The following is a 144,179-nucleotide window of genomic DNA, read 5'->3' on the forward strand; positions in this document are numbered from 1 at the left end:
TACAACTTCAGCATTAATGCACAATGTTAGTCTTCTCATTAGTTCGACAATACAGGCTCGACTTAGTGTGATTTAAGTAAAATAATAATAATAAAATAATATCACACACATTGCATATTGAACTCGACATAATATGTTTCAAATAAGTAAATATTGGAAAAAACTTTATTTTACAAAAATTACTCAAAGTTTAACGATCTTTCAGATGGACTGCATTTTCAAGATCCAGCAATCAAGAAAATTTTAAGTACCACCATGCCATCCATGCAGAAAGATTTGAACTAATAATTCTAACTGCAATTTGGACCCACTCCAGGGGCCTAATAACAATAACACGTTTCCGGAACTAAAATAAACTTCTCCATTTCGGAGATGACAGCGGGAGTGTTAAACACGATGTATATATAGCACGCAAAAATAGTAAAATGTACAAAGAAATTACTAAAGATTAATTAATACAAAAAAAATTTGTAATACACAATACACATATTACTTTCACTTACTATTTTTGACGGTAAAAACTGCATTAAATATATATTAACTTTATAAACATTACTTGAAACTATGCTTTCATAACTTTAGGAGGCATCAATGTTAATTTATTTAAATTTTATAGAAGAATAACTTTTGATGTTTTTATGAATCCGTTTTCAAGGGAGATCAATAAAATTTAATCAAAGTAAAATAATTTATTAAGTATTTATTATATGTACAGGGTGATTCAGTATATTTTGCCCCCCGTTAAACTTTTTTGTTTTAAGTTATAAAAAAATGTTAAATATATAAGTTGCACGAGTTTTTATGAACTTTTCGAAAATTATATTTTTACATATTTGGATAGAACGTTACCTGTCGAACATAGTCATGTAGGGTTTGTTGGGTCCATCGCTAACAATAAGCGAGATACTATTAAAAAACAAAAAGAAGATTTTTTATTAAGAAAATGATAAATCTTGTAATTGTTAGACCTCTTTCAGGCATTTCTGCCTTTTTTCCAATTGAGTAAGGATTTATAGATTTTTAGTTATAATATATTTTGATAGATCGGACATTGATACGGTCCAAAATGCGTATAGGTAATGTAACGAAATCTCAATAATTAGGCCGTGAGAGGTCTAATTACTCATGGACATTATATGGTAGGTCGTGGCAGTGACAGGTAGTAATGTCTTGACAACATTGTTATTGATTTACAGTATGTATTATTATTTAATTAAAATACGTTATATAGAAGTAGAAAATTATTTAGAATTAAAATAGAGTATGGAGAAGGACTTTGCTCTATTTTAATTCCTATAATATTTCAATTTTCTACTTCTGTGTAACCCATTTTAATTAATAATACAAACTGTCAAACAATAACAATGTTGTCATAACATTACCTGTCACTGTCACGGCCTACCATTGTCCGTGAGTAATTAGGCCTCTCACGGCCTAATTAGTGAGATTTAGTTAAAACTACCTACAGCAGTTTGGACCAAATCAATGTCCGATCTGTCAAAATATATTATAACTAAATCTGTAAATCCTTACGTAATTGGAAAAAGGCAAAAATGCCTGAAAAAGGTTTAACAATTACAAGATGTCTTATTTCCTTAATAAAAAAACCTTCTTTTTGTTATTTAATAGTATCTCGCTTATTGTTAGCGATGGACCCAACAAACCCTATATGACTATGCTCGACAGGGAACGTTCTATCCAAATAATTTCACATTTTTTTATAACTCTTAAAACAAAAAAGTTAAAGGGGTGTCAAAATATAGTGAATCACCCTGTACCTACTATAACACAGAAATCACAAAATGAATCAAATTAATTCGAGTATAAATAAAATCAATATTTCCAGAAAAAAGCTTATTCCAATCATTATTATTTTTTACCCGTACACTTATGGATTTCCAGTACTTTTTCCCGATAAAAAGATTTTTTACATGTTTCACAAGTTACTTTTTTTCTAATTGGACGTTTATGTTCTTTATAATGATTTTTATTATCCATCATTTTTTCGCAAACTACACAAAAGTTGCGGAATTTTCGACAAAAAGCTTCACGATTACTGTCGTCAAAAGGTGCATTGATGTATTCTAATCTCCACATTGTATCATTGTCTATTTTTAAAGTTTGTTTTATTTCAGACTTTTCCGACTCAACATTTTTGTCTTTACTCTTGTTCTGGGTCACCATAACATCTTTTTTCACTTTCTTTGTTCTTTCAGATATTATTATTTCGCTATCCTTTGATGTGAACTCAACCTCACTAATCTGATTGCTAGCTTCTGCTGTCCTACCGCATTTTTGCCCTCTGTTTTGCTTATCCGAACTACTATCATTAAGTTTTGCAACGGCAGTAACCACAATATTCGATATGTTATCAATTTCCATACTGTCATATGGATAAATTGTAACATTTTTGTCCCTACTCCTGATTTTTGATGCTGAGTTTTGGGCCACCGTAACTGATAACGGCACATAACTCGTATCCTCAGAAAAATCAACCATTTCTTTGTCGCTGTCATCTAGGAAGATTGTTAACGATGGGTGTTCGTTAAAATTATTCTTTGATGGTCCCGGTTCACACGGGTCAAAGTTGCATCTGGTCGAGTCGCCGTCACTGATATTTTGGGACCTCATGGCAAAGGGGTTTATAATTTTCTTCCCACGTTCTACAAGGAAATAAATTAATCAATTCTTTATCGTCCAAGCAATTTAACCCAATTGCGAGACAAATACGATTTAACTATAACAACCTTTGAAATTTTGTCTCTGGATTTATATATTTTCAACTGACCTCTTTTCCTTGGAGTTGACGATGGTAACCACTTTGGCGACTCTTCATTATGCAAACCTTGGCCCTCCTTAAATAGATACAAATAAAAATTATTAACAAAACTTTATTCCACAGCTCTGACAGCAAAAGTACTTACAATATTCTGAACTTCTGTTTGCACAGTGATGTTTTGTCTTAAAGTTTCTATTAACACAGGAGATGATTCTTGTGGTGTATTAGTCACATACACTTTTCCTTCTGAATTTATCTAAAAGGTTTAAATACATAAGTTTTTTGTTAAGTTCAGAAGCAAAATTTAGGTACCCGTAGATTATCAAACCTGTCATAGTTCAGGCCCCGTATTTGCAACTTTTTTGCAATTCTTAGAAGCGAGGGAAGAAGGCTGTTAAAAACACTTATTTGACCCTTATACATGAATTCCGATAAGAGCTCCATATGGATTTTTGGAATGTCAACAAAAACAATAACAGGATGAGGCTCTGCCCGAGCAATTAAAATATTTTCGAAAAATTCACTACATGCAGACAATACCACTTGATGGGCCGTAATAGCCTCCCCATCACAGACTAACGTCACGTTTACAAAACACTTTTTGCTCAAATACTTTATTAAATTTCCACAAAGAGTATCTTTATAATTTTCAAACTGAAAAGAATATTTTGGTTCTTCAACCTCCATATCCATATATGATTAAAACTATTGCAGTATTATTTCTTTTAAAATTCAAATCACTTCAATGAAAACCCGAAAACGAACACAAAAAAACATAGATAAGAACAAGTACACAAAAACTTGGCTTTGATAAAGCGACTTACACACGAGATAATTTGCGGAGTCCAATCGGCAGAGACCCTGCAGAATTAGACTAGGCGGTATCTGTTTTGGTTTGGGTGAATCGTATATCCACGGAGATTTTTGGCTTTCAAATATCACTAGAAATGAAAAATTTTCTATGCGCATAAAAAAAAACGTGGGCTTAATTTTTGGCGGCACAATATGTCAAAAAAAATTCGAAAAATGTCATATTTTTCTTCCTATTTAATTATGTATCTTTTTAAGTTGATTTTAGGCGAAAATTGCAGAGGAAAAAAAAATGTTTGTAATTAAATCTTTTTACAAAATATGACTAGTTACAAATCGAATGAATCATGATTCGAAAAAATTGCCAAAAATGGGGTTAAAAAACATTACCTTTTAGGGATTTTTTTTTGGGGTCTTTAAGATGGGTATAGGAATAGGACCTTATTCATACTTGGCTCAAGAAAAGTTCCTGTTACGTAGAATCACATCAATTTTCATCACATCATATTTATATAATATGTGTCAAAACGGTACCGCCGTTGTATCACTACAATTATGAGTGGAAAGGTGACATTTTTGAAATTTATTTGCTCCTTCGATTCATTGGTAGAACCGATTCATGCGTCAAAAAACATGACAAAGTCTGTAACAGTGTAAAATTACAGTTTACCAATAAATTCGTGAATCAATTCACGAGGAACTTCGTCAATTTATTCATGAGTAAATCGTCAATGTAAGACAGCTATTAGCTAAGATCCTGGTCTAAGAAAAATATAATTAAATATCAAAAGCTGGTGACCAGTAATACGACCAATTAATGAAATTGCCTAATGATTTCAATCCGTTTCTTATGCAATTTAAAATATTTTTATTTCATTGTGTGCGAGTTTTATGAATTTAAAAATAAAAAATTAACTGAATTTTGAAAATTTCGATCAACATTATTTCACTTTACATATACTGATCTTGTGAAAGTTGATGCAACCAATAAAACCCAAATTTAAGAAAAATTAACCTTTTATTTCAATTAGCATTTGAACCAGAAAAACAACTTACTAACAGACCACACATAAAAATAAATATACAATATTTAGCATTGAACCAACAGGAGACTTGATTATGTTATCAACAAACAAAAACAAATATTGTTTTTATATATGATACAAAACTAGGTATTTATATTGTCAGAAATGCTGATTCTTGCATATCCCGATCTCGCCGCCGCGCTGGCCGGGCCAACTAATATAAACAAATAGGAGACCATGACCTAGACCACCACCGAGAGGAGAAACAAGGAACACTCGGACTGCAGATTTAACTACGAACAGTCGCATAATTGTCGGGCTATTAAAGCTGTAATATTAAGTGAATATAAAATTATTGGAATTCCGGATTTTATTTTAATATTTCTTACAATATATATAATATATAAAATATATTCTTATGGCAACATTTAAATGCAACTTCTTTGGTTATATTTCGATACGATGTTTAATCGACTTCCTCGATGGTTGGTCCTCCGCTTCCGCCGTTACCACCGCTAGGCATACCACCGGGCATTCCTCCAGGCATTCCGCCAGGCATACCACCAGGCATTCCTCCACTAGCGGCACCACCTCCATAAAGTTTGGACATAATAGGGCTGCAGGTGCGGGTAAACTCCTTCTGTTTATCTTCGTACTCCTCTTTCTCCGCCAGCGTGTTACTGTCGAGCCATCTCAGAGCTGCCTCGCACTCCCTCTCCACCGTACTCTTATCTTCAGAGCTCAACTTGTCCCCGCAATCCTGAGCAGCCTGTTTCACTTGGAAGATGTATGCCTCCAGTTGGTTTCTAGCTGAAACCCTTTGTCGTTGTTTCTCGTCTTCCTCTTTGTACTGTTCGGCTTCTTCTACCATTCGATCGATGTCTTTCTGCGATAACCGACCTTTGTCGTTCTTGATGGTTATGTTCCTCTGGTTGCCGGAGCTGGTGTCCTTCGCCGAGACGTTCAAGATGCCGTTAGCATCCATGTCAAAAGTAACTTCAATCTTTGGAACACCTCGAGGTGCGGGAGGGATGCCCGTCAAGTCGAAAGTGCCCAGGAGGTTGTTATCCTTCGTCATCGCTCTCTCTCCCTCGAATACTTGGATGGTGACTGCTGGCTGGTTGTCAGCGTAAGTGGTGAAGGTTTGCGTCTGCTTACATGGAATTCTAGAGTTGCGTTCGATGATTTTCGTCATAACGCCACCAGCCGTTTCGATACCCAGTGAAAGTGGGGCGACGTCAACCAGTAAAACATCTTGGATCTTCGAGTCCGTCGAGCCAGTTAATACTGCAGCTTGGACAGCTGCACCGTAGGCTACAGCTTCGTCTGGGTTGATGGAAAGATTCAGAGACTTGCCGTTGAAGAAGTTCTGCAAGAGTTGTTGGATTTTGGGGATACGAGTGGAACCTCCCACTAGGACCACATCGTGGATCTGCCCCTTGTCCATTTTGGCATCATTTAAAGCTTTCTCGACTGGTTGGAGGGTACCTCTGAAAAGATCGGAGCAAAGTTCTTCGAATCGGGCTCTACTGATCTTCGTGTAGAAATCAATTCCTTCAAAGAGAGCGTCGATTTCCACTGTAGCCTCCGTGCTTGAAGAAAGTGTACGTTTCGCTCTCTCGGCTGCCGTCCTCAGTCTTCTCAATGCTCTAGGATTGCTCCTCATGTCTTTCTTGAATTTACGTTTGAATTCGTCAGCAAAATGATTCACCATTCTGTTGTCGAAATCCTCTCCACCCAGATGAGTGTCGCCAGCCGTGGCTTTCACTTCGAATAGGGATCCTTCATCGATAGTTAGGATGGACACATCAAAGGTGCCACCACCCAAGTCGAATATGAGTACATTCTTCTCTCCCTTCAGGTTTTTGTCTAGACCGTACGCCAAGGCTGCCGCAGTGGGTTCGTTGATAATTCTCAATACGTTAAGGCCCGCAATGGCACCTGCATCTTTCGTAGCTTGCCTCTGCGAATCGTTGAAGTAGGCCGGCACGGTGATGACGGCGTCTTTAACATCCGTACCCAAGTAGGCCTCGGCGATTTCTTTCATCTTGGTCAACACCATGGAACTGATCTCTTCGGGAGCGAATTTCTTAATTTCGCCCTTATATTCCACCTGGATCTTAGGTTTGCCGCCATCGCCGACAACTTTGAAGGGCCAGTGTTTAAAATCTTGCTGGATTTTCGGGTCGTCGTACTTGCGGCCGATGAGCCTCTTGGCGTCGAAGACGGTGTTGCTGGGATTCATCGCCACCTGGTTCTTAGCGGCGTCCCCGAGCAGACGCTCCGTGTCCGTGAATGCAACATAGCTGGGCGTCGTTCTGTTACCTTGGTCGTTGGCGATGATTTCCACCTTTCCGTGCTGCCACACTCCGACACAGGAGTAGGTAGTTCCCAAGTCAATTCCAACTGCTGGAGCTTTCACCATTTTGATTTTTTAAATAAGTACACACAAACTCTATTACTTTTTGGATTGCTTCCACGCAAAATTCACTCGCTTTGAGTAAACCCTCTTTGCTCGTTTATCTATTCACTGTTTTGAATAAACTGAACTCCCGCTCGCTGTCGCTGCTTTTATATGAACGGACTAAATTGACACGAATGCTCCCGGCTTTTCTCGAACATCTAATCGATTTGTCTGGAAGTTGTCCCTCAACTGCGTTTTAAAAATGTTTATTACTTGCCTTGCTTTATGTTTTATGTATATTTTCCTTTATTTAGGACTCATACATTACAATGAGCAATGTATTAAATGCATAGGATTAATAAAAAAAAGATTTTTATGTATTGATGATCAACATGATGGTACAATTTCAATTTACTGTAGAAACAAGTTACCACTATTATAAAAATAAGCCAAATGGCCATCACTTTTTGGTATTTACCCATTTATTAGGTCGTCGCTATTGAATTAACAAAATGTTTTACTATTTTTGAAGATATATAGCGTGACTATTCCCAAATGTAATAGGCAGTGATTGTAAATTGACTAATTGACATCAATAAGTAAATACCCAGGTATCTATGCCTATTTTTAGATAGAATAAAAGTAATAAAGTATGGATCCATTTATGCCCACACAAAATACAAAATTTAGTATTACAATATTTTCAATTTGCGATGTTTGTAAACAAACACACCCACACTAGTTGTTTGTTGAAAATGTTCGCGTTTGAAACTTTAATCTTCCATCCTCGATTGGAAATAAAAATCACACGCATTTGCATACACGATTTTTACACAAATGTACGAAAATCGTTTTTAAAAAGTTTTTTGTATGTTTAAGAGAAAAAATACCTACGTGTAGAACTCTGATCTAGACTTCAGAGAAATTAAAATACAAAATTTAATATGATTTTCTTATTTTCCACAGCAATTTCCAGAAAACTCCTCATAATCGTTTTGTCATAAATCCAGGTGTTAATTGAAACTCAAAAGGATCAACGGTCTCTATGTAATCTCCAGGTAAAGCATCCTACAATCCTACATAAGTTTCTTCTCGAAGGGCGGTTCAAGGTTGTTTTGGAATGAGAAAATCGATAATGCGTGGCTGTTTCAGAACACGTACGCATGGTTTACGGAAGGACAAGAAGCGAGGGGAGGAAGTACCCCTAAAAGCCTACAAACACACAACGATGTTTTCGGTTCTTTATCCCTTGGCCCTCCGTATATCCCTCGAGAAAGATCTGGAAGTCTCTACGGATGGTATGAGGAATATGGACCTTTCGTTAGTTATTTTCATGGTATACAGTAAATATTGAACATAAACCCAACAATATTTAAATGAAAACTAGAGCAAATAATATAAACAAGTGAGATGGACAACTGGAATACCCTTATTTGCTTAAAAACGATTAAGTATAAAAGTATATAACCTATTCATATGTATCTATTCGTTTAAACTTTAAGAACACACACATCCTGTGTATTCGTTTATACCCAATTCAAACTTTTATTCATAACTTAATAAAAGTAACGGCATCATTTTTAATATCTCTTCCATTAGTTACTTACAAAGTTTTTATATTAACAATACCTACCTATTTTTTTAATCAGTTCAAACATAACAAGTTTATTTTTTTATTTAAGAACTTAAGTAAAAGTACAACATATTTTTCATTCGAAAATATTTGGTCAACGAATATCTCAAATAATGATAAAGAGACGTGATGTGATATAATGTAATTTATATGAGTTTGCGATAATAAAAATGGAACAAATAACACAGGGGTATTTAAACAAACTATTATAAGATGGAGGTAAACAATTTACATCACCCAATACCATTATCATACAATACATCCGTTACGTGTTACATGTCGTTGCTTCTGTCTGTATTTGATTTTATTCTAGGTCTGGACGTGTCCAAACTGCACACATGAATTTAACACGGGGTATTTGTAAATAAGTGCGAAATATTTTAGGGGGTGGTATGTTATTCCGAGATACAGTGTTTAAATTATAATTATTTATTTATTTTTATTAATTATTTCAGTTTTAAAGATATTGACTCGAAATTTGAAAGACGCTTTGGAGGGACAAATGGGCATTATTTGGGGTGATCCGAATATTTCTACTTGCACCAGTGGCTTTCGTTCCACAACCATTTTTAATACAAAAAATGGTACGCCACTGACTTTCCCGTTTTGATTTTATTTTGGAAATCCACCATCAATTCTGAATGAAATTGGTCACTTCATTTTTTATCGTAGGATGCTCCATTTTTGAGGAAAAAATAAAACATTTTATTGTAGGTTTTGTTAATCTTTTATTATGGTCAAAGAAAAATGCAATTCAACATTGAAAATAAAAAGTTGATACGAATGTGGGTAAAAAATTCTTCGATTTCGAGATACAGGATGTTCAAAACTGAAATAATTTATATGAACTTTTTTTCACAAAATAACTTCATCTGCCCAGTAAAATAAAAAACGAATATTTTAAAATATATACCCTGTATATTGCAATAATTGAATGTGTGGTTTGTAATATTCAAATATTTCCAGAAAAAAAAATTAATTAAAATAAATAGGTATTATTACTGTAACTAACAATGCCTCCAATTTAATAAATCTAAAATTTACACCAGAAATATTGTGTAACCTTGACGGTAATAATAAATATTTCGATGGCTTTATGATGTTACTAAACAAACAGCGGTAAACACTTGTGATTATACATCTTTGATTATACTTCATTACTGTAACAATTTTTATTTTCATATCCGTGACGTGACGCGTATGACATCGATTGTTCTACAATTTTCAAGGTGTCGGAACAATAAAAACTGCACAGAGAATAAATCTTTAAATACTTTATAATACGAGCTCGCACCATACATGATGTTTTTTTAAGGAGGTTTATCTGATTTGGAATTGACAAACAAATATTCATAAAAAAAAAATAATATAAGCTTATTAATATGAAGAAAATCCTCAAAAAAAAATATGACTAGTTTGGATACCTAATAGACGAGCTATTAATAAAATAATTTTTCACGATTTAGTACGAAGTCTTATGAGAATGCAGATTTTTTTGGTCTTTCCACTTAGAATGCTCAACAATTGACGAACAGTTTCCACAGCAACTTGTATAAATAGGAAACCGATATCTAAGGACCGTATGATAGCTCGTAGAAATCGATTAGGTACTTGTAAGATAAATAATTTATAACAATTCTCCTTCAAACTGCTGTCGTTGACTAACTTATCCTCCATATGCATGATAGTGACAACGCCTCGGTCTCGACGTAGCGTATCATTTTTTGATATTTGCAGGTATTCAAACAAACAGAATGATCGAACGCGAGCGAGCGAGCGCCGAGGTGAGCGAGCCAGCCAAGTGCAACGTTGACAAATCTAAAAGCTTACTAGGTACTTTAGTCACTAGCGAATCTACAGAAACTCTCGTTAGACTTTAGATGTACCTCCGTACCCGATAAACCTTAAGTTTTTTTTTTATTGAACATGAATTCAATAAATTAGAAACACCTGGAGAATCTTGAAAGATAAAAAGAGTAATATGTAAATTATTAAAATAGATTAATTAGTTATCCTTCTCACTAAACATTTATTCTCAGAATTCTCGATTTTAAGATACATAATATATTTCAAAAAATTGTCATATTTTTCTGATTGTTTTGTCATTTTTGATCTCACATTGTAAGCGACATATTTACAAAGTGCTATTGTATACCATAAAGGCGGAAATACACATACCAGTAAAATAGGTAAGTAACTTGCATACTAAGAAATGGCATATGCCGGCGGATGGCACACTGCTGATACATTTGCAAGTAAAATGGAATGCCTCGTTAGTATTATGGCTTATTGGCATATCAGTAGGTAGCAAGTAGACACGTTCCGACATGCCACTTGAACTCCCCCGAAACCCCCCGCCTCACATTGCATGCCAAAAAATCAAATGATGTGCAATTTACTTGCGCGCCTTCTACAGGCATGCCTTTTAATAAATACACATACCAGGAGCTATCTCCTGCAAGCTACTTGCATGCTATTGTGCAAGCAAGAGACATGTGTATTTCCGCCTTAATGGTGAAAGATATGCAAAAAAGTCGAAGATAATTTTCGTTCAAAACACGCAAATTTAATTTTTGAACGTTAATGTCATTTTATTAGCTTGTTCAGAAACTAAACATTTTTTTTAAACAGGAGCATAGGTTTCCATGAAACAATGAAATTACTTCTTTTGTTACACCCTGTATATGCTATATTAATTAATTATTTATATAAGGTTACATTATTACGGCAATAAAATATAAAACCTTGTCCTGTATCTTAATATATGAAGAAATATACATTACAAGTTTTCATAATATATTTCCTTTTTATTTATCCACTTCTTAATTTTTCCGTTGGTAAATTATAATTCCAGCAAGATAAACTAACAATTTTAATCACAAACTCATGGTCAATTCCTGTTTTAGACTATAAAGTACAGGCTTCTGTGCAATTAAGTACTTCCCATATGCTAGATGTTTCCCGTACCGACTAGTCGGTTCGCAATGATTCGAAACTTTTCGGGTCGATTTTCTCCAATGATATATAAGCCGAAGCCGCTCGGCGGGAGATCAGAGTATTTGAATACTGCGAGAGAATCAACAAGCGAATAAAGCGAAAGCGAACCAAAGCGATTTAATTATTAATCGAAGGATTATAAAGTTTTAAGTGAAGACAGTTCAGTGAAAAACGACAAAATGGTGAAAGCTCCAGCAGTTGGAATTGACTTGGGAACTACCTACTCCTGTGTCGGAGTGTGGCAGCACGGAAAGGTGGAAATCATCGCCAACGACCAAGGCAACAGAACGACACCCAGCTATGTTGCATTCACGGACACGGAGCGTCTGCTCGGGGACGCCGCTAAGAACCAGGTGGCGATGAATCCCAGCAACACCGTCTTCGACGCCAAGAGGCTCATCGGCCGCAAGTACGACGACCCGAAAATCCAGCAAGATTTTAAACACTGGCCCTTCAAAGTTGTCAACGATGGCGGCAAACCTAAGATCCAGGTGGAATATAAGGGCGAAATTAAGAAATTCGCTCCCGAAGAGATCAGTTCCATGGTGTTGACCAAGATGAAAGAAATCGCCGAGGCCTACTTGGGTACGGATGTTAAAGACGCCGTCATCACCGTGCCGGCCTACTTCAACGATTCGCAGAGGCAAGCTACGAAAGATGCAGGTGCCATTGCGGGCCTTAACGTATTGAGAATTATCAACGAACCCACTGCGGCAGCCTTGGCATACGGTCTAGACAAAAACCTGAAGGGAGAGAAGAACGTACTCATATTCGACTTGGGTGGTGGTACCTTTGATGTGTCTATCCTAACTATCGATGAAGGATCCCTATTCGAAGTGAAAGCCACGGCTGGCGACACTCATTTGGGTGGAGAGGATTTCGACAACAGAATGGTGAATCATTTTGCTGATGAATTCAAACGTAAATTCAAGAAAGACATGAGGAGCAATCCTAGAGCATTGAGAAGACTGAGGACGGCAGCCGAGAGAGCGAAACGTACACTTTCTTCAAGCACGGAGGCTACAGTGGAAATCGACGCTCTCTTCGAAGGAATTGATTTCTACACGAAGATCAGTAGAGCCAGATTCGAAGAACTTTGCTCCGATCTATTCAGGGGTACCCTCCAACCAGTCGAGAAAGCTTTAAATGATGCCAAAATGGACAAGGGGCAGATCCACGATGTGGTCCTAGTGGGAGGTTCCACTCGTATCCCCAAAATCCAACAACTCCTGCAGAACTTCTTCAACGGCAAGTCTCTGAATCTTTCCATCAACCCAGACGAAGCTGTAGCCTACGGTGCAGCTGTCCAAGCGGCAGTATTAACTGGCTCGACGGACTCGAAGATCCAAGATGTTTTACTGGTTGACGTCGCCCCACTTTCACTGGGTATCGAAACGGCTGGTGGCGTTATGACGAAAATCATCGAACGCAACTCTAGAATTCCATGTAAGCAGACGCAAACCTTCACCACTTACGCTGACAACCAGCCAGCAGTCACCATCCAAGTATTCGAGGGAGAGAGAGCGATGACGAAGGATAACAACCTCCTGGGCACTTTCGACTTGACGGGCATCCCTCCCGCACCTCGAGGCGTTCCAAAAATCGAAGTTACCTTTGACATGGATGCTAACGGCATCTTGAACGTCTCGGCGAAGGACACCAGCTCCGGCAACCAGAGGAACATAACCATCAAGAACGACAAAGGTCGGTTATCGCAGAAAGACATCGACCGGATGGTGGAAGAAGCTGAATGATACAAAGACGAAGATGAAAAGCAAAGACGGAAAGTTACAGCTCGAAATCAACTCGAGGCGTACATTTTCCAACTTAAACAAGCTGTCCAGGACTGCGGAGACAAACTGAGCTCGGAAGATAAGGGCACGGTGGAAAGGGAATGTGAAACGGCCCTTGAGTGGTTGGACAACAACAGTTTGGCCGAGAAGGAGGAATTTGAGGACAGACGGAAAGAACTGACGCGTATCTGCAGTCCTATTATGTCCAAGTTGTATATGGATGGCAATCGGTGTGGCGGAGGTGCTGCTGGTGGAATGCCGGGAGGATGTGGTCGGCAAGCGGGGGGATTTGGCAGTTCTCGAGGTCCTACGATTGAAGAAGTCGATTAGATTGTAGATTTCATGTTCCGTTACTTTTGTTTTGAGACTGTATTAATTCTGTGATAGATAGCGTTGAACCAATAAAGACTTAATTTATTTCTATACCGAATCGTTTTAATTTGCATGTTCCCAATTTTTTAAACAATTAATTCATAGAAGACGTAATTTTAAAACATTCCTGGAGAAACGATAACCTAAATGCAGAAATGGCTGCAATCTATCTATCCTGGCTATACAGGGTGTTTCAGGATTAAGTCGACAAACTTTAAGGAGATATTCCTCGTAAAAAAAATAAGAAAAAAATCGAGGATAAATTTTTTCCAGACGCTTCATTTTCGAAATATAGGCCTTCCGAAAAATCAATTTTGCCATGAAACTATGAGTTGGGAAAAGAGTGAATGCACTTTTTGTCAATAACAAACTGTTCTATCTAAAAACGGCATCATTTCTTATTTTCAGTAGGGCCGTATTAATTTTTTTTTATAATTTAATCAGTCCCGAGTCCCCAAAACTCCGCCACAGGTTGCTAACGGTACTTCTACTTCTATGGAAAAATGGTATCTTATAAGAAGATGTGTCACGCCGAATTTGGCTTAAATAGCCTTCTTTATTTAGAAGGTATTTAAAAAATTCAAATTTTTTAAAAAATATTTAACGTCCTATATTTCTAAAATGAAGCGTCTGTAAAAAAATTTATACTTGATTTTTTTCTTATTTTTTATGAGGAATATCTCCTTAAAGTTTGTCGACTTAATCCTGAAACACCCTGTATTTGTTTTTGTTTAATCTTTAAAGCGAAGTAAAAAAGTTGTAGTTTGCACAAGGCAAGTGGTGCGGAAAAATACGTTTCGAATAGTGGTCGCAGGAATGAGAAATTCCGTGTCTTGCAAATTTCTTTAATTAACGATGAAAAAAAAAAACAAAAACGGTCTGAAAGAGATTCTTTTACTGTTTGTAAAAATATAACTTACAATTCAAGATATTTTTCCAAGGTATGTCAGCGCGGTGTAAGCTTAGCAGTATACCTTTCGGGAGACAGAGTAATACCCGGCAAAGGAATACCCGTCGGTTTATCGGTATTCGGTAAAAACGTTAACTCGTACCTCCTCATCAGCTCCACAAAAAAGAGAAATATGCATTGCTTAGCCAGGACTTCGCCTAAACACCTTCGTTTACCTACAAATAAAAAAACTATTTGAAACAACGCTTTAAAAAAAGTCAAAATTCGTTTTAGTTTGTGGATCTTTAAAGAGATAGAAAGAGGACGAGACGCTTGAAAATGTTTTTTACCTAAGCCGAAGGGAATCAGCCTGTCGTGGGGTAACAATTTCTCGTTTACGTCCAAAAACCTGTCTGGCCTGAACACCTCGGGATCCCCCCAATAATCCTTGTCATTGTGGACGGAGTACGAACTAATCAAGACCGTAGCCCCCTGAAATAGAAAATCACAGTGAAATGAACAAATACAGAGAAAAATTAGTAAGTATATATATATACACAGACAAACATATCAATAAGTTTGTTTTCTCAAATTCTCTCGTGAAAACTGACTTTTTTTTTCGGTAACCTGGAAAAATACAAAAATTCCACAAATAAGAAGTGGATCTTATTTGTGGAAGGGCGAAATGGACGGTGACTATTAGACGCCTTCATTATAGCCATCTCTCTCTATAGCAAGGATTTCTATGGCTCTTTATCGCTTTCGCGTAACGGCCGATGAACCATGGAGACTTTCCGACCCTGTATATTATATTATACAAATAAAATAAGTAAAAATAATAATTGGAAAAATACATATAAGTAGAATAGTAAAGGGCAATAAGTAAATAAAGAGAAAGAAAACTCGAGTATGACACAGAAATGGATAGTCGATGCGATTTTGNAATTTAAAAAATTGCACCGCTAAAGCATTCCAAGCTTTTAAAGAGTAATTTCTTATCATTTTTGTCGATACAGGGGTGGTTTTCAGGGGTTGAAAGGGGAAAAATTATTTTATTAGCTATAAGGTAACTTTTATTTTAAATAATTGCACGATTTAATCATTCCAAATCTTTAAAAAGTAATTTTTTATCATTATTTTTTGGATAGGGGTAGTTTTTACGGGTTGAATAAAGAGTCGAAAAGATCAAATATACCATAAAACGTGTTCGAGAACATGGAACATTATTTAACCTTTGTGCTTGAACAAGATTTCTATAAAATAAAAAATGCTTAAAACTTAATTTTTTCAATGTTTTTCACTTAGGGGTAGTTTTTACCCCTAAAAAACAAAAAGCGTAAATTTTCATGCAAATCCATGGAGTTTCAAAGAATTTGTAGGTTACAGCTGATTTTCAGCTTCAATGACTGTACTAAAATAATTTTTTGTAAGCCTGACAATTTTGGATTTTTTTTCGATTTATATCAAAAACATTAACAACACCTAAAAATTCTTACCCGGGGAATGCTGTACCCTTCCAAAGTCGTATCCCGCAACACTCTCCTAGGCCCGGTAATTGGAGCCACATGATAAAACCTCTCTACTTCTAATAATACTGCTTCAACGTAAGGAATTCTATAGACAAAATAAAGTGATCGTTTTGATACAGAGGCATAAAAAATATGTATATTTTTTAAATTTTATTGAAAATGAACCTCATACCTCACTCTGTCAGTGTAACTGATTTCTTGCGATTTCTCAAAGGCTTGATCAAGACGAGCGTGCACCCTTGTCTGTACATCTGGGTGTAATATCATCGCCAAGAAGGCGAAATCCAAAGTGTTACTCGTCGTTTGGGAACCCGCAATGAAGATATCCAGACAGACCATAATCAACTGAACTTCTAAGACGAGAAACAAAAATTTGCTAAATCTTAAGAGCATTAAGGTTGCTAAAATTGTCAAAAATAAATTTCGAACAAATGAAGGGTTTTTTTTTTAATTCTAGAATGTGAATATTCAACAATGGAAAAATTTCAACACCCTGTATATGAGCTTCAAAGATAAACGTTTTTATGAGAAAATATTCTTAAATTCTTAGACGAGGAATATTTACCTGTAAACGTGCTTTTGTGCCCGTTGGTCTTCTTCATCTCTGTTATGAAAGAATAAATAAGGTCCTCGTTCGCCCCCGGGGTCCAAGTCTTCTGATGTTGCGTTACAGTTTCCATGAGAAGGTCTCTCAATTCGCAGTTCAATTTCTTTATCAAATTATATCCGGTCTTTTCGGGCGCTACCAATCGCAACCAAGGATGTTGCGTCAAAATTCCTCCCGACATATCGAAAGCCTTAGACCTCATATCCAAAAGCTCCAACAGTCGATTTAATCGGGGGTCTTTCCGGTCTATCCTGCTGCCGGTCGTTAAGGCCCATAAAATATTTATTACAGCCGGGGCTATAACTTTACCGATCCGAACGATGCTGCCATTTTCTTGTAATATACCCAACACTTCTGATATCTCCTCTTTTATAAGAATCTCCATGGGTTTTTTACCGAAACCTAAACTGCGAAGGTGAGTTACCACGAAATTTCTTTGGATCTTCCATAGCTCCCCGTCTGTACATGTTACACCTTAAAAGAATGAACAAACATAAAAAATCTTTGTTTTAAAGATAATTTTACTATGTATACCTCGTCTAGTTCCCATGGTTCGTAATCTGATGAAAAAATTGTTGGGTCTTCCGTCATATTCGTCCCCATGGAGGACGGTCCTTATGACGGGATAAGAAGATACTACTACGAAATAGTCTTTACCTAATTTCAAACCCAGTACGTTTGTTTTGTATCTTTTAGCTAGTTCCACTAGAGCCAAGTGTTGACCACCTAGAGCTCGGGATAAGTTGCGGAGCTCTGGTAAATTTCCTACGAACGGTATCCAACAGGGACCTACAAGCAAGTTTAAAAATTATTTTTAAATAAAACTTGTTCAAACTCTATCACAGCCACTTATCTCTTAGTTTTATGGACAATTTGCAGTTTGCAATTGATATTTATCCTTATTTCTTAGTTTGTTGATTCATTGACATAAATAATATGCAACCTAACCAAACTAATTTAATTTTTTTTCCAGTATAGAACCCAGCGCCATCTGTCCCAAAATAAATACACTATGATTTTAATAATCTTATGGAAACTGCAAAATTACTGTGGTTTAGAGGAAAAATTATAGACTGCGCCACCAAACCGATTTTGCGATTCTCAAAATTTGAAATTAATTTTTAATAAACTATTTTCCATTTTGTTTTCATTATGTTTAAAATTTTGCATGCAAAGCGAACTTAAAACGTTGATAAAATAATTCAAGTAAATACTTATCATCATACGAAAATGTAAAACAATAAATAACATACTAGATATTATTTCCGAATGTAAACAAAAAATATCAGTTGCATATTAAATTATTCATTGAATTGATACACAGTGGCGTATGCATATACCAAAAAGGGAGTAGCCTTACATATTTAGTAAAGTTATAAATACATTTACTTTTTGAAATTACCAGACTATTTTCTGGGAGTTTCCAAAAAAAAATTCTATAATAATTTACAGTTCCTTTGTAAATTTTGCAAGGCAGATTCAAGCTTACAGCAAACTTGCTGTCAGTGTCAGTGAAGAGATCTTTTCATAAAACTTACAATTGTATTTTTCAGTCAAATTTACAAAGGCAAAGAAAGAAGTTTTTTATTGAAAAAATAAGATAGGATTATTCTATGTCCCCTAAATAGTCGTGTACCAAATTTTAAAAAAACATCAATTCGTTATTTTTCTACTCGCCGATACACTTTAAAAAAGTGTAAATAGAAGGAAATTATTAATTGTCTAGTGTCTGTAAAATATTTGTGGTATTTTTTCATTGTGGCAAAGAGAATTAGAACTAAATATTTTAACATGGCAACCGAGTTTATAGAAAAATTGAAACCAACCTAATATGTACGTGTGGTCATAAAAGTTTCAAAATTGTGATACCCTAGAGACGATACTAAAAAAACTTCAAATGTGCTAGGTACTTATTTCATTGAAGGCTTTCCTAGAACACAACTTTACGGTATATTTCGTTATCACAATCGCACGTACAACTACCTTTAAATACAGAAGAAAAATGACCCTTCACTTACCTGGTGGGAAATTCGGTGGCTTCCTAACCTGATTTATTACATAAGTCACGAACAACACCACCGCGGCTACCAACAGTACGTAAGTCATTGTGTAACAAAAAGCACGTGGTGAATGCGCTTCTATTCGCCAGACTGTACAGGACGGGAAGTTATTTATTTAGAGCTGTCGCTCTCAGCTCGTCACCTTCTGCGAAATGCTACCCATCGCGACGTACATGCGTTTTATAAAGGGCTTTTATCGATAGAACCCAGATAATTGGTCGCCTCGCTCGTCAGCGGTAGCTTAATTGTCGCGTAATTATAGTCGAAAATTGAACTGGACGGCAAGTACAGTATTTTTTCCAAAAGCGACTAGTAAAGGTAAGTTTGTCGGTTTTGATGTCGCTGATCAGGGCCGTAATAAGAATTTTTTACTTGTACGGGAAAGCGGATTAAATAATAATCGTGAAAAACATGTAATTTAAAAATATGGGTATATTAAAACACTTTTACGTACATATCTTTTATTTTACATCATTTTTTCACCAATTCATTAATATTCAATTCTTGCGCATTGGCAAGATATTAGTTTATAAGCAGTTATTGTGAAGACATCACACGCGAAGTTTTTTTTTTAATTTACTTAATATNCTATTCGCCAGACTGTACAGGACGGGAAGCTATTTATTTAGAGCTGTCGCTCTCAGCTCGTCACCTCCTGCGAAGTGCTACCCAATACCCATCGCGACGTACATGCGTTTTATAAGGGCTTTTATCGATAGAACCCAGATAATTGGTCGCCTCGCTCGTCAGCGGGAGCTTAATTGTCGCGTAATTATTGTCGAAAATTGAACTGGACGGCAAGTACTGTATTTTTTCCAAAAGCGACTAGTAAAGGTAAGTTTGTCGGTTTTTATGTCGTTGATCAGGGCCGTAATAAAATTTTTTACTTGTACGGGAAAACGGATTAAATAATAATCGTGAAAAACATGTAATTTAAAAATATGGGTATATTAAAACACTTTTACGTACATATCTTTTATTTCACATCATTTTTTCACCAATTCATTAATATTCAATTCTTGCGCATTGGCAAGATATTAGTTTATAAGCAGTTATTGTGAAGACATCACACGCGAAGTTTTTTTTTTAATTTACTTAATATTGATAATAGAAATACTGATTACGAATAGCAGCTTTTACAATATCCTTTAATTTAAGCTGTTTATAGTTCTAAATATCTTTTACATTTATAGAACTTCCCTTTTTTCCTCATTTTGGGTGTGCAAAACTTCGATAAGGGATACTTTTTTCTATGATTATTCTTCTCTAGGAGCCAAAACAACTTTGAAAGGTTTCGGTGCTATAGTCACTCCATCGAATCCTTCCAACTGAGGATAAAAATCTTCAGCAGTTTTTACAGTAAAGTTGTGGAGAAGTGCCGTGAAGAAGAGGAATATGTTGGCTTTCCCTAGGGATTCGCCAAGACATCGTCGTTTTCCTAATAAAAAAAAACAAATAAATCGTATATATTCAATACAACCAGTAATTGCCCAGAAAAAGTTTTTTTTTTCTATTTCTTAGAACATTGTTTTAATTTTGAATCACTAAAACAATTAGTTATTAAAACGAGCTGTGTCTAGTGTCTAATTGGTTCAGAATAGGTGTACTCGTGTATTTTATCTAAAAATGTATCTTGTAAGCAGTTGAAACATATTTTTTTTATTTTATTATTGTCTGGATCTTATGTTTAGTGAAGTGAACAAACTGCCAGTCATTCATTCCTACATTCATATTGCGAATATTACAGAAATATTAACATCTGTGTGGATGCCGATAGCAGTGAAGCTGAATTAAATCAATAAACTTTCGTTATAGAATTAAGGTAATCTCAACTTTTAACCTGTACCTTGTCCGAAAGGGAAGAAATACTTTTCATTCACGACAACATCGCCGTTTCCGTCCAAAAACCTTTCGGGTCTAAACGCCATCGGGTCCTGCCAAAAACGTCTGTCCATGTGCACGCTGTATATGCTGGTCAAAACCATGGTGCCCTCTGGTACGCGATACCCGAACAATTCCGTGTTCTTGGTAGCCCGATGGGCTATGCCGAGCGGCGCGATGTTGCTACGGCGTTGGATCTCGTTCAAAACGGCCTCGGTGTATTTGAGCCTAGAAATACGCGTAGGCATGTTCAACCACAAACCAGAAGAAATAAGTAAGGAATAATTCACCTAACACGGTCGTTCAAGTTTGGGCAACGATTCCTGCCGATTTCTTGGTCCAGTTCGTTCTGCACCCGCTTCTGGACCTCTGGATACAACACCATGTACATGACGGTGAAGGCCAGGGTGTTGCTGGTCGTTTCAGCTCCGGCCATGAAGAGGTCCAGACACAGGGACATCAACTGGTCGTCTTGGTGTAGATGTAATAAAAAAAATTTCGAATGGGGAATACGGGGACGTCGCGACAAACTTTCAAGATTGAGAGGTTTCCTGAGGACTATTCAAAGATTGGCCGTGCGATAAGTTCTTCGAAAAACACTAATTTGAGGAGCATAAATTCAATCATAAACTGGTACTGTAATATTTTGTGCTCGTTCGCTGTTGTAGATCACAAAAATTAATAGGCGAGCGGTTCACCCCTAAAAAAATGCTCTGAATGAAGGTAACTGACTAAATTTTTAAACAAAAACCTATAGCATGAAACTTTTTTTATTTTATAAAGTGTATTTTTCTGATAATTTACATATTTTTTAAATATTTTTCACATTCAATTATAAATATCTCGGAAACAAAGCATTTTTCGAATTTTTGTCAAAGAACAAAAAAAAGTGTTTATTTTGGTCCATTTTCATGCCTTTTTTTAGGCGTGAACCGCTCGCCTATAAGGTGACTTACATAATAGCATTTGGACGGGTGATTGACTAATGAAAGGTTCACATCTTTTTTTTTGTAAAATGTGCCGTTCGAGGTCGAAAGTCCAAAAATCGGTTAGGGGATTTGTTAGTATGGTTGAAAATATGCCTAATTAAAAGTTTTACGCAAGTTCGCGCTTATTTGAATGAAAAATAGCCAACAAATTAGATCCGACATTTTCTTATTTATGTACTTGTTGACAAATTAGAGTAAAATAATGACTTTTATCTACGTTGTGCTGCTAACGAGCTATTAACATTGACGCTATATTCTACGAAAAAAGCTCTAAAGGCGACAAATGTTACTTTTTGTTGAAATTTCATATTAGTAGCAACTATGGGGGAATCAATTTTTATGCCCGACATTACAGGAGGTTTGAAGGTCAATCTGATTCAGAAAAAAAAAAACGTTAATCTTCTTTTTGTTGTATCGATATAATCTTTCCTGAAAGTTTGTCGCAAAGTCTTTGTAGCAACACGTACATTTTTCAAAATTTTAATGTAGGTACCTGTGAACGTGGAGTCATTGTTGATGTTCATTTTTTGTAAAAAAGCATCTATTAGGTCTCTAGGTTGCGAGAAACATACCGTTTTTCTGTGTTCGGAAATGGCTTCCTACAGGAAAAAATTGATAGTTGTCATAATTGCAATTAAAATTAAATCGAATAAAAGATTACTCTTAAACACTTTGGGCTCAGTGATGACTAAAAAATTATAGATTTATACAGATTTTCGATGATGTCAAAGCCTCTAGAATTTCACCGAAACAAGCTGTAGAAGCACTAGATTCAAATCAAGTCAATTTGTTTAAACAATGGTTCCATTTATTTTCGAACTATGAAGACTTATCTCATAAAATTATTGTTATTTAATATTTTAAGTTGCGAACCTCCAGAAACTGCCACATCCTCTCCAGGATACTCATGATCTGGTTGTAGCCGCACGCGTCGGGGGCTACATGCCTCAGGAAAGGCATCTGGTTGATGAGCCCTCCCGACATGTCGACCAGCCTAAATGCGTCGTGAATGATCTGCAACAGCCTCCTCAGCCTCTCGTCCTCTATGTCGAACCTCTGGCCCGCCATCATGGCCCACAGCACGTTCAGCACCGAGATGTCGAAGGCGGTGTGCATGAACATCGGCTCCGAACAACGTCCTCTGAAGATCTCCATGAGGCAGCGCGTCTCTTCCTGTATTTTCTCCTCCATCTCCTTCCTGCCGAAGCCGAAGTTGCGCAGGTGTTGCAGGGAGAACTTCCTCTGCTTCCGCCAGAACTGGCCGTCGGAAAAGACGATGCCTGATGGAAAATAGAAGAGAAAAGTCAAATTTTAAATAAATGTACCTACATGATTTTTTTTTAAACTGTAAGACCTTAAAAACAGCGAAATATTCATGAGATGTATAGGTCTCTAAAAAAGAAATCGATAAGTAAGAGTGAATCGTCTTTTCGCCAAGTTTTAATTTTATTGCATGAATAACGACTGTTATTCTCTTAAAAGTCAATGACTCATCGCCATCTTTAATGTCGCCAAGCAGACAACGATAACTGGGTAGATGTAGGTCAGTTTCGTCCGAGAGACAAGGGCAAACCGGAGGAATTCTTTCACACTCGAACAAAACAACCCCGGCCGTTGAAAGTGCTGGTCCAAAAACCGGTCCATGCGGCTGCGTTTTTGGGAGGTTAACAAACGCCCAAGAATAAACGGGGGGCGTCCAAAATAATACACTCGATTCAATTTCGGTAAAAGCGAAAACCGATTTGTCAGGATTTAATAAGAAATCAGATAGATGTTCTTTTTAATATTAGATTTAGACCACACAAGATCGAAATATAGTCTCGTTTTATCTGAGGACATTTCCTATTTTGCATATTTATAAATACAATTACAAAAAATGAATCACTGTAGCATTTTGGCTACCAATTTTCTCGTGTCGAATGGATTGACGTGAAATTTGAATTGTAGCTAGGAAATAGCCCAAGAAACAAAAGTTATATAGTGCCGATGTGTGCTTTTACCCTAGGGGTGGATGCCACCCCTTATGGAGGGTGGTAATTCACGATTCGATAGAGGGACGAATTCTAAGCAAAAAATGTTCTATAAGAATTTTTTGTGCAGTCAATACTTTTTGAGTTATTTGCGTCTTAACATGTTGGTTTTGAGCCATTTTTCGCGAATATCTCAAAAGTTTTATGAAAAAAATGATCATAAGCAAAAATGAAGGTAATTAAATAGCAAAGAGATTGCTTTTTTTTATTTTTGTAGATGGTATAGAACCCGAGTTATGACTCCCAGAAGTTGAAGTCAATTTCGAAGATAGCTATAATCGAAACGTTCAACGTCCTGTAGCGGAAAAATTAAAGGTTTTTCCAGGAAAACTTATATAACACCTATTAAAGTTCTTGAAAAGACCTTTAAATTGAGTGAAGGTAGAAGTCGTTATCATAAAAACTAATGAAGTTACAATCAAAATAAAATGATTGTCTTGATTTTTGAGAAAAAAAATCGGTATTAAAATTAATGACTTGACGGAATAAATTAACTTTATTTGTGTATTTACAATAGATTCTGAGAATTTGAATCATTTTAGAAGCCTAAATTAAAAAAAAAAAATCATTTATTTTTTAATAAAATTTTTCAATTCAATCAATCAATCGCCTTTTTTTCAAAATATTTCAAAAATGTCTGTAATGTTGCAATATATCATAGATCATTTGAAAACCAGTTTATAATTGCAACATATGCACACCATTAAAACATCTCAAGCATTCAATATTTTATTTTATTATAAGGGTAGGTTTTTAAGGGATGCAACTTTCTAATGAATCGTAAGCTTTCTAATGAATAACAAAAGAAATGCAATACATTGTGAATGCACCAAAAGAATATTTTAAACTGTTAAAAACTTTTTTTCTATTTTTTTGGCCATGGAAGGTTATTAGTTTTTAAGGAATTTTAAGCGTTGAAAAGTAATTAAATTCCATAAATTATATTAAAATACATAAAAGAAACTGTATCCAACACATTTGAACATGAATTGAATCTTTAAAATACGTAAATCTGCGATTTCCGCATTTTTTTCGTACAAGGGTCATTTTCACCCCTAAATAGAAAAAATCACACATCTAGAAAATATAACTTTTGAAGTGGGGGGTCAGAAGAGCTTGTGGGAAAATATTCGGGAAAATCCATGCTATCCGAAAAAATTCGGAGCTTTTACCTTATATTTTCAGCTTCAGTGACTGGACTAATACTAACATCTTTGGAGCAGTATATAAAAGAATACACCCAAGGTGTCGAAAATAGACTTTTCAACAAACATAATAACTTTGTTCAAAAAGGTAACAGATTGTTATATCTGCAACTTCATTTGAACTTACCCAACCTTTTGCCGAATGTTCTCAATCTGAAGAAGAACCCGTCCGGTCTTCCGTCGAACTCCTCCCTGCTGAGCACTTCCTTAATAACTTCAGCGCCAAAAACCGCAACCACCAAGTGCCTGCCAAGCTTCAACCCTACTATATCTCCGTACTGCTTCGACAGTTCGGACCAGACTAGATGATGGTAACCGAGAGATTTTAGTCTGTTTCTATAGTGACCGTAGCTTCCGATAATAGGCAAAAATTTTGGACCTGCGGAATTTAAAATGTCGAATCACGTATGGCTGACACTAATTTCAAAGTATAATATTTAATTCAATCGATAATTCAGTTCTTGAACGAAAGTAGTGCGCGATTTTTAACTTGTGCCAGCTTTGTTCCAATTAAAATTTGTGTCATATTTTGCCCGATTGAAAACATATTTGTTAAAAAACTTCTTTTTATTAATCTGGCGTTAGAACTACCTAAATATATATTCACCTGAAATTTGGGACTACAGTAAAAAAAACAATGAAATATTTTTAGTTTCAAAGGTGAAACAAAAAAAAAAAATGTAAAACACTTATTTGCATTTCAAACGACTTCTCACCGGGCGGATATTTTCTGGGCTTCTTCATATCGTACACCAACAGCAGGCACACGGCCGAAATCACGATGCAGAGCAAGAAGAACATCATGATGTTATCGGAAGACTAACACAGTCGAATCTGGAGAAACCGAAACTGCCCTTTCAACCCATCCGGGCGCCTTTTTAACATCCCGCAACGCGGTAACCTTTTAACCCCACTCTATAAATAGAAAAAATACCATTTATAAGCTAAAGATCTCGAGATTCGGAATAGATAGCGACTTGTTGATAAACAATGGTGTACAAGGTGAACTAATATGTATGTCGTGCTTGGAGCGGAGTGGCGGGATTTTGTTGTTTTTCGTTATTTTCGACAAGTTCTTGAGTTGAAATAAGCGTTTCATCATCAATTTCGGTTGGAACATTCTGACATTCAACTGAGCAAGCACAGACTGCACAGCATTCCAGGTTCGATGACAAACAATTACAATTTTTCGTAGAACATTTTCAACTACATGAACAAAAATATTTTTGAAACATATCTAACGCAGTTTCTCCTTCGAAAAAAATAAAATCCAAACAACCATTTTCGATTTTCCATCCATGTGTCAATGGACTTTCAATAAAATAATTGACTTATACCAAAAAAATATATCTTAAAGTAGAAGATATGCCGATTATTATGCTTTTTTTGTTGATATTTCGATATGTTTAACAGATTTGGACCAATTTTTCCATCGTGGTATTTACAAGTTACAAACAAAATAGAACAATGTTTACGATTAATGGAATACATGCTTCGCAAATTCCTCCTGCTTGCGGAGAGCGCTTGAAAATACGCTAGACTAAAATATTTCGCGAGTGCCCTTCTCCCTAAACAGCATTTAAATAATAAAGTGGTTAATTAACGTATTAAAACTAAATTTGTGCAAACTGCAGTTTGCTCTTAATCTAATAAGTTACTAACATTTCGTGTAGTAGCGGTGATCAGGGAAACTGAACGGCACGGAAATTACAGATTTTAAATAAATGTTTCTATTCTTCTTTGACGTCGTTGTTACAGAAAAACTTGTTAATTAAGCACCTCCTCTCAGTATTTTTATTAATAAATAGAAGAAGGGCAGTGGTAAGAGATTCCAGTTGAACATCCTAGTATAAAGGGGGCTGTGAAGGCACAGTTTAGCATGTCATATTCGTTTTAGCTTCTTAATTTCTATTTAAATAATGATTTCATGCAGAAATGAAACGTCAATGGTCAATTTTTTTGTCACATTATTCATTTTCTTTTAAAATCCTGACATGGAATAAAACTAGTTTATAGCTACAACTTTCTCATTTGGCATTTTTTTTAACATCAAAAATAAGCTGCACATAACCATTTCACTTACCACATGTCCCGGATTACAGTCTGAATGATTTTTAGTCCGGCCCTGGACTAAACAACGTGTGCCGCGGTAAACTCGAACTATTGGACATCTTTCGGACGTTAAAAATTTGTATGGGAGTAAAGATACGAGAACATTTCGTGCACATTACTGAAATACTCCGCACAAACAGGAAAACACCTCTAAAAATAGGGGCATGTAGGTATTTATATTCATCTTGTTCCTATACAGGTTGTACGTCGCCAAGAAGAAGTACAGGGTGTTAAAGTTTTAATAAAATAATGCACATTTATAAATATTGTGGAAACCACTTTATTTTAATGAAATTTTACAGGTTTTGACAGTTAACAACAGTACACGTTTTACGATTAAAATATTGTTTTCAGTTTCACCAGTGGCGTGCGCACAGGTAGGTATGTCTCTAGATATTGCTAAAGATAAAAATGATACTCCACTGGTTTTTCTTAAAATAAAAATTATTTTTGAATTCCTTGTTCAATATGGAAGAGGAAAGGCGTCTCGACTGTTTTTCTTATGACGCACCGTTTTCGAATAAAAAAAATAAAATCAATTTATTGCATGGCGTAATTCGGTTTCAATAATTTGAAAAATAGAAATTATGCACTTAACTGCTTCAAACTCAAACACTCAAAGTGACAGCTATTATTAATTTTGTCAAACAATAACAAAAACGAGTGCACAGCCAACTTGCTAATTTCTGTTTAGATAGTGAATAGTGAATCTAAAAACTGATAAAATTTGTTTAGACTGATGTTGTTAACTGCGAGGAATAATAAATTTTTTGTAATCAAATTGGTACAAAAAAATAGATGAGTGCATAATTTCTGATATTTTTCACACTATTGGAACCGGATTATGCCATGCAATAAATCGATTTTATTTTTTTTACTCGAAAACGGTGTGTCATAAGAAAAACAGTCGAGATACCTTTTCTCTTTCAAATTGAACAAGGAATTGAATAGTAATTTTTATTTTAAGAAAAATCAGTAGCGTATCATTTTTTTCTTTAAAAATATCCAGACGTGCCTGTGCGCACGCCACTGGTGAAACTGAAAACAATATTTTTATCGTAAAACATGCATTGTTGTTAATTATCAAAGCATGTAAAATTTTGTTAAAATATTCTAAGCGGTTTCCGCAATATTTATAAATTTGCATTTTTTTATTAAAACTTTATCACCCTGTAGATCAGAAACTAAGGGTTTTCGGAGTATGGTATATTAAGGAAATATATCACAAATCACTTGCACCATAACCTCCTGCAAGGAATGCATCGACTTTCCAAACACCCTGTATATTTTCTTTCAGTAATAACTGATAAATAATGTACATTCATGAAATAAAGATTCTGGTATTTATTTATACTGCGTTCTAGAGGGCTCTGATGTAAAAAGTAAATGGACTGTATTAACAAAATGAAAATCGAGTTGAATCGGCACTTAGCAATTCGGTGTAGTTGTTTTTTTGATGATTTCAGGGTTTTCACAGGTATAGTCTTTCCGAAGTCTGTTGAACATGCAAAAAAACGCCTGGCAATAAAATTTTATGAGTTTCGTAGGAGTCCCTAAAAAAGTTTTCTGCTAAAGGTAAATAATAATAATAATTTGTATATAATGTGTAGAAAATTATATGTTCATTTGGCCAACAACATACTTTTAATTATTTATGTCCTCAAACAGTTTTATTATGTTGATGGTAAATTTCGTTTTGTTTTGTTTCGAAAGGTCTCCAAAATGCCATGTTGTGATATACTTTTAGGTCGAGAAATAAAAAAGTTACGGGCTGTTCACTAATTTCAAAAATCAAGTGACCTAACAAAGCCCCCTCCATATCTTTTCTTAAAAATATCACTTTCTCTTTATTTACAAACGCAAAATACTTAAAAGACTTGAATGTGGGCGAGATATTACCTCCAAAGAGTGTCAAGATCGATGGTTGCCTCTTAATTGTCATAGCTATTCAATGCCTACTACACTACATTTGCTACAAATGCAAAGTATATTATGTACTTTACGAAAGTAAAAGTCTTTAAAAATGGCTTTTTGGGTAAAAAAATATGTTTATAGAGATCTAAACAAGCAAGTGTAAGTGACAGGTACAGTTAAATTTTTTATTTACCTTTGACGTCATATCTATCAGCTTGAAACTTTTTTAGAACAAACGTATTTCTGTGAGTACCTACGACAAAAAAGAAAATGTACGAAAAAACGAAACGATTACGAGAATTCCCGAGAATTTTTTAGTCGTTGTATGCGTAAAGAAATTTTTGTTTATGCAGCTCGTAAACATAAACAGGGAGGCTCTATGCTTTTAAAGTTTTAAAAGTCAAAACTTTAAGTTTTATTTAAACAATGTCGTTACAGCGCCATCTGGTAAAAAAATCAAAAACTGACAGCTATTTAATTTTAATATCCAAGTGGGACGGTATTCGTTGACTGAAATATTTTAATATCAACCATTTTAGTTTAATTATTGTCGTCTTAAATTATATATCTGAATTATTGGATTTGGAGACTTTCTCATAATTTTCATTGAAAATAGCATTTTTCACAACAGAATCGCGATATCGCTTGTTTGCTACAAACGCCTACTATAAGACTAACCAATAGGCAACCAGATATGCAAGTATCACCACAACAGTGATTTTAAACGCTGAATTTATTTTTCTCTTGCAATGAGATTGTACGTGCGGCAAAAATAGGCAACACGTATGGTGCATAACTCAGGACTACCCTCGTAGAGAAATTGGAACTTTATCCACACTAGTTTGTTCGTCTGGTAGAAAATAAACAACGAAATAATTTGACGGTGATTTATTTCTACAAACAAGTCACTTTGATCCACATAAATTATATTTACAACCTTTCAATCGCACTGCTTAAATAAGTGTACATTTCATTCCAAAATATATTCTCAACACAAAGTTTGATATGTGAACTTGAAATTTTTAGTGTAAAATCCAAATTTCAAATGATGTTAAAATTTTCAGTCAAAACTCAAAACTTCAAGCTCAAACCTAAAATTTTGGGTTTGAATTTCCTGTTAAAATTTCGAGATTAAACTGAAAGCTTTGCGTTTCATTTGAGATGCTTTTTTTCATTCAATTCAAATTTCCAGTTGAAACTAGAATTTCAATTTTGTGTTGAAGTTTTGAGTTGGAACTCAAAATTTCATATTTCAGCTTCAAACTTCAAGTTTCAACTTGAATTTTGAGTTGGAAATCAGAATTTCCTGCTTAAACCTAAAATTTCGGGTTCGATTTCGAAATTTCTCATAAGAACTTGGGATTTTGGAGTTTAACGTTATATTTTCCATGTTTTTCTTTAAAAAATAAATTTCGAGGTTACATTTCACAATTTCAGTTTCAAATTTCAAGTTTGACCTTGAATTTTGTGTTGGAAATCAGAATTTTCTGCTTGAACCTGAAATTTCGAGCTCGTTTTCAAAATTTCTCACAAGAACTTGGAATTTTGAGCTTAACGTTACATTTTCCAGATATTCATTTAAAAAATAAATTTCGAGGTTACATTTCAAAATTGAAACTGAAACTCAACGTTGAAACTGAAAATTTCATATTTGAATTTGAAATATTGATTTGATTCTTTATTTGCCAAATTTTGGGCTCGAATTCGAGTTTTCAAACAAAATAAGAAATGTCAAATTGAAATTTTGAATTTAAATGAGAAAATTAAAATTTGAAGTTTGTGTTAAAATTTCAAGTTAAACCTGAAAATTTCACATTTGAATTTGCCAAGTTTACGAATTCGAGATATTTTTCTTTATAGACAAAATTTTGAGGACAAATTCTAAATTTCAAGCTCAAACCAGAATTTTGAACTGAAATTTGAATTTTCTCCGGAAATTTTAAATTTGAACATGAAATTTTGGATTCTCCTCTTGGAACTCCTACATTTTATTTTCATTTACCAAATATCGAGCTCGAATTCAATATTTCAAGCTTAAAAAAGAAATTTCTAGTTTAAATTTTTGTATGAAATTTCGGACTATAATTAAAAATTTAATATTTTAACTTGAAATTTTGAGTTCTTACTGTTTTGAGATGTTTTTATTATTATACGAAATTTTAAGCACAAATCGACATTTCAAGGTCAAATAAAAAATTTCAACTTGAAGTCTCAGGTATGAATGCGAATTTAAAGCTGAAATTTCGAGTTTAAGATGCAGTTTAGACAAACAAACAGAACAGAATCGGTACCTTTCAATTTACGTACGACACTCACAATTTCATTCCCACAGGAAAATCACATTTCAAAAGGTATCCCCACATAAATTTCCGAACGAAACCTGCTTATATCACATACAAAGTAAAATCTTCATGGAATCACAGTGAGTGAAGTGGGTGGAGCCCCGCAACCGCGTACCCAGCATACCCAACAACATGATGTAAAAAAAATAATTTTCCCCATTACAAAATTTATATTTATCCGCTGCGGACCAACAACCGTTACTCTACATATGTACACATTCCCGATATCACCGGGGGAGGGGGGGTGGTGCCGTTATTTCCGCTTGGCGTGCAGCATCTCCATGAGGTGGGTCTGGTTGGGGGCGCTGGGAGGAGCTGTTGCATCTTATTGAACTTTTCCTGCAACTGACAAGGTTCCTTGGTTATATTAAGTAGTACATACCGTCAACGTCGGTTATAACTAAGGCCGCCAACCGTCATTTCGGTTTTAGCGACGACTTTGTCGAAATTCAAATAAAAGATATTCAAAATAAAATTTAAAGAATAATAAATGAAAACTATAAATTCATAAATGACAAACAAAAATTAACTGTCGAATTTAAAATGTTATAATATAAAAAGAATAAAATAAAAAATAATATGAAAAGACTACAAATCCACAAAATGAACTAACTTTGTCGAAATTTAAATAAAAGATATTTTAAATAAGACAATAAAGTAAATACAATAAAAAATAATAAAAAAAACTATAAATTCAAATGACAAGACAATTTTTTTCTCTATTTATTTGATTGGAACTTTTACTATACCGCCAGGTTAAACGGGACTTGAAGAAAGTCGCCAAAATTTAGAACGTCCCACGAAAATCCAGGCAGTTGGCAACCCTAGTTATAACGACCCTCAAAACACGTTTGTTATAAAAGAGGTAAGTAATAATAAATAGAGATCAAATTAAATGATTGCAAAATACAGGGTGGCCCAGTATAACGTCTACAACGGAAGACCACAGACTCAAAATAGGCAGATTTAGGCTAATTCACAGATATCCAAAATCGCTTCCTTTGGCCGTTAGATGACCTGAAAGGACGCCTGCTCCCGGGTTACGATAATAGTAGTTTCTTGCCAAGTAGTTTTTCAGTAATTGAAAATTGGAGAAATAAGATTTGTTTCAAAACTAATTTTACAGTGAAGACATGGTATTTTTTATTGCAAACACATTGCAGAATTGTATGCGTAGGTTCTCAGTAGGAGAAATAGAGAAAATTTGAATTTCGTCGATTAGAGCGCCATTCTATCATGCATGAATCGACAAATCCTACGTACTCTTAGCAGTTGAATCAGAATCTGCAATAAAAAATAGGGTCTCCTATTTAAGATTTCAAAGTTACCTTCGTGGAATAGATTTCGATTGTTGACCTTTTTTTTTTTTGGTATTATGCTTATTTCTCCAGATATTTGAGAGTTGCAGGTTAAAAAAAATCACCCGGTATGACAAGTATATATCATTGTATTCAGAAAAAAGAGAGGAATCGAAAAATTGACAAATACAGGGTGTTATTTAGAATCTTTGATTCTCATATTTTTTTTTGCCCCACCGGGAGCAATAAAATATTTTCTGTGAATGTAAAATACCATACCAAACAATTTTTTTCGGGTAGAGCTTAGGTTTAACGACTCTATAATCTTACCTGTAAGTACATGGGGGGCTGTTGCTGGCAATCGTCACGGACATCCCTTAATACGGCCTCGTCCTAGTGATACAAAAACTGTTTAATATCATTGTTATTACAGCGGACGTCCTGTTCACACACCCCTCCCCAACGGGTTTTCAGACTTAGTGAATTGGTGAAAAAAATTGTCTCGATAGATCGATTTAAGAATTAAATGTGCAATACACTTATGCATACCAGAACTCTGTAAAATGTCCAAAAAGCATGGGTGTTTCAGAAAATCGAGCTTGCACACCATTTCACCAAGTCTGAAAACCCGTTGGGGAGGGGCGTGTTCAAGAACTCCCGACCAGAGTTGAACAGGATCTTCTGGACGCAGGGCGAGATATAGTTAAGTTGCTCACCTGGTTGGTCCTCCGGGGCATGTTCCTAATTTCGGCATGGCTCCTACCGGAAGGTCCTGGAGCTAAAAAATTGTTACTTGAATCGATTACATGTAGTTATATTGACATGATAAGGTCGAGGATAAAGTGAAAAGCTCGCCTTGTCTGAATACAGAACTTTATAGTGCGTGTTCACTTTTACATGCAATGTTCAACTATTATTAGCTTATTTTCTGTGCAATGAAAGTGCACATGCGTCAAAAATTTTACACCTGGATTGGCACGAGGGTAAAATAAATAATCCAAATGAATGCAAACTGATAAATACCGTAAAAACCAAAGGGTAGCCAACTAGCACAATTGGCATGCATCTGTTACAAATTCAAAGAAATAATGAATAAGTTCTACCAATTTGGATGCGAGTTATAAAATAATTAAATTAACATTAGTTCAAGGAAAACAGCGGCATTTATTGTTTCTCTTATCAAAACAATTTTTCTACATGCTTATAAAATGAGATACAGTAGGTCTTGATGGGTTTCCATTCTGTATGATATGAACAGTTATACAGGGTATCCTACAATTTGTGACAAACTTTGGCAGATGGTAGCTGGGTTAACTTCAAACAAGCAGCACGATGGTGCGCCACCACATAGAGGGAGACAGGTAACTGTTTGGTTAAATGATCATTTCCTAAATAAATGGATAGGAGGCTTGCATTCGAGCCGAGGGTGGACATTTTCAACAATTTTTATAAGTAGTCTTAAGATTTGTTAATTCGGTTAATAACTAATGCTTAAACATTAAACACAAATAATTATTGTTATAGCAACATTCATTTTTATTTATCAGGCTACTTTTATTGAAATACAAAATTATATTTTTTAAAATGCTCGTCACTTCTCAACAAAAATGAATCAGACCTATGTTGATGTAAGATAAAATGTTTGAAATTAACCTCTGTCAAAGTTTGTCACAGAGCTTGTAGAACACCCTGTATATATCCGCCCATCCTAAAATATATCCGCGATTGTATCCATATTATAATAAATTAACGTTGCCTTAAAACCACGGTCTTAAAAACAACGTCGAACTTGAAAGATAAAAGGTTTTTATAATTGAAAATAATTTATATTTGTCATGATCGGGAAAGTGAAAATAGTTGTTTGTTTAAAAAATTTTTATTTTCATAGAGGCAAATTTTGAGCAATTTCAATACTTCCTAGGGATGTTAAGATTTTAATACCGAAAAATTTTCGACAACACGCAGATTTTTTATAAAATTGTAATAAAAAGACATTCGTCGATATCTAGCTACTAACATATCATTAAAAAGTAATAAATATCAGTAGTAGGTAATAAAATTTCATAAGGCATAGAAAATTTCTTTGACACTAAATTGTACTGGGCAGAATTTTTTCAATTATCTTGAATGAAGGTGTAAAAAAAAAACATTGCGCTAACAAGAAATACTTACATATCGATGTAAAAATAGCATATACTCACATTTTTATATTTGGAATCATAATTAATTATTCTTTAATAACTTTATACATCGGAAAACAAAACACGACTGATAGTTAAGCCCGAGCTCCCCGCTATCTTCAGTAATCTTCTTGAAAAGCCAATTATTTCGCTATTTGTCAGTGCTATTAAAACGAATATTTCTGTACAATGAACAAAGTTATTAACTTTTAAACAATACAATAACGTGGGCAATGATAAGACACCGTTTCAGATGTAGAAATTAGCATTTCCCAGTAATGATGGTGAAAAAAAATTGCTTACAACTCGTGCTATTTAACCAGAAAATCGGAATTGTTTTTTCTCCGAAACAAAAAATTGGAAACATTAATAAAACTCGATGCCCAAACGTTTCGAACGAAAAAATCCTTATTAAAATATTTTTATATATTTTTAACAAATATTCCAATTTTTTTCCAGTTTTTCTGCGACAAAAACTGCTTTTTTCCGACAGACAATTTCTCCCCAAATTTTGCAACTCTAGTGGGAACCTTCAAGTTAGCGGAATAATTATACATTGCCCTTTTCTCCGCACGAATCGACGTTTGTAATTACTAGTAATTCTTACCTAGGGGCGGAGTTATACAGCCTAAGTGGAGGACATCCACACCATGGGTCCACCATGCAGCCTGCAACAGGAAATACGGACTCAATAGATTTACCTTGAGTTGTAAGTTAATACCTAAAATTTGCCGAGATGTTAGATAAATGAAATACGTGGTTGTGAAAAAGTGGTTGTACTGGATTGTGCCAACTTTGTGTTCTTGAAGATATTTTTATATCCATCACCGTTTGAGAAAGTTAAAACAAAGTACAAAGTTCTAATTTTGTTTCTACTATGTCCGGGAAAAAAGGAAAACTAAGAGTGAAATTAACCCCCCACTGTTAAACAAACAATTGTGCTGAATTGTGGTGTGAAAAAGCCATTATAACAATGTTTCAAAAGAACATTTTGTCTCAGTGTGATTTAAATAAAATAATAGATTTTCCTGTTACATCATACACTGCATATTAAAGTCGACATATCTCGAAAACAAGTAAATATTGGAAAAAAGTTTATACTAAAAAAATTACTCAAAATTTAACAATCTTTCAGATGGACCGCATTTCCACGTTCCAGGAATCAAAAAATTTTTTAGTATCGCCAGGCAATCTATACAGAATAATTTTAACTAACAATTCTAACTGCAATTTGAAGCTATTCGAGGGACCCAACAACCACAGTTTCCGAACTAAATTAATTTTCTGATCTGCAAAGCAATACCCTCGAATATTTTGAATTATTTTTTAATTTTACGCGGCACATAGTTTTACAGACACTGCTGTAGAGATCTAGTACATGAGTTTCACTCAATGAGAAATTTGAAGGAAATGAGGGAACCATATTGTTCCTGAAAAACATATACAAAATTGCAAAAGTTTTATTTTTACCAACAGTTTTCGTAAATTTCTTTATTTCCGTTGTAAATAATGTTTTAAAGTTAAGTGAAATTTAAAAATGTATATTTTTTTGCAATCACCACAAATTTAGAATTCTGTGCAAACCTTAAAAAATGCTAATGGTCAAGATTACCTAATACTTAATTCAGTAATTGTAATGAATATGTTATTGAAAGTAGATATGCAGGGTGTAAATAAATAAGTGCGAAAAAATTCGGGTGGTGATTCCCTGTGGAAAAATAAGGTGGGACCTTCATATAACAAAATCTCATTTGAACATTCCCTTATAGAGCGTGCCAAAAAAGTAGTTTTTAATTTTTTTCTGAAATACCAAAAAAGTGACAAACGAAATTAAGTATACATTTTCTGCTGACGAGAAGGTGCTCAGTAAAAAATTTGTTGATTTTCCCCTACGTTTGTAGGGGGCAGAAAAGGCTACCCCTAAGACTTATTTCGTACGTAACTTTTTTTTGTTATTACTATCTTACCATTTCAGTTAGCCTGATTCATTCTAAACAAAAAAGTTCTCTTGTAATCTCTTCATAAAATTAAATCGAACTGTAATTTTTCTAGTTGGGGGCTGTTACGTCGATATTTTGTAATAGCAACTTAATTGTTGTTAGTAAGGTTAGTTATTTTCACATATTTAATAAAATTAAGTTGCATTAATTATAACAATTAAGTTGCCACTACAAAATGTCAACATGAGCTGCCTACTAGATAAATTACAGTTCAATAAAATTCATACCATATGTCAATCATGCCATGTAATTGATTTTAAATACATTTTTTGCACAGAAATAGTTAATTTTGCAAAAAAATTACAAGTGACCATTTTTGTTTAAAATGAATCAGGCTAACTGAAATATAAATAAAAATATCAGGCAAGAGTTTCCATACAAAATAAATAAATTCCTTAATTCACACGTAGATGTTTATGCAGGAATTAAATGTATAAAATTTTACAGTGAATGTATAAACGCAATACGCTGTAGATGTAATTATACAAAAAACAAATGCCACCTTTTTTACTCAACTTTATGTTCTATATAATTTTTAATAAATTCTGTAAAATTACGCCTAGCACGATTTGTTTCGTACTAAAACTTAATATTTTTTCATATAATTCAACCTCCGATAGAAAATTAAATTTATTAATATTATACATTATAATACGCATATTTTTTATAAAATTTGAACAATACCAACGAATGTAAAGTTTTAGTGCTTTAAAATATTTTATTTAATGTAAAAAATTTTTTTCTAGACATTTGGAAAAAAATTTATAATAAATCGCCTATGATTTTTTTCTGAAGATGGGGTAAATCCAAAACAAATTGGAAAAAATATTATAAACTAAGTTATTTTATTGAACAATGTCCCAGTAAATAAATTCAGAATTGATTTATAACTCAAAAATGACGCAAAAATAATAATTATCAATCCTGCAAAAGAAAAGCTGGTAGTTTACTAAAAATTTTACCAGTAGGTCTTAAGGAGGTTCGATACCGAAAAAAAAAAAAAAATGGGAAGAAAGTTTTCAAAATCATTGAAATCTGTTAATAAATATGCCAACTGCCTCGTGTAAAAATATCAGATCGATTGCCAATATAGTTTTTTTGAAAAATGATATTAAAAATTATGCTCTTATACACAGGCTCTTATGGGAGTTGGGAAAAAACTTTAATCAAACGTGAATATTGCTCTTAAAAATGGTTAAAATCGGGAAAATAAAATTGTAATTAAAGAATTAAATATTACTAAACATTTTAAAACAATAAAAATATGAACTTACAATGTAATTATTGAGATAACGGAATGAATATATAACGTTTTGACAAATTCGAACAAACATCTGATCCAATGAAAGGAAATATGGCAACACTGTACGCGGTATTTAACGCTTTGACTGACGCGCTATATTTGAATAGCTCGATTATAAACTATAAAATTATTGCAATCGAAAACATATGTAGTAATAATTAATATTAAATAAATTTTTCGTGATGTAATGCAATATAATAGCAATTTGAAACAAAAATTGAAAGGATCTCTGCAAAACGAACAGTATAGATGTTCTGTCATAATCTTCAATTTGACAAGGCGACGTCTCACTATCATACACTGAGCTTCTTGATAGTTATCATACAGGTTGTCGGTTTGTACATTTTACTTTTTTCTCATCAATCCATATTATGTTTCATACTCATTTTATATTGCTTTTCCTTCGTATCTTGGATGTTCAAGTTTACGGAATATGCGCAAAGCACAGTTGACAGTGACCCAACTTTTACCACTACGGCATAGCAATGTTGCCAGATTTCATCCATAATTTTACAAACTCTTAATAAATAAATAGACACTTCTATTCAAATAAAATGTTAATTGCCGTGCATTAAACTCGAAAAATATATGCAAGCTAATATGTGTTGTATAAATTTAATTCGTATATATTATATTTAGTGCGCTCAAATTAGTTTATGTAAGGTTGATACTACAACGAAATTACCGTGTATAAGCATAGGCTTCCCTCCCGCACCGCCTGTCCCGCAAGAGATGTATCGAACGTCCTTAAGAGATTTAGAAACTAAAAATTATAAAAATTTTGGAATGTTAAATGGTAACACCTTTTTTTTTTTAAAGTTCTGTTGCTAATAATACATTTTTTTAAACTAGGTACTCGTATGTCGCAAATCCACATATATATATTTATTCATTTAATTTCCTGTTACAATCGATCACTATTTATGAAATTTAGAATGCTATGTAAAATACTAATAGTTTACTACGTAATTGAATTTTAATGCATTTTTTTATACAAAGAAAACATACAGGGTTACAACTTTTTAATTGTCCTATCTTTCTTATTCTAAGTATCTTTTCATAAATAAATAACTAGGATATGGGATATATGTAATTACATTTTTTCCTAAAATATTTGAGAGCATTTGCCAAAAATTTTGATAAATTGTACGTTTGGGCCTTATATGTTACTAATAATGGGTCTAAGAGGATTATTCTCTTCATGTAATTTACGTAGACTATATAAAATGGGGACTTTTCCATTTGAACAGGTAAGATAATTTTTTGTTGTAAGATCAATTATTTTTTTTTGTTAAAACCATGAATTAATTTTATTTTGAATTTTTAAAGTTGGATCAGATTTTTCTTCTTTAATAAGTCGTATTATCATTTGATAATGTCATAATTTTACTGTTATATTCATTTTTGTACATAATTACGGTTTTATTACATTTATCAGCGCATAGCACAAATGGTAAATATTTACTACAGCGTCACCATCCCAAATCTTCACAAAATTTTGCCAACCCCACTGTTTTCGATGGTGCCGAACACGAATCTGAAGTTATTTTTGTGCGGTCGAACCCAGTTTTCGAGAATTTTATTATTTTTTTAATTCTAACCTGGATATTCACACCTACGTAGTGTTATGTGAAATATCCAGGTTAGAATTTTGAAAAAATTTTTTCTAGAAAACTAGGTTCGACCACACAAAAATAACTTCAGATTCGTGTTCAGCACTATCAAAAATACGGGGCTAGACGAAATTTTGATTGAAAGAATTGGGAAGGTAACGCTATAGTAAATAATTATCACACAAACAAATCTGTACATATTATGTATTATTTGATAGGAAAAAAATATATACCTCCACATCCTCCTCTATTATCAGGTGTTAAATCCCATCTAGAACCGCCTGTGGCTAGTCGGGACTCAAAATTTGGCACTTGCCCCTCTGCAAAATTTTGTCTACACTCGGCAGCTCTTCCAGCAGGCTATAAAACAAAAACTTGAAAAAAAAAATCAAAACTTTTTTAATATTACTTACAACAAAAGTTGTAGGAGCTGGTGCACGTGCTCTATCGCAGTTGTGATCCATTTTATTTATCTGTAAAATTGTTTAGATTGTACTCCAAATCTGATCAGACGCCAATAATTACCGCGAAATTTTTATAAAGGCATGCACGTGTTCCGGGTTATATGGCAATATCAAGGCCAAAGAGAAACTTATAAATGAATATACTTACAAGAAAACTAAAATTTTCAGTATTTTTCCGTGATACTATTGTTTATTTTCAAATAAATTTAACAGTTGTTATTCAATAATTGGAACGTAGTGACCAATCCACAATTTTTTTAAGTACACCTTGCTTCCACGTCGGAATTATGCAGCGAAAACTCGAAAAGAATCAATCCATGGAAAGAACGAAATATTAGCCTCTGCCTCTGCTTCTGAAAAAACTTATTGCTGGGGGGGGGACGTCTTTTATGCGCATGTGTCGATATCCGCGGGAAATTTTAAATACATTTTAAAAGTTTAAAATTTCAAAAAAGATGTTATGTTAGAAAAATTATTTTTAGCTATATTAAGTATAATTACATTGTCAAACACATAATAGAAAGTTACTTGTGGTTAGCAAGTGAAATAATAATAGTTTTTATACCTGTATGTTATTTATATGTCTTTTTATACCTGTATGTTATTTATATGTCATTATAGCCTATAAAGTATAAATTTGCGTTTATTTATGTTTATTTGTAAAAAAAAATATAAATCTGTTTATTTATGTTTCCGATTTGCTAAAAGTTGAACTAGGCAGAAAACAAAAATAAAATTAGTCATTTTTATGTTTTCAATATACAAACAATCAAATCATCAAATACAAGACTTTGATAGCATTATTATTGGCTCTGTTATTCTACCCAACAGACTGAATGGGAAGTTTTATTTAGAATTTTTGCAAAACACTTTTCCTGAGTTATTGGAAGGTGTGCCGTTATTTCTCAAAGCTAATATGTGGTTTAAGCATGTTGAAGCTCCACCACATTTCGCTGTAAATGTTCGGCAGTATCTGAACCAAAGATTCCCTCGTCGATGGATCGGTAGAAGAGATAATAATGCTGCTGGCCTGTACGTTCACCAGACTTCACACCTTGCGACTATTATCTTTGGGGCACTCTGAAAATAACTGAGACATATCCAAATTGCCATAAATGTTTTAAAAAATTGCCTTCAAGAACTAGAAGGGTGTCCTTTAACTTTCTTCGCTGAATTAACATTTGTTGTAAAATCAACGGTGGTCATTTTGAACAGTTTTTATAATAAGTTGTACTAAATTTAATAACATCAACTTTGTTACTTTCATCTCCAGCATTTTTTATTGTATTTGATTTTATGAATTATTTCAATAAAATTAGTGATGTAAATAACTCTAATTCATCGTATGTGTGTGTATATCGAAAAATTAAGTAACAGAAATTTATGAACTGACATTTTGAATTACCTATGAATAATTTTGGAATTATGAAGGAATATTAACTACATATTAGAAAAAAAATCTCAAAACCTTGAAACTCTAAAGCCTTTAAAGGACCCTTACTGATTTCTTCAAAATGTGCTTTTAACAAACTTGTGATTTTTAATATTTTTACAAAAATGCAAGTCATATAAATTAATATTTTCAGAGATATTTGCAGATCAGATAGTTATATGCATTAAACAAATTATTTTCTATCTAGGCGAGGCCCTTTTTCGTACAATTTATCAAAAAATTTCAATAGGAAAACTTATTCAAAATTCAAATTTATTTGCATGTTCCAAATTGGGGGGCAATTAGTCTACTTTTTATTAGAAATTCTTTAGAAGTAAAATTTATACCTACTACTGTTTCAATATTTTGTGGTAGTCTGTTTTAATTTNCTGTAAATGTTCGGCAGTATCTGAACCAAAGATTCCCTCGTCGATGGATCGGTAGAAGAGATAATAATGCTGCTGGCCTGTACGTTCACCAGACTTCACACCTTGCGACTATTATCTTTGGGGCACTCTGAAAATAACTGAGACATATCCAAATTGCCATAAATGTTTTAAAAAATTGCCTTCAAGAACTAGAAGGGTGTCCTTTAACTTTCTTCGCTGAATTAACATTTGTTGTAAAATCAACGGTGGTCATTTTGAACAGTTTTTATAATAAGTTGTACTAAATTTAATAACATCAACTTTGTTACTTTCATCTCCAGCATTTTTTATTGTATTTGATTTTATGAATTATTTCAATAAAATTAGTGATGTAAATAACTCTAATTCATCGTATGTGTGTGTATATCGAAAAATTAAGTAACAGAAATTTATGAACTGACATTTTGAATTACCTATGAATAATTTTGGAATTATGAAGGAATATTAACTACATATTAGAAAAAAAATCTCAAAACCTTGAAACTCTAAAGCCTTTAAAGGACCCTTACTGATTTCTTCAAAATGTGCTTTTAACAAACTTGTGATTTTTAATATTTTTACAAAAATGCAAGTCATATAAATTAATATTTTCAGAGATATTTGCAGATCAGATAGTTATATGCATTAAACAAATTATTTTCTATCTAGGCGAGGCCCTTTTTCGTACAATTTATCAAAAAATTTCAATAGGAAAACTTATTCAAAATTCAAATTTATTTGCATGTTCCAAATTGGGGGGCAATTAGTCTACTTTTTATTAGAAATTCTTTAGAAGTAAAATTTATACCTACTACTGTTTCAATATTTTGTGGTAGTCTGTTTTAATTTTACCATGCACGGATTTATCGAATCAAAAAATATCTGTTATGTTCAAATTTGATATATAGTCGTAAGTTTTAATTGTGTATTTTTTATGAGAAAGACTACCTATACAGAAAATACAGGGCGTACTTAATTTAGGATTTTTTTACCCTTTAATTTTTGTGACTAGTGTATTTCACTTTCATCTCAGATTTTGTTGCGGAATATTTATTTGATTTTTTAATTTATTTTAAAATGTGAGATCATTTTCGAGAAATAAAAAAGTTACGGGCTGTTTGCAATTTAAAAAATCACGTGACTTAAAACGTGACCTAACAAAGTCCCATCCACATCTTTTCAACCGTTGGAAATTATCGAAAAACTAACTCTGGCGTTCCTCTAGCATTTCATCCGAAGATTCCAGCAAACCAAACCGCATTCTTCTAGGTCGAAAAATAAAAAAGTTACAAGCTGTTCGCTAATTTCAAAAATCACGAGACTTAAAATGTGACCTAACAAAGTCCTCTCCACATCTTTTCAACTGTTGAAAATATCGAAAAACTAACTCTGAAGTCCCTCTAGGATTTCGTCCTAAGATTCCAGCAAACCAAACCGCATCCTTCTAGATCAAGAAATAAAAAAGTTACGGGCTGTTCGCTAATTTCAAAAATCTGTTCACTAACAAAGCTCTCTCCATATCTTTTCTTAAAAATATCACTTTCTCTTTATTTACAAACGCAAAATACTTAAAAGACTTGAATGTGGGTGAGATATTACCTCCAAAGTGTGTTAAGATCGATGGCCGACTCTTAATTGTCATAGCTATTCAATGCCTATTACACTACATTTGCTACAAATGCAAAGTATATTATGTACTTTACGAAAGTAAAAGTCTTTAAAAATGGCTTTTTGGGTAAAAAAATATGTTTATAGAGATCTAAACAAGCAAGTGTAAGTGACAGGTACAGTTAAATTTTTTATTTACCTTTGACGTCATATCTATCAGCTTGAAACTTTTTTAGAACAAACGTATTTCTGTGAGTACCTACGACAAAAAAGAAAATGTACGAAAAAACGAAACGATTACGAGAATTCCCGAGAATTTTTTAGTCGTTGTATGCGTAAAGAAATTTTTGTTTATGCAGCTCGTAAACATAAACAGGGAGGCTCTATGCTTTTAAAGTTTTAAAAGTCAAAACTTTAAGTTTTATTTAAACAATGTCGTTACAGCGCCATCTGGTAAAAAAATCAAAAACTGACAGCTATTTAATTTTAATATCCAAGTGGGACGGTATTCATTGACTGAAATATTTTTATATCAACGCTGTATTACCATTTTAGCTAAATTATTGTCGTCTTAAATATCTGAATTATTGGATTTGGAGACTTCCTCATAATTTTCATTGAAAATAGCATTTTTCACAACAAAATCGCGATATCGCTTGTTTGCTACAAACGCCTACTATAAGACTAACTAATAGGCAACCAGATATGCAAGTATCACCACAACAGTGATTTTAAACGCTGAATTTATTTTTCTCTTGCAATGAGATTGTACGTGTGGCAAAAATAGGCAACACGTATGGTGCATAACTCAGGACTACCCTCGTAGAGAAATTGGAACTTTATCCACACTAGTTTGTTCGTCTGGTAGAAAATAAACAACGAAATAATTTGACGGTGATTTATTTCTACAAACAAGTCACTTTGATCCACATAAATTATATTTACAACCTTTCAATCACACTGCTTAAATAAGTGTACATATTTTATATACAGGGTGTCCCGATTTACAGGTGAACACGTTCAGTAAAATACGAATGAAGTCGGAGACTGTAACTTCCTCGAAACTGCAGATCCTCGGCCTGCCGCGATTTCTCCAGATCTGCCACCTAAAGAAATCGTAGCAGGCTCGACTTGCAACAAAATATTTGGTTTCCGTTCGTTCCTGTACACCTCCAAATCGTGCCACGCCGCACACGTACATACATGTATGTATATCTGTCAATATTATAAGCTCTGGGCCTGACGCGTCTCTCACGGCGAGATATTCCCAAGAATACAAGTAGACTCCGTGACCGGGAGACTTTATGGTACTTTTATGCAAACATATCAACAAATAACAATTCAACAACGGCTCCTACTTATATACAAGCGTTACAGAGTCAAACCGTACCCTTCCTAGAGTTATCACTTAAAAATAATTTAGTACGTTCTGGGACCTATAAAATTATGATTACAGGTTGAAGAATTATAAATTCGATCAGGCGCCCCACGCGCCGTCGCACGATCTCAAATTTCTTAGGTCCCGTCAGGCCTTTAACCGTCATTTTTAATATAAAAATCGACGACGCAGACCCGAACGGGTGAGGTTTTGAGGTTGTGACGTCACGCGGCACCTGAAATGTAATATCGGTTTTCACAAAAGACAAAATAATGGCTCTATAAATATATATAATTTTTAAGCACCATAATTTACATTTTAATTGAGCGACGATAATTTATGCATCCACCACTTTACGAATTAGAAAATGTTTCGAGGTATCTTATCTGGAAACATTTCCAAAATTGTAATTCATGGTTTTCATCGACAGACGGTCCGTCGTGATGTAATCGTTTCACAACAGTGATGCAATATTTAAAATGTTACATATTTCGGGTGTTGCAACCACTACAATCAACATAATGGCGTAAATAAATTTTAAGAAATAATAGCTCCTCCTGATACTGAACCGTTTATGTTACTTACCTCGACGTTATTTTGCAGCAATTAAAGAAATACTACTGCATATACGTTTTTTTTTCGATAGATGTATTCCAATAAATTCAATATAATACTTTTCGTTTGCTGTAAAAAATTGCATGAATTTCACTGAAAAACATATTTAATGCCACGCATTTACCAAGTTTCGAGTTCAACACAAAGTTTGATATTTGAACTTGAAATTTTTAGTGTAAAATCGAAATTTCAAATGAGGTTAAAATTTTGAGATGTTTCCAAATTGTAAAATCAAAATTCAAAATTTCAAGCTTAAACCTAAAATTTTGGGTTTGAATTTCGTGTTAAAAATTCAAGATTAAACCCAAAGCATTGCGTTTCATTTGAGATGCTTTTTTTCATTCGGCAAATTTCAAGTTGAAACTAGAACTTCAATTTTGTGTTGAAGTTTTGAGTTGGAACTCAAAATTTCATATTTCAGCTTCAAATTTCAAGTTTGAACTTGAATTTTGAGTTAGAAATCAGAATTTTCTGCTTGAACATGAAATTTCGAGTTCGATTTCAAAATTTCTCATAAGAACTGGGAATTTCGAGTTTGTTATTTTCCATGTTTTTCTTTAAAAAATAAATTTCGAGGTTACATTTCAAAATTGAAACTGAAACTCAACGTTGAATCTCAAAATTTCATATTTCGGCTTCAAATTTCAAGTTTGAGGTTGTATTTTGAGTTGGAAATCAGAATTTTCTGCTTGAACATGAAATTTCGAGTTCGATTTCAAAATATGTCATAAGAACTGGGAATTTCGAGTTTAACGTTATATTTCCCATATGTTTTTCTTTAAAAAATTAATTTCGAGGTTACATTTCAAATTTGAAACTGAAACTCAACGTTGAATCTGAAAATTTCATATTTCATCTTCAAATTTCAAGTTTGTACTTGAATTTTGAGTTGGAAATAAGAATTTTCTGCTTGCACCTGAAATTTGGAGTTCGATTTCAAAATTTCTCACAAGAGCTAGGAATTTCGAGTTTAATGTTATATTTTCCAGATGCTTTTCTTGAAAAAATAAATTTCGAGGTTACATTTCAAAATTGAAACAAATTCCAAGTTTGAACTTGAATTTTGAGTTGGAAATCAGAATTTTCTGCTTGAACCTGAAATTTCTACTTTAATTTTTACATTTTCCTAATGCTTTTCTTGAAAAAATAAATTTCGAGGGTACATTTCAAAATTGAAACTGATACTCAACGTTCAATCTGAAAATTTAATATTTCAGCTTCAAATTTCAAGTTTGTACTTGAATTTTGAGTTGAAAATCAGAATTTTCTGCTTGCACCTGAAATTTCGAGTTCGATTTTAAAATTTCTCACAAGAACTTGGAATTTTGAGTTAATGTTACATTTTTCAGATGCTTTTCTTGAAAAAATAAATTTCAAGGTTACATTTCAAAATTGAATTGAAACTCAACGTTGAATCTGAAAATTTCATAATTTAGCTTCAAATTTCAAGTTTGTACTTGAATTTTGAGCTGGAAATCAGAATTTTCTGCTTGCACCTGAAATTTCGAGTTCGATTTCAAAATTTCTCACAAGAGCTAGGAATTTCGAGTTAAATGTTATATTTTCCAGATGCTTTTCTTGAAAAAATGAATTTCGAGGTTACATTTCAAAATTGAAACTGAAACTCAACGTTGAAACTGAACATATTTGAACTTGAAATATTGATTCAATTCTTTATTTGCCAAATTTTGGGCTAGAAATCGAGTTTTCAAACAAAATAAGAAATGTCAAATTGAAATTTTGAATTTAAATGAGAAATTTCAGATTTAAATTTGAAGTTTGTGTTAAAATTTCAAGTTAAAACTGAAAATTTCACATTTGAATTTGCCGATATTACGAATTCGAGATATTTTTCTTTATAGACAAAATTTCGAGGACAAATTCTAAATTTCAAGCTCAAACCAGAATTTTGAGTTGAAATTTGAATTTTCTCTGGAAATTTTAAATTTGAACATGAAATTTTGGAGTCTCCATTTTATTTTCATTTACCAAATATCGAGCTCGAATTCAATATTTCAAGCTTAAAACAGAAATTTCTAGTTTAAATTTAAATTTTGTATGAAATTTCGGTATATAATTAAAAATTTCATACTTATAGTTGAAATTTTGAGTTTGTTCTTACTGTTTTGAGATATTTTTACTATTATACGAAATTTTAAGCACAAATCGACATTTCAAGGTCAAATAAAAAATTTCAACTTGAAGTCAGGTTTGAATGCGAATTTAATGACGAATTTCCCGTTTAAAATGCAGTTTCGACAAACAAACGGAACGGAATCAGTAGCGATGAGCTATTACCTTCCAATTTATGTACGACACTCACAATTTCTTTCCCACAGGAAAATCACATTTCAAAAAGTATCCCCACATAAATTTCTGAACGAAACCTGCTTATATCACATACAAAGTAAAACCTTCATCGAATCACAGCGAGTGAAGCGGGGGGAGCCCCGCAACCGCATACCTAGCATACCCAACAACGTGATGTAAAAAAATAATTTTCCCGATTACAAAAATTTATATTTGTCCGCTACGGACCAACAACCGTTACTCTACATATGTACACATTCCCGATATCACAACTCGACGACGTCGAATCCGGTCGGCGCGGTTTCGATGTACCCGAACCCTCCCACCCGAGAAATAAAGCGCGTCCAGCTGATCTGTTTGCGTAAAGTGACCATCGCGATCAACGACGAGCAGCATTCACCACCTTTGATAACAACAACACGAATATAGACCACAGTACCTTGCCCGCCGGGTAGCGTTAACATCCATAATATATAAATTTTAACATAATAATAATAATAATAATAATAAACTTATCGCCTAGTAATAAAACTGTATGTATACTCTATAATTACATAATATTACAGCTGTTAGTTAGTCCATCACCACGGTTAAGCTACACGTACTACAAGTTAACGGCGGCGCGGTTCGCCGCCCACACGCTCTCTCACATCGTCGCAAGCTTGGCCTAATCTAGGATGCCCTTGAATCCCTCGGGAGCACATCTCATGGAATGTGTGTCGTCGTAAAGTAAAAAAAAAAAAACCTCAAATCAACGTAACATAAATAAAAACAACGAAAAATCCACACGGAGCAGGGTGCTGTGGCCGGGTCTCTCTCTTAGCTTATTACAAAAATATGATGCGGCCTCGCCGCCCTTGCTCTTTGTACTTCATAAAAGGCATCGAAATGTCAAAACGACTACTATGAGATTTCCATTAACCTATGTACAGTGTAAGCCGGTATTGCACACGGATATGGTAACGAGAGGGGGGGGGCGGACGGCCGTTATTTCCGCTTGGCGTGCAGCATCTCCATGAGGAGGGTCTGGGTGGGGGCGCTGCCGCTGCAGTGCTTGTGGTAGAGGTGCTCCTCGCCGCGCACCGCCAGGCTGTGGATCTCCGGCAGGAGCTGTTGCATCTTGTTGAACTTTTCCTGCAACCGACAAGGTCCCTCGGTTATACTAAGCGGTACATACCATTGACGTCGGTTATAACTAAGGCGGCCAACCGTCGTTTCGGTCTTAGCGACAACCTTGTCAAAATTCAAATAAAAGATATTCAAAATAAAATTTAAAGAATAATAAATGAAAACTATAAATTCGTAAATGACCAAAATTAACTGTAGAATTTAAATTCACAAAAAGAAATAATTCTGTTGAAATTTAAATAAAAGATAATAAAAATAAAATTTTAAAAGTAATACCTAAAAGAAAACTATAAATTCATAAATGACAAACAAACTGTCGAATAATATAAAAAGGCTACAAATTCACAAATACAAAAAGAAATAACTGTCAAAATTCAAATAAATGGTCTTCAAAATATTTAAAGAATAATAAATGAAAACTATAAATTCATAAATGACAAACATACATTAACTGTCGAATTTAAAATGAGATATGTCATATAAGAAAAAATAAAATAAAAAATAATATAAAAAGGCTAGAAATTCAAAAAATGAACTAACTTCATCAAAATTTAAATAAAATATAGTTTAAATAAAACAACAAAGTAAATACAATAAAAAAGATTTAAAAAACTATAAAGTCAAATGACAAGATAAATCTTTTTCTCTTTTTACTTGATTGGAACGTTTGCTATACCGCCAGGTTAAACGGGACTTGAAGAAAGTCGCCACAATTTAGAACGTCCCACGAAAATGCAGACAGTTGGCAGCCCTAGTTATAACGACCCTCAAAACACGTTTGTTACAAAAGAGGTAATAATAAATAAAGAGATCAAATTAAATGTTTTCAAAATACAGGGTGTCCCGGAATAACGTCTATATCGGAAGACCACAGACTCAAAATAGGCAGATTTAGGCTAATCCACATATATCCAAAAACGCTTCGTTTGGCCGTTAGATGGCCTTGAAGCTTGTGAAAATTTTTTGAATTTTGTTAATAACTCGAATACATGTATTATTTGATTTTGATTATTTTTGGAGTGTGGACATTTGCTTTCAATCTACAAATTTTGGTGTTGGTGGTGTTTGGTGAATTAGTTTGCCTATTTCGAGTCCACGAATCTGTGGTCTTCCGTTGTGGACGTTATTCTGGGACACCCTGTATATAAAGTAGGGAGCTTCGTTTGAAACGTACTTTTTTTCGCACCATTGACCAAATATTGTTCAAAACATTGGAAAAAAATTTTCACCAAATTTCGGCTCTTCATTTTAATTCTAAATACTCATTATATGATTTAAAATGTTTCCTCTTCATTTAACAAGTAAATCGAAGGTTTTTTTAAATTATCTCTATTTCGGCCGTATTTCACGCTATTTTATTGTCCATAGGAAATACTTATAGGGGAATCTTTGTTCTTTGAAAGTGCCCATAGTATAATCTATGCGACTTGAACGGTTTCACTGCTAAGACATCTTAAAGTCAATTTTTATTGATTTTAGGTTTTACGTTCTAGGTTACGATTCTACGTTTACGTTTAAATGATTAGGAAAAATTTTAAATCAAATGGCGAGTACTTAAAATTAAAATTAAGAGCTGAAATTTGGTTTTGAACAATATTTCGTCAATGGAACAAAAAAAATGTAATTTTTCAAACGACGTACGCTAATATACAGCAACTTCACATAATTTTAAACCATGTCTAATCTTAAAGTGTGAATTTATTAGTTGCCACTAAAGAAACCGTTTGTTTCCCAAAAATCGTAAACGGGTTATTTCATTTTAGTACAATACTAAACACAAACCATTACTTTTATTTGAATCAATGAAGGGAATGTATGTTTATGTTTAAAACATTGCCAAGACAGAAAAAAAGATAATTTAATTAAAAAAAAAATCAAATAACTCAATAAATGAAACGTAATTACCTGTATTTGAGGGTAACATGACACCGTATATTCGAGTAGAGCTTGCTGTACCTGTTCGAAGCCTTCTTGGACATGCTTTCTGTTTGTGATGCCTCGGACATCTAAAATTTAAGAAACGTTAGCTTGCGGGTCAATAACGGCAAATAACATACGGTTTGTTTTGTTAATTGAGAACCGAGACGCTTTGTAAGTTAGGTTAGGTTACGTGTTGGATCTCACTGAAATATTATTCACTTACCTGGATTTAGCAACAACAGGAATTTAATACAGATGTAATCGCTGACGTCGAACTTCAACTCCTGCAGCTTGGCGGTGATATCGTTGAAGTGGTCCGCCAGGCTGGGTACGCCGAGAAGGCCCAAACTCAGCAGGTCGAACTTCTGTCCGTTGTGTAGGGTGGTCTCGTCGGGCAGGTTATTGTGCATACGCTGGTGTATGTGATCCAGAACCAACATGTCCGACCACGAGTGCTGGAGAAGCTTCATCTGATCGTCCACCTAGAAACCGATAGAAAGTTTTATTAACCGAGCGCAATCGTTCGGTCGCAGGACATACTGTACACACGACGTCACAGCTTGGGGATGACGATTCCAATGTCTGTGGAACAGAAACAAGGGAAGCTGTAGAAAATCATGATTTTTTGTCTAACGATAAGGAATTAGAAAAGTTGTTTGCGGTTTTTTGGTTTTGGTATTCCTCTAGTAATTACGTACAAACATTATGTTCCTACATAACATTTGCATTAGCAAAAATATTATCGATGATATCCAAATTTACCAAACAGGAAAATCAGGTGCTAAATTTTGAGAAATTGCACAAGCAATTCTTGTATCAAAAACCTCAAGATATTCGTTTATTGGAACTATCTTGTTTTTTTCTTGATTTAATGCCAAAAAAACTCACTCTAGGTCTAGCACAATACTGTAGAATGACATGTTTTAGATTTCAAACAAAAAAAATGTTAAAACAATTCTTACCGTTTTACAAAATAAAGCTAAACAAACATAACCTCATAATTTATTAGGATTTAAATCATTTTGTGTTTCATTGGTATGTTTTGAAATTACTGACTGTTTTTTTAATTGTTTTTATATTTGTTAACATCTGTTAGAACTTTTTGTGTGTGGTAAATATACCTATTTAAGGCTTTTTTTAATAATGGATAATGAAAAGTGAATTTCAATTACCCACCTTCATATTTTCATAGCAGTTATAATATAATGAGATTGTCCCTTTACTACGAGCACATATTACTTACGAGTGCTTCAAGTACCTACAAAATTTTCCTTGAAATGTAAAGGAGAAAAGTCTTGAATACTATCATTAACGAACTGTTTACTAAGTTTTCCATTTTTACAAAAATAATTCACTTTAAATAAAGAAAATACCACAATCTTCTACAAAATTAGTGGGTTTGTTTACATTTTACCTGCTTTCATTAAGTTAGGTACAAAAATTTCCGCTAGAGGTCGGGACGCTTGGTTTGAATTGTGATAATGAAAAATATGTGACCTTCATTTGGCTTCTTATTTGTTGTTATTAATGATCTGGACACCTATGCACCAAAGAAATAAATAAATGTTTACTGTCTCTGTTTTCAATTTGATAACAATTATTTATAATTGTTCCGCCACTCGGCTGTTCCCTCCAATTCTCCCCTCCATTTTCTGATTTTTTGAGGGAGTGGGGAGGGGAGACGCTTGTTTCTTGTTTCGTCAGAATATAAAATTAGGTTAGGTCAGACGGTTAGAGTAGTGTAAACAAACGTGAGAAAATTAGTGCGAATTGTCTAAATTAAATTGCTTAAACAAGTACAATATCAAACCATAGTTTTTCTGAACCAATCAGTGCCCCATAATTACCCTGTCTGCTAGGACAGACCAGAAAGGGAAGGTGCCACGAACACATTCAAACATTGGTCCCTCTAGAATTCTAGTTCTAGATTCGCGGGATTAGCAGCAAATATTGCACAGCCACAGCAGACAGGCGTGTAACTGCAGGACGTCAAGCAAAGCGGTAACCACGAGGCTGAGAATCTCTCGACATCAAATTTAAAGCAGCGAGTTGGTCACAAAGTCAGTCCCTTCCTTTTGTCCTTTTCCAACCCATACATATCAGCTATAAGCTCCTCGCTTATTCAGAACAGTTTTTGTTTGTTTACATTTAACAGTTGTTATACGAATGAAATACGTTTCAGGCACGCGGTAGACTGCAATCACGAATTATTTTGTGCGACCGATAAGTACTAGTTTAGACAGTAGTTAGTAGTTATTAATTGCGTATGATGAATGAGAAAAAGAAAGATATATTGACGTTTGTTGTGCACTTAAATTGTAAACACACATTTCCCGCGTTCTGTGCTGTCACAGATGGGTTTTCTACGAGTTCTGTGGAATTGGTGACAGAATTTAAAATGATTTGGAGATCTCGAAAGAGCTAGCTGAAACGCATTTTGAATAATATTCATTTAACATATGAAGTTCTATACTCTCTTAAAACTAAATCGAAACGGTTCTGGGTTCAAGGCCCTTAAACCCTCTATCCAATGATCCCCAAGACCTTGAGGCTTTGACTCATAATTAGAGAAAATCGAAATTTTAACACCCTGTATCTTTTTAACTAAGCGCCCTAGATTAAAATTTTATACAGTTGACTCCCCTTAAAATTCACTAAAGAATACGAGGTTCATTTTAGGTCACCGTAGTGGCGTGTGTGATATGTTTTATGACTTCAAAACCTACACTTCTCCCATCTCGAGAGTAAAAAAATGTTTCTTTTATAAAGAATGCTTTGAAAACAAAACATCCACCACATTGCCACTGTAAAAATTAAAATAATTAAAAATGCAATTTTCACAAGAGCAAAATATGCCTCCAACTTATCAGTTAATCAATTTGAGGAATATCCGGCTTTGTTTCATGTGAAAACTGCGTTTTTAATTATCTGGATTTTGATGCTGACCATAAAAATTTAACAGAACTGTGAAAATTTCGTTAGTCAATCAAGATTCGGCTCGAAAAACGTGCATACCACTCTGTAGGTACACAAATACAAACGCAACAACGACAAACTATTTAGAAGCGTTTGTTGAAATGAAATAATAAAGAGTGACTCATCGCTCTGTTCAACAAAGTTAGATCGCACCGGACTTACTGAACTTGGCCCAAATTTGCAATTCGTTTTCACTTTCGATTATTTGCTCATTTTACATAATCTTACTACACACAGCGCTCGGCTCTCGCTCCAATCGTAGTGCCGTCTTTGTCGCCGTCACGCAACGCGAAACAAGTTTTAAAATATTCATTTTGTTTGACACAGTTATTTTATATTTACCAAACGACGCCGATTCCATTCTGGATATCTGGGTTGCTGCGTGACGAAACTACGTCTAACGTCAAGTGAAACACGGAAATTCGGATGGAGAAGAATATTTTTTTTAAATAGATTACAGACAAAAACGTTAACTAATAAAACTAATCCTACTTCTGTTACGGCTGCTAGACTTTAGAGTCAAATGTCACCCCACAAATGACGTCATAAACAGGGCACAGGGCACCTTGGTTTACGGAATCCAACTTAAGCTATTTATTCTTAAGAAAAGTTGGTAACCCGTAAACAATTCCTATATTATGTATGTGTGAAACCCGTCAGAGGATGAAGAAAACGGTAAGAACCACTGAACGCTGACCAAAGAGTAATGTTATGCGTCTGCGTGTGGGAAAAACTGAGCGCTCCAGGGAGCAGGGTAATTAAGAGGTGTGCGGTGCGATGTGCATGAGATAGACACGTATAAATAATTGAATTGTTGCAAATATTATCACTGTTTGAAGTTTTTTTTTTAATTAGCATTGCAGCTAAGTGAGGTCAAATATCCCCTTTTTTTCTGCAGCGTTGATACAGGGTGTCTAACCACGAACTCCACGATGGAAATGTGGGAAAGGATTTTTTTTGAAGTTGTGGTTGTGTGATACATAACAATAGATACAAATATGTTTTAATGCCAATCTAGGACGCAATGAGTGATTGAGCCGGGAAACTCCAGCTGTGATTTATGACGGAATCAAACTTTTTGACGTGTTCTCAACATTTTTTTTTCGAGTTGTACCTATTGTACCTAGCGAGTAGGGACGCCGCACTATGTATATTTTTTTTTTGTTTGTACAAAAATCAAATATCTTGACTCAGAGAGTAGATAAAAATATGAGCCTGGTTGCAAATGGAAGCTGAATGGATGTAGAATATGGGAAAAATATGACTGAGACGATTTTTTTCTATATGACCTTCGAATGACTAGGCAAAGTCTATGCAACCCAAAAATTTTATGGATTTTTCTAATTATATCGGTCCTAATTCTCTTAAAATTTATTCCAATGCACACGATTTTGCACAATTTGGCATGGCAATTCCAAATCTGGCGTCAAAAATTTTGGTTATACCCATCAATTGTATAGATTGTATCTATCAATTTTGAATTTTTTTTCGTCGTTATTAAAAAAAAAATTATCTATAAGTCACTGCTTACCTTCTACAGTGTGCTTATTTGACATTTGTAAAATAAAAAACAGAAACCCAGGTTGATAATTAATCTTTAATTTGTGAATAATTTTCTTGCTTAACAGTGTCAAAAAGCAGTTTGAAAATAATACCGACTTTGGAGAGACTTTGCTAGCGTTAGAAATATGATAGAAAATTTTTGACGCCAGATTTGCAATTTCCGTGCCAAATTGTGCAAAATCGTGTGCATTGGAATAAATTTTAAGAGAATTAGGACCGATATAATTAGAAAAATCCATAAAATTTTTGGGTTGCATAGACTTTGCCTAGTAATTCGAAGGTCATATAGAAAAAAATCGTCTCACTCATATTTTTCCCATATTCTACATCCATTCAGCTTCCATTTGCAACCAGGCTCATATTTTGATCTACTCTCCGAGTCAAGATATTTGATTTTTGTACAAACAAAAAAAAATTATACATAGTGCGCCGCTGCCAGTGCAACAATGGTTTCAATTAAACCAGTCGAGCAAGCATTTCGATCCTTCCACGCAGGAGGCCTTGCTCATTCTCATTTCTCATTAATAAATGGGAAAGCATATTTAATGTGTAATGCGTTTTTTTTTTCATAGGGAAGAGCCTTCGAAGCGTCATGCCTTGAATATGTAGTGTACTCTCGAGGTTGATTTAATGAAATAAGCGCATTAATAAGTATGTATTCCGCTTCTGCGGTTTTATGGTGTATAATTTTCTTGCCCCGTCGAAGTAATACCGACAACCCTAGTTTATATCGTGTCCCAAAATAAAAACTGCTCGCGATTAGAACTTTTTTTAAGTAAAATCAAAGACAATTAACTAAAAACTCATAAAACTTCATATAGAAAATCCTCCAGGACATCTTGAGATAACTAGCGTAGGTCAATACTACCAGTTCTAAGGGAATGGCTAAAAAAAAACCAAAGAAGGCTCTGTTCAGCCTGCTGAAACGCTGGAAGGCTATTTTTTACCTTTCGCATTACATCCTTAACCGTGCGTTCCACAAATACGGGCGATTACGTAAAAAATATCGCAAAAACCTATCGGACGGATCTAACTATCCGGATCTGTCGTGCAACGGTAGCCAGTCGAAAAAACACACGCCTTTGCCAGTAATATGTGCTGTGTCACGTTATATATGGCTACCAACTTCCATCGACAGAAAACCCTGCCCCTGCCTGCGGCACAAAACTCAAATCTGCAGCGCGTCACATCCAGGCGGCGTCGCCAGATTTACGAATCTTCCCGCATCCTCAGGAAATAAGTTTAGTGCATTTAATTCATTGATGTAAAATATATGACATGCAATTATTGTATTAGAGCAGTTACTTGTATTTGCTAGTAGAGTTCTCGCCCTTATTCATGTGAAAACTGCATTTTTAGTTGTCAATGAAAAACTTAACTGAACTGTCAAAGTTTCAAAGCACTCCTTATCAAAATGGAAAATTTAATATAGGTACCGGCACATCGTCGTAATCAGAAAAATGCTGTTCTTTAACTGTTACACAAATTTGTAGTCACTTGTAGCAACCTATTACATGTTTTTCATTTATTTTTCAAACTTGCAAAACGGTTTTAGCACAAAAATTCAAACGCTGGCAACAAAATTAGCATAAAATTATCAGGTACGTAAGAACCCTTTTCCATTGAAGGGGTTTTACGGAAATCCCCGGCTGCTTTCCAAATCCGGCAACGCCGCGGCGGGCGCAGCGATACCCACAAATGTACGGTAATAACAGCATAGCGGCGCCGCGATAATAAAATTAAATAACAACAACAATCGAAAGCAAAATCGGAACCGCCACAAAGCGAACTTTCTCCGCAGCCTGCTGTTCGGAACACTCTCCATTTTCGCCATGGAATCTGCTCGGGCAGGGGCTTTCGTAACAGTTGCGCCGTACTTGACCCACTAGCAATGGCCTACTTGATTGATGGGGATCCGCCGCTGCACGGTCACTAGATGCGAGAGTGTAATGTGCGACACACATTACGTGCGTTAATGTATAAAAGTTGACGTTGTTATTGTACCCCGCCGTCGATACGCATTTGTTTATTTCTTAAGACACCCAGTTGATGTTTGTTGTCCGAGAACAGGGATCACTGGGATGTAAACAGACGCCGCCATGTTGTAAAGAAGCAGACTGATGATGTGGCGAAAAATTAATTATCGTACTGATATTTGGATTATACAGACAATTCCAGAAAATCTTGCAATGTATTCCAGTGAGAAAATCTTTTATATTTTTGGATTCGTCTTCAAAATAGTGGATAAAACTTATATGAGGTTATACCTCATCCATAGTGCAGTAGCGCTGGTGTATAACATTGGGGGAATATACAAAGGCTATTTTGGATTAAAATGGTCCCGTTGTGGGAGAAGCTTTGAGGTGGGAAGGTTAAGGCCCGAAACGGGGTTCTCGAAATAGTTCGCCAAAATAAACCTAGCACCTATTTTCGTGTTGTCGACTTTACAACAGCGGCCAGCAGCGGGCACGGCATCTGCGCGTTGTTTGTTTAAATGCACTCGATTCGGTAAAGTCGAATTGCTCAATTACCAGCTAGCGTTCGAGTCGGTTTGCTATCTGGGTCGTCGGTTGCATACTATTCGATTAATTCTTCAACTAATCCACGTTCTTAATTCGATCGCCTCCACGGTCGGTATTTTTTTCGCCTCTGCTCCGCGTTAATTTCCAATTTCAAAATGATATGAAAAAAAAAAGGTTTGTTTTGTAACGAGCGCTTTATCGCTGCTCGTTCTTGGCACAAATAACGAAATCTGCATGGTATTTTATTTAAATTGTAGGTAAGCTGTTGTAACGGTTGGTAAGTGGGACAAATGGCCGCCCCACCGCGGGCCCCCACGCCAGCGGCGCGCCGTCGGGGTATAAAATATACGGTGCGGATCACTGCGGTACAGGTATTGGGTTCGTCCTTACCGAACGGGAATTAAAATTGACGGAAATCGGGAACTAGAGAAGCGAGCAAACCTTAAAATTAAGAAAATTATTAGTATCAGGGCTCAATATTTGTACGATATCGTTGAATGGGGTCAAAGAAATAAGAAGCATCAAGGGCGAAAGAGGGACCAAACATATACAACAACTAGGGCAAAAAAATTAACATTTCTCGTTAGAGGGAGAGAAAAAAAATATCCCGATAACTAACACGTTAATAAGAAATACAATTTTCGAAAAAGGTGAAATAAAAAACAAATAATAACTGCCAGTGCTTCGCAAATCGTCAACGTTTCAATTAGCAGTATCACTCGCTATTGACGGTTCGAAGCCACAAGGAAATACATTTTTTTTTTACAGTTTGTCACAGCCTGGCGAAGTCAACGTTAAAGGCAGTTCCAGGGCGCGGTTGACCTTCGCGGAAATGTTACTCAATTGGCCTGCTTGTCATTAAGAAATGATATATTTGTGAATAAGGTGGTACCATTACTCCTTCCTTAGTACCGGCGAGAAACATTGCGAAATCTAGCACAAGGGATTAAAATTAATGTCTTGTGATTATATTCTGACACGTGCCAGAGTGATTTGTTTACAGTTAGTTGTGATACTAGGCTGTGAAGTATAGCTTTTTCGGTTTAAGTTTCCAACAAAATATTTCCACAGTGTTACCGACGGCGACGTTGGGAACCGAACAGTTCCCGTAGCATTCGGTCCAACGTAACCTGTGTCATAAGGTTTCTTAAATCTATGCGAACTGCGGAATACAAACCTTGAGATCCTTGAAGAATATCGAGTTCCTCGCCCAGTCGACCTGCGAGAACAGATTCTGGTCCAGCACTTTGCACATGAGTTCGAATAGGTCCACTTCACACTGATTGTACGTCTGGCTCTGCAAGAGTCCGTAGAGGGAGTTCTGCCACTCGCGGTCGTCGATAGCCTGCACAAAGTCCCTGATCAGGGGCGACACTTTACTAGAGTGAGGTACACTACTGCCGGGTACTACAGTCTCGAATTGGAACACTTTGGGGCTAAGCGAATGGGGCGAGGTGGTGGTGGAGTTGGCCTGGCCCCACAGCTTGTTGTCGGGGCCCATGACCATGGAGGTGGGCGCGCCTCCCGGCACCCCGACTATCTGAAGGGCGGGCTGCTGGTTGGAGGCGGGCTGCACCAGGTTGGAGTTGACCTGGCCGAGCGCCACGGCGATGGGGCTGGGCGAGGAGTCCGGCGAGGACGTCAGGGATGACACCTGGGGGATCTGGATCTCCTGCTTGATGTGGATGTTGAAGGGCGACGTGCCCGGCTGGGTGTTGTACATGTCGTTGCCCAGGGAGCCTCGCAGGGTTTGGGCGGCCAGCTGACGCTGCCGCATCATCTGCAGCTTTCTCGCCCTGTCTCGCTTGTACATGGGTCCGAATTTGTTTCGTCCGCCCCTCATTCTGTCGGCCCGTACAGCTGAAAAAAGGAAATGGATAAGTTGGAGGACATTTACAATCGATAGAACATTAAACACAATACAAATCGATATTACTGATCGCACTAAATGACGTTACGAGATGCGTTCTTGATCACGTGACAAATATTAAATGTTAAAAGAAACTATTTTTTCCACTACTGAACGTTATAGACCTCAAATTTATGCAATTTTCATGCTGACGTGAAAAAAAAGGAAATTTACACTTTTGATCATTTTTTGTCGGACAGCGGGAGAATGAACGCAATGTGACAGCTGCCGAGATATTTCGATCCATCGCAGTTAATTCAGAAACTATTCTGGAGAAGTGAATTTAACATCACATCCTTTTTCCACTTTACACCCTTATAGCCGTAGAGTTGCACTAATCTGGGCGCCAAAAAACCGGATGTTAGGCTCGTAAACACTAGTTATTACAGGCTAATGTTTTTACACAAGGTATATTTATGTGTCTCGGGCCTTTATATATTTACTCTGCGTGATCCTGAAATAACTTCGGCGCATTCTGCACCATGCCATCAGTTTAGGCGTTCCCTAATCTGACATGTCTCCTCTCAGACCAAGAAACTCATATAATTTCAACTGCTGTTGGTGGGCGATAAACGCGACAGTCCTCGTTATAAGGTAATACATGTTAAATGCACATTAAAAGATCCTAAATTGTTGGGCATCTCGCGCGAACCGAGATAGTTCCTTGACGAAAACGAGAAAGTTCAAATGCGAGCCCCACACAATCTTAATCTCGATTTCACCTGGTGAATTATGGAAAAATAAACAAATTATTACGGAAAGCCGTCGCAAAACGGTGGATATGCAACCGGGACTGTCTCAATATTATACAACGGTACGTTTGCCGTGCAATGAAACAAAAGTAAATTTCTCTTTGGGAGTTTCGAGGTGCTGTTAAATTTGCCGGTTAGGAAACGCGTTTTGACTAAAATCTCTATATGTTATTTCGAGCAGCCTATTAACATATCAAGTTGGGTCTTTCTTCTTTAATTAAAAGCGTACATTTTCGATCGATTTCGGTTTGTTGACTGCTTGCAACGGAACGATTGGGGGAGATACACTTCGAAATAAACAACCGGCCAGCGAGCGCGGCCTTGAAGGAAGTCTCTCCTACTATAATTAGCACAATCAACTCGCGTGCACGGTCCTCTCTTTGTAATTTCTGTGTTATATTGCTGCACAACTATCAGGGATGTCCAACGTATCCCTACCGCGAACCGAGAATAAAGAAGAGGAAGTCGCATAGTAATAACAACGCATGGACCGGAAGTTCTGACGTCCACAGAATTTTCTAGTCGGGAATTAACTCCCCGTGATACGAAACACTGGCCGATTTTTTTTTTTTTAATCAAATCGAGACGTTTTTACAACAAAAAATAAAAATTTGATGTAAATATTCCCCGAGAGACACCGTCGTTAAGAACGTGAAAATTTTTACGCCACTAAATGTTCTGTAAATTCAAAGTTATTTCAAACCTGAAATATCTCCTCCGTTTCCTTCGAAAAATAAGATTTTTTTTTCTTTCTCAGTCCAGGGAACCAAGGGTTTCCCCTGCGAATTCTTTCGGATAGGACCGATTGACGTGAAACTTGGACTGTAAGTAGAAAATAGTTCAAAAAACAAAAGTTATACAGGGTGGTCCGAATTTTATGCAGGAAACTTCGAGGGCAGGTAGACCTCTTTAAAATAATATGTGTTTGCCTTATAAACATAGGTCTGGAACGGCCTCGTTTTAGAGATACAGGGTGTTGAAGTTGTCAAAAAAATTGATTTTTTGTTTATATCTCCGGAATCTATTAACCGATCTCAATAAAATTTGGTACATATAATGTATGATAGTAGGCCCTATATTCCCTGAAATATGAGCTTTAAAGGTTCAACCAGTGGTGTACAACTGGACAGGGGTCACCCCCTTTTTTACAAAAAAATCTACGCCACTGCATTTTAACATGTCATTGTAACTGATTTATATTTTAATGCACAAAATACGTAAAAAAGGTGACTAATTTTTTCCCCTAAGATTTGCCGTTCTCAAGTTATTCATACCAATACAATCCCCTTGTGGCAGACACTTCTAACGATAATATTACAAGAATATTTGTTTATGTTTAAAAGTAAGTGCATTTTGTAAGCACATCAACAAAATTATTTACACTCCTTTCTACACCACCTGTGAGAAAGTGAGCGATATAAACAAAAAATCATTTTTTTTTAAACCTCAACACCCTGTATCTCTAAAACGGGGCCGTTCCAGACCTATGTTTATAAGATTTTAAAGAGATCCATCTACCCTCGAAGTTTCCTGCATAAAATTCGGACCACCCTGTATAGTGCCGATGAGCGCTTAAGCCCAGGGGGTGGAAGCCCTTCTACAGGGTGAAAAATAAAAAATTTGAAAATAACTCCGTGAATCGATAAAGCAATCAATTTTAAGCAAAAAGTATCTTATACATATTTTTCGATAAGTCAATATTGGTGATTGAAAAAAATGTACTTTTTTTATTAAAAAAAGACGTCTTACAGTAGTTTTTTTTCAAATAACTGGGAAAAGAGGCATTTTATGAAAAAAAATTACGAAGAAAATGAATCTTATAGAAAAAGAAAAAAGATTTAATTATTTTCATTTACATGGGTGCAATAGGTGCTGAGATACGGCTGGTTGGAGATAATTTCATATTTAGACCAGGAAAATTGACGAAAAAAAAGAGAAACTCGAAAAAAATCCCTATCCGCGATATTGTAAAATTGTCTAAAGGAACATAATACAAGACATCTCTGATCTCGTGAGTCAAAATCTTTTATTAGCTAACTTTTCCATTTAAACAAATAAGTGAGGAAAACAGTTTTTTCACTTTGCAGGGAAAACCATCAATTTTAGCGAAAAGTGACTCTCGGACAGCTTGTAGGGAATAAAATTATCTACAAAATGAGACTTGTTAAATTAAACTCGGTTAATAAACAGAACAGTTATTGCAAAAAAAACAAGAAAAGTGCCCATTTTTTAATTTGTTTATAACTATCGCATTTATTGTTAAAATTTTATAAAACCTATGACAAGTTGAGGGTTTGTAATACTTCAAAAGTGCGCCAAAAGGGGGCGCTGTAGGTGCAATAGTTTTCGCACAATTCTATTTGTTTATAGCAGAGGCTCCAAAAGTTATGAACTTTAAGCCTCTGTACAGACGTTAATTTTCAATCAAACATGATTCTGAAAGCGTTATTATAATATTAAAGACGTAATTAAGCGACCTATTAAAAAATACCAGCGTTTTTTTGACATTAACATTCTCAAATTGTGCATTAAAAAACCGTGCGTTTTTCGCTTATAAACAATTTGAATAACATTGTTGCTATTTATGCTATCTCACAGAAAATAGATGCAATGGATAGCTGGCAAAAAAAATACAGTTTTAAAATTAAAAAAGTACCCTCTACGACCAACATGAGCCGAGATAAGAATTTTTTTTAAAATCGTAGCGCAATTGTTTATAAACACTAAGACTTGAATTTTTCGCAAAATAAAGTTTACGACGTAAACTACGATTTCCCGTGAATTGCATTGAAAAATGTGGAAAATTAAGATATGATTTTAGGGTGAAATAAGCTTAATTCCAAATTTTCATAAAAATCTGATCTACCCGAAAGTATTCGGAGGTTTTACCCTATTTTTCTCTTCGTTCCCTGGACCATCCCGTGTCTTTCCGTTCAGCGGAACCATCTCAAGGTCGAAGCCACAGACGCATTAAACCATCCCCATAAACCCCGTCGTTGTTCATCCGCACAACGCGGCATCTGTCCTAGATTCGCACCACCCGTCTAACACCTGTCGCCGTCGTCGTTATCGGGGCCCTACCTGCGTACCTTGGGGTGGACGTTGGGCGGCAGGGCCGCTTCCTCTTGGCGCTGGCCGCGCCGCATATTCCGCCGATCAACTTTCGCTGACCTTGAGCCGCGTTGCATAACTAGCATCGGCTATCGGCACAAAGAAGTTCCATTGAGGGTTATTAATAGAACTGCATCGGCCGGATCAGTGCGCTGGTGCTCCGCGGTCGTATGAACGTTTCTGGAGGTACTAACGAGGCGCATACAATTGAGGGTATCGTGTAATGGACGCATGTCGATTAGAAAATGGAGATTATCGGCTTGTTTGGTACTGTCAGGTATACGGGTGTCAAGAAACACGCATTAATCTAAATCATGTTTACTAGATGACTGAAACTGGTCGTAGAGCAATAAAAAAGTAAATTGAAGCTTGAAGGTACTAAAAGATCTCTTCAGAATCATAAGAAACCCAGAGAAAAAAAAATTAAAAATTTTTATTACCCTTTCTAAAGGTCCGCTGGCCTCAACATTTTTTTTTGACAATCCCACATGTCGGCTCTTTTAATTTATCCTCTTTAATATTTGTATGCAAAGCAAAAATGACCTTTTTGGCTTTGATAATTAATTATTTAGTCCAGGCGAGAGAACAGTAAAAGTAGGCTTTGACGTTTGTCTTTGAAGTCGTCTAGTTTCTTGTACAGAAAAATCCCAAATATCATGTAGAATAAGAATCCGAGTTTGCCTATTCCAAAAAAAAAAAAAACATTTCTAAATTCAGGGGAACCACAAACATAAACAAAAAGAAAGGAAAAGACCCGTTTTTCGACATGTTTTTCCCTGTAACATTAAAAGTAAGCCCTAAATCGAAAATCGAAAGTTATTCTTCATTTTTTGTTTATTTGACGATTTTCTATAAAGTGGCAACTGCAAATCAAAAAAGTTGAATTCTGCATTAACAATGGACGAAAAATAGTAGAAAATCATCCGTATGTTTGGAGAAATTTTTAGAATAAGTAAATATTTATAAATATTGATGAAACTTTGTGAATATATGGTAAAGCATATATCAATTCTGCCCTAAAAATTTTGCAACGATTGATCGCGTGGTTTTCGATTGACAGGCTTGTTAATTAAGAAAATTTCAAAAAGTTTATAGCCTACCGTGGGTTTAAATTAAGGTTTAGAAAGGGCACACAATTTTTTAGAGATACTTGTTGTCATAATAAACAATGATCAATACTAAAAATACCTATTTTTACCTTTTTACAACCATTGGGAATTTTTTTAAAATTTTTGAACATATTACTCTATAAATAATTATTGTGAAGGGAATTTTCTATGCAATCGACAAAATCTTGCAGACATAAAAACTACGTCGTAACCCCTTGCCTTTTAGCCAAATACAACAACATTCTACTTTGTAAATTCTTTACTGGGTTTTGAATACCTCAAAATATCCTCTATAAGACGTTCTTATCGTTTTTGGATAAAAAAATTTATTCAAAAAAGGTAAAAATTTGCATATTTAAGGATTTTCGCTAAACTTGAGATAAATTTACAAATAATTAATAGACCAAGGATATTTTTTTAACGTCAAAGTATCCCAAATAAACCCCCAAGAGTTGAAACTGCTGGGATTTTTCTTTCAATGTAAACCAAATGACTGAATTTATCACTTTTGCTAAAAATCAATTAAATGATAGATTTTGCAACTTTTAAGTACTCATATTTTTTAATTGAAAATGTTTTTTTCGCAAAAATCTATTTAAGTTTTCATCAAAATGAAAACCTACAATAAAATAAAAAATAGGAAAGCTGATACCAGAACAAATGTTAAAAAAAAACAATAATGATCAAAATATTGTCCAAGTCGCTTATAAATTTACTATCAATATAATAAAATTATTTGAGGACATAAATAATTAAAATATGTTGGTCAAATGAACATATAATAGACATTTTCTACATATTATATACAAATTACAATTGTTCGCCCATGAAACTCATTAAATTTTATTGCTAGGCGTTTTTATACATGTTGAACTGACTTCGGAAAGGCTATAAAACTGCTTTGCTGACCTGGTGTTGGTAGTAATTTATGTTATAAGAAGAGAGCACTCGGTAAAAAAAAAGAACTACTGTTCATTTTTAGTAAGAGTTTTTTAGAATATAGTTTCCGTAAAAGGAATGCGTTATGATAAACTGTGAGTAGGAAAAGTTAGAAACTGGACAGTACCAAAAAAGATTGTGGATGACTGCTGTACGAAATAACGTTAATACGCACCCAGCGACGGTCGCGAATCGACTCAAGGGCGCCAAGCTTCACATCCGTACTCTTGGCGGACTCGGATCGATCAGAATTCCTCTGCGGTGGTCAGGGTATATCGTAAACAGGGGCGAGTTACGCGGAGATCCCAAACTTATAATCGAATTCCTTCCGAGTTGGGAGAACTATTCCCAACAACTACGCGTATCAACGGCTTTGCCTTTTAATATATGTAAAATAAAAAAACTTTTTAAATGGACGATAACTTAATTAATTTATTTAATAATAGTAAAATAATTCAGAGATTGAAATTTTAATTAATATTTCGTTTAACATGACATTTTTGTAAATTAAAAAAATTTAAATATAAAATATGATTTTTTTTTGGGTTCAGGGCTATTCTACTAATTCGTAAATATGCCCATTGTTATTTTTTCGTCGAGTTAGCCCAGTTAAAAAAAAATAATAAGTTTCTACGATAAATAGAAGTCGAGATATTGCAAAATTTACAGCGCGCATCAATTTGAACTTTTCGCTAAAATTGATGCATTGATTTCCCTGCAAAGTAAAAAAACTGTTTGCCTCACTTATTTGTTTAAATGGAAAAGTTAGCTAATAAAAGTTTTTGACTCACGAGATGAGAGATGTCTTGTATTATGTTCCTTTAGACAATTTTACAATAATCTCGCGGATAGACTTTTTTCGAGTAAAAATTTAATTTGCTTGGTCTATTAATTGAAAGATGGATATATATAATTATAAGTATTTTAAGCGAGTATCTCAACCTATTTAATTTACAAAATCTATGTCATACAGAAACAGTGTTAGAATAAAAATATTTTATACAGGTTTTTTTTCTCTGCTCTAGGATGAAATAGACGGCAATTTGTGTTTAATTCTCGCGTGTTTCGCTCAAAGCGATACTTTCCGGCTTCTCGCCCGTACTGTCCTTGATCCATAATTCACGTCCTCCGCCCTCTCTTTGCCAAAACATTCCCCATTTACAAGAGCAGAAATAATCTAGACGACGACGACGACGCCCGTCGCCGTGGGCACAGCAATTCCAGTTATTTCCTAGACACAACACACTATCTCGGATAAAACAATATATCCACGGTGCAAACTGCGGCTGCTGGGGCGTACCGGCAAGTATGCGGGATATTTTTATAAGGAAACTTGGCATTAACTCAATTGTCGTGGTACGTTCATTAATGCCGACGGAGCGTAGTTCGGACGTACAGGGTGTCAAAAAACGATGAACGGTAGGAGCGACACAACGTCGACGTGAGTGCAATAATTCGTTACTGTCGCGGGCGGTGTTTTTCTATTAACTGCCTTTGAGAGTATTTAATAAAGTTTTACAGCTCTTTGAGCAGATTTTATAAAGAGGACAATTGAATTTCTCGCCAAATATATTGTTTCAAGCATCCGTTCTCGTCCTTACCAAGGCGTTTAAGCAAAGAATGTGGTGTACTTTTCTGGGCGGACAGGAATTTTTCTGGAGCGGCCACCTGGCTTCCTCTGTGGCCTAACACCGTGGCATTCCGAGTAATCCGGCAGCAGGAAAAAATCCCAATTACCCGACAATTCTGGTTTATGCGACTTGTGACACAGTTCGGGCGGCTTTTTTGCGTGGCGAAAATTTTTGTTGTTCGCAGGTATGCGCGACAAAAGCACGCGGCGGTGCACCTAACCCAGATGCGCAGTGCAGCGTGCAAGTCTTTGCCAACCGCTGGCATATTTCTGGACGGCGGTCCCACGATCGACCATTGTTCAGCTGGTAACTTGTACGTTTTACGGGTAAATAGCCGCCGCTGCTGCCTGCGTGCGTTATAATTGGTGTAATAGTTACGGCCCACATTTGTCACAATTATTGGGGCCTCGGGACAGGTTACAGGGTGGCTGTCGGTGAAATAACGCAATTTATAAATGTTTAATTCAAAAGTCATAGTAGGTCTTTTGAAGACGAAAAAAAGTACTTTACCGTTTTCTCGTGGAAATGAACGGAAAAAAGTTATAAGCGAAAAACGTGAATTTACGTAAAACTTATACAATTAACCACCCTGTAAACAATCTTCCCCCCCATTTTTATGACTGTGGAAACTAATATGTTATTGTACATAATATTTAGCATCTATAGTGATAAATTCAGCTTGCCGAAACAAAAAGTCGCGTCCAACTCTATATTTCCTGACCTATGCAAATTGAGGACGTGTTCTCATTTTTCAGATATCCTGAAACCGCATCGATCAAATTTCGAAGTCGGTTTCGGCATAAAGACTAGATTTCTGGTTTTAACACAACAATGCTACTTATATCTACACAGCGATAATTCATAATCTAGAGAAAGCGCTTTATGGTGTCCGAATTTTCGATAGCATCGAAATTTTTCAAGCCGACCATTAGGCAACCGACCTGTCGCAACGCGAGCCGGTGAAAAGGCACATAATTCGCCGTGCTTTCTCATATTTCACAAAACAAGAATGAGTTCACCCACCACGCGAGCGAAGAGACCCAATTTAACTCGGCAACATGCTGAAATAATTTAACAGTTTTAACACACAGACGCCCACTGTCCCTCGGAACCCCCCCGGATGCGGCCGCGTTGCGAAATCCATTTTCGTATGGGAGGTTCGAGATTCAGGTCACCGAGCCACTTTTAAGTGCATCAATCGATGCTGGAACGATTATTTCGTAAGCATCTCGAAAACGTTTAATAGACGTCTTTGTGGAGGCAGAGGCGCTGGGCATACGGCTGGCCTAGATTAGAAAATCAATAGGCGGCGCGGTAGGCGCCGCGAAAAAATCGAGGCGCTGCCAGCTGTTCTTATCTGCTGGATTAGAAGGTCTCACAACATCGCGCGTGACGTCAGTTCAGTGGTGGTCGGAGAATAGACGGACAACTTAAACTTTTTAAGTCGATCAAGTGCGCCGTGTTAAGTTTTTCACACTCCGTGTGCATTATTTTGAGTGGGAAATTGTTGAAAAGAAATCCGATTAAAAAATTACGACGCGTACTTTCCGAATATGAATAAAAAATATACGTTATACGAGCCCGTTGGAAGGATACGAACCTCTCCGGTTTTATTTCGAATTTAATTAGCGCCCGGAGTGATATTAATTTGTTTATTTATCGACACTGTCGAAGCTGTGGCATTTACCGCCCGAAATAGGGTCAAGTATAGGCCATTATGGAATGCAGAACTAATCGACGTTCTTTGTCTCTCGCGCGTTTGGCAATATTTATGCATGAGCTTAATTAAAACGACACTGATCGTATCGCGTCTCTTTCGAAACCCCCAATTTGGCATTTGGGATGCCCCCCGAATTCAAAACATTCGTTTCGAAACGTGAAATGATTCTACCGCGAGACGTTTCGTTCGCGGTGAACCAAAAAATCGAGTACCATGAAATCCATCAAACCAAAATGTCGTATGAGTCACTTGACACACTTTAGAGTAGAGGGTTTGGAAGCTTCTGGAGCAACGTGCTCGCAAGAATGCATAATTTCTTTTACAATGTTTTGGATTGTTAACAAATGGATTTATAGATAAAATGTATTGGCAATAAATGGTATTATGATCTAAAAGCGCTATATACAGGGTGTTTCAGAAATACCTCCCGTAAATTCAGGGGGTGATAGTACGACATAAAATTAGAATTTTTTGTCTTGTGAGCTATATGTCTATCTCCTTTTGTTTTCGAGATACAGAGCGACAAAATAAAATTTTTTAAATAGAGTTTCTACGAAAATTTTCGAACGGTGCAAACTCTTACAATGTTACAGTGAAGAAAATAAGTGACTTTTCTCAAAGTAGGCTTATGTCAAAACTTATTGATGGACATCATAAACAATGCATACATTCTCAGTAATATTTTAAACTCTAATTAACTTTATATCAAAATATTAGTGATTGTTAGTGACTGTAGTTAGTAATGACTAATTACAGTCATTAAAATTTTGATATAAAGTTAATTAGAGTTTAAAATATTACTAAGAATGTATGCGTTACTTATGAGACATCAATCAATAAGGTTTGACATAAGCCTACTTCGAGAAAAGTCACTCATTTTCTACACCGTAATATTGTAAGAGTTCAATTAAAATCCTTTTTTCTCGAAAACCGTCCACATTAGGAAGTTCTAACAAGAATACATTATTTTTAGAAAATAAAATTGTACATTATAAATTGGAGCCTGAGAACCTTTGCTAATGATAATTAAAACTGAACTCATTTAATGTGTCACTAAATGTCATCTCACTCAAGTCTGACATACCCACTTCCAAGTAAAACTGAAGAGGTTTTAGTAACAATAATAGCAACAACAACAACAATAATAACAATAACAATAATAGCAATAATAATAGGGAAGGTACTGGAGTCCCATACGGGAAGCAATCCAGCTATAGTTGAGATTTCAGGGGAACAACAACAGTAATAACAATAATAATAATCATGGGTGAAAATGTTAGTAAATTCAACAAAGCTCTTACATACGTATGACATAAAGTGAGCACAAGAAATCAAAGAACAACGTAATCAAGATAAAACAAGTTAAATGTGAAACAAAGAAGCTGTTTTGCAATATCTGGGCAGACACGACAATATATACATATTTCAACATGTAATAAATAATGAGCAATCGTTAATAATAATTGTAACAATTTCATCTTAGAGAAATATACGCCCCTGAGCGTAAGACAATGAAGGCTAAACCTATACAGAATTATTATCATGAAACATCTATATTTTACGTATAACGTATTCGTGGCAAAAACAAGTTAGATGTGAAACAAAGAAGTCGTTATTGTAATGTCTGGCAATCAGGACAATACATATATTTTTAACATGAAATAAATAATGGGCAAACTTTAAGAATAATTATAACAATTTTATCTTGGAAAATTATATGCCCTTGAGCATAAAGCAATGGAAGCCAAACATACAAAGAACCATTATCATGAAACATCTATAACCATCACAATCATAAGATTATATAGAACAATTAACAACAAAGTACTTAAAGAATATTACCTGCTAACTAATACCGATTAAACACTTAATTTTACACTACTTTGTCACACTGCCCGCCGATCGTCTTACTACCGATCTCCACACTGTTCTCACTTCAACTGACTATCTTCAACTATTTAAGCTTCCTTCCAGACTTTCCTACCTAAGTGCCTGTTTTTTGTGCTTCCTTCTATCGACCGTTAATATTACTTTTTCATTGTTGTGCAACACTCATGTAACAGGTGACGTCGAAGCTGATAAGATAAGTACGGTTTTGCACACAATCTACTCTAAATAATATAACCTTTCTTCTCAGAGAGAAATAGACATATTTTTCAATTTTCAATAAAAAAATTATAACAATTTCACAAAACGAACGTGATTTTTATTTTTATCGTAAAACAAAATTTCCAAAGCAACTTTTCATTATGTTAAATAATCAATCGATTGTCATAGAAAAAAAAATGGTTTAGTATTAAATGATAAAAATTAACGATTAAAAAATTGTTATAACTTTTTTATTAAAAATTAAAAAATATATCTATTTTCCTGAAAAGAAAGCTTACATTTGTTAGAGTAGATTGAAAAAAAAATTATAATATTAATTCATTTTTCTGCTTGTTACGATTTTTTAAATTTCTGAATTCATCCCTTAACTTCTATCCACCCTAACTCTGTTAATCTTAATAGTACAAGAAAAAGTCCATATATCATTTTATGTAGAATTTTTTGCTTTACAACTTTTATAAGAAACTTTTTTTTCTAGCTCTTACACCTTTTGAGTTATCTGAAAAAAAATTTTTCATCCCTAGCCGGGGGTTGAAAAAAAAATTACTGTCACTTTTTGTTTTTATATACCTCAAACTAACTTATATTAAAAATTCAGGCAAGTTGACCGAATTGTAATTTAAAGGCTCATTTAATGGGACTAATAGTAATAATTTGGACCCCGATCGAGTTGTAAGGGACCGGGGTGGGCGTTCGAACACATCCTACGATGAGTCCGCGGAGATATTTATCAGCGAGTTGCGTGCTGCTCTGATTCCCCTAACGACCCAAGGATACGGTTTCCTACGACTCGTAGGTATTTCAAAACGCGATTTTATGCGTTTGTAGCGCTTGCCCCCGACACGACGCTTATTGCCCAACGCCGTTCCTCTGGTTTGGTAATCGGACAATACCGGTCGATGGGCGAATAGGCGAGCACGCAAATGCGTGTGAAATGTTGTAAAAACATCTGTTTAAGAACAGGACCGTTTGCGTTGCTCAACGGTCTCATAACATTAGATTAGCGGTGGTTATATCATAAGTGCAACTACTCACGGTGACCCACATTCTGACACACGACCACGTGCCGAACCCGCTGCTCTGCAAGTACCAATTAACGTGGATGGAGTCGGTCGTTGTTGTGATTACCGGAGGGCGGGTTTTAAGATATTCATGACAATCAAGACGGCGGGGCCGGGGTGGGCGCTGCCCGTAAACGTCTTCATCCGCATTGCGATGCCGAGCTGTTGGCAACCGGGAAATTGTAATACGTCAAAATTAACTTGGCGCACAAATATCAAAAACATTCCAGTTTTCTCGAATAAAATTACTTTTCTTCACTTAAATTTCATAATCGTTAACTGTACTCGTAGAAAAATATTTAAAGAACAAAAATAACTCTTCGGTTTGTTGCTCTTGAGCCGGAGCAACTATTTCATAACGAGCAGATCTAGAACCGAACTTATTCGTGACATTCATTCCTCCTTTCACTGCACAGCGAGAGCGGCCTTTCTTTACTCTCACTGGCAATGACGATATTGACCGTGACATTGGCCCGATTCTCGGGAACGCCACTAATACACGCCGATTGCTGCTTTTGGCCGAATCAAAAGCACTTCACGCCTTTTGAATCATACCATCCTCACAGTCGGTCTCAAATTCGAGCACCCACAACTAGAATCCCTGAAATCGTCCTGATCGTCTTGGGATGTTATATTCATACACCAGGAAAATTAGCGAAAATAAAAGAGAAACTCGAAAAAAGTCCTATCCGCGATATCATTGTAAAATTGTATAAAGAAACATAATACAAGACATCTCTCATCTCGTGAGTCAAAAAATTTTATTAGCTAACTTTTCTATTTAAACCAATCAGTGAGGAAAACAGTTTTTTCACTTTGCTGGGAAAACCGTCATTTTTAGCGAAAAGTGACTCACAGACACCTTGTAGGGAATAAAATTATCTACAAAATGAGACTTGTTAAATTAAAATCGGTTAGTAAACAAAAATGTTATTGCAAAAAAACAAGAAAAGTGCCCATTTTTTAATTTGTTTATAGCTATCGCATTTATTGTTAAAATTTTATAAAACCTATGACAAGTTGAGGGTTTTGCCGTACTTTAAAAGTGTGCCAAAAGTGGGCGCTGTAGGTGCAATAGTTTCAATTTGTTTATAACGGAGGCTCCAAAAGTTATGAACTTTAAGCCTCTGTACAGGCGTTAATTTTCAACCAAACATGATTCTGAAAGCGTCATTGTAATCTTAAAGACGTAATTAAGCGACCTATTAAAAAATATNAGTACGTGACAACTTAAGTGGCTGAATATATTTGATTGAAGAAAGTTTGAGACAGCTGCGGAAACAAACTTGTGAACAAATCTGTAAGTCAAGGAGCCTTGTTTTCTTTTTTAAATGGATCAAAAAGAGTTTAATATTTCAAAGTCAATTTCGTCATTAAGAAATTTAAATGTCTTCCGAAACTTCCAATACTATATAATTTTATGTAAATGAGGTCTCCATCTTAGTATACATCTGTATTATTAAAGCAGTTTCTCTAAATACGTACCTTAATCAGTGAAAAAGTGCAACATTGAAATATTTAGGTCATATTTTATTGGTTGAATAGTTTCCAGATTAGTTGACACGTCATCGGTTTAAGCATTTTTCTTCAGAAGAAACTCTGAAACCGTTTCAGAGTTTGTTCTGAAGAAGGGTCTCTCGAAACGACAAGAAGTTTAAAGGATGACGCGACGTGGCAACCGAAAATGTTCAATCACTGACAACTGCCACGGACGCTATTCTCCTATTTTATTCATCCTATTTTATTGTTTTTCTATCTTTAGTTATATTTACAGTTGTCTACAATTTTTTTCCACTTATGCGGGATCCTATACTTTTGTTCCACTAATGTACAATAAATAGCTTCCCAGTAATGGCTACTTCCGCCAAAATAATAGAAATATTAGCCGCATACAAATATAATAAAAAAACTTTATATATTAAAATTTCAAGAAGATAAAATTGTAATTTTATCGACCGCATTATTTTTATTCATATTTTTTCCATTTTGAGAATTTCGCAACAAATTCAAATACTTTTTATTCTTTTTTAAATCTTTTAACAATAAATAATAATTTGAAAATAATTTGTGAATTTTTACTTTAATTTTACACTTGAATCGTAATTAAATAACTTTTTAAATGAACGATAGCTTTTATTTATTTAATAATAGTAAAATAATTTCGAAATTGAAATGTTAATTAATATTTCGTTTAATAATAATTTTTGTAGATAATTTTATTCCCTAAAAGCTGTTTGTGAGTCACTTTTCGCTAAAATTGTTGGTTTTCCCTGCAAAGTAAAAAAACTGTTTTCCTCACTTATTTGTTTAAATAGAAAAGTTAGCTAATAACATTTTTTGACTCACGAGATGAGAGATGTCTTGTATTATGTTCCTTTATAAAATTTTACAATAATCTCGCGGATAGGACTTTTTTCGAGTAAAAATTTTATTTGCTTGGCCTAGTTGTGTCAAAGCCTCAAGCTAGTCCCATAAACCACCGGTGAAATTTTCACCGATATTTCGAATCCAAACACCTCAACTGGAAAATTGACGGAGTCATCAGTAGGTGTGATGGAACATCAACCCTGGTCGGTACAGTGCGTTAACCAGGGAAAATTTCTTTACCATTGCATTGTCAATGTGTATTGGCAGAAAGTTTGAGTAAATACGACGTTTAGGTATAACGAAGCACTAGCGGATCGTGATCTAGAACCCTTCTTCCGTTTTATTTTCATCGCAAGTCCCGAACGCAGAAAAAAATTAATTACGCGGACCCGTTTCCACGTTCGTCAGTTAAATTCGTCCTGTGTAATTGTTTCAATGCCACTGCAAAAAAAAACTGTCGCAATTAATTAGCGGCGAACTCCGAAAAGCCTGAAAAAAATATATAGCACGAACGAAACGGAAAGTATGCCTGCGTAGCGTGCAATCGCGGTTGGCGCTGGAGGGAGAAAGCCGCATAAGCGTCGGGCGCGTGTCGGAGAGAGACGGAGGCCGTGATGCAAGAGACGATCTTGGCGAAGTAGGTTGTTGGGTCGGTAACGTAATGAAGCAAACCTGCAGAACCGCTGTTAGTCGGTCATGGTGTTAAAAGAACAGTATTTTATGATTCCTGACATGTGTGTCTATTCACTCTTACTCTTTATGCATATTTATCGGCGGAGATGGCTCATTGTTTCGACAAACGCGTTCCCTTTCTACGGTGCGATGTCTGTTGTCGTTAACGCACATCAAACATCAAAATGTTCGGAAAATAAATTCATTAAATGTGGAATAGTCATTTAGCTAGTATTAATTCGGTTTTATATTCAAGTCTCAACCGACCTTTCATGTGTTTACTATACGTGTGCAGGTTTAAGAATTTGTTGATATTTTAGACGTTATTTGTGTAGCAGCCACCAGCAATTCCATCTTGAAGAAGCTAACACAAAGTTCAGAAATAGCGATGACCAGCCCAAGATGTTAAATTACACACAGATGAAGTGATTTGCCAAAATTGCGGCTGTATATAGAAAACTAGACGTGCTACGATTATGGGGTAAAAAATCTATTAACAAATACGGCCAAAGGAAACTGATTTCAAATATTTTCAAGTTTGTAACTTCACCGCTAGGGGGCGCAACTGCTATAGTGTTACAGAAAATTGTCGGTTTTTCGAAATTTCGCTTATATAACCTAAGTTAAAAATACATTTTTTAGATACACTGTTAGACCCTTCACAAGTTTTGTTTGAACTTTTTTTTTGTTATTACCATAGCAACGTCAGTGTGAAGAACGCTATCTTGAAATTTTTAAATTGTCATAACTTCTAAATGCCTTAATCGATTTCAATAAACGATGGCTCATTTTAAAGAACTATTAATCAAATTTATTTTTATGATATAGGAATGAAAATATTATTTTCCTACGCAACGGTAGACGACGCTAATGAGAAAAGGTTTGTAATTGTCTCCGTTTACTAAAAAAATTAAATGCAACGATATAGGTTTTTTTTCATGGCTTGATAGACCATCCATTATGGAAAACAAATATATACAAACCGGAGGTCGATATCTTTTTTTCGTTTTCAAGTTATTGCTAAAATAGTGAGGTTGTGCTCAATGTGATAAATATTGGAACAGGGTTCCATTCATAATTGTCGTGTATAATGTGACGTAAGAAAATATATTCAACCCTAACTTCCTTGGATGAAAATAGACTGGATAGACACGACACCACAAACAATGTTATACCAAATTTCATTGAAATATCTTCATGAAAATATCAGTTAAGTTTCGTCCGAGGAAGCTGTCCTTGAATCCATTCGCTTCCGGACACCCTGTATAGTGGTGCGACTCAAAAAAATGTCATATCTCTTTAATTAAGTCAATTTACATCCAGGAATATGCAAAGAACCAAGTTTTAACACAATTTGCACAATCGCGATCTCCAAAAATGATCTGTTTTCCAAGAACCGACTGACGTAAACCGTCGGCATCTCAGGAGTAAGCGCGCAGGGAAAAAGGTAAATACGCACCAGATACCACCGAATTAAGCAAATATTTATTCAGTTATCGTCTTTAGACCCAATCCTTTCACAACGTCGCCGAACCCCTTGGCTTTCGCGACTCGTATCGAATATCCTGACACATTTCGAGCATGTGTGTGACAAATTCCTGTCCAAACATCGGCGGTTTCGCCGCGCCAGATAACACAAGCGATCTCGCTCAAAAAACGGTTCCCATGAACAAGTGGGTCGGCGGGTTGCAAAATGTAGATCGAGTGAATATTTGCGGATGTTTCTATTGGCGAATGAAGGCTATGGAGTCAATACATAACTTACGAAATATTAGAGGATAACACACAAAATGTACCTAATTTTGACATTTTCAATATAGTCATAGCTGGGATTTAATTTCTCTAAAACTAACTAGTTCAAATAACGGGAAACTCTACCGACTCATAAAATAGATCCTTCTTAAGCCGTGACTATTTCCGCACAAAAACAATACTTATTAGTTCGTCATTTCTGGAAAAAAATGTGTTCAAAGGTTACATTTTTGTCGCTACCAACAACAGAACTAAAGCAAAGGCGAAACTACGCTATAAAAAATTCCGTGACCGTTTTTCAGGCACACCCTGTACACGATCTGATCCGGAGCGAGCAGAAAGGATGGGATCGCCGCTGAAAAGTTTATATAACGCGGCTTTATAGCCGTTGCGTCCTGCCTTGGTCGTGTTGTGTTGATTTTTCGTAACCGAAATGTGAAATCTGTATATTAAGTGTTTGGCAATCCTTTGAATTACATCTGTTCTCGGGCTGGAATTGATAAATCGCCGAGGCGCGAGGAATTTCGAACGTTAGCCGATGGGTTTTGACGTAACGTTCTTCGACATATGTGTGATGTGACAAATAGGTAATTGGATATTGATACGAAAATTACACATCTCTATTTTGTAGCCAATCAAATTGTTAATTTTAAAAGTTGGATTGGACCGAAAAATATATAGGTTTTCTGTAGATTAAATATACTAGACGAAAACAGATTTTTCTGGAAAATATTAATAAGCGCATAATTAATCCTCGAAAACATAAAATGATACGTTTGATGCTCATAAATATTCGAACCTATATAAGATTTTCCGAGAATTTTCCGCAATTTTTCTCTTCTCTTGAAATTTAATTGAATTTAATTTTATTTGAAACTTTTTTTCGAAAAAATGCATCTTCATTGAGATAATTTCGTGTCTCTCGTGAAAATATGTTAGTTTATCATGTTTAAACAATTGAAAAATTATAAATATTTGATACTCACAGTGCGGTAGTAAATTTTGCCTCGAGAAATTTTTTAAGTGCCTCGTGATTTATTTCTATTCTTTTGTTCATCAAATCCAATAAAAAAAATTATTAGTTCGTTGATACCTATTTATTTTTAGAGGTCGCCCGAAAACATTTTAGGTACACTACCTTTAAAGTTAAAATAATTATGAGTGACCTGTAGAAATTAAAATATCTATTTGAAATTTTCAGAATCGAGATTTTTTTCAACGGAGACAATGATAAAATAACGAGAAAAAATATTTAAAACAAAATTTTTTTGACGATTTTGGACATTTTTAAAAATCTAAAAAAAAATGTTGAGCTGATTTTTTGAGGGGGCTCTTAAAACATGATGAAGTAACATATTTTCATAAGAGACACGAAAAAAAAATCGTTTTTTTTTTGGGAACCCTAATGTATATTTTCCGACCTCAAAACCTACATTTTTCAATAAAAAAACCCAGAGTAATAAAGCTCGCTTTTTCTGTCTTTTGATGGTCAGCTTTCCTGGACTAATGTGTCGATTTAGATAAAAAAATTATAAATACAGGATGGCGACATATTTCAGGCCAAAAACGAGCTGTTAAGTGGTAAGCGTTCTTTAAATTTGCGGTCTTACAAGTGACTAAATAATCCTTGATAAATATAAAACATCAACAACAGTAACTAGTATCTACTTGATTTTTTTTAGCGTCCCCATTCTTTCGATAAGCTCGCCTCAATACCACCGCAAAATATCCGTCCTTTTTTGTTTGTTCCGCGTTGCTACAGCTACTTATCAAATTCGTATGCGCCACACTTCCATAACCGCGGTGTGTTGTCCGTTTTCTACAAAAAAAATTCCGATTGTTCGGCGCATGACACAAATACACAGTTTTGTACATTTTCTCCATACGCTTCGATAGAATGAATATTAATCCATCTCGAACACCCGGCATCAGGTTACTTTTATTGAAATATTAATATATTATTATTAGTTGCAAATTTAAGATAAATTTGAATAAACCCGCAAGAAAAATGAAATATTAACTCTATCTAATATATAAACCAGTTTAATTTTTATTTTTTTGAGGCGTTTCGTTTATTACGCCTGCAGGTTCGAGTTATTGTCTCCTCTACTGTAAAACTGTAAATATCGGGCCAAAAAGTGAAAGCATTACAGAAAACGCCACATATTACGAAATGTAACGTTTGTTAACGTAACACAGAGTATAGTAGTCACGATTTCGGTACCACACAGCGAAATTTGTGCCAAGCGAAATTTGGAGAGACAAGTCTAAAAATAGCAGGACACTACACGACCATTAAGATTGTAGGAAACTAACCACATTGACTTACTTTTGCTTATTCCTCTACCTTTATGATATACCGAGTGCCTGATTTTCGTGTCGACCGTCTCGTTGAATTACCAAATTTTCCGTTAACAAAAGGCTATCGATCAGACCGACTGACATATTAATGTATCGACTACGCACGCATAAACATCCCAGGATCGCCTTCGTTATCCTGATTGTACATTCATCGGAATAATTCAATTTGTTCGCTCGGCTGTTTACCTAGTTTTGCTTTTAATGGGATTAGTAGTGGATTCGTCGCGCGAGATTTGCATTCAATTCGAATTATTCGATCACGAAAGAGTGGACTTGTGTCAAGGTGCCGGACGATGGAAAAATTCATGAATCAGAACAAAGCGGGCTGTGCCCCAATCCCGACAACCAACGTCACTCACTCGTCAGACACACAAAGAGGTTGTTTATTTTTTGCGATAGTTTGTTTTCCGTAGGTTGTGACTTGTGGCAAGAGCTGATTTTTCGTCTAATTGCATTAATTTTTTATTAATACCCAAATTTATCTGCAAAATACAAGAGTGATATATTTGCATTCGAATTATTAAAAGAAAAATTGTCTAACATACTTAGAACACCCTGTATACACATTGAAGGTGTCAATAAAATAGTATAACAACTTCCAGAGGTCATACTAGCCTTTTTTATCTAGATTTCGTAATTTTTTTGGCTCCCCATACGTTTTCGGGAGATTTCCGCGGTTGTTCGGAAACGTTAAGAGGCATGTGACAACTAACCCCTTGGTCGCATCTGCTGGGGGGGACTGCGAGTTCCACGTCTCCGGATTGTTGTTATTATTACAAAGTTCTTCTACTGCACAGGTAAACCGGCCGGCGGTGTTGCCACCTCCTCGCCTAGAATATTAACAATATTGTTATTCTCGACCTCGTCCCACTTCACGGAACTTGAAGCCCCGTTTACACCGCTAAAATGAGGCGGATCGCCCGTGTGTAGGAAACCACCGTCTACCCAGGCCAGATTTTTCTTGGAGATTGGGTCCTGCTATTGTCTTGTAATCTAGTGGGTCCACCCCGTTCTTGCTTTCCGTAATTTTGTTTAAAATAGCAACAGCTTTAATTTTTCATCATTGGGTACTCCCTTAAAAGGCATATCTTTAAATTACATGCTTGGTGCTTTTCATTCCAGACGAATTTTTGTGCGAAAAATTTTTTCCGACTCACAATTTTTCCAGAAATTTAAACCTCTCCAACATGTACTTAATATATTGCATTAAAATTTGATGCAGGTCCCTAAGAACACTAAAAGCAAAAATATCATCAGTGTTGTTGCACTTATTCTACTTGCCAAGGACTACATATTCTGATTGTTTCGTAAAAAAATCTCTTTTCATTTTAAAAATATAGAAGTTTTAAAAAAATGCGTTTTTAACCGTTTTTTTGCAATAACTAATACATTTGTTTATCAATTGACATCGGACTGGGCTCAAAATTTTTATTATAAACAGCTCTACAATTTTTTTTTCAAAAATGTTTAGTTTTTTAAAATGAAAAAATCTGTCTTTTGGGAACTTTGAAAAAATGACATGACATTTTGAAAATAAAACCCTAACACATTCAATACTATGGATTTTTCCTTATTTTTACGTGTTTTTGTTTACTGAACTAAATTTTGACAAAAAACGAGGTATTTTCCACAAATTGACAGGCCTATATGTCATATTCGAGTATGATTTACTTCTCTAAATGAAAAAAAATATATTTTTCTGTAAACTTTAGATTTTTCATCGAACTATTATTAAGTATTCTTAAAAAACTAAGAACATGCCGTGTGAAATATAGCCAAATATTGTTCTTACATTGAAATATAGCAAAAAATAAAAAACAAACAAATCATTTCATGGTCAATTTGACAAAAATATCTTGGTTACCGAAAATGGTAAATAATGGTTACAAAAAATTAAATTACTACCAGCTCTGAATTATTGCGGTATTCTTCACAGACTTTTTATGTAATAAGCTGTGCCCATTTACGTATTCTTACATGTCTAGCGCATTTTGGAGCTTACGTAATACGAATCTAGTTGTTATAACGTACATTTTTATTACACTTTCCATTTAATGTAGCTCGGGACAGGTTTCGGTTAGAGAATATTTCGGATACCTCCCAAATTGGGTACTTGTTAAAAATTAATGTGTAAATAAGAATTTCGTGCGAAGTAAAGACGAGAGGTTGGTCGGTTTTATAGTGGATGTGTATTTAATAGGATGTTGCTGGTGCGATTCAATGCTATTCGGAACATAGAACCGTTGTTTCCTGCGATATCACTGAATATTTTTTTTATTTGTGTGTGGTCATTGTCTGTAGGCTCTTTCAGGGTACCTCCGTGTTGACCCAGAAGGGCAGCTTTCTCCCGTCGCGTCCGGAATTCGTCGCCGCAATAATCCACGCCGCCTCAAAATCCAATTAAGAGGCAGGGGCCGCGTGGAGAATCGTAAAAATGGGTCTGATTGAGTGGTTTTTGAGCGGTGTAACTATATCTTCTGCGTTTGGATCGTCAGCGAAGCGAGACGGGCCGGCTAACAGCGTGGCCTATCCCGACATTCCAATTAAATACTAATATTTGTTGCTTTATCACCGCTTTTTTATCAATTTAATTCCCATTAGGTCGGACAAAAACAGGTGGTTCGTCGACAGAGGCGGTAGAAGGTGGCGGGCGGGGTTTCTGGCCTCTCGAGGCAGACGCAGGGGTCGCTGCTGCCGCGGAAATAGTCCGATGTGTACGGGGTACTTGAAAATAAACACGTTTTACTTTTGCGTGTAAATTATTTTACAAAAACTTCACGATTCCATTACTTCAGGTCCACTTTTACTTCACAATCGATGCTCGATCATTGCTGACGTGAAGTAATCGAGTTAGTGAAGTAAAATAATCTGATTTTTAAAAAGTCGCTTCTTCGCTGTTCCAAAGAGTTCAAAACTGTATTTTATTATTAGTCAATTGTGTCAAATATTAGTCAAATTGCGTTTAATGTTAGTTTAATATTTGTGAGTCCATTTTTTTTTATAGAAACTAGATTCAGTAAAAATGCCAGTGAATCGAGAGCTGTATCGGTTGCATGGGAAACCTAAAATAATTCTGCAAAGTAAACAAAAGATAATTTTTCGCCTATCGTATTTATTCTACCCGGGTCAATGAAACTGTATTCGATATAAATAAACGCATTTTTTCCGGTGGCGATAACGGAGGATTATTTTTAACTAATCCAACATTTCTCAGGTATATCTCCCCTACATACCGGTTGAGTAATGTCGATTTGTTTAGCTTACCGCGTTCCAATTTCGGAAGATTTTATATAGCAAGCAGGTATAGTCTTTCCGAAGTCAGTTGAACACGTATAAAAACGCCTAGCAATAAAATTTGATGAGTTTCATGGGCGTCCCTAAAAAGGTTTTCTGCTAAAGGTAAAAATTTTTAATAATTTGTGTATAATGTGTAGAAAATTTCTATTATATTAGTCCAATTAAATAAGCCTTTAAATCGAAATTTTGGTCAACTTGCCTGAATTTTTGATATGACTTAGGTTGAGGTATATTATAACAATAAGTGACAGTAATTTTTTGTTCAACCCCCGGCCAAGGGTGAAAAAAGATAAAACAAAGGAGTTTTTCAAGATAACTAAAAAGGGCAAGGGCTAGAAAAAAAGTTTCTTATAAAAGTTGTAAAGCATACAATTCTACATAAAAATGGCAACTTGACTTTTTCTTGTATTGTTAAAATTAACAGAGTTGGGGAGGCTAGAAGTTAAGGGAAGATTTCAGAAATTTTAAAAATTCGTAACAAGCAAAATGAATTTTGTAATTTTTTTTTCGATCTACTCTAAAAAATGTAAAAAGACGTATTTTTTTTTATCGGGGGAAAAACATGTTTACGGGGTGACATACACCCTCAAAGTTCGCCCCCCAAAACAGTTTATTCAANCTTGACTTTTTCTTGTATTGTTAAAATTAACAGAGTTGGGGAGGCTAGAAGTTAAGGGAAGATTTCAGAAATTTTAAAAAATCGTAACAAGCAGAAAAACGAATGAATTTTGTAATTTTTTTTTTTCGATATACTCTAAAAAATGTAAAAAGACGTATTTTTTTTATCGGGGGTAAAATATGTTTACGGGGTGACGTACACCCTCAAAATTCGCCCCCCAAAACAGTTTATTCAAAATTTCTGGGGTTCTAATCAATATTTTGAAATGAAACAAAATGGAAATTACTTATGATAAAAAACAAATATTTCGCAAGTGATTTGGGGGTTGCTACCCTTATTTTTTATTTCAGAAAAACTATATTTTTTATTTATAAAAAAATCATATTTAGTCAAGAAGAATTAAAAATATGATTTATGTAAACAAATTGACAAAATTAAATTGACCAGTTTCGAGGTTTTCGTTAAAATCTCTGTTTATGGGGGTCAACAACAAACTTGAAATTGTTATAACTTTCTTATTAAAAGTTCAAAAATATATCTATTTCTCTGAAAAGAAAAATTACATTTTTTAGAGTAGATTGAAAATAAAAAATACAAAATTCATTCATTTTTCTGCTTATGATTTTTTTAAATTTCTGATATCTTCCCTTGACTTCTAGCCTCTCTAACTCTGTTAATTTTAATTGTACACGAAAAAGTCAAGATGCCATTTTAATGTAGAATTGTATGCTTTACAACTTTTATAAGAAACTTTTTTTTCTAGCCCTTACCCGTTTTGAGTTATCTTGAAAAACCCCTTTGTTTTATCTTTTTTCACCCTTGGCCGGGGGTTGAACAAAAAATTACTGTCACTTATTGTTATAACTTATAACATTCCTCAAACTAATTCATATCAAAAATTCAGGCAAGTTGACCAAAATTTCGATTTAAAGGCTTATTTAATTGGACTGTATGTTCATTTGACCAACAACATATTTTAATTATTTATGTCCTCATATTACATTGATGGTAAATTTCGTTTTGTTCCGTTTCAAAAGGTCTCCAAAATGCCATGTTGTGATAATATTAGGAAACAAAATATCCCTCTTATTTCTCCCTTTCGCAATTGTAATATGAATGATTGATAGAAGGTGCCTATAATAAATTAAAACTACCAAATGCCGCATTGATGCACTGCACTGCTAGGCCATTTGTCGACAACTGAATTTATGGCCACGTCGCCCAGTGCCCAGTGTTTGTGCCGCGTATGCTCGCTCATTCTTCAACTGGGCGACTAGATCTGTACGGCTAAATAAATACGGGAACAAGTTTTTCAAATATTTCGATGTCACGTTGTTGCGTCAGTGACCGAATGTGGTACATACTGCCAACCCCTTGGTTCTTCAATTGAGATCGTAAAGACTATAAATATCGAGCCAAAAATTTCTGAATTTACAAATAAAACCTTTTGTTTTTCTTTCACAGTAAATTTTTACATTATTGTCTAAATCGATAATAATCGACAGTCTCCCTTCAATTTGGTCCTATTAAAGGATGTTTTATTAAACGGGGGCTCGAGATACGGGTGGCAAAATGTGCGACAATCGCCCCAACATCATAGACGGAACAACCCGGCGTGCGGCGAGCAGAAAAAAAAATGAAAAAGGCCGATGTGGTAATTGCAAACTACCGTAAGTAGGTCATTTGTCAAGTAGTTGTGCAACGAGTTTTAAACTAAATTTCAACTCCTTCAACCGTGAATCGGTAATTATCAATGAAATCACCACGCGCAGTGTTCCGTTTTCGCTTTCGACGCGTTTGTGTTTGTTGTTAGAATCACTTAAATACGTCTTTTGTTTTCTTTCCTCTTCAGGCGTCGATATTTTATTTTTTTTATCTATGTTCGCATACACCGAGTAGTATCCGTCTACGAAATGTCAGGTGTTTGCCTAGGGCTCACGTACCGAATCTCTCAAATTAAATATTTTCGCCGAAATGCTGCGGAAAAAGAAAACACCCGTCGCCGGTGTTGCGCAATTCCGCGGACTGTGTTTGAAAACAAAACGTAGTATTTACATTAAACTTATGTTTAAGTTTTGGGTTAGGAACAATATTGACATTAATCGTTGTTTGTTTGTTCTGCGTTAGATAAATGTTTTGGCGCATTGCAAAATTTGTTTGGAATTCGTTAGGCAGCGTGGATGATTTGAACGCGAGGGTAAACAACCAAGTTGCGATGCCTATCCATGAGTACGGTATTCGGAGGTACCGTTAGATCTTGCACGGGCACCAAAGGCCCTTTCCCTTGGGTACCGTTATTCCCAAACCAGATGCGGCATTCTTCACGGTTAGAAAGTACCTGGTACAAGCGCAGGTTCATCGGTCCCTCGCTGTCAATCGCTCGTCGTACCAGTTCTCGTAGGAAATTTATAATACGCTATGCCCGAATTTCAAACGTCAGTCAACATCAGATTCTATACTCTATTTAGGTTGTTATATACAAGGTGTTCCGAATTACATCCCCTCAAAATAAGAAAAAAAGTCGTTCTCGAGATTATGCTGTTGGCGAGGCTGTTGGAAATATAAAATATTTCATCACAGTCTTGAAATATTTAATATAAATTGATGAAATTTGGGATAATCCATCAACAATGAGCAAAAATTTATAAACAAATCTGTCAACCAGTAGCGGAGGTACTGCCATCATTAAGAATCCTACAATTTTGACGCCACTGGATATTTTGAAAATTAGATACGTGCATTTAATTTCGACTGGTGTTTCTAAGAAAATCGATGTTTCATTTTAGGAGGTTATTACTGCTTAGAAAATTTAAAGTTCCCACGCCAATGGTATTTTTTTACGTTTCCTAATTACATTATATTTAAAATTTAATTTCTAACAATAAATTCTCAAAAATTGTTTTTGTGCAACGCTTAGTTTTGGAATTATTATCGATTCATTCAACTGTAAGGCTTATTTTAAATTTAAAAAATAATTTATTCAAGACTAGCCTGGTTTTCGAATAAAGTTTTACTTTATTCTTGGAAACACCATCTGAAATCCAATACATTTTCCTTACTTCCATCAAATTTTCAAAAAACTCAATGAAATAGAAATTCTGTGGTTATTTGTAACAATGTGGAATATGTCCAGAACTAGTTACGTAATTTTTTTTTAATTTCAACATTGTGCCTGGATAATAAAGCGTCCTACGACCTATATTTATCTTATTTTGAGATGTACCAACAATTTTAGACATCCTGTAGGTGTAGATAAAACGAGGATAGTTTTGCAAACATATTTTCAAATTTAGACATTATAGATTTCAAGATACTTCAGATAAACCAAAACTTGTCACTTTTTATCTTCTATAGACATGTAAATCATACAGGGTGTTCAGATTTGACCCGATTTTACAGTACATACAGAGTGTCCTAATGTAAGTATTTACAGAGTTATTTTACCATATTTATGTACATCCTAAGCACAGAAGATTTTTTGGACAGTAGTGGTATTAATTTTTAAATATTTATATCGTTTCAAAAAATGAGGTATTATTTTTATAAGAGATAAAGATTTAATTTTCCACTTTTCAAAGTCAAATTCATAAAATTTACTAAATTTTACACAGTATTTTTGCTTGTAATGAAATCTCCAGTATATACTTTCCGTTTTATCACTTTTACTGAAATTTGAGGCGTTCTAATCAAGGTGGTAATGAAGAAAGACCAAATTTTCAAACATTCCTACAGGGCAGGGATTTTTCTGCCCATTAAATTTGAAATTTCTCCAACATGACGACAGCCGGTAATTTTACTTATTGTTTGTATAATCCAGCGTATTCATGACTTATAAAAATAATTTGAAAACCGGATGTGCGACAGTGTCATGCGATTTTTTATTTCCTCCGTAACGAACAATGCGCTATTAGCCGACAGAAAAATTGTTTAACGTGTGATTATGTTGTTTTTCAACCGAAAAAAAAACATCAACGTACATTGCGATACTATAAGGTAGAACAGTCAGTCAGATAATTTAAATAAAGTGAACATTTGTCCTGTTTCGAAAAATAAGTTCTTTGCGAGGAATTTTACTACTATACCTACTCTTTTCCCGTATACTTTATCGGAGATTTTGTCTATAAGGTGATTCACACAAGTGTGCAAATTTGCTAGTTTTAAACAATTTTCCTGGACTAATGACAAAGCTGGTAGCTGAGAAACGATTACGCGAACGAACTAAGGCCGTGCCAAATTCCGGTTTCGTTGAACATTTATCTATCGCGATCACAGCATCGAATTGTTTCCAAAGGCGAACGTAAAGTTTTTAGTAATACATAATGTAAAATATCCTGCTGTAATTTAATTCATTTAATAGTATATATCCAAGTGCGTGGGCCGGGTTTACTGATTCATTAAGAAAGACAGCAGCCCACGCGTCGAGGCTACTACATATATATTTTTTTTCCTCGAAATCAGAACTGATTTGGTGTTAATTAAGTGCCCAGAACAGGAAGTAAAAACACTTCCAAAAAAAAATTCTATTCTTGCCTCAGTCGGTGAAAATTCTTATATTTGTGATCTAAGAGTCCAGACGGAAAAGAAAGCGGGTCAAACCACCCCAATAAACAATCGGAACCGCGTGAACCGTGGGGGTGTTATAATAGGCCATAACTGTAACGTGGGTGGAATTTGTACTGCTCCTTAAGGTGAAATAGAACACGTATAGTTTGCAGACAAAGAAACCGCCTACTGTTCTGAAATAGTCGGGTCGAGGTGCCATTGCCGTGCGTAAAAACAACCGTTAGATTAGGTGAATTAGAAAAAAAAAAAAAGATGATCGCTACCGCTAACTGTCAAAATCGATGAATATTTGTATTCCAAAGCGGAGGAAAATCCACCAAAATTTACTACAACAGTTGCGGTTTTGTAGGTGTTTTTAAAAACTGGTTGTTGTTTTCTGGGGACGTAAATTTATGTAGAACCAGTAAAATATCACTTTTTTATTCTTTACTAAAAAACTTGAGTAAAAAAAACGCGGCTTCATCCACGAAAAGTATCATCTGGCGCATCTATAAGTTTGTTGATTTCTTCAACGTAGATTTGACCATTGAAAAACGAAAATAAGCTTGACTCTTTGAAATGTATTTTCAGGTTTGTATTTCGTTAAATTCACATAAAAATACGATCAAAAGACACGATAACTAACAACAAAAACGGAAGTGAATATGGGAAATTCCGTTATTATAACAAAAAAACCATTTAGGTAAGTGGTTTTCGAATTGGGCGTATCTACGTTTGCGATTCTTTGAAGATTCTGAGCCAAAACTGCCTTAACCTCGTAGGGAGACTATCATTGCTAGCCGGCGCATTTATCTGATGGCGAAGAGGAAATAAGTCTTGAAAAATGAGCAGAAACGTTGGATACGTCTGGGTATTTTACATCGGCTTTACGTTCTTTCAAGGTAAACAGGAAAGTTGAAATGCTTGTACGATGCATGAAGGATATAGAACGACATATCGGCCGTCTTATTCCGAACAGTTGCATTGATTTAATCAACGGTATCGTTAATTTAATCGCATTAATCACAGTTCCTTGAAAAAGCACGCCGTTAACATTAATTAAGTGGCGTTAATTAACTTTTTTCCTTCGCCTTCTCAAACAACAAGATTATTTTCAATTATTAATCAAAGCCATGTTACTTTTCCCTCCAGCTATAGATAAACGTAGATAAACAATTGGGCGGAATTCTATAAACAAAAACAACATTTTACAAAGGAATTTCCATCTACAAGTTGACGAAAGTGTTGTTTACTTCCATGTTAGCAGCTGATATAAATCAAAAAGTATAATTTCTGCTATTAAAGGCATTTTTAATGAATGTTTGTTTAAATATAGCTCGACAATCAACATGGATATTTAAATTTCACAGTTACTGGGGAAATAGTGTATATGAATCATCGAAACTAACGAATCGTAGAAGAAAAGCGACGCAGTGTTGCCCGCATGACTTGACTGACCATTGCCCTATGCGTAGTGTTACAAAATTACATGATTACATGACATTGTTTGTAACTTCTTTTAAATCATGACGCTCACAGATAGCTGGAGGAAAATACCGACATTTTTTAATTAAAGGTATTCGATTGAATAAATCCGACTTCGTCACATTTTCAGGCCGGGCTATCGATTAAATAATCAAAAGTAGTAAATCGATAAGTTCTTCTGAATAAAACAGATGCTTGTCGTCGTTCGAGTCGCGAAACCTAAAATCCGAGTCCCTTTCACTTTCTGTGTACTTTACCAGATTCTTTCGTCGCATACCGGATCCGGACAGTTCCCCGAACGAAGGTGGGCCCATTCCTAGAAGAAAATCCGGGAATTTTCCGCATCAAAACCGCGACACGCCCAGAGACAAAAAAGTTTTCATTCCTCATCCCAGCAGGAACAAAATAATACTCTCGCGATGAACAAAGTAAAATAATCAATAGGCCTTAAATCGGGCGCTCATGGTGGCCACTGCAGTTAAGCGCCGCGCTAAGGAGATTTTTTAAAAAAAAACAAGTTCTGAAGTTGTCAGACGCGAAAATCATCAAAAATGTCGCCACCGTTTCGCTGCTTTAGGAAATCGCAACGTACCTAAACGAGCTACTTTCCGTAATATATAACAGAATTGATTTCGAAATACTTAGCTGCTGGTGCAAATGAGATACAGGTTTGTTTATTTACTCACAATGGGACATATTACAATATCGCATTGCACTTTATTAAATACCTGCTCGGCGAGAAATGATAGATGGGCACGGATTTTTATTGTGTCTGGAAGAAATAAACCGCGCCGATAAAATCGGGTGGGAATAATCAGAGCGTGGACAGGAATTTCCAAATTTGTACACCCGGACGGCAAATATTTCAGAAAACAAACTATTTAGACACTGCTCGAAATATCAATTTTTGAGGTGAGAATTAGCTACATATAGAGTAAAAGTTAGAATAGAAATTTTTATTTTAAAATTTGTATTAGGACATTATTTGAGGCTAAACAGATTTGTTTTATAAAAATATTGTGTAAAATAATGGTACTTCTCTCTTGAGTATTTTCATGTTTTTTTAATTTATGAGCACCCTGTATACCTAATCTAAGATGTTTGTGTGACAGTCTCATTATTTCGAAGGGCAGAACTTTTTATAAAAAGTGACATTTTTCGATACAGTAAAAAACAAAAGAGTTTCTCTTCTAGTCAACTCCATCCGTGGACACACTGTATAGGTATACATTATTAATAACCTTTATTGTACTTAAATTCTCAAGTTTTAAAATTGTTTATTAGCGATTTTTTGCATAAAATGTTCCTTTTACATTTTTTAAATAAGCCATTTAGATGAGAAATTCAATTCTCCACAAAATTTTTCCTATGAACTCTACCGATATTTTACTTCGTTTTCGTGCTATATATAAAAAACTTTTCACCTCTATCTTCAATTTCAACCCTCTAATTTAATAGCACCGCGCGGTTTTTTCATTTTTAATGACCTTTTAAACAAGAACGTCTTATTTCCTTCCTTTTTTTGCAAAAAATGAGAATTAAAACGTATAAGGGCGACGAAAATCGAAAAATTGGCTAAGTTTGAGCGGCCATAAATCAGTCAATTTTCATCCAAAAATACTTTACAACCTCGTTTTGAAGAAAATTTTATCTACTGTTTTTTCTATGAAGCAGTGCCTATCCCTATCTTTGCTCAAAAAAAAAACTAGAGGCAAAAAAGTAAAAAAAATCAGAAAATCGAATTTTTTGCTTTTTTTAAAATTGTTTATTAACGATCTTTTGCATAAAATTTTCGTTTTATATTTTTTAAATCAGCCATTTTGATGGGAAATTCAATTCTCTACAAATTGTTTCCTATGAATTATACCGAAATTTTGCTTCGTTTTGGAGCTACAATTAAAAAACTGAAAGGGGTGCATTTTCACCCCTATCTCCAATTTCCACCCTCTAATTTAATAGCATTCCGCGGTTTTTTTCATCTGTTATGACCATTTAAACGATTCATGTAATAAAATACCTTGAACGTCATAATTCCTTTTAAAATCCTATAATTATTCAATAGCCTATGAGCTAAAGTTGAAGTTTAGCAGTTGGCAGGCTGTTAAAGCGTCCGTATTAAGTGATCTACATACTCTAGAGTCACTTGGATCGGTTAAAAAGAAATCATCTACCAGCCTTAACCTCAATACGTACATTATATTTGTGTTGTTTCCAAATCGACGTAAATTAATGTTAATTTTAATTTTAATTGAAACCATAAACACTCGAAAATAGTGACCATAGACAGTGCCAAAGAATCGGAAGCAACGAATGAAATGCAAAGTTGTTTCGCGTGAGTTTTATAAAATGTGGCCAAACAAACGGTTGTACCCATTTGACAGTCGCAGGCTATAAATACTTCGGTTCGTTATCTTGTTTTCATTACATTCACCAGTTAAATTTATCGAGCATATATTACTAAGTAAATTGCCGCTGCAACGATATTCAAAAACAACTCGGTCATGTGACCACTATACCCAATTATGGCATTGTTGTGACAGCTACCGCGAGTTTCCCGCTATCGAGCCAATAAACAGGCGACCCTTATAACACGAACACGAAGAATTATTAAATTAAATAGTACCTTCTACTTTAAGATCTAGAGGTACCAAATCTGGAGGCCTAATTGGCTACTATCTAGTCCAATTATTGTTTAATGTTCTTAATTTTTATTTTCTCGTAACTTTGAACTTGTAAAAGTACGAGTAGTGTATAAATTATTCGTGTTTGTTTACTGAAAAGGAAAACCGTCTCTATTTTTACACATGAGCTGACTGAGACCTGTTATACGAATTGCCTTGCCCGATTGTTCTCTAATTTATTAATATTAGTGCACTGTTTGATTAAAGGTGTACTAGCAAAAACAATAAAGGGGATAAAGTGAGGAAAAAAATATAAAAGAAGTTCTGGAATGCATAATAACTGTGTCAGTGTAAAATTTGGTTATTTTCCAGCGCTTTACCACACCCTTGAGCATTATTTAAATTAAAAGATTTGCAATTATGTCCAATTCTTAGCAATGAAGGACAGTCGAATGAATTTATTGGAATTGCGTTAACCTGGTGTAGTGAAATATTCATCCAAATCCGGTGAAAACTCTTCCATTTAAACATGTGAAATATTGAACTCCAACAAGCATAAAAACGCGAGGCTAGACCAATATTTTTTAAATTAAAACTGGTAGAAGTTTCTCATTTAGCTGATCTTAGATGATCCAGGTTAAGTAGATCACTTAAACCGAACACTCCTCTTGGCTTCATTTCAAATACGTATTCAGGGAACATAAAGTTACGGCCTTTTTACATAAGCAAGTGGCAATCTCGTAACCCTATCTCGGTTTTTGGATCAGGGGATATGCATCTGTCAATGTATTTGATCAGGAAGTCGATTTATGTAGATCTACATGTACCCACCGATGACGTGGCGCACGAATTTCTAAATTCTCTCGCGGCTCGCGCTCATTTTGAATATTATGAATATTTCATATTTTTATTACGTCAATCTTTGCCATTAATGACATAATAAGGCAGCGCCACAATCAGACCATGAATAAGATGTAAATGGGTACACGAACACGCCTTATATAAAAAAAAAAACACGTGGATAAATCTGATGATCGACATCACTGCTTTCGCGTTCGAATTCTGTATTATTGCCCATAAATTTTGGCAAAATCACATCTCGTTAAAAAAAACTTAAGCCAGAGCAAGTGATTTAATTAAAAGTCCCTGTAATTATTTTCAATATAAAATGTCTACGCTGAAACCACTTTTCCCAGGTCCCAAATGAAATAACCGACGATGGCAAATACATTGTGAAATGCTAGTAAACCAGGTAATTTCGATTTTATTCTAAACGTCTGAATCGGCGCGTTTGCGAGCAACACAATTTCGGTAATATCCTACACCGACACAACGCTGCTAAATCATTAATACAAATCGAAAACAGCCGACCGTTTTCTAAATTACTCAAACGCTGTTGGGTAAGTATTGGTACACACATATACAGTTTACTTTTGAACAATTGTAAGCCTACATAAATTCTTAGTCAAATACTATGTCGTTGCCCAACGAATACACACGTTTCGTTAGAAATCGCTCGATTTGAATAAACACAGAAATTAAGGTTATCTGCTCGATTCGATACATCGAAAATCGCAAAGGGAAATAGATTTGTTTCCACAAAATATTCCCTGTTATATTCATTAAATTTTCATCTAGAATTATTCCATTTATATCTTACCAATTTATTTTAAGTTTTGTGCTCTATATTTTTTTATCTCTCGTATATTTCAAACAAACCTGGCCTTCTGAGGATTCAACGGAAGCCGCCTAGTCGCCAGGGCAACTAGTTATTGGCAATCTTCTCAACCCGACTTCGATTGTGCGTTTATTTCTGCTGGAATATGAATGAAAACAGAGCCAAACGGGTACGAAGCGTATTCCGGTCAGTTCGTCGGGTAGTATTTAGTCTTGGCAGAAGCTGAAAGTAGGGCCAAGCGTCCGAAATAAAAACAACGACCAGGTGTGGCGGAAACACGCGACCTCATTGGCAGATAGACCTGGATTGTTTATAAATGTTCAGTCTTCTGGTTTGATACGAATATATTTTCTCCGACATCTCTTTATAAAATACTTCACGATTATAATGTTCTACTTTACTTTTTAAAGCTCCACGCCTATTTCAGGCCAGGTTTCAGGTCATTTATACCTAATACTTATTATATAGGCCCAACAACTGACCCTTGAGGCACCCCAGTACTAATATGTACAAAATGCTGGTTGATTTAAAAGTAAGGTTTTTCCCTTCGGGAAGGAATGGTGCAAGAAGACTCCTACCCTCAAGGAGCAGGCGCGGAGTGGTGGAGGGGGCGGCGGATTATAATTTCGCCTGAGTTCGTGAGCAGACAATTACGTGGCGGCGCAAAAATGGGAATGGTTATGTACCAACACCACCCATAACTCTCGACTAGAACGGATGGAATCGAATCACGACTGAAAATACCACCGCGCCGTTTATATTAAACAACTCGACATATTCATTACGATTATTATAGAAACCCGACGATTCTCGGATGGCGCGGTTGTGCAAGCGACCATGTGTTGTTCGGTACTAACGTGGAGTGGTTTGCTCTGTTGCGATTTCAGCAATAGGAGCCTTTAAAAATCTTGCGAAAGCCTGGGATTATCGAGGCTGCTCAAATTGCCGAGAACATCCTCGGCGAGAGACGGCTATTGCGCAATTTTTTCCCCTGTCCGCCATCTGCCATCCAATTTGCAGTTTTTGCTTTTCATGAACAAAGTTGCACGAGCGTTATAAAAAACAAATACAGGGTGTTCCGATTAAGAACCGACACAGAGCAGGGGCATGTAAGGGAACCAAAAATATGGTGATTTAACGCAAGTTCCCTTTGGCGGACTTGATAAAAAATTATTACTTTATTTTATGGGGAATTTAATTCCAAAACTTTCCTTACACTTGTTAGTATTCAAAAAACTCGAGAATTTCCACCAATTCTTAATTCAAGGTCGGCGTTTGCTTACAGCTGCGACGTCGGCTGTGAGAAATAGGGCACCGCCTTATTAACTATTCGTTTGGTTTATGCGTGAAAAGGACGAGTTTACTTCCTTGACCTTGAAATTGCGCTTGGAGGTTAGGATTTACGACAGTAGACGTGCGAGGATTTATAAAATTTTCGGGTAAAACAACGGCGACCTGTTTACAACATCGAAACTCAGTCAAGGCTGAAATTCAAATTTACCTCGCCACGGCAGATGGGCGGGGCTTACGACGGCCATCACCACAACTACTACTGAGACTGCGCACTGACGCACTGACTTAAGCACAGCAAAACGCCAACAGAAACAGCGATAGTGTCATTCTCTCTACATTGCTGTTGTTATATGCTGCTGTTGTATACATAACTGAGTGTAATTTTTTCAGATTACCCTGTTCTATGTATAATAAGTGTGTTGGAGACAAGCGACAACAAAATATATCACAAAATCAGCATCGTACACCGAAGATGTGTACTTGTACATAAGTGGGTCAATCTGTGACTTATGACACCCGTCGATTTCATTATCTGAAATAAATCTGTCGCCCATTTATGAATAAATCGGAGTTAGATAGCGAAAAACCTAGCGCACACATCACTTTTCGGGATAGATCCGCGGCAGAAGTAGGTCAGCATAGCAGGTGTCGGTCGGACAAGAATTATCGATCGGATTAACAGCGCGATTAGGATAAGCGAAGAACGGCGGTTCGTCAATAGTTTTCATTGGGGCGACTTCTTGTCACATAAGAATTGTTTTTCGCTGACAAAAAGGTGCATTTGTCGTAGCAAAGCCTGCAATTATGTGGCATTCTATTTTTCTTGGTCATTATTTCGTGTTTAAATACATTATTATGGTTATTAAGTCTAGTCGGCTAAATTGGTAATTATGGTGGGTTTTCTAAGACCTAATGATGGTGCAATGAAATTGTAGATTTTTTGGGGGAATCGACAAATGTTCGTTATTATTGTTTTGATTTTGTTTAAAGGCTTAAATTTGACACCACACGTACTGTTAAATAATACTGGTTTTAACATGTTCTTTTATTTACATAAAAGGTATTCGTAGAGATACAGAAATTAGAATCTGCATTATATACGCTCCTAAAAATTGTATGCAAAAACAACCGACCATTTTGACGCTATAGGTATAGAGGTTAATGTAATTAATTTAGTCCGTACACATTTTTTTTATTTTCAAGAACATTGTTACCTATGTACAACAAGTGCAATCATAATTGTCACTGCACCAGTAACTGTTACTTTGTACCTACTTACAATTTCGGAAATATTATTTAATTAAAAATGGCGTGACTATTAGCGTATATATTCGAAGCTAATGATAAAAGTACCTTTGGTTTAGTAAAAGCTTCTACTGTTTATGATGTGGCTGCACTCGTCTCTAGTGATTTTCTGTTATAGTTTAAACGGGATAATTGACATTAGCGACATTTACTTAATTAAATTTCAAAATAATTCCAGCACCAATTCTGGCTTTACTTACAATTAGCCGAGATCTCTAAAACATATTTCCCACATTCTGTTTAAGATTATGCATGAAAAAACTAAAATAAAAGTCTATTTAGTACAATGACAGCATACAACAATGGTATGCTATTTTCCATAGCTGCAAAAACCCCTACAGAGATCCTTGTAACATTTTAAAAGTAAAACATAAGTTAATGGCAATTACTACGGTTTTCTTCTGCTTGTATAGTAGTATATATTATAAATATATCATTTGTAATGTTTAATAGTGCAAATTTCATTAATTGAAAGATCTTAAATAACAATGTGGTCGTTTGTTCAACTGAAATTTTATTTTTTTTCATATTTTTCCCGACCCTTTTAGGCAGTCGTCCTTACAAAAGCATCTTTTGATCTGTCGCGTCTCATTACTATTGTTTTTTATGTTACTTGCATGTAAAATTAATCTGACAGACGTAGTTTATCTGTCGATTCGCCTATTTTATTTCAGCAATCGGGTGAAAACGCGATTTCCTCCCAATCGCCGTAGGAACCGTAAACAAATTATATCCTGCCGTTTATCTACTTCCTTATAGACAAGCTCGTCTGTTTCACTATTCTACGTACTCTAACGGAAAAGAAACAAAAAAAAAAAATAAAAAAATGGGACTCACCTTCAAGCTTCATCCCGACCTCCAGGCACTTCTGAAACCGGCAGAAGGGACACCTCTTCCTCTGCGTCTTGTCGATGTGACAACTCCTCTCCGCCACGCACGTGTACACCTTCTTGTTCTGCACGGTCCTCTTGAAGAAGCCCTTGCAGGACTCGCAGGTGAGCAACCCGTAGTGGTACCCCGACACCTTGTCCCCGCAGACGGGGCAGAGCTCCTCGATCCCGTCCTTGGTGTCGGGGATGTCCCCCGGTGCGGCGGGCGGCCCCGTGATCTGGTAACTGCCGCCCATGTCGATGCCGGAGATGGCGCCGGCCCCTGAAGAAAATAGATAGGACGTGTCTAGGTTACCCATGGACTGAGGCATCATCATCGGGGGCTGGTGATGATGATGGGACATGCCCATGGTCTGCTGGCAGCTGCTGTAGGGGGTGGATATGGGGGGCGAGCCGTACTGGGGCGGCAGGGGGCTGGAGGCCTGGTTGGCCACGGGGGAATCGCCCGTGTTGGGGTTGAAGGGGGACATGTTAAGCGACAACAACGTGGAATGGTTCTCCATGTCGAGTAACATCTCACGACTAGCGCGGGGTTTGGTTCGAGTTTCGAGAGCGGGTATCACCTAACCTAAATAAAAAACCATCGTCATGGCTTGAACACAGCACATCACAGTTATCCAAGGCGCAGAGAGGTTATAATCCAAATAGGAGCGAGTAGTATCCAAGGGATCATACACTGAAGACACTCAACACGCACCGTTGGCAACGAAAGCGACAGTACATAGCAGGCGGCCTAGCGGCGATCGGTTGTTTAACTAACGACGACGGCACGAGACACACCTCCGACGCCGAACGGTTCTGTTCGTGGACTGAAAACTGACCAGTGGTTCGACGCGAGCGGTATCGAGGAACCCCTTCCGAGCTGGTGCGTGCTGCCGGCGCAGGGGTACAATGGAAAATGATTAGGAGGCCCGTGTAATAAGTGAAAGTGAGTCGGGACTAGTGACCTACTTTCGAATGAACCAGGTCTATGTTAGTGCTGTTGTGGAGTCATACACACACACGCTTACAACATCGCACACACTATCCGGAGAGCGTGGGGGCCGCGGCGCGTGGAGGGGCCTGGTGGGGATGGCCTAGTGACCCAGATCGGCGCGGCGCATCATGTGGCCGCCGGCCGGGGCGGCGGCGGCAGCGGCGGCGAAGACGGCGGCGGCTGCCTGCCCTTTACCTGCCGCAACTTCGCCCCCGTCGGGAAGCCCGTTTCCTTCGGGACCGGGAGGGGTTCGTATTTAACTTCGCGCGCGGAGATTTAATTAAGGTGATACCGTAAACGCGAGACGGGATTACTCAATCGATTTGTAGGTGAGGACCTTCGAAATTACAAGTGGAACAGCTCGGCGGGTTGCGGGAGGTGGATAGGCGTTTTTTTTTTATCGGAACTCGAGTTTGTTTTACTAGTCACAAAAATTAAACGATAAAAAAATATCTTAAATTTTTAAGGGACTTTCAAACGACTAATTTGGCGAAAAATTGTCGTTGAGCAATAAAAAAAAATCGAATTGAAGCTTAAAATCTCTAGTTTCATGATCTGAAAGTCAAAAATTTTATAGTTGACCGCCTTTCAGCAATTACCTATAAGAAATCTAGCGAAAAAAAATTAAAATTATTTTAAAATGCCAAGAATGATAAAACAATAATATTTAACTAGCTGTTTCTTGGGAATATTTGAAAAAATGTTTTCAAATGTATGTAAATGTCGTTTTAAACGAAAATTATTTGATTTAATTTTATAGCATTTACTGTTTTATTTTTTTTATTTGTTTAGAATTATTTAGATTATCATCAAAACTAAAATAAATGGGTTAATTTTCTCTTCGTCATCAACTATAAAAAAACAGGGTTAAAAGGAACTATGACATTCAAGCAATTTTATTGCATGAATTGTTCAAAGGGTCATTTTAGATGAAAAAAACGCAGAGTGCTATTAAATTAGAGGGTGGAAATTGCAGATAGGGATGAAAAGCAAAAAATTCGATTTTTTGATCACATGACTTGTTCGAAGGTTCATTAAAAATGAAAAATCCGCGGGGTGCTATTAAATTAGAGGGTTGAAAATGAAAATGCACTTTTGCTGTTTCTTTAAAAAATCTTGCACGAAAACAAAGCAAAATTTCGGTATAGTTCATAGGAAGAATTTTGTGGACAATTGAATTTCCCATCGAAATGGCTTATTTAAAAAATTTAAAAGAAAAATTTTATTTAAAAAATCGGTAACAAACAATTTTAAAAAAAAGTAAAATAAGATTATTTCATTCAAAATTGATTTTTTGAGTCAAAAAAGTACAAAAAAATTAAAAAATCGATTATTTTGCTTTTTTCAAATTGTTTATTAACGATTTTTTGCATAAAATTTTCCTTTTAAATTTTTTAAATCAGCCATTTCGATGGGAAATTCAATTCTCTAAATAATTTTTCCTGTGAACTATAGTGAAATTTTGCTTCGTTTTCGAGCTACAATTAAAAAACCGAAAGGGGTGCATTTTCACCCCTATCTCCAATTTCCACCCTCTAATTTAATAGCATTCCGCGGATTTTTCATCTAAAATGACCATTTGAACAATTCCTGTAATAAAATATCTTGAACGTTATAGTTCCTTTTAAAATCCTATAGTCAATGCCTATAGCTTAGTTTTGCCCTATTTGACCAAGTAGTATCTCTTCGTATAGCCGAGATCCGAATGGCGCCGCCGTAAAAACTGGCACCCTGTATTTTGAAAGTTTATATAAAAAAAGTATTTCTAAACAATCAACCATTCATCCTAGAATAGAAATACACAGGGTGTTATTAACATTTATACATACAATTTTTTACCCGCACGAAAGAAAAACCGCGCTTTTAACGTCAGGTGCCACGTTTTCGCCAGAGACTCTGATATACGAGATGATAATTACGTCGATAGCAATTTGCAAGAGATACATGTTTCCATACGCTCACGCAAAACCACCGTAACGCGATTTAAATAACATAAATAATGTATAAGGATTTTTTTCCATTGAGAACGCTTAACATTCATAACACAGATATATTCGCTTCTAATTACACAATGACTAATCCTTTATTTACGAATTCACCGTTCTTCGGGATCGTGGGACTGAATTAGATGCAAAGAGAAAAAAAAAGACACGAACCCATCGGGTTTTCTAACGCCGAACTCCTCAAGGTAAACGAAAATTATGTTCGATTCCCCGCGCGGTTTTATTTATAATCTAATCCACGACGATGCAAGGTTAGACTGATTGGAATGCATTTCGGTTAGGTTAGGTTAGGATCAGCAAATATACAGGGCGTTTATTAGAAATCGAAGGCCGTCAAGGAATTTTTAAGCTTACAGGATAATATTCTTCCTGAACATTTCAAGAGATTTCATGGGATTTCACGAGATTTCAATGGACTGCGTAACGTTTTTCAAATCTCTAAGGCTTAAGTTAACTTTACTTAGTATTTCCCTTGGGAATGTTTCCAGTACCACCGTTGGAATATAAAAACAACATACCGGCGCACTATTTTTACGCCTAGATAATATTCTCATCGGGAAAGCGTTAAAACCCGATCCCCCAAAAACAAAACAAACGCGATAAGGTACGCTACGGAGTAGGTTGTTCCGAAAATAGCCAGATAAGGCATGTTTGAGTCACACTGCTGGATTCGAGACAAGTTGCGGGTCAGCACTTCTAAGTACATTAGCGGATACTAGGTCAGTGACAAGCAAGTTGATAGCTTATCGTATATATCGGGACTGTCCAATTCAAAACAAAACGCTTGGACCTGAGCGAAACAATATACAGGGTGTCCCAGTCAGGCTCTCGAAAAAGATGTGAACAGCGAAAGCCGAGCGTAAGTTAGGGTCTCGACTTTATTTTAAAAAACACTAGGACCAACTCCGATAGGGATTAAAGTAGACTGTAAAAAATTTTCCAATGAAAATAATTCCAAAGTTGGCTCCTAACAGGCTGAATTTAGATTTTAAGGAAGTTGTAGTTTCCCAAATACGCACGTGCTTAAGAAATTTAAAAATAAATGTTTGGGTTGAGCTTTTATTTGTACGTCGACTTATTTGTTACTTTCACGGACGCTGTTTCTCTTCATGTATTAATTTAATGTTTTTAGTGAACTGTGTATATGTATAATAGTCCAGGGAACCAAGGGATTCCCCTCCGAATTCTTTCGGATAGAACCGATTGACGTGAAACTTGGGCTGTAAGTCGATACCGATGAGCGCTAGAGGGTGAAAAATAAAGTATTGAAAATAACCCCAGGAATCGATAAAGCAATCAATTTTAAGTAAAAGTATCATATGAACATTTTTCGATAAGTCAATATTTTCTGAGTTATTGGTGATTGAAAATGTACATTTTTTTATTGAAAAAAAAACGTTTTTCAGTAGTTTTTCTCGAATAACTCGGAAAATAGACATTCTATGAAAAGGAAACATCACGAAGAAAATGAAGATTATAGAAAAGGAAAAAGATTGAGTTATTTTTCAATTATGTAGGTGCGATAGGTGCTGAGATACGGCTGGTTGAAGATAATTTCATGTCCCCCAGAAACTAAATTGGAAGTATTTAACGTAAAATAACTAAAAAAAATATATTTTTCAGGAAATATGCACAGAACAATTTCTAAACTTCTACTAAAGATTTAAAATAAACTTGACTTAAGTCATTAGTACGAAAATTAAAAGAGTTATGATCAAAATAAAACTGTTAATTCGCTTTTCCAGAAAAAAATCAGTACAAAAACTGATGAATTCTTCACGAGATTTAAAATTAAAGGTAATCCTTCTACAATTTACATTTTTATGTGCTAACAATATATTATACAAGTTTAAGCGGTTTAGAATGCATATTTTTGAAAATAATTTTAAAAATAAAAAAGATACGAAAAATATTCAATGTACAAAAGTTTAGATTCTTTTCACATAATATTTTGGTTATATATTTATTTGTATAGGATAAAAATTAACAGAGATGTCGCTGCTAGAAGTTAGCAGTTGATGGCGAAGATTATGTTTTTCAAACCCTTTAAGAATCTCAAAAATAACGCTTTAAAAAATATTCAATTTTACAGTACTTGTATCTGTTGAAATTTTCCGGTAATAGTTTATGGATCGTCTTAATAGCTTTAAAATTAAGGAAGTTGTCGTTAAAAAACCAACGGTACCTTACTGCTTCAATTTTCGGAGCATATCAATATTTTGGTTATCCACAACTTTGGAGCAATCTATTATATACATAGAATATCTTCACGTTTTCCCTTTAATCTGTTAATAATTCTATTTATCAACTTTAAATGTATAAAATTGTTTTTATTTGCATAATTATTAGGGGTAGTTTTTTAAGGTTGAAATATTGTAATAAATTATTTATAATACCATGAACTATTATTACTATTAAAAAGATTTCTATCTGTAATATATGCGCTATAAAAATAGTTTAAGATCAAAGAAACTATTAATTTTATATTTTTATCATTAAGGGTGGTTTTTAGGCGTTGAAACTTTATAAAAATAACGTAAATTATAACCCACAATTAAAAACAATATTTATTCTATATATTAAGATATGATTTTAGTCTATGTAACATCTATTTTTATATTTATTCATTTTTTTGCATAACCATACCCATAAAAATAAGAAGCACATATCAAGCATACATAACTTTTCATCTACAGGGTAAAATAAGCTTAATTCCAAATTTTCATAAAAATCGGGTCTATCCGAAAGTATTCGTTTTACCATATCTTTCTCTTCGTTCTCTGGACTATAAGTGAAATATGGCGATTTGCAAGAATAGTGAACTAATGCTAAGTTAAAAAAAATATTCCAAATAAAGGTAAACCGAGAGGTAGACCATTCCAGTAACGGTCGTTACAAATATTTACAAAAACGTTGGCTAATTCTAGACGATTTACGATCCATCTTCTATAAAGCAACGTCGAACGAATTTATTACTTCTACCCTCTACCGAGCAGGCATATTCCGTAGGGCTGCATATACTTTTCGCACGCGAAATTTGCATGAATCGCACGATAACAAAATTAAGGAGACGTTCAGAAATTTCGCCCGTCCTTGCGTGGTCCCCTCTAAAATCGCCTTATAATTATTATTACACGTTTGTATACATAAGTGCGCCTATTTCCTAACTGGGTCGCTTTATCACATTATCTTTTAATTGAGCCAAGTTTTGCATTGTCGTCCTTGACACAATACCAGCGCTAACTGCGATATTCTCGGTGTACCGCGTGCATACATTACACCCATTCATGTTTTTTTTTTTTTGTTAGGCGCATACCGAGAGGTCCAAATTCAACGTCACATTTGACATCACCAAGAATCGATCTTCCTATAGGCAGGCAAAAATATTATAATCTTATTTTCATGAGAGTCATCAGAAAATTCTTCATGTCGTCCGTACAGAAGTTAGTCTAATGTCTAATTGGTGATGAGTACTTGTGTAAAATATCTATTATTTCCTATAAACATCAACGCAGAGCCTCTCTGCGTGGGGAAATTGATAAGGTACCAAATAATCCTCCTTGAGTGGTTATAATATTTAAAGTGTGAGCAATTTTCCTATTAAGCACCTGTTCTTCCATTCGAGGAGTAACTGCTTGGTGCCCATTTCCAGCGGTACGTTTTTAAAAGTCCCGGTTTCATCAAGACGATGCGCTGGCGTAAAACACTAAACATCGTACGATGCGGAATAACGCGATCTGGATAATGGATCTGGATAATGTTCTTGATTAAGCCTTATATCATATAAACATTTGTAGCAAATTTCACAGACAACTATATTTTTTAGTGACTAACTTCGTGAATAATAGTCGTAGGTATCGAGAAAAAAAAAGAAGCATCTTGAAGCTTGAAGATTCTAGATTTGAAATCTTGAGATGGAAAATTTTTTGAGCATGACTTTTGTGTCATTTAGTTCTGATTCGTCAGCTTCATTTAGAAATTATAAATTTTCCATCCGATTGGCACTGATAGAAATCAATTATAATTAATGTTGATTTAAAGAAATACCGGCCAAATGTAAGACTAGCATTGGAAATGCAACATCAGTTTTTCCGTGTAAAATTACATGTCAAAGCGAGTAATATAAACACGCTTTAATGTGCCCAATTACGGACTAAACTTTTGTTTGCATTACCATAACTAAACACAAGCGATAGTTATGAATATTTATATTTGGAATTTCTCACCCAATTAAACTGATAAACAATGCTGGGGCTTATTAATTAAATCGCGATGTAATACGGCGAACAGAATTTGAATAACCCATTTTTTTTCAGTTTGTTTTATTTTGATTTCGATGATGACCCTGAGAATAAGTTTATTTATAATATTTTAACTGTAAATATAAATATAGCAGCGGAGTGATTAAAGTTTCGAACTGGTAGGTGGCATTTCTCTCGTTGTTTGACGTTTCTCTCAATTGTTACCTGGCAATTGTTAAGATTCATGGGCGTCTTGAGTTTGCGGGTTAAAGGTTTTTCTTTAACAATTCCAGATTAACAAACAGTATTTAACATTTCTTTAAATAAAACAAAAATGTAAAAATTTCATTAATCGCGTTGTGCATTATCATTTTCGTCTTTATTTTTCATGATACCTGTATACGCAGAAGGTCGCGATAAAAATTTCCATTGTTTTTCAGGAAAAGTTTTTACCCGCATGCCGTATTTTGATTATTTTTAACGACGCTGTTTAATGTCGATAAATATGCATACCGATTACCGATTCCCTGAAACACATAGTCAATATCATCGACTGGGTAAATAACGTTTTGTGTTCATACTAAAAAATAATATTATCTTTAAAACCTGTTATGTAAAATATTTTTTGAGTGTTTAGTATTTTTTGTAACAAGTTAGGATCTTAGAAGTAAGGAAAACGTTTAGAATTCGCATAACTTTCAAAATAGAACCTTCGTTGAAAAAAATCCAACGCTGAAAACTTTTTAATTAGAATAATTGAGCACGAAGTACGTGATATTTTTTTAACGCGAAGTATATACCTGATGCGTTGAACGTGAAACATGCTAAAAAGTTGAGCAACGCATCCTCTAATTTAATAACAAAATAAAGTTGTAATTGCATAATCGTAAACAAGTCAAACAAAATAAACCTTCGACAAAGCGATGTTTGCATAACTTTAATTATCTTATTTTAGAAAAGAATGCATTTGAATATACAAATTACGCAGCTATTTTTAGATACGCTTTTTTTATTGCAACCGTATTAATATGTGCATATCTAGCGTGCGTTGCTTATGAATGATATTCCGCTTCCATTTTTTTTTATTCGACCAATACGGTTGAGAAACTTTTCATGTAGTGCAGTCACTGAAGGCGAAAATAAGGTAAAAGCTCCCAATTTTTTCGGATAGCATGGATTTTCCTGAAATATTGCATACAAACTCATCTGACCCCCCCACTTCAAAAGTTATATTGTCTAAATGTGTGCTTTTTTCTATTTAAGGGTGAAAACTACCCTTGTACGAAATAAATACGAAAATCGCAGATTTACGTATTTTAAATATTCAATTCATGTTCAAATATGTTGGATAAAGTCCCTTTTATGTTTTTTAATATAATTTATAAAATTTAATTACTTTTCAACCCTTAAAAATCCTTAAAAACTATCCTACCATGGCCAAAAAAATAGAAAAAAGTTTTTAACAGTTTAAAATATTCTTTTGGTGCATTCACAATGTATTGCATTTCTTTTGTTATTCATTAGAAAGCTTACGACTCATTACAAAGTTGCAACCCTTAAAAACCATCCCTTATAATAAAATGAAATATTATTGAAAGCTTGAGATGTTAGGTGTTATATAAGTTTTCCTCGAAAAATCTTTAATTTTTCCGCTACAGGACGTTGAACGTTTCGATTATAGCTATCTTCAAAATTGACTTCAACTTCTGGGAGTCATAACTCGGGTTCTATACCACCTACAAAAATTAAAAAGGCAATATCTGCTATTTAATTACCTTCATTTTTGCTTATGATCATGTTTTTGAGATATTCGCGTAAAAATGTCTCAAGAACATGTATTTTTTGGGCTAAAAAGGAACATGTTTAGGCGCAAATAACTCAAAAAGTATTGACTGTACAAAAATTCTTATAGAACATTTTTAGCTTAGAATTCGTCCCTCTATCGAATCGTGAGGTTATTTTTAATAAAAAAAATCCCACCCTCCAAAAGGAGGGGCATCCACCCCTAGGGTAAAAGCACACATCGGCACTATATAACTTTTGTTTCTTGGGCTATTCCCTAGCTACAGTTCACGTCAATCCATTCCATCCGAAGAAATTGGTAGCTAAAATGCTTCAGTGGCTGGACTAATGACAGCTTACAGATTTCTGGTTTAAAAAAGTACCAAAGGACTCGATGGGCACAATTTTAGCAAACTAGCTGCAGCAATAAAAAACAAGAAATATAGAAAAAAAGTAGGCTGTCGATGAAAAATGTATTTTTCATCATCAACCTTCAAGACAAATGAAATAATTTACAGACAAACAAGGCATCCAACAGACCTACTATCCCATTTATTTTCGTCTCGATTCGAATCGAACTCCAGATAATAATACCTGTTAATTTTTTTCACCGCCTATTATTTCTAGATTATAATAATAACTGTAATTTTTTTTTACTCGTTTCAAAACCGCTGCAGGAACTGGTTAGACGCGACAAGGAAATGTCGATGTGCGCAATCAAGGTTACGGGGGAACGAAAAAAGTCACCGTAAACAAAATGCAAGTCGTATATATGCAAGCGGTGGGCGGCGCTGCCACCAGGAAGTCCTGTTCGGGTTCGTGCGGAGAACTGACAATGCCCCATCGAACCGAAATGTTCCAAAAGGTGCCGAAATATAAAAAAAAAAAATGATAATAAGTCGTCCTGAATGGAAAAAATTACTAAAATAAATTCATAAAGAATGTAATGATCAACATCGCGCATGAGCTTCGGCACACCCCGTACGAACGAGCTAGCGAACTGCATTATTGAATTTATTCTAATCGCTGCCGATCTCGATAATAGTCTAACAAGTGACAGAACTAGTTCTTTCAATTTGAGGAATTATAATCACCTCCAACCAGGTTAATATCATTCTGTAATTGGATATTTTAATTCCGCCTAGTCATGGAACCTATTAGACACGATCTGTTAATTTGCAAAACGGAAAAAGCCCCGCTACGGTTTACAGAAAAACGCGTTGCAAAGGCACCAACGGCTTAGTAACGTGGCCAAGCCCTGCCAAATTGCCTGCCAGGAAATATAGAGTTGGACGCGACTTTTTGTTTCGACAAGCTGAATTTATCACTAGAGATGCTAAATATTAAAACAATAACATATTAGTTTCCACAGTCTTAAAAATGGGGGGAAGATTGTTTACAGACTGGTTAATTGTATAATTTTTACGTAAATTCACGTTTCTCGCTTAAAAAAACTTCAAAACCCTTCATGTGAATTATTAGACAGTGATAAGGAATGAGAGGATGCGATGCGAAAACGTTCTGGTAATAATAACGCAGTTTATAAATGTTTAATTCAACAGTCATAAATAAACTTCTTCTGTTTAGAACTTTTTATCTAATCAATATTTTTTGACGCTCGAGGGCTAGTTTTGTAGGTTTTTTGAAGACGAAAAAAAAGTACGTTACTGTTTTCTCGTGGAAATGAACGGAAAAAAGTTATAAGCGAAAAACGTGAAAAAATAGGTATTTAGTTAATACTACAAAAGTATATGCAGACATTTTTTAATACAAATTAATTTCTCATTTACTTACTATTAGTCTGTCATTTCTTTTGACATAATATTCAGGCTGTAACTAAAATTTGACAAAACAAAGCAAATTAATTCGCGCAACAACACACGCAATACTTCTTTCAAACAATACAAATTACGAATGTACCTTTTAATACGATTTTCCAGAAATTTAAATACACACGGCTGGGTACATATTTCAACGGGGATTAAACGCAATTTCTTGTAACATAAAAGCGCAAACACTCGTAAAGCAAACGAGATGAACATAAATAAAGAGTAAAGGCGGCGTTGGAAATGGCGCGTTAGGGTCGCCGTACCCGACAAGATTTGTCTTAACACCCATACAGTGGAACTCCTACAGACATTAAATATTCGCAGAGTAATTGGTGATGGAAGTAACTGGTGTATTTGGTAAGAGCAACGCGTGGAAAAAATTCAAAATTATGCAGCTGCGAAGAGAGCCAGAGAGGTGCGTCGTGTGTGGGGACATTTAGGTTAAAAATTTTGCACGGTTTTATTCGGCGAGCGTGTTGAGATAAATTGGAGTTGCTTGCCGTCCCGTTGCATCGCTCGGCAGGAAACTGGGTCACCTAATTCAACGAACGATTGGTTTGACCCATTTTAATCCGCCAAATAACAATATCCCGTGAAAAGGGCGGTCCAGGTCTTAAAGCGGGAACCACTGGGGCGATAGAACCCATTACTTTAAAAAATATCACGTTTTTTCTAAATATCTCTTACTATGTTTATCGTGAACTGATAAAAATAAATAAAAGTAAAAATCAGCTAAGTTGACTTACAAATATGTCAACCAGTGTCAACTTTTTATTAACAATAGAATTTCGAAGAAAAAATATCTCGTTTTGTTCGAAGAACGAGTTGTTTTAGAGCTCAGATTTAACACCCTGTATCTTTTTAACGATGCGTCCCAGATAAACACTTTATAGAAATGACTCCCCTTAAAATTCACCAAAGAATACGAGGTGTCATTTTTGTTCACCATTTGTGAGTACAGAAAAAGTTATACGAAATTGGTAAACAAAGAAAATGTACACATAATAAAGTATAAGTACGATAGGTATAAAATAATTTTGACTGGAATTATTCAGTTTTAACCGCCCTTTCTCCCACTGGGATCTTAATAGGACTATTTTTTTTTGCTTCCAGCAAAACAGTTTACAACATTCGGTAGATATTCATCCTAGATTGACAGGCAGTCAGTAATTGGCGTAATAAAGCCTTTTCACGTTATATTTTCGGTGCATATCTGGCGGTAGCTTTCACTTTATATTATGGTCGGCTACCATTTGGACCAAGGTTTTTATTAGGGACAATTAAAATGATAAAATTTTCATTTGGAAATAGGTAGGTACGTATCTCGGTGGCTGTTATTGCAGTTTTTATTATTTTATTGTTGTAAAGCCGAGAGGTCATGAATTTTATGCAGGAAGCTTTAGATGTAATCACAAAGTAACATTCAGTAGCTGTAGAAACGTAAGAACTTTTGCAGTAGAGTTAATTCTTGTTCAATTTTTCGGATAAGTACGGAGGTATTAAAATTTTGATGCCCAATCATTAGATATGTAGGTAGTTGCACTTATTTTACCATTATGTTAGGTTAGATTAGATTACATTTAATATTTAAAGTTTACTAGTAACAAACTTTACGCAAACGGAGCCATTAGACCATTTACACGAGCCTCATCTTTGTCTATTAACCGCAACATCATCCTAAGTCGTTTATAAGCCGCGGCGACCACAAGCGGCCCCGGTACTGTACCTCGCGTCACTCCAAACTTACAACCAACCGCTGTAACAGTCTTACAAGATCGCCTACCCCCTGTACCGTTCCCTACGAGCGAGAGAACGAATCGGACGCGTTTTTTTTTTCTTCCGAAGACAAAGAGGGGCGAGTCCGGTCCCACAAAACCCGATCCGGTCGCCGTGTTCGCGTTTCACGCGCCATCGACTCTACATGACTTTTCGTATTTTCTGTGAGCCCAAACATAGAGATCGCGACGCACGAATCGTGGGGACGGTTGAAAATTAAGCGGCGAACCAAGGAGGCATGAAATAAGATCGTGTTCCGCACCTAGTGTAGACGGGGCGCATGAGAGAGGTTCTTAGTTCAGCTACGGCCGCTTTTAATAGCGACTTTCAAGCGGTAATCTGTGCACCCTGTGTTGTACGAGCGGATTCGCTTGATTAGCGCACTGAGAGAGCCGATTTGAAACCTCGGAACCGACCAAAAGCTGGCGCAGAGGCATTTTCGTGTCGTAGTTTTTCCGTTCGTTTTTCTTTTAAGGGAACAAATTGTACCGAAATACATAACTTGATTCATTTTTACGCGTTTTTGACAACCCTGTAGGTATATTATTTTTTTATAATTTCGCTTAAAACTGAATACTGTCAGATTTTCGGTTAGCTTACTGTTATTTTTGAGATATTCCTGTATAATAAATATCGCATATACTTAAATGGAAAAAGGAGAAGAATAAAACGAGACACTTTTTCATTTTAATTCCAAGAATGGATAAATTATACAAACGAAATGTTGTCATATGACTTTTATGCGCAAACACAATTTTAAAACAAGTTGGAAGTAATAATATTAATAGCTTTGTTCCAAGTGCATAAGAATTAGTTTCCAACAGTCCGACACAATCGCATTTGATTCAAAACAATGAATTTTGAACCTTATGTAAGCATTATATCCATATGCGCATGCGTATGACTGTTGGAAACTGTTTTGGATTCTACTAGGAACAAAGCTAATATGTACTACCTAGATGTCAGGGGAGCTATTTACTACTATATATACTTGTTGTCATACTAAACAATAATCAATACTAAAAATACCTATTTTTACACATTTATAATCATTTAGAATTTTTTTTAATTTGCAATATTTTACTCTATAAACAATTATTTATTGCCCAGGGAATTTTCTATGCTATCGACAAAATCTTACACACATAAAAACTACGTCGTAACCCTTTACTTTTTAAGCCAAATACGACATCATTCTACTGTGTAGATTCTGAGATATAGAAGCGTAAAGTTAATAATAATTTATAGCTTACGTAATCTTGAAGTCGATATAAATGCCGAAAAGGAAGATTTTTTTTCAAATACCTTCCACAAGCGATGATGAAATTGATGTTGATGATGATGATAATGATGATGAAGTGGCAGATAGTCATGAATGCTTTGAAAAAAGTTAGGCTCGAATATTTATCGATTTGTATACCATTTTTCTTCTTAATAACAACTTAATCATTGATTTAACTGAAAATTTTGTTATAATTCAAAATGAATTATCAGAGAGATCATTACAATAAGAATTTTTTTTTAATTTAATCAATAAAACGTGATTTTCGTGAAACGTTGAATACGTTGATGAACACAAACTAATAAAACTTGATTACCATATAATAAAACTAAGTATTTTTTAAAAGCAAAAGAGGCAGCTGCTCTCAGTCATTCTCACTCGCTCTGCCGAGAAATTCGAGTGACGACGGTACCTTTCTTGATATTTCTTTCATTAAGCATTTATCTGACAAAAATGCACTAAACGGATATGAAAGTACTTGTAGTTAGCTATAAAAACATTTTTTTCTCGATTTCACGTTTACGTAAACTATAAATTATAATTTATAATAATAATTATTATTATTAACTTTACGCGTATAAATCTCAAAATGTACACAGTAGAATGCTGCCGTATTTGGTTAAAAAACAAGGGGTTACGACGTAGTTTTTATGTGAGCAAGATTTTGTCGATTGCATACATAGAAAATTCCCTGGGCAATAAATAATTCTTTATAGAGTTGAATGTTGAAAATTAAAAAAGTTCTGAATGGTTACAAAAGTGTAGAAATTGGTATTTTTAGTATTAATCATTAGTACCTCTAAAAATTTGTGTGCCCTTTCTAAACCTTAATTTAAACCTACAGTACGCGATCAACTTTTTGAAATTTTCTTAATTAGCAATCCTGTCAATCGAAAACCACGCGATCGATCGTTGCAAAATTTTTAGGGTAGAATTGACATATGCTTTACTATTCGTTCATCAATATCTATAAATATTTACTTATTTTAAAAATTGCTCCAAATATACATATGATTTTCTACTATTTGTTAATGCAAAATTCAACTTTTTTGATTCGCAGTTGCTGTAACTTTATAGAAAATCGTCTAATAAACAAAAAATGAAGAATTACTGTTTTTGATTTAGGGCTTACTTTCAATGTTACAGCGAAAAATACGTCGAAAAACGGATAATTTTTTCTGCTTTTTGTTTCTGTTTGTTGTTCCCCTGATTCGTCAATGTTTTTTTGGAATAGGCAAACTCGGATACTTATCCTACATAATATATGGGATTTTTTTGTACAACAAAATAGATGACTTCAAATACTCGAACGCTGTATCGCCTGGACAACAACGCTATTCGTACACCGCGATAATTGAAAAAGGGTTTTAGGACGTTTCATCGAAATGTAAATACATATTTCGAGTGACGCTGACAAATCATAATTTCATACCGTCGTTTCATGTTGCCCAAGAGTTTCGTGGACCGTATAATTTTCATATTATTACAACAAATAACATTCGGACGAGAGGTACCATCCGCACCACATAATAACAGTCATTAGCACAGGCGCCGTTGCCAGATCTAACATCCGACCGAACTGATATTGGAACAATTTAAATTATGGTAGTTGGCTGGAATAAAAGCAAATGTTTATGTCTTTGGTGTTAGTCGAAAAAGATGCTGTTTAACCGATTTTAAAGGGTAAGAAGGTTGGTTAAATTACAAAAACAGAAAAGTTGCACAATGACGGGGAAATTTACGAAAACTCCATTTTTTTTTCGATTCTAGATCGATTTGTGTTATTAGAATTTTTCTAAACCATCTAGATTTAGGTTGACGACCGCATTTTCTTTTCTTGCGAAAGTATTATTGCATTTTCACATTATTTTTACTGAGGTATGTCATTTCTTAAGCACATTCAAAATTATCTAACAGAATTTGAACAAACACAACATTCCTTAACAACTAAATATGGTACTTTCTATATTTCATGGCCAAACTGTGTTTTTCAAAAGTAGCAGAACCCCAGCCGCGGAGGTTCACTCAGCAACGCCGCCGGTAACAACGGCAATCATTAACGCCAAGCCATCGCCGGGATATTCGTCGGATTTAGAGAGCTGGTGGGGATCGGGCTGGGAATGGTGTCAGTCCACCATAATGGTGTTACGCAACTACCATAATCACGCATGGTCTTCGGCAACCAGTTATGACATCACGCTGTTAGCTGTCCGACAGGTTGCATAGCGGGGCAAAAGTGGTCCAAATTGCCGCTATGCCATGCTTGCGACGGACGGCAGCGTTGCTAGTACGGACGATAGCGACGAAACGCATTGAAATTTTTTTTATGCAAATATCTCGATAACCAAGGGAGATATGGAAAATTAACAAGGGTAACTTGAGATAAAAAAAATTCCAACTAGTTATCAAAGGAATATGACATAACTGACACCAATAGCTATTTACACCATAAAGGAGGACGATTTTGCGCTCGAGCGGAGCGAGGGCTGGCAAAAGAGTCCGAGACTGGTAAATTATACTTAACTGCTGCGTGGTGTATAACATTTTATCTCCGCCCACAGTTCTTTATGGTTCATGAAATAATGATTAGGTTTTATTTTTTGATATTTCTTAATCAATTCATTTTGACATTATTCGAAATCTTGCAAAGTCGTCTTGGTTGTTTGGATTTTATGTTATGTTATGTCCAAACAAAGCTACATAAAAGTTGCAATTTTGCTGGTTTTGAATTATTATTTCTAAATTAATAGAATTCAAACGTCGAACACCCTGTATCTCTGAAACCAGCGACATTTGCATAAGGTATTTTTGGCTCAATCGACTTATTTCGGCCACCAGTATCTTCAGCTTCGAGATTTCCCAAACTTTCGCAGACGCCCTGTATAGAAGTAATAAAACATTTACAGTACTGTTTTGTCTATAAGTAATCTCGTAACATTATTTTCGTCAAAACACCTGGGCTACAGTTTCCTTATATTGTTCGGCGTAAGCTGATCTCCAACGATTAGCGTTTCGCTTTTATTATCGAAAGCGAAAATTAATACATAATGACGACCGGACGACATAACGGCAATTGAATAAATTATCCGCGATTTCGCTTTCAACGGTTATCCTAGATTCCGCGACTCTTTCACTTGTTACGTGGGTATGCAACAAAGACAAGATTCACTTTTTAAACAATGTTGTTCGCTTTTACTCTCGTTTGTTTATTAATGATGAAATGGAAAGTTACCGCAAATCGCGAGGCTCGGTTGTGTTTAGTAGAGAAATTTTTAACATTTCTTTAGGTTTTCAGTTTCGTTTGCGTATCGTTAAACGTTTCGATAATATTACAAGAGACCCACCTTCAGGGTTCAACTCTGTACATTGGAAACTAAGCATTTTAGATCGCACGCTTATAATATATGAAGCTTTTTTCATAAAATCGCCCTGGCAATCGCCACTTAAGATATCTACATGTGTTTTATATTTCAATTCTGCTTCACTATTTGAATTAACATCATTATTTTCGAGTTTCACTGCTTGGGCATTGCCTGTGTAGATTCCCGACCTCGATCGGTGTTAGAAAAAGCGACAATACCTGAAGATTTCCACGCGTAATATGAATATCAACGTTCCCGAGTGCGTTTGGGACACCCCGTATATTCGATACACCTCCGAATCCGGATCCAGCGTCTCGGATCGCTCTCGAGGAATGCGGCAAAATCGCCGCCCCGCGCCCGGCACTCGGGCAGACAATGAATAGGCCATCATTAAGGTGAAGTAACAGCGTTTAAGGAAAGTTATTAATAAATTCCATCGATATTATTCAAAGTACGACCCGTGTGTTTGTTTCCCAATAAATCACGCCCATTGCTTACGCCTCGTTGCAGTCGAAGAGCCGCTGATACGGCCCAGGATTCGTGTCCGGAGCGCCATAGAAATCGGGAATGGGGTAAAAGGAGGGATTGGTATGATAGGATTTGACAGGGTGTAGAAGTGATGTGCAACAAACTCCAAACAGTTATCAAAATCATTTCAGCGTTGGTGTTCATTTGAACATATGTAAGCGTAAGCAAAAATAAATACTTCCAGACTTAATCAACTACTAAAGTACAAAGTACAATAATACAAGACTTCTTGGTACAGTGTACTATTTATTTGTAGTCCAGGAAACGAAAAGAAAAATAGCGTAAAACCTCCGAATACTTTCGGATAGGCCCGAAAATTTGGAATTAACCTTATTTCACCCTGTAGATGAAAAGTTATATATGCTTGATATGCGCTTCTTATTTTTAGGGCATGAGAACCACCCCTTATGCTAAAAAAACTGAATAAATATAAAAACAGGTGTAATACAGACTAAAATTATGTCTTAATATATAGAATAAATATTGTTTTATATTGTGGGTCATAATTTACGTTATTTTTATAAAGTTTCAACCCTCAAAAACCGCCCTTAATGATAAAAATATAAAATTAATAGTTTCTTTGACCTTAAAATATTTTTATAGTGCATATATTACAGATAGAAGTCTTTTCAATAGTTTATGGTATTATAAATAATTTATTACAATTTTTCAACCCTTAAACAATTACCCCTAATGACAAAATCTAAAAAAAAAATAGTTTTTAACAGTTTGAAATGATTTGATAGTACAAACAGGATAAATTAAATTCTTTTACCTTTTTATAATTTATTGCATAGTTTTAATCCTTGAAAACCACCCCCAATTACAAAATATAAAAAATGGCTTTTAAATTACCTATTTTAAATGAATTATAATTTTTTTTCTTAATAACTTTCTCGCGATTTATTTTCACTTATGCAATAATCAAAATAATTATTTCTCAATATTTTTTTCATAGTCATAATTTCTAATTTTCCTATATCTATGAATGCTCCAAAGTTGTAGATAACCAAAATATTGATATGCTCTCCCAAAATTGAAGCGGTAAGGTACCGTTGCTTTTTTAACGACAACTTTCTTAATTTTAAAGCTATGAAGACGATCCAAAAACGATTTACCGGAAAATTTCGACAGCTAAAAGTACTGTAAAATTGAATATTTTTTAAAGCGTTATTTTTGATATTCTTGAGGTTAAAGGGTTTGAAAAACATGCCCTTCGCCTTCAACTGCAAACTTCTAGCAGCGACATCTCTGTTAATTTTTATCCTACACAAATAAAAAAAAAAACAAAATATTCTGCGAAAAGAATCTAAACTTTTGTACTCTTGAATATTTCAAAAATATGCATTCTAAACCGCTTAAAGTATAATACATAAAAAACGTAAATAGAAGGATTACTTTTAATTTTCAATTCAACAGTTTTAGTATTGATTTTTTTCCGAAAAAGCGAATTAACAGTTTTATTTTGATCATAACTTTATTAATGTTTATGCTAATGACTTAAAGTCAAGTTCACTTTAAAGATTTTTTAAAATACTATAAAAAATGTTCTGTGCATTTTTCTTGAAAAATATTTTTTTTTTTTAGTTATTTTGCGTTAAATGATTCCAATTTAGTTTTTGGCGGACGTGAAATTATCTTCAACCAGCCGTATCTCAGCACCTATTGCTCCTGAATGAAAAAATACTCAATCTTTTTCTTTTTCTATATAAGCTTCATTTTCTTCGTGATGATTTCTTTTCATAGATTGTCTATTTTCCGAGTTATTCGAGAAAAACTACTGGTCTTTTTTTTTTTAATAAAAAATGTACATTTTCAATCACCAATAACTCAGAAAATATTGCCTTATCGAAAAATATTCATAGGATACTTTTTGCTTAAAATTGATTGCTTTATCGATTCCTGGGGTTATTTTCAATATTTTACTTTTCACCCCCTAGAAGGGGTGGCAAAAGCGCTTATCGGCATTATTTAACTTGTGTTCCTTGAGCTATTTTCTACTTTCAGTCCAAATTTCACGTCAATCATTTCCATCCGAAAGAAGGGAAAACCCTTGGTTCCCTGGATTATTGTTTAAAATATGTATATTCCTCAGTCATTTTGTAAGTATGTGTCTTGCAAAATAAAATAATTAGCCATCCAAAGAAACATTCTCGTTTATTACCTTAGCTGTTATTTTTGTTATTCCAACAACGGATTGTAACACTCCTAAAACAGCTTGAATTACTAAAGATAAGGCTCCAATTACCATAACAATAGTTTAGTAACAAATCCATTAAACTGAGGCAACATGCAGCTGTGTCGCAACGATATCACAGTTTATTAGTTTGTTATTAGGTCATTTTTCCGTAACAAACGAGTTTTGGTCTCGCGTTGAGAAAAAAAACGGCTCCTCAAGCAGATGGAGGTTTCTGCTCTTGCTCTTAAAAGCGAACTAATGAAAAAATGAAATGTCGCTCGAGTCCAGAACGCTAATCTGGCAATGCGAGATATCTAAACAGGACTAAGTTCAGGGGTACTGGGTTTATGTGTCACACGAGATAGTAAATAGAACAGTCCCACTGTAATTATTTACTACACCGCTATAAACTAGGCTACATTCACCCCGAACTATCGCGTGGTCGAGAGCAGCGTCTATTTCTATGATAAACGGGATGACGACTATAGTTATTCTCTTTCTACTCTTCTTCCCGTTTGCCTACGAAAGTACGAAAACAAATGGTCAGCTGGATGGATGGAACGGACACTTGCGGAAAAGTTGTTCGTCTCACACAGACTTTAATGACAGGCACGAATGTAACAGGTGTGCCAGGTAAATCATTTTTGGCGGAATCGAAAAAAGGCACTACTTACTGCCGGTTTATTTGGGGACACGGTATCCTGCGGAAAACTAAAATTCCACAGCTTTTTACATAAGAATCATAAAAAATATTCGATTTACTTTTTTTTTGTTAATGACTAACCCGTAAACTATACATTTTTATTTCCTACTCCGATTTTCCGTTAAACCAAACACTCGGCCCGATGGGAACCGACACCGGAACGTGGATTGTAAATAAATTTTGAAACGGTGCTTCAAGCGAGTGTGTGTTTATCGTGAGATTAGATAGAGCACTTCTACTCCTTTTAATCAACAGTAACCCGGTCAGGGGAACAAATAGGTCACAGCGATCATCTTTGATCGGTCTGGCGGGATTATTTTTTTAACCCGAATCGCGAAAAATTAAAGCATCGGGAGAGTGATGCATAGCTTTAATTAAATTTGTGAACTGAATTCAATCGTGGAAAAAACTATATACAGGATGGACCAACATTTATTGTTGTTTACTTGGCGTGTTCCACGAAACTGAGAGAGAAATGGAAATGATATAATTTCTGTTTGTATCTCGATTATTAACGCAGTCCAGGCAGTAGAGCGTTCGAGACGTTTGTCTTTGAAGTCATCTAGTTTGTTGTACAGAAAAATCCCAAATATTATGTAGAATAAGAATCCGAGTTTGCCTGTTCCAAAAAACTGCTAAATTCAGGGGAACAATAGACATTGCGAAAAGCTCGCATTCGTGGGAAAAATTTTCCGACTCGATTTTTTTACATATTCAGATTCGTGATATGTTCCTTATCATGAATCAAGATGATGCCGGCCGGAAATCTGCTGCCCATTTGTTTAAACAAGCTTTTTTTAAACAAATTGTAAAAATTGGTTTCTTCACTCCCGAAAAATATTTTTTAGGTTTTTTTGGCACATTATAAACAAACCAGTTCCTATGCACTATGCCTCTAAAATTGATAGTTTTAAAGTTATAAACAATTTCAGTTGCTAAAAATGCGAAAATTAAGATTTTCAACGGCCGATTTCCGGGTTAAAAATTGTTATTTTTTATGTTGCCAGGTACCTAAATTAAAGTTTAAACATCCCCCTACAAGATGCTGAAGAGATTTTGAGACTCTCATTATTCTAAAGCCTTGTTTTTTAATTGTTAATAAAGCACTATGAGTCGCACGCGCGTCTCTCTCATACGCGAATTCGCAATTTCGTCTAGCGGCTTCAGGTTGTTCTTTGAATTTAACATTCTAAGTACTATTAGTACTCATAAAATGAGGTAAAAATAGATTATTTAAATTTCATAATTCATAATAATTTTATTTAATTAACTAAAAATTGTATGAATAGAGTGCAGAAAAAAAATAAAAGGGCAATAGTATCAAATCCATCTGATTTTTATTAAATAACATTTATTTAATACTGCATATTATTATTATCACACATTTATTCAATCATAAGAATTCATTCTCACACTGTTCTATGTTACGACCACATAAAGGGACACAAGTGACAGTTTTTCTCACAAGAACAAGCTTTTTAGTCTTACAGTTTTTTGTACAGTTAACTAAGTCTTTGAGTAATAGATCTTTGGTAATAAATTTAGGTAATAATTCACCTATTTCATTTTGATAACTAAAAGCTGTCAAATCCAAATATTGATATTGAGGAAAAATGGAACTTTTCCATATGTACGTTTGTAAAGAAGCTCATAGCACATTATTCACAATTAAAAAACAAGGCTTTAAAATAATGAGGGTCCCAAAAACTCTTCAGCATCTTGTAGGAGGGTGTTTTAATTTAGGTACCTGGCAATATCAAAAATAACAATTTTTAACCCGGTAATCGGCCGTTGAAGACCGTCATTTTTTATAACTTTAAAACTAGCAATTTTAGAGGCATAGTGCATAGGACCTTTTTTTGTTTATAATGTGCCAAAAAACCTAAATAAAATTTTTCCGGAGTGAAAAAACCAATTTTTACAATTTGTTTAAAAAAAGTTTGTTTAAACAAATGGGCACCAGATTTCCGGCTGGTATGATCTTGATTAAGGAACTCACTCACGAATCTGAATAAAATAGAGTCGGAAAATTTATCCCACGAATGAGAGGTTTTCGCCTTGTCTCTTTATTTTTTGTTTATTTGACGATTTTCTATGAAGTTAGCTGAAAATTTTGTTATACTTCAATGAATTAACAGAGAGATCATTAAAATAAGAATTTTTTTTTAAATTTAATCATTAAAACGTGAATTTTGTGGCATGCCTTGATGAACACAAACTAATAAAATTTGAATACTATGTAATATAATTAATTTTTAACAGCAAACGAAAGTGTCATAATTCTTTAAACTCAAAATTCGTGCAAAAATTACTTACATATTTTATCGTATTTTGCTAAAAAGCAAGGAGTTACGACGTAGTTTTTATGTGTGTAAGATTTTGTCGATTGCATAGAAAATTCCCTGGGCAATAAATAATTGTTTGTAGAGTAAAATATTGCAAATTAAAAAAAAAAAAATTCTAAATGGTTATAAATGTGTAAAAATAGGTATTTTTAGTATTGATCATTGTTTATTATGGCAACGAGTATCTCTAAAAAATTGTGTGCCCTTCCTAAACCTTCATTTAGTCCCATGGTACGCGATAAACTTTTTTTAATTAACAATCCTGTCAATCGAAAACAACGCTATCGATCGTTGCATGATTTTTAGGGTAGAATTACTTCAAACACAAAAGCCAAAGCCTACTTTTACAGCTCTACCACCTGGACTAATACGAATTCTGGAGAATTTACCTAAGAAATCAATTTGGGCGATTTCCTCTCTATTCTCGGCCGCCATGAAATACGTCAAAGTTAATTGTAAGCCGTGTAATCGGCCCCGCGTGCAACAATGGATCCTCTCCCGGCGCGGATAGGTCGTTAATAATCGGGATTGCTAAACAATGAGCATCGAGCTAGAACCCGAGCTAATGTGGGCGATCCAGATAACATATTTAGATAAACACTCCGTAATTACAACGCTTCAGGATCGCAATTCATATTGAGATAGGTTGGGAAATGTCTCCATTAATTACGGCTCTCGGATCTCGGCTAAACGGGGCTCATTATAAATTTTTATAAGCGCAGCTCGTTAGAAAACGACTTGAAAAATCACTAAAGTAAATATAGTGGACATTAAAATAATTCGTTTGTAAACAATCATCAGTTTGTTGCCGCAAACACAGTATGAAAAAATATTTTTATTACGATCTTCGAAATATTTTTTTAATCCTAGCAATTATTGGCAACATTGTAGTTGCCTAGTAAGTACAAAGAAGACTACATTAGGTATGGGGACCAGGTGTAACGACAAATAAATTTTACATTTATGGAAAACGCGTTCCGAAAAAGAAAAAACCGGACAGGGGACAGATGGTAAGGGAGGGATGCGGGTGTAGCTGCCGCAGAACATGTTGGTGGTGACTTTTTGCTTGCTTACTTACTGATGGGTCTGGTTGGACAGTGAATTTACCTGAAACAAAAGAAAATGCGTTAAATATTATTCCATTGCACCTGCAAAGGTGTAATATTATGATAGGTATAATATTATGAAGCGCGTAAATTTTTCAAAAATTTCAAAACTTTAAATTGTAGAATTGTGCATTACACAATAAGTCCGGTAAAAAAACAGTTACTGCCTGTATGATACACAATACTTTATTTACAACCGTGCATTTTTAAAAAAATATTTGTTGGATTTTAAAAAATGGCCCTTTATAGTACAGTCATTGAAGCTTTTGACCTCCGAATTCTTTGAAACTGAACCGATCGACTTGAAATTTGGCAGATAGTTAGAGAAAAGGTCAATGAACATCAGTGACATAGCGCCGATTGACGCTTCCACCCTGTTGAGGATTGACACCCCTTCTCGGGGATGGATTTTTTTTTCAAAAATAACGCTGGAAATCGATAGAGAATCGAATCGATAGAGAATCAAATTTTGAGCATAAAATATTCGAAGAATTTTTTCGAGAAATCAATAGTTTTTTAGTTATTCACGATTGAAAACTTGGAATTTTGATTGAAAAAAAAAACACTCAAAGTATTTTTCGCGAATAACTCAAAAACTACGCATTTTATTAAAAAAAGTGCAATGAACAAAAATGTATCTTATAAATAAACAAAGAAAATCGTTTTTTAAAAAGTGTTGTACATCTTATACAAAGCGAAATATGGTTAGTGGGGAATACTCGAATCGATGTATTCAACGTCAAATAACGGAAAAAAGACCTTCAAAATGAACCCTTATAAAAGTTAATTAGAATAAAATTGAAGGAATTATCGTCAAAAACAGATGGGTTGCACAAATTTTGTAAGGAAAAATTAGCAGTAAACGCTGTACCATTTCCATCAGAATTAAAATTAATCGTAGACCCTTTACAATTATTTTTGTTTTAGTGTTTTTCATACGATCCTGAAGTTAGACCGGTTTAGAATGCGTATTTTTTGAAGAACGTACGGTAAAAGTTGAAAACGTATTTTTCATTATTAAAAAAAATTGCCTTAATAACTCTGAAACTATGAAAGATACGTAAAAAATGATAGAAAACAAAAATGTAACTTTTTTTCAACAAATATTTTGCTATTTTTTATTCCGATAGCATAAAAAATAAAGGAGATATCGCCACTTGAAGTATCCATTTTAGTGAAAAAACAACCTGTCTCGAGCCCTTCGATCCTTTCCCTTTAAAAAACGAAGGACTTAAAAGGTTTTATATGCTCTTGAAATTATCTTTAAAATACTTTTGTGTATGATACTATAGCTTCAAAATTAACCAAATTATGGTAAAACAACCAATGGCATTTTTAAATTATTGTAAATTTTTTTTTTGCACAGGGATGAAAAGTGTTATGAGATACAAATTCTTTCATAAGCAATGAGGGAATTTTTATTTTAAATAATTGCACCGTTAAAGAATTCCAAGCTTTTAAAAAGTAATTTTTTATCATTTTTGTCAATACAGGGGTGGTTTTTAGGGGTTGAAAGCGAAAAATTCTTTTATTAGCTATAAGGTAACTTTTATTTTAAATAATTGCACGATTTAATCGTTCCAAATCTTTAAAATGTAATTTTTTATCATTATTTTTTGGATAGGGGTAGTTTTTAAGGGTTAAATAAAGGGTCGAATGTCATGAAACATGTTCGAGAACATGGAACATTATTTAATCTTTGCGCTTGAACAAGATTTTTATCAACAAAATACTTAAAAATTGATTTTTTCAATTTTTTTCCATTAGAGGTAGTTTTTACCCCTAAAAATCAAAAAGGGTCAATCGGTCACTTTTGAACTTATTCTAAATTTTCACGCAAATCCATGCAGTTTCAAAGATTTCAGAGGTTACATCGTATTTTCAGCTTCATTGACTCTAGGTACTATTAAAAACATCTTGAAAAGAAACGGAAACTTATTACCAACGTCAATATTGACCTAAAACGGCACCCAATTCTGTTCCAGGACATTTACAGGTTACTAGTCGAACAACAAAAGTGTGTACCAAATCGAAAATAGATTGATTTACAACTTAATTGCGGCCACTTACTCCACATCCTTCCAAAAGAATAAAACTAGAACGACTCATAGAAACGTTCGACTATAATAGATTCACCTGTCACAACAAGCGATTTAGGGCAGCAGGTATACACAATGTACGACTTAATTGCACCTTCGGGTATTCCCTTGTGTGCACAAAACGCTATTGTGAACGTTGCCTGTGTTTTCGTCAACATTTCCACGCTTTAAAACGTGAGTGAAAGGAAGTGGAACTGTGCCCCAATCACGAAAATAGAAGACAAAGATTTATAGCACATTTTTAGCGACAATAAGGATAATGTCATTTTTCACAATGCCTGTTTCCAGAACGCCAATAAAAAACCACTGAAATAAATTAATTTTTTTCCCAGCAAACATACAGGGCGCGCCGTTTTCGAGTTACAAGGTATTTAACTTAAAATTTTATTAATAAATCTGTTACTGTCAAAGATACGAATTTTTCTATGACAATCACTGCACCAGGTTCAATGTCCCTCGCAGTGGTGGGTTTGAGAAGGCACAACGTAGGGCGATTACCGAGAAATTGCCCAAAAACTCATCGATACACACGCACGAAGTCGTGCTCGTCCGGATAATGGGACTAGACCGTTCCAGGAAGACGTTATCTCCGTATCTCGCGCACATAATTCACAATTTCGAAGCAAACGAAAGTGATAGACCATAAATAATCGACGGCGATATCTCGTAAATATTTCGCAGCCGTAGTGGGTAACATTTCGCGAGCCTTATAATAATAACAATGTATGTGCCGACTATTGACTTATTGACATTTTGTTCCATACTTGGCGAGGCATGGTCTGAAATATAACCACCTGGAGCGAACGGCTCGGTGCGCCTTATAAATTTTGACCTTTTGTGAGTTTTCCTTACTCGCCGCGCACGCTTTTGCACCGCGATATCATATTAGCATTAAAATTGGGTTCATGCCGTTGATTTTAAAGAAGGAATAATTGGCTTTCTACTTGTTCTTATGCAAACTCCAACACGAGATCAACCAGGCGTGGATTCTGTAAAGATCCGCGACAAGAGTGGAAGAAACCTTCTTCCTCGAAACGTACTCGTAGGGTTAGTCCAAATGAACTAGAACTGTGATTTTCTACGAAGATATAGCAATTTGAAGGTCTACAATGACTATTTTTTGTGTTTTCAAAGTTAATTTAACTATTAGTATCATCATTATATTATTGTAACCAAGAATAACACATCATAGTGAACAATGATCGACATTTTTGTTAAAATAACAAACAGATACCACAGTAATCAACGTTAATTTACAGCGAATGTCTTCAAAATTAAGTACAAGCATCTCGGCTCCAGTAGAATACTTCCCAAACGAGCTCGGCCAAATCGTTGACAATCGTTCAGTGAATTTGTAGCAGTTTTTTGTCGAGAGTTTGAGTAAATCCAAGCAAGATACAATTTGCTTATTTTTTTTTTCAAAAATGTCACTCACAATTAATACGTGGAAATAAAAACAACTGTTTTATTTGAAAATACAGCGTTAAAGAGCGTTTATCTTGTTCGCAAGCAGTCGGAGGCACAACAATGCCGCTTCTATGCTTGGGAAACGATTAAATCTTGACAGCTGGATACGAAAATTAATTAACACTTAAATTAAGCATTCATTATTTAAGAAAAATTGGCCATTCGTCACGGATACGATTTTCTGAGCCGCGGCACAATAAAAATGTTTCTTAAGAAGTTTATTGTCAGGTCATTTCCACTTTACTGGCAACGGGTTGGGCAATAGCCGCTGAATACGACGTCGGTTGTGCCTGAAATTACGCACCTCCGCAAAATCCAAAACGGGGACTTTGGTGGAACAAAGTACATGTTTGTCCCGAATAAGAATAATTTTTTTGAATCCGGCGAAAATAAAAGGCAATGGAATAAATAATACACACTCTTGGGGAGTAAAGGTTCCCGTTGTTACAGTTTCGCATCGCATTCTGGCTAATATTTTTGTACTTGCTGGCCCTAACTCGACCATAACAACTCGATTAAAATACATGTGTAGACACGGACATTGATACGTTTTAAGAATTTTTAAATTCGTTCATTCTCTTCAATAAAGAACTAAACGTTTTTATTTTTCAAATTTTGCCAAAATTCCGTAGAATTGAATGAACTAGGTACTCTACCCGAGCTGAATGTTAGGACTTCATTTTCAAAATGGTGTCCACAGTTCGCAAAAACAGTTTTTTCATTAAAAAAAAAATTAAATATTTTACAAAAGAAATTATGTAGACAAAAGTTGTAGAACTTTTTATAACAAAAATTTTGAGCCCAGCAGATAAATTGCAAAAAAAAACGGGTAGAAATCGCATTTTTTAAAAACTTCTGTACCTATATTTGAAACAAAACAGGATTTTTTTCGTTTCAAAGATACCTAAGTATAGTTTTTAAAAAATTCGATTTTTAGTCGTTTTTTTGCAATAAATAATATATTTGTTTATCGATTAACATCACGCTGAGCTCAAATTCTTGTTATAAAAAGTTGTACAACTTTTGTCTAAAACATTTTTTTCTAAAATGTTTTTTTTTGTACTGAAAAGAACTGTTTTCGGTGAACTTTGGACGCCATTTTGAAAATGAAGCCCTAACATTCATCTTTAATTCAATTCTACGGAATTTTTCCTAATTTTTACGTGTCATTGTTTACTGCACTAAATTTTGGCAAAAAACGAGTTATTTTCGACAATTTGACGCCTATAACCTATAAACCGTTTAGCTGTGCTTCCGTGTGGGATTAGCAGATCCGACCTAGTGACCTTTATGCCTGCGAGTCCCATTTTACGCGGGGCCGTAGGTAAACAAAGCAAGCTTCCCCAGATCTCGTTGCGACAAGCGATTACCGATAACGACGACGCTCAACTTAAAACTATTAACAACAATATAATTATTGTTTGTAATATCTGATGAATTCCGTTGACCCAATTGCGCCGCTCGGCGCTCGTTAAAAGTGAGATTAATTTTATAATAGTAATTAAGCATTATTATGCTTGCTTTGCCCTACTTTTTTTAATTCATTGAAATGTAAATGAGCTTATCGCAATCGCCGTACACCGTTTCGAAATTGCTAAATGCTATTTTCAAGAAGTTTATTAATTTTGTTATGGATAGTGCTATCATCGCGAAAATCTCACAAATGACTTATAAATCCCATTACTCTACCTATCACGCTAGTGCTTTTTGAAAGTGCGACATTTATTTACGTTTTTTAAATGTTGCGGACAAGTTAAGTGTATGTACAAGTGTATTCAAAAAATGAACGAAACGATACTTCTATACGATCTGGTTTCTTCTGGTATTTAAATGTACATATTGCAAGTAAATACGAACGAATTTTTGAAAGGGTAACTTCATATTCACGATCACCGTATTTGATAGATGATGTGATGCTAGCACACTGCATTTTTTGTCAGTTCAGGGTCAGCGTTGCTCAAGTAATGATGATGACTTGTTTAAATATGTTTAGTGATGTCATAAGAAACGAATTCTATCACTTTTACATTTAAAAAAGTGGAGGATTACGGGTCTTGCGTCAGAAACATTAAAACAATTCTATAAATGGACGGAGATACAGAAGGAACTTGCTCCAAAGAACACGCTCCACTCAACATTTAAAAAGTTTATACATGACAAGCTAATAAATAAAAATCAAGTTTTCTTCAATAAATCCTCTGCAATTTCGCAGGAATTGGATTAGTAGACTCGTGGATTCGATTTAGGTTCAGTGGGTCAAAGGCGTCGACGTGTATCCGAACTAGGCCGCGGTAGGCGTCGCGACGCACTTGCTCGTGCCACTCTTATCGACATTGACTTTCCGGGATGTAATAATACGGGGCACGTTTCGATCGATTGACCTCAATGCATCGGGAGCTCTACGGTGTGGAAAACGCTCGTGAAATTCGTCCCGTCTACGTATTTCGGCTGTTCCGCACGTGTAGAATTCGATATTCGAGGAAATTCCTCCTTGAATAGCAAGAGAATATTGTTTTTCTTAGACAAAACGTTTAAAATATCTTAATAAGAATACACGAGCAAAAAAGATATATATGGGTATCGTAAATAGACGTTTTCGACTTCTGATCGATACGGGCGCTCCTCTCGAGCGCCTTCCACCCTGTATCTACGGCAGACACTGTTCTTTGTTGAAAAAATAACGGCTAAAAGCATACGAGCACTTAACGTCGAGAACAAACGATCTGGCAGAAATGTGCCAAGGCTATTTTTATTGTCACAGCGACGAAATATTAAGGTATTGTTGTGAATGAAAATTAAATAATTGACTATGATTACAATGCGTGGATTGTGTGGGTATTGCATAAAGTACAAGAAATTATTACTATGCCCTACCAAATATGGGTAACCTATATAACACTTTGCCGCTTAAGACAGAAAACAAACGCAGTGAATCTTACAAAAAAAATCCATAACATCTCGTGCTTATGAAATGTCTTGTTGAAAAACAAAAGGCTACAAATTTTGTTTTCTTTCTGGAATTGAGCACAATGTCTATAAACAGTCTGAAATATGGATTCAATTAAAAAATTTATCAAGCGCAAATACCAACTAAGTTTACATTAAATCAAGTTGAGTAATGTTTGTGTACGGGTGTATTTCGGCTGCAGGAAACTTCTCGCGAAAATAGAATACAACAATGCATTTTTGAAAGAACAAACACCATTAACCCCTTTACCTATAAATAAAACAAAAGCGATATTCGTGCGTATTGCGATGGCCGCTGAGGAATTCCTTCGAGATTATTTTCGAAATGTCAAACACGAAAGTCTATTGGGAAGTAGCCCGCGTTTGGAGATCTGGTGAGAGAATCAAGGACGCTCTGAAGTGTTGTCACTGGATTCGAATCCATAGGCGTCGCGTTTTCGCTTTTGGAGTCCCAATTAAAGATATCGGTGGTCCCATAATGATGGGAGATACCTGATACTGCTCCGAAGATGAAGTCAAAAACCTTGACTGGTTCTTACGATATTCAATTATCACTCATTTTCTGTTAGTCCAGTCACTGAAGCATTTTGGCTACCAATTTTCTCGTATGGAACGGATTGACGTGAAATTTGAACTGTAGCTAGGGAATAGCCCAAGAAACAAAAGTTATATGGTGCCGATGTGTGGTCTTACCCTAGGGGTGGACCCCTTCTGGAGGGTGGGATTTTTTTTTATTAAAAATAACCTCACGATTCGATAAAGGGACGAATCCTATGCAAACAATGTTCTATAAGAATTTTTTGTAGAGTCAATACTTTTTGAGTTATTTGCGCCTAAATATGTTCGTTTTTAGTCCAAAAAATGTTTTTGAGCCTTTTTCCGCGAATATCGCAAATACTACTAGTTTTATCAAAAAAATTATCATAAGCAAAAATGAAGGTAATTAAATAGCAAAGAGATTGTTTATTTTTTTATTTTTGTAGGTGGTATAGAACCCGAGTTATGACTCCCAGAAGGTGAAGACAATTTCGAAAATAGCTATAATCGAAACGTTTAACGTCTTGTAGCGGAAAAATTAAAGGTTTTTCAAGGAAAACTTTTATATAACACTTATTAAAGTCCTTGAAAAGAAATCGGTATTAAAATTAATGACTTGACGGAAAAAAAATTAAACGTATTCCTTCTGCAATTTACTTTATTATTATGTATTAACAGTAGATTCTGGGAATTTTAACGATTTTAGAAGCCTACATAAAAAAATATTTCATTTACTTTAAATTTTTTAATAAATCGCCTTTTTCCAAAATATTTCAAAAACTAACAAAGTTATAAAAAAATTATAGAATAAGAAAGACCAAAAGAATTTTTTAAACAGTTAAAAACTTTTTTCTATTCTTTTGGCCATGGAAGGATAGCTTTTAAGGATTTTCAAGGGCTGAAAAATAATTAAATTTCATAAATGATATTTAAAAACATGAAAGGAACTATATCCAACATATTTGAACATGAACTGAATCTTTAAAATACGTAATTCTTTTTTTGTAAAATGGTAGTTTTCACCCCCAAATAGAAAAAAGCACACATCTAGACAAAATAACTTTTGAAGTGGGAAGCTTGTATGCAAATTTTCAGGAAAATCCATGCTGTCCCAAAAAATTGGGAGCTTTTACCTTATTTTCGCCTTCAGTGACTGGACTATGTTGTTTTTATCGTTTCCCAAACTACGCTCTCTTCGTAAATTGTCAAGGCAGTATCATAAAAATCATAAAATAAGTTCCGTCCCTAGATGTAACTTTTTATTGACAACTAACGCCCTGTACTTAAAAAACGTTGATGTATTATTGAAAATAAATTTATGTAGCAGTGCCACTAATTCCGCTGCGAATAATTCTTAAATTCTATTTATCCTCACATTTTTAACGTTTCTCATTTTTAAACCATCTGTATCGAGGACGCCCATGTTCGCGTGTACCTGCCATTAATGGTCGTGCTATTATTTAATTCTCCGCAACGAAAATAGACCTGTTACCGATATTACTTAACATTCACCAAAATACGGGGAGGAGGGGGGGCCCTTGACACAGATGCGAAGTTTTCGAAATCGGTGTGTCGGAACGCGCGCCGCGATGAAGAGTCAGATATGACACGGGAGGAGAGGAAGACGGCCGCAATAATGAATAATTACGCGATTATTTTACAATTAAGAATAGAATAGAATACCTAGAAGTTTATTGACCACTCACATACGTTAGTACACTTTCAGTCATAAAGTCAGGTACTTTTAAAAGTACACATAAATGATTTAAAATCGTCAATAGATAAAAACAGCGAGGCAATAGGAAATTTTTAACAAACTTTCGAAATATTTTACAAGACATCTGTTTGATTTTAGTGTATTTAAAATGATTAACAAAGTTATTATAAAGTCCAATTTGCAGTTTACTTTTTTTTGTAATATTGATACGGAAAAATAGAATAGAAAAATAGAGTTAAATGCACAAATATTTTCAAATTTTAACTATTTACCGTGACAAATTTTAAAATTTATTTTCGCCATCTAATCAGTAATGCAATGATCTTGAATTTTTGCCCCTTACATTTTTTTGATACAACTAACTGTTGTAACACTGCTAACGGTAGTATTGCCATTAGTCAAGGCCTTTAAAGAGATCACCGCTGTCGAAACAATACCCCTAAATGAGTAAAATTTCGCGTGCGGACAACAAAGGGGGCCTATCTCGATCAAAAGGGGCAAATATATTATTTCCCCATGCTGCAATTATATCTGTAGACTGTAACTGACACAAAACATTTAAATATTTATTTTGTCGGATCTCGCCGGCAAGGACGATCGCGTCGCGAACCGTGACTGATTGCGACGGAGAATGACACCATTCCGGAGGAAAAATGTGCCGAAGAGAAGATTTACCAACAGCCGTGATCGGTTTTTTCTTTGACCCCCATCGCATCTCATTCTTGAATCCTACGAGGGATTTTGGATGCATTATTAATTATTTTTTAACTGCGTTCCATTTAGATGAGCTTTTCTGTTTTACTGCAACTGATGCTTTGTCCGGTTGGTTATTGCAATTTCCAAATGAATAATTTCTTGGGATGTAACTGCAAAACTACCGCAACAAAGAAAAACTATTTTTTATGTGGCTCCTGTAGTATTAAAAAAATATACGAGGTAGACTTTTCCAGGACAAAGACTTGTTCCTCAAGTAAAACACCGGTTATGTGTTTAAAGGGCTTGATTTTTATTGCGTTCCATAAGAAATCATCGGGTTTCATCGCCTCCAGTAACCCCATTCCGTTTGGTCGGTTCACGCCATAAATCTTCATAAACGAAAAAAATAAAACACATTTCCGTTATCGCGAAACCGAAAGTGTAGGTTCAAACGGCCGTTTATGAAAATTACGGCTGTATCTTACAAGAGGGCTTGGGGTAACTTTCGCTATATAAATCATTTTATCAGATTTAACATTTGACATTTCACCTTTGGGAGATATTTTTACGGTTTCTACGAGATTTACCGTATTCTATGGCGTTTAATTTTCTAGCCAGCCAATACGGTCTTGCAAGCCTTACAATTCACGTATGGGAAGCACACCCAAGAAAAATAAGTTCATTGACGTAATACCAATTAGCACATTTCTTTTTATTTACATCCAGAATTCACTTTCCAACAATTTCTCCCCCGAAAATGATTAAATTAATTCGGAACTAGGAAGAACGCACGGAAGGCACATTATGACGTCATACCAGTCGTTAGCGGCTAGCCCATACACCATAAAATATTTTAAACAGATTTGCAACAAAGCTGATTTATTTTCCGACTAATTCCAGCGAAAGGAAAAGCCTCTTGAGCCAATTACCCCTCCGCCAGGATTGCCAACGCGAGGTGTTGCCCAACTGATTCGCCTGAATCGGCGCAGGCCGGCGAAACAAAAGAATAATCCTATTAGGGCCGCGCGGCAAATCAGATTTACGCCTAGATTTACATATGTCGATAATAATCACTATCAGGCGACAGTTCAATCGTAACCGGAGAGACACACGACCAGTCGACACCCACTATCCGCGAGTTGGCTCGAAGGGATCGCCAACGACCTCCTAGGCAATGTTACAGGCCGGGATCTTCTATTATACAGGCCTGCTTCGTTCGTTCTGGGGTGGGAATTACATTTTATTACTATGAAAATTTCTAGGAGGGTTGGGGGGCGGCGCCCCGGAGCCGGCGGCGTTTTTTTAAAAAAAAACCTCAATTTTTCCGAAAAGTGAACCAAGAAGAAAAGAAAACAAAGAACCGCCGTAAAAAAAAAACTAAAAAAAGAACGGTAAAAAGAAATTGGAAAAAAAAAAACCCTTAAAAAAAAAACATTTCAAACAAGATACATACAAGAGGCTAAAGCCGAAAATAGTTGTATTTTTAAAAGTCTAATATAATATTTCTATTTCAGTGCTTCAGTGTAAATGCAGCCTGACAGGACCTCCACAATGGTTTAGTGATGAAAGAGTGTTAGTGATAGTGACTATAAATGACTAATCGGATGTTGATTGCCGTGATCAACTTAGTGACTAAATTCGTTGATATCCGTTGATTGGTGAGTTGAGCCAGGGACGAGTACCTCTAGAAATATTCGGTAATTTACGTTATCGTTGTATTTCTTGAGTATTAGGGCCATAATAATTGCTTTCTTGGAAGAGACAGGTTTGAGACCACAGGGATATCAAATATACAGGGTGTCCCATAATTAGTGTGCAATACTTTAGCAGTAGATTCTACGATCAAAAAGAAGATTATATTTTCCTATAAACCAGTGTCGAAAAATGCTTCCTAAGGGAGCTACACCCCCCTAAAAGGGGCCTCAGGAAATCATATTTTTCCAAATATTTCCAAGACCAGTAAACGTATCGTTATGAATTTTGGTATGTTGGACACTCAATGAATGTTCTAACGAACTACACGAAAACTGTTTAAAAATTTTAGTCAGGGGTGTCTCAGGCAGGGGGGCTCATGGGTAAAATGCGCCCACAATTTTTTGCATGTCAATATTTTCAAATTTAAACAATGATAGATATGAGTTTTTCACAAAAAAAATGTACTCTTGATTTACTTCCATAAATTGCTTCGTTTTCGAGAAAAATCGATTTTGAAGTTTTACTACATACTTAATCTCAAGAAATTTATTAAGTGTCCAACATACCAAAATTTATAATGATACGTTAACTGGTCTTGGAAATATTTTGAAAAATATGATCTCCTGAAACCCCCTTTAGGGGGGCGTAGCTCCCTTAGAAAGCATTTTTCGACCCTCGTTTATAAGAAAATATACTGTTAAAGTATTGCACACTAATTATGGGACACCCTGCAGATCCCTAGTGGGTTAAAACTTCTGAGGAATCAATTGTAGACTTACCAATTTCGCGTTTCGCGAGTGAATGTGCCAGGTTATGGTCTGGATTCTTCGAGGGAGTAGACACGTTGGTTGAAGTTCAAAGGTAAGCTTTTTGCACGATACTATGAATTTGTGGAGTGTCAAATTTCGAAATCTTTGTAATTCCACTGTTTGTGTTTAATTCCTAGAAAACGACTTCAGTTTATAAGCGTATTTCAATTCATCTCGAAAAATAAGAAATGCAAGGCCCTACTTTGTATGCCTCGCAGTTTAACTGGGTCCACCCACGGCCCCAATCGTTGTATTTACTCACGGTGTCCCTTTGTGGAAGGCGGCTTTCCGATATTTTTACGACCATGTCGACACCGTCTACGGCGTTACGAGCGCGCGGCTCCGTCACGCTTCTCGACGTTCTCGGAAGCGGGCTTAATAAGAAACAGCGGAACATTTTTCGGGAAATAGTACAGGGGCCAGACGCCACATCACGTTAGGACGTAACATTTTTAAAATTGAACAATATCTTCAATTATGATGAAAATATTTGAAGTTTTCTATCTCTTATCACTTTTATAACTTTGATGCAAAAAAACGAAATGATACAAGAGGTGTAAGTTGGTAGATGCAAAAAGTGTCAAATTTACGTATTTTCTCACTTTTTTGTCCTACGGCCAGCAAAAACCGCTCGGAAATTCGCTCTTTTTGCATTAAATAGAGTTTATTTTTACGGTAATTAAAAAAAAGGGAAATCACCTACGCCTCTTTATTCCCAAAATATCTTTTATTTATAACGTGAATTGTTAATTAACTATTGGACGTATAGAACCGGAATTTTAGAGACAATTAAAGAAAGGGTTTAACTTTTATTTGCAGAAAATTTTACATTGATAGTCCATGTAATAAACGCGCTAGCCAACAGTAAAAGTTAACGTTAATGAACGGCCTGCACTCGGAAGAAGCGCGACATTTTTTACTTAAAATCGGAATAGTCCAGCTCCTTGACTATCAGTCTCTTCGATCCGTCTGGTCTGGCCTGATTCCGGGGTTACACCGCACCGTCGGAAAATGCAGAAGCTTTCACCCGCAAGCAGCAGACGAGAAATCCGAGAGCGGCCGCTTTTTTAATGACTTTTCCCCGAAATTTTGATACCTAACTCACGAACTTGTCACTCGGATAACGCCGCGAGAATAATTACGCTGTTAACGTAACTTTACAACGTTGAACGTTCCTAAAATAGACCCACTAAATTCTACAATGTGTAGTGTACGTTAGAAAAAGTCTGCAAGTTGAGTGACAGGATACTTACATTTTTGCTCAACTTTCCAATTGGAATCACCAACCAAAAGCTTACATCATCACTTCAGCCTACAAGCCCACTGCCCGTTTCAGTCGACAATATTCGAAAGATGGGCAACATTTGGAACTAAAGCGGATTCGTTACAGGATCTCTGCGGGTTTATCACAGAACGTGATCGAACGTCGACTTGCCTTGTTATTAAATATACCAAGGCTAAAAATTATACAATTAATTACGACTCGTCTACTCATTTATCGTAAATGAAGCGTTGAAGATTCGATATTTTCCCCACATTCCACCATCTTAAGACCGACAATCGCCCAGTCGATCCCAGAAGCCCTAAGTGCTCGACACGATACCCCGCTGGAATCCAGAAACTCCCTCGCTGCCCCCATCCCGTTTCCTCTTCACGCTACGCCCTGAACGGGCCGACAACTACCCCCCATCCTTCTTATTCTTCTTCTTCTAAATCGTGTCAAGGGCAACGCGGGCCGGCGTAAATCTCTCGTAATTGTTCTTGTTCATTACGTGAGGTATATCCTTTCAGGTTAGTGAGACACGTGTGTGGATAACGTGTCGCAAAGGACGGGGTAGCAGGGTTGTTTAGGAGGGTGATTTAGTGTTACGATGTTCATCGTACAGCATGATTTTTCTTTGAAGCCACTGAAAGAAAGGAACCAACTAATAAGTTCCCTATTTTCGATATGCGATAAGAAATAAAATTTCATGGGCGTACGGATTTTTAGGATCTAAAGAGGGCCTAAATGCTACATTGCAACCGACCATTAAATCTGATCTTCTAGGAACTTCAGCAAAATCTCGACGCTTGGCAGTAAAACGCTTCGCAAAAATCCTCGCACGACTCTCCCGCTGATATTCCAGCGAGAACAGGCTAATTGTAAATATCACCGTCTGACATTTATAACTCACCTGTTACAGAACCCAACGAATCCGTTGTTGCTCCAACATAGGCCGAGTAAATCCCGTCGGGTTTGTTTCCAAACTCTCCTTTGTGCTGCTGTCAACGCTGCTTCCCCCGAGCAGGGCCCGAAAAGAGAAAGTGCTTTACTGCCTACAATAAATCCATAATGGAATACCTGCGGCGCATTGTTGGCAGAAGCGTGGACGAAAATCGGTAACGGTTTCCAAGGGGCACGTATACATCGTTTCGGAATATCGCGGAAAGGCTTCTAAAGGGCAAGTTATATGACGTTTAAAAACGACGCGGACGAAAATCGGTACCACTCTAAGTGAGGGTCAATTTAGATGTAATTGTACGCCTTCCCCCGAATAATTACTCTGGTAAGTTGTATTAATGCACTACCAGTGTTGCCAGTTGTTACCTTTTTAAATCAACTGTTAAAGAGCGACAATGGAAAACAGTTTAGTAAAGCAGATTCCTTTGTTTGGCCTAGCGGCGTGTTTTTTTAAAGTGACTATTCTCAAAGGAGATTCGAAGAGCTAGGAAGCCTAAATCTTTCACGGTTACACACTTACCTACGGAACACCCTGTACAATGTACATACAGCCACACAATAATTTATTTATATCTCTCTTCAAGGCAAGGAACTACACCTTACTGAGTTTTTAAAGTATTTCCGGAAATCTCTAAATGGGAAATTTACCTGTCGTACCTAATAAATTTCACGAAAAGACCCGTGCCTCGGTCTAAATTACGTTTTGGTCTTGACACTCGTGTACCGGCCATAAAGCGACACGTAAAGGTAAGTTAATTGCAGCGAGCAGTCACCCGCTGGGTCTATTGGCACACATTTAGATTTATGTAGGGGCGTGGTGTCTCCTTTCCGACGTCTTTCGGCACCGCACACAATGGAGGACTTTTTAAATTCGTCACGACAGACACACGGGCAGAACGGCAACAAATGGTTTCAACTGCTTGTCAGTACGTTGTTACTATTTCATACTAGACGTGGAAAGTCGAAACTGAATTCAAATTTCGCCCAGGTTTCCAATCAAAACGTCGAACCACGTTACAGAGACGAAAACGGCTTCGACGAGCGAGATATGTAGTAATAATAAAATGTAACATAAAATTTTTGCCGCATATATATAGTATTTCCGATCTCAACTGAAGATCCAAGAGGTTGGCAGTATGTACCAGGTTCCGTCGCTGACGCAGCAACGTGACATCGAAATATTTGAAAAACTTGTTCCCATTTTTATTTAACCATACTCATATATAGGTCTAGTCGCCCAGTTGAAGAATGAGCAAACGCGGCACAAACACAGCCGCACTGGGCCATAAATTCGGTTGTCAACAAATAGCCCAGCACTGCAGTGCAGCAAGGCGGAATTTGGTGTGATTCAAGTAATTTTAATTTATTATAGGCACCTTCTATTAATCATTCATATTACAATTGCGAAAGGAAGAATAAGAGGGATATTTTGTTTGCTAATATTATCACAGCATGGCATTTTGGACACCTTTGAAAAGGAACAAAACGAAATTTACCATCAATATAATAAAATTGTTTGAGGACATAAATAATTAAAATATGTTGTTGGCCAAATGAACATACAGGGTGATCGCTAGGGACCAAACGGCAAATGTTATAGAAACCTGATTAGGTGGGTATGTGTAGATTGATTACAGCTACATTTTAAAAATATTTTGAAATATACAGGGTGTCCAGGAAAAGCGTACCATATCAGTTATATATTTTTAAATGGAACACCCTGTATTTTACTGCATTTTTGAAAGCCCCGTAAAAAAATAGGTGAACTTTATTAAAGGTTCTGCATATCTAGGACTTACAGTTTGTAAGATATTTCAATTTTAGTGAAAATGCCGGCTTAGCGTAGAAACTTAATATAAGCAATAAAAAAATAATTTTAAGGAAGCAGCTTTGGAGGGTCTATTTTAGATCCTTGAAGTTATAAATTGTTATATTTGTCGTCACTTAGTATTATACGGGGTGTTCAAAAAACTGCTGAATACTTCTCTCAACTTTAAACAGCAATAACTTGGTTATTTTAAATGTAACACTCAATATATATTTGCTTCGGGAGTTAGGAAATTTAAAACTCTTTCAAACGGTATTGGCGATATTTGTGCCGTTTCGTTTTTTATCAAATTTTTTTGTAAGATGTATCCACGTGTCTTTATCGGGTCTTTATTGAATTGATTTGGGTTCTTCTTGATGATGCATCTTTAAATATATTGAGAAAAATGAGGGTGCAATTAGATGGCGCACCTGCACATTTTTCATATTCAGTCAGAAATTATTTAAATCGAAAATTTAGTAATAAATGAATAGTACTAAATGTTTCACAATAATAGTTATTTACATTTTTTCCGTAGGACAAGTCTGCCGCGTGTACACGTGGTGTGCATCAGCAGGTTAAGCGCTATTGTCACGTTGTGATGAAACTCCCCAATATTAATACTCGCTGTATTTTGAAAACTTCTTACAACCCTGTAGTATGCAACTTTTTTGTTCATTTATGATTACTCTATATCATGCTGAAGTAATGGCAGTCAAACTTCTTACACCCTGTATTTTTCAAAATGGAGATCCAACTCTTCCAAACGGGACGAGCGAATAAATAAAACATTCCCGTTATTTCGCCCACCGGGTACATCTAACTCCGACGCACGACAACATGAATTATTTATGGGTGATGTCGGTCGATTGTGTAAGGTCTGGTGCAATTAAAGTTACATATCTGGAAGTCATAGAAATGCGATTAGCGTATTAACTAATTGGCATGGGTCTTGCGATAGTACAGGGATTTGTACTGGACGGAGGTGGACAGCCTGTCCCGTTGATCAGAGAACGGAACTCATTTCTATTATTTAGGAGAAAAAAAAAAATTTAATACGGAATTTTGGGACACCCTGTAGAATTATAATACTCAATTCAGTACACACGCCTATCACTTCGTCAAAAAATCGTAGTAGCGTAATAGTACGGCGACTGTTTTAATTCCGTTGACGTAGAATGCCGTTTCCATGCCTACTGCAACGCGGCGCTTTGTTCTTTTTTGGGTCCAAATATTCGCCACGAACCTGTCGCCTTATCTCCGTCCGATCTTATCTGAACTAATCTCGAATCTGACACGACTCGATGGGCAGTACTTGTATTACATAAAATGCCCCGAATGAAATGTTGTGATTGTGCCACTGCCCCGATCAATTAATTAAGCGCCGTTACGATCGCATTTTTGTCCGGAGGTTTACGCAACTCTCGAAACACACAAAAGCGCTCTTATCGAGATTGTGCTCCGCGGAATCGTTTTCCTGGTTAGGACCGCCGTTTCGGGATTTCGACACGAAATGTGCAACAGAGTCAAATGGGAGTGTTTAGAGAATTGGAATAATTGGAATTGCCGGCCACCGTTCACTCGCCGTTCTACGAGACATGTTGATGTTTAAATTTGAAAATATTGACATGCAAAAAATTGGGGGCGCATTTTACTCGTGAGCCCCCCTGCCTGATACACCCCTGACTAAAATTTTTAAACAGTTTTCGTGTAGTTCGTTAGAACATTCATTGAGCGTCCAACATACCAAAATTGATAATGATACGTTAACCGGTCTTGGAAATATTTTGAAAAATATGATCTCCTGAGAACCCTTTTAGGAGGGCGTAGCTACTTTAGGAAGCATTTTAGCATTTTTCGACCCTTGTTTATAAGAAAAAATAATCTTATATTTGATCGTAGAATCTACTGCTAAAGTATTGCACATTAATTATGGGACATCCTGTATATGACGTAGAATGTGGCATTAAAGTTCGGACAAGCTCTCTTCTCTGCGTATAGAGAGGTTCGATGAGGATTCACGAAAATTTTTAGAGACTGTCAATTCCTTCGCTTGCTTTTTAAATCGACCCGCAGCTTCGCCTCCTTCTGTGACTAATGTAAATCGTAGAAGGCCGCGGTCGAAATCTCGCCGGTGACCGAAATCCGAAAAAGAGGCACGGCAGCCCGCTGGAGGCCGCGGCGTCCCACTTACCCACTGCACTAGACCCACTCGGACGACGTCGACGGCGCTCAGGGACGCTCCGATTTCGCGCCAGCGGCGGGCAAATGCAGGTGCCACGAAATTTCGGGTAAAAGTCTTTCACACGGCAAACTGCATATTTTCGGGGATATTCCTAAGGGGATTTTGTATGGCTATACGGGTGATTTTGAAATCTACATATTTATTTAAATGAAACAGGACTGACATCATCGTGAGGAAAAGTATTAAATAGTAACTTCTTTAAATAATAATACAAAAATTCCTAAACAAAGAGGTCGATGAAATGCCAAATCGGAAAAAAACACCCACATATTTTTCTTTCCCAGAAATCTAGTTTGTCTGGCGCTTGGCTGGTGTCTTTTATGACGTGCGACCTCATAGCTCATGTCACATGCGCCGAAGTGTGCTTTGGACGATTTATTATTAAATTTTGGACGCAACTAGCGCCATATGCCCCCGCACAAGATTTCCCGTGACTTTATTGGATCGGAAATAGTTTTCGACGCGTCATTTGTCATCTGTACATGATGGTTCTCTAGCCTCGTTACAAATTTTGACAATGAAAAGTACATTTCCATAAATATATTTTTAAAACATAAAATTTATTTCAAACCCTTTCTCAACTAGCAAAATATCCGCCTGCAGGTGAAAGCCCTATGACAGAATATTTTTTCCGTAATAGTTCATTAAAATTGACCACATCCGCATCGGGAACTTTCGGGCTTCCAGGAAACAAGACGAACGGGTTCTCTGAAATAACGATCCGCGATCCGTTTTGTAGAATAGCATTTTGTAGTTATCGCCGTAAATGGGTCAAGATTTTTACAATTACAATTATAATTAGTATGCATTGCATTGCCACTACACTTGGAAAAGTTTTCGGCAACAAAAACAGTCTGACTCAGCATTTCCAATATCGTACATGTTATTGTGTTATTAATTTGGTTATTGAAGCAGAAACACTCTGGTTTATTTGTTCAACTGAGGGAAAATGTTAGAAAAACATATTTAACAGGAATTTGTGTATTATTACTACACGAAAAAAATATATATTAAAAATGTATTAAGATCACGGTCTAACATTTATAAGTATATCAAATACGATTGCAATTTGATTTAAGTATGTCAGAAAAATTGTGCATGTATTTAGGAAACTAAAAATTCCTATCCACTGAATAAAGTTTTAGCACAAATAAAAAAATTTGGCCCATACTTCAAAAGGTAACACTGATTGTGGTGGGGTCTCTATGTAGTCCTGGAAATATAGAACTTTTGATCTAATCAATAATTTTTTACGCTCGACTAGTAGTTTTGTAGGTCTTTTGAAGACGAAAAAAAAAAGTATTATACTGTTTTCTCGTTGAAATGAACGGAAAAAAGTTATACATAGCGTAAATAGTCGCATTTTTAATTCATTTTTTTAAGCTTTTTCTGTCAAGAGTAAAAACTGTGAACGTAAAATATCAATAGAGGGTTCGACTCGTCGTCGGTTCCGCGTGGTATATTAAACATATTTCATCCAGCACACAAAAATAAGTCGGCATGCGAAAACATCGAACTTTAAAAATACCATCCACTTAATCAAACACGTTAAGTTTCAAGGGGATTCGGAACGGTAGGGAAACGGGTCAATGCGACCCACCGACATATTACACTAGACCTGATGCTTCGCTTTATTATCGACTATTATGCGAATCGCCGCGATTAATTGATAATAAGAATGGCCGTTATTAATTTAATTGCTCACATTATCTGCGCGTAGCAAAGTGCGAATCTTACGCACGATTCTGGTTCTAAATGGGACAGACGGGTGTAAAATTGACTTATTATGAACTACGGGGTGTTCCTAAGAGCAATTCCACATTATATCAGGATATTATTCTCATTCCTCGGACACTTATTGCCCGTCCGTAGTCATTTACATCGTTGCGACAAACATGTTCTATCCCACAAACAACTATGACACTTACTGTTTTCTCAAAAACGATTAAAGTGCGATTCCGTCACGTAAATAATACAGTGCTGTTAATGTTAGTGGGACCGAAGTCCGCAAACACGCACACATGTATTAAAACATATAGAATGAAAAATAGAGAAGATGAATGTTAAAACTGCGGGACAGACAATAAGAGAGGCTTTTCGCGCCGTTGGTTTTCCCCAAAGTTTCACGTGAAGTAATACAATTAAAACCTTAAAAATAGGTAGAAATGAGTCAATATCCAGGCAGGCGCTTTAAAGAAAATTCGTGAAAATTCAGTTACTTGTCTTATCTGCATCGGTACAACTATATTAATCCCAATATAAATTCATTAAATAAATACCTGACACAAAAGAATGATACTCTTAGTGTTTCATTACTATACAGATAGAATTTTTGGAAAGAAAAATAGATACTATGACCATTACATATTGTTTGATAACGATGGAAACAGTGATCTAAATACTAACGATTGTAACAGTTACCAAAGGGGCGCTTTCTTTTATTCTGCCACAGATTTAAAATATTTCTTTTAAATAAAGTTGTTGTTTGTTAAACAAGATGCCAGTTCAAATTACCATCCGTATCGCTATCTAGTATGACACACTATTGTTTTAAAACAAATTTACGCTTTTCATTAGCAAGTTAGCAATTTCCAATTTTATTCCGAACACGTCACATTCTAACAAGAAATATGTTTTATTATTATCTTTTGACGTAAATATATGTATCGGGATATGTTTTTTCGCCTACGATGTACTCGTACTACGTAACCGTAAGTGGAGTATTTTTTTTAAACTAACGCATTTGCTTCATTTTGAAATTCCTTTGACAATATTATGGCAGTCTACTGTCTCCGAATCAAGCCATTTTTGTAGTAAACAACGACTTTTTCCACCTATATTTTAAACTATTTTTGAAAAAAAAAATGTATATAGATTCAACTTTTTAATTGTCCAATACAGGTGTCAATCGTGGCTGAAGGGCGTAGAAAAAAGTGAGAGTGAGCCGAGTGTGTCACTGTCAGTGGGTCAGTGTGTCAACGAGAGTGAATCCGACTTAAGTCGAGTGGTGACAATGGTGCCAAGGTCGGCAGCCGCCAACTGCGTGTAATGCGCTTCAATATTATCAGACGGCTGACCCATTTACTGTTAAAATCAAAAAGCGCTCGGTAAACAAGTAACGCTCTCGCCAACTCGATCGGCGTACCCGTCATCCCTTGCAGGCATTAGCCAGGTCGAAATCGAGTGGGCTCCGGCGATGGGCTAGGCCGCTCCGGTTTCTGTTACGTATCCATAAAACGAATAAATAAGTCACAGGCGCCTACGTTTGCTCCGAAATAGTTATTCGGAACGTTTTGTTCTTGCCTGAGTACGTGAATCAAGTTTTTTAATAGGCTTGTAGCACACGAGTGAAAAGTAGAATAAACTACATTATGTATGTTCTAAGATGTTTATAAACAAAACTACATAAAAGTTGCAATTTTGCTGGTTTTGAATTATTACTTCATATTGAGTGATTTTCAAACAGAAAGTACCTGCGAATTATTATTGCCCGAGAAATTTCAGAGAATGGTGGCACCATTCTCTGAAATTTCTGACTACCCTCCTTAATAACAATGTATTAATAGTCTACTCGTATTTACTATAGAGGGAGCAAATAAATGTCTTTGACTTCGAGACCGTAAACAAATACCTCAGAAACATGAACGTAGGTGTTTAGATTTTTATCATCACGAGGCAGAAGGGCATAAAACGGTTTTTTTTTTCGTAAAAAGTCATTGTCTAAAGCAAAGAGTACCAGCACCGCCCACCCGTTATTTTACCTCGGGCGATTTTTTTCGCCTCCCCGAAAAAGCGAGCCAGATAGCGCGGCTCGCGTCAGCCCGTCGAAAGCAAAAGTGGTCAGGGTTAGTGGGTCAGTGGGCCGGCCGGGGAAGGGGTTAGCGGGGCCGCTCCGAATCAGGTAAACGCGCGCCTCACTCTCGATTTTATTTATTAATAATGACTCTCGCTGCTCTCGTGCCCTACTTTTTCGGCATGCCGCACCGCGATATAGAAACAATTATAGAAAAGGCTCGCGCCACTCCTTGCACGAGCGATTGACGCTTTTTGGGGCCAGATTTGCGAAACGCCGAGAAAACGACATTACCGGCCCACAGAAAGGAAAAGTGACGCGGATGTAATGAAAATAGTGAGTCTACAACAACATCCATATTGGAAAGTATCTAAAATTAAAATCATTCTTGAAACGGCAATCGGATGGATATCGTGTTAAAAAATAACGCGGTTTAGAAAATGAACAAATTAAAACATTCCTAATGGGGCCCCTCGATGATAAGTATAAACAAAATATAGGGTGTCCCGATATTAATGCTACAAAATTTGGTCACAGATTCTTAAGACAAATTTAGGGGACTTGTATTTTTTATTTTTGCCAAGTAGCCCTCTCTTTCGGAGTGACAGCCCCTTGAAATCCATCCCTACGAACAGTCTTTTTTTTTATATCTCAGAACTCTGTTGTACGAGAATCACTAAAGTTGGTACACAGGGGTTTTATG

The 144,179-nt window shown here is 35.4% G+C and overlaps 4 protein-coding genes across 5 annotated transcripts; 1 reads left to right on the forward strand and 3 right to left on the reverse strand.

Annotated features, from left to right (window-relative positions):
• Positions 1 to 4,588: 4,588 nt before the first annotated feature.
• Positions 4,589 to 7,141, reverse strand: LOC108913312 (heat shock protein 68). 2 transcript variants are annotated; one of them, XM_023455081.1, is made up of 2 exons: positions 5,009 to 7,141; positions 4,589 to 4,771 (listed from the first exon to the last, which is right to left on the reverse strand). In XM_023455081.1, exon 1 carries the CDS (start codon positions 7,037 to 7,039, stop codon positions 5,081 to 5,083), a length of 1,959 nt encoding a protein of 652 aa, XP_023310849.1. In that variant the 5' UTR covers positions 7,040 to 7,141; the 3' UTR covers positions 4,589 to 4,771; positions 5,009 to 5,080. The 2 variants fall into 2 exon arrangements, with proteins under 2 accessions (XP_023310849.1, XP_023310850.1); XM_023455082.1 differs by having other exon boundaries at positions 4,589 to 4,767; positions 5,005 to 7,141.
• A 4,568-nt stretch (positions 7,142 to 11,709) lies between these two features.
• LOC108913313 (major heat shock 70 kDa protein Ab) lies at positions 11,710 to 13,866 on the forward strand. Its single transcript, XM_018718845.1, has one exon. The coding sequence runs from the start codon at positions 11,828 to 11,830 to the stop codon at positions 13,400 to 13,402; it is 1,575 nt and encodes a 524-aa protein (XP_018574361.1). The 5' UTR covers positions 11,710 to 11,827; the 3' UTR covers positions 13,403 to 13,866.
• Positions 13,867 to 14,690: 824 nt separating this feature from the next.
• LOC108913304 lies at positions 14,691 to 25,810 on the reverse strand. The gene is made up of 14 exons (XM_018718834.1): positions 25,720 to 25,810; positions 25,131 to 25,382; positions 22,642 to 23,048; positions 22,262 to 22,367; positions 21,070 to 21,250; positions 20,745 to 21,007; positions 20,157 to 20,336; positions 18,857 to 19,006; positions 17,373 to 17,627; positions 16,797 to 17,312; positions 16,404 to 16,584; positions 16,199 to 16,316; positions 15,053 to 15,194; positions 14,691 to 14,938 (listed from the first exon to the last, which is right to left on the reverse strand). Exons 1-14 carry the CDS (start codon positions 25,805 to 25,807, stop codon positions 14,760 to 14,762), a joined length of 3,018 nt encoding a protein of 1,005 aa, XP_018574350.1. The 5' UTR covers positions 25,808 to 25,810; the 3' UTR covers positions 14,691 to 14,759.
• A 21,691-nt stretch (positions 25,811 to 47,501) lies between these two features.
• Positions 47,502 to 98,103, reverse strand: LOC108913321 (nuclear hormone receptor FTZ-F1). The gene is made up of 5 exons (XM_018718854.2): positions 97,259 to 98,103; positions 59,266 to 59,948; positions 51,251 to 51,509; positions 51,013 to 51,113; positions 47,502 to 49,113 (listed from the first exon to the last, which is right to left on the reverse strand). Exons 1-5 carry the CDS (start codon positions 97,824 to 97,826, stop codon positions 48,967 to 48,969), a joined length of 1,758 nt encoding a protein of 585 aa, XP_018574370.1. The 5' UTR covers positions 97,827 to 98,103; the 3' UTR covers positions 47,502 to 48,966.
• Positions 98,104 to 144,179: the final 46,076 nt, after the last annotated feature.

The sequence above is a fragment of the Anoplophora glabripennis genome, unplaced genomic scaffold (genome assembly GCF_000390285.2).
Source record: "Anoplophora glabripennis isolate ALB-LARVAE unplaced genomic scaffold, Agla_2.0 scaffold534, whole genome shotgun sequence".
NCBI lineage: Eukaryota > Metazoa > Arthropoda > Insecta > Coleoptera > Cerambycidae > Anoplophora > Anoplophora glabripennis.

What these genes read in the sequence shown, in the direction of transcription:
- LOC108913321 (XM_018718854.2), bottom strand. Translation starts at nt 97,826, where the DNA reads ATGTTACTCGACATGGAGAACCATTCCACGTTGTTGTCGCTTAACATG. An exon ending in GGTCGGGATGAAGCTTGAAG is followed by an intron (nt 59,949 to 97,258) that starts GTGAGTCCCATT and finishes TCCTTTTTTCAG; the next exon opens with CTGTACGGGCCGACAGAATG. An exon ending in CATGTTACCCTCAAATACAG is followed by an intron (nt 49,114 to 51,012) that starts GTAATTACGTTT and finishes TGTCGGTTGCAG; the next exon opens with GAAAAGTTCAACAAGATGCA.
- LOC108913313 (XM_018718845.1), top strand. Translation starts at nt 11,828, where the DNA reads ATGGTGAAAGCTCCAGCAGTTGGAATTGACTTGGGAACTACCTACTCC.
- LOC108913304 (XM_018718834.1), bottom strand. Translation starts at nt 25,807, where the DNA reads ATGATGTTCTTCTTGCTCTGCATCGTGATTTCGGCCGTGTGCCTGCTG. An exon ending in GCCCAGAAAATATCCGCCCG is followed by an intron (nt 25,383 to 25,719) that starts GTGAGAAGTCGT and finishes TAAATTCCGCAG; the next exon opens with GTCCAAAATTTTTGCCTATT. An exon ending in CAATGACTCCACGTTCACAG is followed by an intron (nt 21,251 to 22,261) that starts GTACCTACATTA and finishes ATCTACACCAAG; the next exon opens with ACGACCAGTTGATGTCCCTG.
- LOC108913312 (XM_023455081.1), bottom strand. Translation starts at nt 7,039, where the DNA reads ATGGTGAAAGCTCCAGCAGTTGGAATTGACTTGGGAACTACCTACTCC.